We start from the raw sequence: 144179 nt of genomic DNA on the forward strand, positions 1-144179 counted from the left end.
AATGGGCCCACACATTGAGGGGCCCTATCAAAAGGAACAGACTGACATGTTGCCTAGAAAATTTATCTAGTAAATGCTTTAAAATGATACTCAAATCGGATTGGTTGCTATGGGCAACACCACCATTTGGCTACACAAGTGGCTAAATTTTCCTCTAAATGTTTGAACCTGTCCACACATGTGAGCCACACATTCAAATATATTGTGCTACTGAGTTCTGCGGTCTAAGGGCCTAATTCAGCATGGATTGCTTATGTGAGAATGGGAAGTGGACTGCAAGGAGTAAGCCACCACCCAGACAGGAAGAGGAAACGGCCCTTAGCTAAATTGTGATAGAATTGCAATGGATCACTAATAGACCCTCCTCAAATACGCCTGGGCATGGCTGCATTTTTTTTTTAGACACACTGTCGCTAATTTCCCTTGCACATGCACATATGATATGCATGCGCAGTTGTTCGACAATCAGTCTCCCAGTGTGTATGGGCCTTTATTCTTTCCCAACATATCACTATTTAGAACTATGTTGTATTTCTTAACCCCAGCACTTGAGTGCAAGTCAGCTTGAAAGTATTTATCTACTGTAAAAGAAACACCTTTTGAAACCAGGATTCTTAGATATTTGCGTAACCAAAACATTGATACAGAGCAGAAGAAAAGAATTTATACACAGACATCTGCCGACTATATCTTCAAGCAAACAATTAATATTCTCACTCAGCATGATGCAGGAAACATTCTGTATTACACATGAAAGCAGAGAACTTCAAAGTATAAATCAAAGATGAGGATTAAAAAAGCTCAGTAGTGTTTAGCGGAGTTAGCGCCACAATGTTACAAATACAGAAAGAGCCATCAAGTAAAATTATAGTGAACAGCATCATAGCCGAGAACAGGCAACACATATTCTCCAAGTCTGCACTTGGAGAAGTCATAGGGGACCGTAGATACTGATTACTGGTCCAGGACCTTGTGTGCTTATGCTGTTCTTCAAACTGCATGGAGAATGGCCTACAGCAGGGGTGTCCAAACCTGTCCTCAAGATCTACCAACGATGCATGTTTTCCAGGCAACCTGTGGATCTATAGTAGGAATGAATGAAGCAGGTTTGAAAATGTGACCGTTAGTACAGTATTGACTACAGCTGTGCACCAGCTAGGTGATCTGGAAAACGTGGACCGTTGGTAGATGGTTGGTTGATTGCAAATCTGCTTTTTAGCAAATGGGTAAAACCATGAGCACTGCAGGTGTGGCAAATGTAACATGTGCAGTAGGACCATTAGAGTAAGCACCCCCTCCCACAGCAGGCAGGCACTAGGCCCATGCCCCCATAATGCTTCAATAGGATTGGCACTAGGCTTGTGTCCTTCAAAAGGCCCCAATATGTTGGACAAAATTCATAACATTTTCTTTAAATCTTACATTCAAAAGGAAGCATGATGGGGTTTCTGCTTCCACGCTGCATGTCCCTCATAAAGCTCTGAAGATGGCAAGTAAAAGTCAAATGTATTGCTCATATTTGCTTATTGGGAATATATGGTGCAATTTTTATTTACCCACTGATACAAATTAGAATTGTGTTGTTTATCATGATGCTTGTTAAGCCAGTGAGGTAAAGGCCCCCATACACTATGTGATTTGGGCACAATTTCGCCCGATTCAGATGAATCGATCCGTGAAATTGGCCCAAATCGCATATGGAGACATCCCCTTCAACCCGGTCTCATGCACATCAGATCGGAGTCGGGAGGTTGGACGTAGATTTGCTAAATCTTATGAAGATTTGCTAAATCTTATGTGCTGCCCGGAGCCATGCGGTGGACTGCAGCTGGCAGGGGAACTACCAGAGCAGGGCGGAGGGAGCAGGGGGCGGTGCAGGGAGCCGGGCAGAGGAGGAAGCTGCTGTCATTATCGGGAGCAGGGGGTGGTGCAGAGAACCAGGGTGCCAGGCAGGAGAAGATGCTGCAACGGCGCAGCGTGAGCAGAGCACTTAAAAAAAAGAAAACCCCATACAAATAAATAGGAAGCCACTGATTGGCTGAGACCTCTCTCAGCCAATCGCTAATTGGCTGATCGAGGTCTCAGCCAATCAATGGCTCGTCTGCTCCCGCCACTGCCCAGCAGCGTCTTCTCCTGCCCGGCTCCCTTCACTGCACCCTCTGCTCCCGCTGACAGCAGCAGCTTCTTTCCTGGCTCCCTGCGCCACCTCCCACCCTGCCCTGGTCTCTGGTCGCGGGCATACTCCCACTGCTGTCCCCCACTCCCATTGTCCCTGCAGCTCCTCGGGAGTTGCATGTGATAAATCGCATCACATGCAAAACTTGGCACATGAAATGCCACCGCATGTGATCCCTCCCGGGGAGCTGCCGAGACAATCAGGTTTGACTTGTCCTTAGGACAAGTCGGACTATTGTATGGGGGCCTTAACACAAGTAGGTTTTGTTTGTCGTGTCTAATTTTATTGTTTGGGGGTTTAGTAAAGCAAACAAATGCAAACAAACATAACAAAAATAAAATTTCAACTGTAATACTGTAGACTTAGTAACACAGTGTATGTGTAGCCTGATCGCAGACCAGATGTAGCTGAAGAGACAGAAGTAGGAACATTGAATATTTTATTTTAGAACATACTCCCCTTTGTCAAATGTTTCTTCATAATGTAAGTTTTTGTGGTTAGAAATCACAACAAATACAAACTTTTGAGAAAAACCAGAGGACAAAAGTTATCAGGGTTGTTTGTTGTCCCTTTTAAACATTAGAACAATCTTTGCAAAGTCTTTAAAAAAAATCCATAGGCATGGTAAGTATTTTCTCTGAGTGTAGAGACTGGGGATCATCTATTTCTTAGTAGACTAAATACTAAAAATATTTATTTAATACAAATAATTTTTCCTAAACCTAATTACAGGTTGTTTCATTAGTTTTTTCTATTATTTAATCTTAGTAAATTTGGATATCTCTTTAACATCAATCTGAAGTCTGGTGAGTCACATTTTCTCTGATTGGGGTATATTATCTATATATATTTATATATAAAAAAATCTTCAATATTAAATAAATAGATAAATATATATATATATATATATCTATATATATATATATATATAGATATATATATAGATATATATAGATATATAGATATATAGAGAAAGCTTGCGGCTCGGCACTCCAACTTTATGCAGCAAATTCCCAGGTGCCCTCCAGGTCCAAAAGGTAGCGTGGCTGTACCTGAGTACAATCAAACAGCGGCACTCAGTGGGTTTTTCAAAGCGTGTATGGAAACTCTCCAACGTTTCGGGGACTAGCCCCTTTGTCAAGGTGCAGGAACAACGTATCAAAGGATAGAATCTCAGCAGACAAATGACAACCAACTGCACTATCCACGTCAGCCTGAATCGTGGCAAACGCAGTTTGCCCCTCGAGGGGACGTGGTACGCAAACTCCTGACCTGTCCATACCCCCACTATCCACATCGGCGTGGAGTTGATCTTATAAAGTCCGAAGCGTGGAAATAATTTTAAATCAGTTAGTCATTCAATTAAGCAATCAATCAATTTTGTAAGCTGTTATGTGGAAATAACAGGAAATACTCTTCCATGGGAATCAGGATTGAAAAAATGCTCAATCCTGGGATTCCCGGGATCCTGGGATCCTGGGATTGGGATCCCTAAAAGAAAAATAAAACCCCATTTCCCACATTAATTTACTTGGGGGAGTAGGGCAGGTGGCAGCGGTGTGGCAGAGCCGCCATGTGGAGGCAGTAGGTAGTTGTATGGAGGCGTGGGCGTAAAGCTGGGAGCAGTTGATCAGGTGGCAGCAGTGTTTTTGTGCAGGCAGGCGTCGGAGGTGCGGGTGTGTCACTGAGAGCGGTCGTTCAGGCGTCCATGGTCCACGCACATCTCTAGAACTGCAAAGCAATAAATCATTTGTAGGCACAGTATAAGCTTGGTAAAATGTATGGTCAATAAAATGTAAGTACTGGGAAGTGGAAACATTTAAGAATGTATTACTTTTGTCTATTTTTCTTCTTGTGGTCTTTTAGATGAAACCTGAGGTCAGTTTGTTGAATTTTTCTTGACCTGAGGTTCTAGATCTGTAAAATAAACATTCATTTCACAAAAGCTCTAGTGAGACCTCAGCTGCTGAGACAGACATATCCTGGTGTGTTAAAAGCTAATACAAAGATATTTATTTCAGCTATCCCTGCTGGATGGCAGCACTGACTTCTCCTACAAGTGTCTCTCATATGGAGCCAGCTCCAATTTTCATCGCTTCATCAATCATTTGCAATGGATAAGACACTTTAAGGAAATGAAAAAGAGGTTACATCATTTATTGAAAACACTGAAAATAATGTACATTGGGCCTGATTCAAACCTGATCACTGCTGTACAAATTTGCCCGGCAGACAATTATAGAACAACTGTGCATGCATATGGACCATAGCACGCATGTGCAAGACAAAATCCAGCATCTGCTCTAATTGCCGTTTACAAGTTGATTGACAGGAAGCTGCCATTTGTGGGTGTCACACGGCCATTTTCTGGGAGTGTCAGGAAAAACGCAGATATTCTTAAGCGTTTTCAGGGAGGGTCTGTGATCGTGTCCGGCCTCGATCAGCCTGTTTCTATCGCACTAGTAGAGTAGAATTCATTTGATGGCGAATGGATTTTTGCAAGCCAATCACAGCCTTGCACATGGTGAGTTTTCACTCTGGTTGGGCAGCGGCTATCTGATCACAGGGCTCAGCAATCAGGTCTGAATACCCCCCCCCCCCCTCCATGACTAGCATGGCCCAGTTGGAAATGGTAGTTTTGGGAGTAAATGTGTCATGACTTCATGTTGTCCTTTCACTTCTGTGTTGATCTGTATTATTATTATTATTATTATTATTATTAATATTAATAATAAAGAAATATATTAATAATAGAGATGCAAATTGTAGGGAATTTATATAAATCTGCCCCACAAAGCTGTGAGCAGATGTGCGCATATCAAATTATATTGTGATAGCAAGTTATCTAGCAATGGAAGTAAACCACAGACACAAAAATATTGCTGTAATACACAGCTATTTGTTTTCAGGCACACCAGGCTCCAGTCAATGATAGATTTCCGATGGACATGTGCTGGGGCAACGCTTGTTGGGACGGCAAAGCAGACTGGCCCCTCTTCCCTCTGCTCTGAGCAGCTGATCCGTTATTTATGTAAGAAAGGGATGGTGGGCTGACAATTTGCGCTATATGCAAAAAAGTGATAATGAAAAAAAAATAATGAATGTAATTAAAATAATAGAGAAATAGTGTTAGTGGAAAAACTAGTGTTACATATAATATAATAATGTGTCATGTCAGAGCCATCCAGCTAGACCTATCCAGGGGTACCACACCCTTGCCCACACCCATGTCACCCCATGCCGGGTCTGTGATTAACTAGAAAAGAGCCACATGATATTTTCTCCTTACTCAAATATATATAGCAATGTACCTGGAACATAATGCTCCTTTACCCGACAGAGCCAGCCAGCCATAGCCGACATGTGAGTCCACGGTCATTAGGTAAACAGTGTCTAGGTCAACAGTCAAAAGTCGACCACTATTGCTCCACTATCGATCACGGGGTACACTAATATGGTGTCCATGTCCAATTATGTTGACACATACACCAAAGCATAATAAGGAAAAACTCATGTTGCCCCTTTGCCATGTTGACCTTTACACCACGTCAAGCTAATCCATGTTGATCTTTTCCATGTGTAGACCTGCTGCCTGTCAACCAATAGTGGTCAACCTAATGACTGTTGACCTAGACACCATTGACCTAATGGTCCATACCCCTCATGATCCATCATCACAGAGAGCAGAGCATTAAGAGCAGATACCACGACTAGAGGATTCTGGGTTATTACTCACCTGCACCGCACTACTAATTCATTATGCAGGTTTCCATACCTACTTAACAGTATGGCCATGCTTAAAGGTGCCTATTGGCTGATGTATATGGCTAATGACTGCTAATTTGTGCTGCACTCACAGAATAAGTGTACCTTTAACCAGGGCTGACACCAGGAATTGTGGGGCCCAGGACTGCTAAAATAGGCAGTGAAATACTGTAAATAATTTTTTTTTAAGGGCTCACTTAATATTTATAACGGCCTTGCTGTTTGAGCCTGCAGTCTGCACATACATACTGTACAGACAGCAGCCACAGCAGCGAGCTCCCCTCTCCCCCTCCTAGTCCCTGGTGTGTATAATTAGTTACCGTACCTTTAGCACAGGGGAGTTGCCACACATTGTCCACATGCTGTTCAATGCTGCACCACATATGGCGGTGCCGGCTCCTCACAGGAATCTGGCACGCATGGTGTGACATCATTCATGTCACGCAGTGGTGATTCCGGCTGGCCTGCTGCCCACTGTACTGCCTGTGGGCAGTAGGCGGAGGCTCCGACTAGGGGTCTGTGATGGTGTGGCGGGCTGCGACTAGCGGGCGCCACTGTGTAGCAAAGGAGAGGGGACAGCTGCAGCCGTGCGGTCTGCTGGGACAGAGCAGCCTGAGCCCTACCCAGTGTCAAAGCAGCTGGAACCGGAGCAGCTGTCCCCATAGCACCCCCCTGATGATGGCACTGCCTTTAACTTCACTTGATTTCTAACCCATTGTGAACAGAAGATCTATTACAAGAATTAAATAATTGGTATAGCAGCATAATAATCTGACTAACATTGATATAGATATATGAACGCTGCTCTTTGTAAGGGACCATCGAAAGATGTGGGTGGATCCCCCTGGCCTGCGAATAGATCTTACTGTGTAACATCCATTCGCATACCCTGCGTGCAAATCGTGCTTGTGAATTCGCAAGGTGGGGTTAGGTGGGCTCGCAATGCTACCTTGCGAATCAACCAGAATAACTCCATTAGTGTTGATCAATTATATGCTTAATTATACATATAATATTCATATAATATTAGGTACTTGTTTCCTAGCATGGCGCGCGTCGTGGGTGATCGCATACCTTAAGTTAAGGTAACTTAAGGTATGCGATTGACGCGACCGACACGATATTTGGCTATTTTTAGCCTTTTTTTCAATCAATGAACAAATCGCGTTGATCGTGTGCATCGCATGGCATTATAATGGCATGCGATGCGACTGACGCGATCAACGCGATTTTACATAGGGAACAATGTTAAATGCCCGATTTTTTATTGCATAGGCACCCTAATGGGTATTTTGTATCTGAAATGGCCTCCCATTGTTAACGCCACCCCAGTATTGACTCTAACCCGAAGCGTAGCGAGCGCAGCGAGTCCGCGAGGGGCGGCGGTACGCGTCCTCCGACCTTTTCATAGCCCCACTATCCACGTCGGCGTGGAGTTGATTTTATAAAGTGTGGCGAGTGCAGCGTGCCACTGAGCCCAAAGCGTGGCGAACGCAGCAAGCCCCGCGGGGGGACGCGTAATACCTGTGAAGTAATGTGCTGCGCTCGCCACGCTTGAGGCTCGGTGGCTCGCTGCGCTCACCACACTATATAAAATCAACTCCACGCCGACGTGGATAGTGGGGGTATGAAAAGGTCGGAGGACGCGTACCGCTGCCCCATGCGGGCTCGCTGCGCTCGCCACGCTTCGGGTTGGCGTCAATACTGGGGTGCCGTTAACAATGGTGGGCCTGGGGTGCATTTTACATTAGGCCTGGGGGCCTGGGGGGTCTGGGGTGCATTTTACATTAGTTCCAATGTAAAATCGGGTCTCAGGGACCATTTAACAGTGCTTCCAATGCAAAAATCGCATTGATCGCGTCGATCGCATCGCATGCGATTTGGTTGCTTGCGATGCGATGGACGCGATTTTTTTAGGTCCCGATGCATGCAATTAAAATCGCTGGCGCCGTGCTAGGAAACAAGTACCTAATATTATATTATATTCATTATTCATGAGTCTTGTGTCATCCTTTAATAAGAACGGCATGTACTTTTATGTGAAAATATCAGCGCAGTGAGATACATATCCTATAGTATTTGTTATTCTTCTTCAACCCTTGCAAGCTTGATCTCACTTGCAGCATACTGTATGTGTTTTTCACATTGACATCTTTTTCACAAATAGCACCAAGGATAAAGGAGTTATGCTGATTTTTGCCAGCATCTTCTGTTATCCCCAGTCACTGATTGTGCCCATTTTAGTTGAAAAATCGGTAGAATTATTACTTGACAATATTTGGATTTAAGGACTCACCAAAGTCTTTTAGATTCAAGATATGAATGCTCAATAAAAAAAAGTTAAAATTTAAAGTAGTTTTTTTTTTTCTTTTACCAATGTAGCAACTTATAAAAAAAAATTCTGATTCCGCGTCCCACATCTTTATAAGTATACTAATGCATTTTAACAGTAGAAAAGTAATTCAGCCGCTCCGGTGCCAAAATATCTTGTTGCACAAAATGATTTGTTATGGATTTTATTTGGGCAACTACTGTTATAGTGTTTAAATAATTCTCAGACCTTATGCAGCACACAAATAGAATGTTTCAAAATATATTTAAATTTAAGAAATTAATTTTGGAAAGACATTACCGACAGATGGCTTTAAAAGCAATACCAGACTGCAAATTATTGTAACAAAACATTTTTGGGGGACTAAAGCATTTTTCATGAAAGCACACACTGTTGGCCAAATGCTTTTCAGCATAGGGGATCCTTGCCAGCAACTATAAATGGTAGTACAAAATAAGACATTGGAATTTATAGTCCAGAAACAACATAAGTTCTGAAGTATTTTTTAAGATTCAAGTCCACTGGGTATATTTAAATGTTTTATAGTTAACCTCTTCTTTTATTCCACATTAAAAAGAAATTATACAATATAAAATGTTCCTGCTTTGACAAAACATTCTATTTGTTTTCAGACAAGGCTATATTACAGTAACTCATACATCTGCAGCTATCATGTTATCATGTTTACTCTTTTATACCTATTACGCCATAGTAATGTTTTTCTGGTTCGTTATTACTTTCTTTAGTAAAATACACCAGAGCCTTAACTATGTTGTTTGGTGCCTTGTGTCAAAAAGAAAATTGGCACCCATGAGCTGCATACCCTTGTGGGGGATCTATGTAGTGTGCAGCCACACATCCAATCCCATACAGCCACACACTACATAGATCTGCTCACCTATAATACCGGTAATTTTTTCACAAGGTGCAAGGGGGGTTATTCTTGATATGCTTGGGAAATTGGGTTCCATAAGAGGTTGTCATATATATTAACACAAATGTGCAAGTTAAACACGGTGTATAGTACTGCTAGGTGCTAGCTTATTTAATGTTGTACAGGAGAAGTTTACACACATAGATCTGCTTTATATATTTTTCAGTTTGTAAAGTAGAAGGATTTTCAATTGATTTCAATATGCTGGGTCCAATATGCAATCCAAAATTCAGTCCAACTGCTGGTGCCCTGTGTTATTTCCATGTATTTTCATATGTAACTCATCATAATTATTTTGATATCTTTGCTTATGAACTGGACCACCGTTGAGCCCCTGATCTTGTGAGGCTGCCCCATAAAGACATATGCTTGAAAGATTTACATTTATTCCCATTTTCATATTCACCATAATATTTATATTTGGCTAATATGAAGACAAAACCAAAATAGATTAATGTACCTTTAAAACGAGCCTAATCTTTTGGTTGCATAAAATATGACCAGAGTTCCAAGCACTAACTGCAGTAAGTCTTTTGTCAGATTTACAACAACCATATGCAAACTCTGAGTCCAGGACTCTGATCATTTTAATATTGCCTGAGTGTAGCTATCATATCTTCCATCAACACACCCATATGGAGAAATTGTTAGTGTCCTACTGTGGACTCAGTCAATCAGTCTTATGGCTGGTGCCAGTAGGTTTCCAGCAACAGAGCCAGCAGTGCTTGCTACAGCTGGTGTATTTAAGTGTGTGCACAACTAAAGCATCTTTGATGTCCCGAGGCACTGTCCCTTTATTGAGTTGCAATGGAGAACGTTTCTGAATTTCCCCACCATATGGTCACCTCTTGCTTCAGGGTCTCAGCTGGCAAACTGTCCTGAGATGGGCTACTTCAGAATTTTCTTTTCAGCAGATTAAATGGTTTTGAGCTTTGCATGATTTTAATTGTCTTTAAAAATATACTACTGCAATGTTCTTATTTAGTTATGACATAATTTATTTTATTACATGTCTTTGTTGCAGTATAAGTCATAACAGGAAACTATCAAACGGTTTAAATTTAAAGGATACAAATAAAAGCTTAACTATGATAATTATATACAATTTACCTATACATTTTTGTGTTTTTATGATTCAATGCATTGTGCTGTAGAATATAAGTATGTGCACGGGTGTGTATGGTGTTCATCTGCAAACATCTAGTGCCAACATTAACTTGTACTACTTGTACAATACTACCAATCCCAGCAGTTTACCTGGGAGAGGAGCTATGCAGCAGTGACATCATGGGTTTTCAAATTGGGTGTGGTACAGGGGTCCGACAGTCGGGAGCCTGACTGTCATTAGCCCGACATCGGGATCCCGACTGGCCGGACCCAGACAGCATGGTGAGAGCAACTAAGCCCCTTGCGGGCTCGCTGTGCTCGCCACGCTGCCGGCACGGCTACGCGAGCCACCTATTCTATTCTCCCTCTATGGGGGTCATGGACCCCCATGAGGGAAAATAACAGGTGGCCGTCGGGAACCCGACTGTCGATGTTTTGACAGTCGGGATCCCGACGTCAGATAAATGCCTGTCGGGACCCCGTCCGGCACCTTTTCAAATCAAGTGCTGCTACATCAACAGCCAGCTCGTAGGAAGAGCAGATCAGCAGCGAATATAAAGTGTGGCGAGCGCAGCGAGCCACCGAGCCCGAAGCGTGGCGAGCGTAGCGAGCCCCGCGTGGGGACGCGGATACCTGTGGAGCCCGCGAGGGGACGTGCATACCTGTGAAGGTATCCCTGTCCCCTCGCGGGGCTCGCTACGCTCGCCACGCTTCGGGCTCGCCACACTTTCTATTCTCAACTCCATGCAGACGTGGATAGTGGGGGTATGAAAAGGTCGGAGGACGCGTACCGCCGCCGCTCGCCACGCTTCGGGTTGACGTTGTTCGTGGGGTGGCGTTAACAATTGGGGGGCCATTTCACACTTGAGGGTGCCTATTTGGGCTCTGTGGGCCATTTAACATTGTTCCCTATGTAAAATCGGGTCAATTGGGCCATTTAACATTGTTCCCTATGTGAAATCGCGGTAATCGCGTCGGTCGCATCGCATGTGATTTTTTGGCCGCATGCGATGCGACCGACGCGATTTTTTACCTTGTGATGCCCAAGATCAAAATCTTGGGCGCCGTTCTAGGTAAAGAGTACCATCAGCAATAAATAAATTTCATTTCTAAATTCATGACTTGCTGATACCAATAATTTTTTTGTTGTGATTTGCAAATTGAGGACTTCCAATGTTTTGCATTGTTCCAATCATGTGATACAGGCATTGCCAAAATGGGGAATTGCAGCGATACTTAACAGATGTATGGTCTCTTAAGATTATGCGCATGTCTGTACTGGAGAGTTATCAAAGTCATTTAAAGAGCTTTCCATAGTTTCAGTTTTATTGGTTTGTGTATGTCCTCTTGTAATGTTTACTGATTGTGTCATTTTGTATTTTTTGTCTTTGAATAAAGGAGGTTTTCTTTTATAAATACAGCATAAAATTGCTATTTGGAAACAGCTATGTGCAATGTAGAGAGTTCATCTGTTTTGGCCGAACAGTTTAAAAAAATCAGTACCTGGAAGGTATAAAGGACATTAGGAAAAGTAGAGACTTAAAGATAGAGCAATGTGATTAGTAAAAGTGGCAGAGGGCCATGGACAAACCATGAACCGAAAGTTGTTGGAAACACAATTTAAATTTTCGACATTAATGATGGATTCTGATACCGGCATCATTTCAGTGCCAAGTTTAAATCTAGCTTAATAATCAGAACTTTAACAAAGTTAAATAAAATTTATTATGTATGTTTTGTAAACGTTAACTAAGAATGTGGTTATTCTTTCGTAATTATTTTTATACAGTATTGCTATTGAAGCATAATGCCTGTTTTTAATAAATGCCTAATTATTCTGGTCTCTCATTATTTTTTATGACTGAATAATTTTATGATTTTTCTTTGTTTAATTTTTTTTTTATATTACACAATCTTAAAACCCTTAGTCTAAAGCCGCCTTTTATGATTTCAGCCTACAATCTTTTTCCACTTTTCAAAGTTCAGTATGTCTTTATTAAAAAGTTAGATTTTATCTACCTATTATATTTTCCATCAGCTTGAGGACGCAGATGTGAATGTTCCGTCTAATTTCATTGACTCTTTGGGAATATTAATTTCACCCTGTGCAGCTGATATGGGGAATCTTATTTCTCAAGGCTAAATACATTGTTGTAGCCTATGCTGCTAATTTTATTGACTTATTGAACCTATTTCTCTTTAAGCACCACAAATGCATTTAAGCACTTTATAATGACAGACTCTATAAATGTGTTTTGATTGTGTTTGCTAAAATGTATAAGTGTAATAGCTATTAAAGTCGTGTTCACTTTGAAAATAGACTTAGGGGGTAATTTACCAAGATGTGTATTCTACTTCACATGTGATGTTGCTATGAGCAACCAATCAGATCCTGTCTACTATCTTCTAGAGCAGGGGTGTCAAACCCAAGGCCCGCGGGCCAAATCCGGCCCGCCAGACCTCTTCATGTGGCCAGCGCAGCCGCCGCCAGCCTTCACCTTTTATTCTCGATTTTTTTTTTAAACAAGAAAGCCGCCTCTTCAGCGCATGCGCGGCAGCCTACAAGCCAGAGAACGTCTGCCCTCTAGCGCAGTGCCGCCGGTCGTCAACCCCTCCTCCGCTCCCACCTGCTGTATAGGAGCCAGAGAGTGGAAAGAGCAGGTCCATCGTGGTGAATGGTGCTGCTGCTGCTGTGCGCTCCAGGTCACTTACTGCTGAGTGTGCACTGCACAGTGACCGGGAGCACGCTGCCCCCCACTCCTGGATAGATAGTGCGAGGAGCGCTACTCACAGGAGGGAGGGGGAAATGCGCCTGTGTGAGAGCGCAGCTGTGTCCTTGGTGGTGGAGCAGCTCAGACTGGAGTTGACGCATCAGAGCGGGTAAGTGTCAAACTCTCTGCCTATGTGTGTGTGTGTGTGCGCACTGGCACATTGCAGCCCATCATTAATTGCTGTGTCCCATGATAATAAGCAGGACATATGCCCTAAGACTGAGTGCTGCCCCCCTGTGCAGGCAGCGTGTGCCCTAATGCACTGAAGTTCACAGCAATAGCAGGAGGGAAATGCTACTGCTCAGTATACAATAATTGAATGCAGTGACAATAATTTATGATAATAAAGAGTGGACACATAGTCCTACAGATACAACCGGCCCTTTGAGGGTGACCAAATTGCTGATGCTGCCCCCCGATGAATTTGAGTTTGACACCCCTGTTCTAGAGGGTGCTAAATAAATAATAAGTAGATTCTGATTGGTTGACCATAGCAACATCACATGTGAAGTAGTATACACATCTTAGTAAATCTTCCCCTTAAGGTCCTTACACACTGGGCGACTATGCCCAGTGTATATGGACAGCGATGATGGCATTCATCGCTGGGGGGGAAAGCCGCTCAGTGCATACACATTGAGCGGCTTTCCCCCTGCCCGGCGCCGACGGAGGGGGGAGGACAGCTTTGCATAGCGCAGCACTATGCAAAGTGGTCCTCAAAGCCGCTAATCTGCTGGTATAACCAGCAGATGAACGGCTTTCCCGGCGATGATGAGAGAGCACGCAGCAGCACTCAACGCTCATCGTCGGGGCATACACACTGGGCGGTTTTGGGCTGAAAGCCGCTCAAATCTGCTGTTTTGAGCGACTTTCAGCTCAAAGTCGGCCAGTGTGTATGGGCCTTAAGAGGCTATGAATGTAGACAAAATGATAAAGAAAGTCAGAATGTTCTAAATAAATTAATTTCTCTCTATAATAGTCCTATTTTCCACAAATCATTCACTTGAACTTTAGGGGGTTCGCTTAAACTGTTGAATAAATGTGGTTAGAGCCAGGTCTCACATATTTTGTTATTATTATATTCTATGTAATCAGAGATTGGTTCTTATGATAAGGTGCAGAATAATACTATGCATAGAGACAAAACTGAAATAATATTATAACTATTAATGACAAGAAGTCAAGCATCCAATGCATTTATGAGTTTGGATGCTACCATAAGGTTCACAAAACATTTCAGAACTCAGTATCTCAGTCACCTGGTATTCAGGTTCAGATTAGGTAAAATATTATGAAACAATTGTCGTTTTTCTGATTTATATGGATTCAGAGAAGAACCCAAGATGAATAGATGGCTGGAGCCTTGAAGTCACATAGAGCATCTGTGGCTAATGTCTATGCAGCATTATTTCATGTGATCTGGCCATGCACATGGATTACTGCTGAAAATGGCCTTTGCTTCAGTAGACAGATGTTAGAGGTCCCGTAGGACCTCTAGGAACAGATAAAGGCACAGGTGCGAACAGTGGACGTGCCAAGACTGCTGGCCTCCTGGGAACAGATGCTGCAGCAAATGCAGGAGACCGCAGCACCAAATGGGTTAAGATTGTATGAGACAACTGACAGGGGCACAATGGACAGTGTAGTGGTTAGCATTACTGCCTCACAGTGCTGAGGTCATGGGTTCGATGCCCACCATGGCTCTGGTATATTCTCCCCGTACTGGCATGGGTTTCCTCCAGGTACTCCGGTTTCTATCCTATCCAGGTACTCTGGGCCTTATTCTAGTTCAATCTTTCTGACAGAATCCTTCTTAGCTGGACAAAACCATGTGCACTGCAGGGGGGCAGATGTAACAGGTGCAGATAGAATTAGATTTGGGTGAGTTATTTTGTTTCTGTGCAGGGTTAATACTGACTGCTTTATTTTTACACTGCAATACAGATCTCACTTTGAAGTAAAACCCCACCCAAATCTAATTCTCTCTGCACAAGTAACATCTGCCCTCCTGCAGAGCACATGGTTTTGTCCATCTAAGAAGGATTTTGTCAGAAAGAGTGAACTAGAATAAGGCCCTCTGTGCCTATCTTTCTCCCTCTATTTGTCCTACAGTATACTCTCTTGAACTGTACCTTTTCTTGTTTTACTTATTTTTGTAACTGGGCACTGCAGATCCCTTGTGGCACAATATCAATAAGGATAATAATTATATTGTGTTAGGGGAATTGCTGTGTGTTGCATAATGTATAAAGGGCATAAGGAATCTAGCATAATGTGTAATGAGCATTAACATGTGTGGCATAATATGTAATGGGCATTATGGAATGTGGCATAATGTGTAATTGGCATTACAATGTGTGGCATAAATAGTATGTGAGAATTACAGTATGTGACATAATGTGTAATGAGCATTATGTTGTGTGGTATAATCAGTGGCGTCCAGAGGGGGTCGGGTACTTTTTAGCCGGGCCTGGGTCTGCTGGAGGGTCAGGGTTCTCCCGAGATGTAGAGAGACAGTTAGTGGGGAAATAGTTGACAGGCTTCCGCCGCAGCACAGCCTCTCTCCCCAGCTCAGCACATGCTGCTCAGTGCTGTGTGCTTTGCTGGGGAGAGGCACAGTTACAGTATTAGCCTGTCATCTCTCTCCCCTTCTCATTTTTTTTCATGCCCCCTCCTGGAGGCCCTGCTCCCGCTGGTGGCCACATCCCCTACCTTTTACTGGGGGGCCCAGCCGACCTGTCGGCACCCCTGGTATAATGTGTGACAGTGTGGGGGATATTGAGTAATGTAAATTATGGTATGTGGCAATATGAGTATTGGGGCTGGCGATAATTAAAATAAAATTTCCCCACAAGGGGGAAATGGGGAGGTGGCGCTTGGATGTGAGGTGATCCACCTAGCAGCTGCTGGGGTTTCAGGTTAGTCGGACCTGAAGAATAGAAGCAAATAATGATGGGAGTAGCAGCGCTAGCAACTCTTAAAAAAAACATTTTTTTTTTGCAAATAAAAATAGAAAAGATTGGGCTGGTTTTACAATAAAATTAATTTAATATTCTACATTATGGGCCTTATTCTGGTCTGTGCGGACGGAGCCGAATATGCGGGCAGGACCGTGCGTCCTAAACCCCGCCTTTCGTACGGATCGCTCACTCCATCCGAATGCGGTAAGAAGCTGTCCGAACGGACCGCAAGTGTATTTCTCATGAATACACCTCCTCCATCTCAGGGAACCTCCCCCATCATTCGATGGTCGCAGACCATCAAATGCAGGACCGAGTGGTCAGGCAGCTCCCGCAACCTCAGACCACACGGGCATTTCTCTGTGCAAAAGCAGGGATCTGGGCGGGCAGCTGACATCCGGTAATGTCATATGACCGCCCCCTACACGTGCGTCACGACCGCATTACCATACGTACGCCCAGCGTTTTCATGGGAACGCCCATGAAACGCGGGGTGTAAACATATGGTAATGAGCCCAAACAGCCTTTCACGCCCCTCTCCACCCCCTGTTTGTAGTGTACACATTTCATGCGGAATTTGGACGTGCGTCCCGTTCGCACATGTGCAGAGACGCCTCTGCACATGCGCAGACACTAAACATCGGCGGACCGACCGCACGCGGACATTACCGCACCAACCAGAATAAGGGCCTATGTGACCAAATGTTAAAAACCGCATTCCTGGTATATATATCTAGTAGTGCACATTCTTAGAATAAAGCCTCACACGAGAAGGAGTAATAATGGGGCTGTCCATTCCAATAGTGCCTCAGATTGATTAGGGACCAATAAGCAGTCAATGAATACAGCATGTAATTACCGTCCACCTTATTTGTAGGCCAATGTATCCTTGTATCTCCCAGGAGCTTAGAAGCTGGACATGTGATGCTGGAATGTTGTCCAAAGTGAGGGAGTGGTATTCCACAGCTGTGGCCTAGCAGGGTGGTGGAGATATCCTATTTCAGGTGATGGAGGGGTCCAACAAAGGAAGATGTCATCTGAGGCTGATTTGGGTCCAAAACGTGTAGGTGTGGGCAAGGAAACTGACGTGTTTCACCATCTCAACACACATCCCACACACAGTACACCACATACGCATACACAGCACACTACACACACATATATATGTAGTGCACCTCACACTATACACATTGGTCAGAAACACACAACACAACACACACACAAATACATAACACACCACATGCAGTACAACACATACCCACATACACTACAACACACACCCAAAAACAGTACAACACACACAAACACACAGAACACACGCTTAAACATTGCACAGATACAGAAACACACACAGCACACACACTTAAATATTGCACAGATACACACAGCACACTACACACACATATATACGTAGTGCACCTCAAACACACATTGGACAGATTATGTGGTGGCTGGGAACACTTTATCTGGAGCCCATGTACAGCCTATGGCCTCTCTAATGCTTAGGGAAAACAATGTAGTGGTTTGCCACGCCTCCATACATAGACCCTTCATGCCCCAGTCTAGCACTGGTAGAGCTTCAAGAAAAGCGGTATTGTCCATAGCAATCAGAATATAGCTCTTTCTAGAAAATACCAGGTAAAGGATACATGGAATTTGGTTGCTTTAGTAAATCCGTCCAACCATGGGCGTGCGAAGCACATTTTATTAGGGGGTGCACCGTCAAAGGGGTGTGCCTAGCACCACATCTTAAACATTTATAACACCGCCCATTGGGTGTGTCTAACAGCGCCAATCAGGCGAGTCTACCATCATCTATTGGTACTCGCTACAATATAAAACATCTCTCAGTATAATAATACATGCAAATAAAGTAAAAAACATATATGGATGATATGTAGTGATATAACAATGGTCTGGTACAAGTAACAATGCAAAACACACATAATTGATTGATGGGCGCTTCTTTCAATGGAATACAGTTCTAAAAAGCAAAAGTCTTTGGTAAAAGGTATTGCTGGTAGGGAGGTGTTCATAAGGGTGGGCACAGCATTAGGGGGTGCCTGTGCACCCATAAGACTCAATGTGTGCACACCTATGCGTCCCACAGTCTGCTAGTATTGTGAGTGCTGTGTCTATTGATCCCATGTCACCCTCATGACCAACATTTTACATCTGCCCCACATGCAGTGCACATGGTTTTGTCCATTTTGAGAACAAATTTGTACTGCGATCAGATCTGAATAAGGGCCCTTATTTCAAAGTCATCTTTGCATAAATCAGGATTATAATAGAGTCCATATAAAGACCAAGTACAGGTATTTGATCCAATTTTTATAAGGAAACAAACTATAATCGAACATGACATAAAGGTTGTATGTAATGAATCTCTTCTTCTATCATTGCTTGAATCACCTTTGGAGCTAATTTAAATAAAATCATATGTATTAATAAATCTGGCTGCATTTCTAACAAGTAAGAAATATGCTTTGGATGATTGGTGTTGAAATGTGTGACATGTAAAACTAGGCTCCACAAAGGGGTAAAAACACGGTATTGTTGTTTTAGGTGTTCTCCTGGATGGATTATAGAAACTCTTTCCTTGTTGGCCGTTTGCCTCATTGTGAAATCATTTAATAGTATTGTCTTTAGGAGAAATATTTATGTGAAAAAGATTCCTCCTGGGCTCTTGTGGTTAGTATTGTGATTTTGTAACGTTAAATTATTAACTCAGCGAGGATCACTGTCTGATTGCCGGACTGGAGCTTTCACTGACTTCGTGCAAACAATTGGACTTTTTGACCATTGATTAAAGTATAATGCTTTGTATCCCCTGTGACATCTCTTGCCAGGCTTTTATGTTTCAAACTGTGCAACTATGTATTAGAAATAGTTCTGATCCTTAGCCATCCAGGCCACCAGAGGGAGCAATTTATTACCAGAGTGCACTATAAGAAATATGTGCTTCATCAAAACCAGATGTTATCTACTAGTAATTTGTCTCCTTGCAGATGATAGATATGCTCTTACTTCAGTTGTTTATTTTTATTGGAAATGGTGCTAAAATGTAAAAGCATTTTTCAACTTCACTTGGCCTTAGTTTATTGGTTTTTTACCTTTCATTAGACACTTTGGGGCTGACGCAGAGTTGCATGCAAGTTGAGCGTAATTGCTCTTCTATTGCTATTGCTGCATACTTATGGGAGCTGGTAGACAACGTGTATGCTCGCAGCATGCCGCAATGCACACACATCGTGATCCCGCTACAGGACAGTGCAATACACAAGAAAGCTGTAGCGAATAACATCTGTTTATGAGAACACCGACATGTGTAGTAGTATGATATGCCCTGAATGGAAGAATCTATATGAAGTACATCAACGTGGAGTAAATACTGTATATAGATGGATATAGATAGATTTTTTTTAAATAATGAAGTAACCTAGAGCAGTACGGGCGGTGTAATTGTTAGCATTACTGCCTCACAGCGCTGAAGTCATGGGTTTGATTCCCACCATGGCCCTAACTGTGCGGAGTTTGTATATTCTCCCCGTACTTTCATGGGTTTCCTCCGGATACTCCGGTTTCCTCCCACAATCCAAAAATATACTGCTAGGCTAATTGGCTCCCAACAAATTACCCTAGAATGTCTGTGTGTGCGTATACATGTTGTAGGGAATATAGATTGTAAGCAGTGTTCCCTCTAAGCTGTGCACACAACTTGACGAGTGTGCGCACAGACATTACAACAGAGCGCACAAAGCATCAGTGGTCCCTTTTTGCAGTTGTGGGATCAATTAATGTGTGTTTCACCCATTAACTACATTGTGTGCTGTGTTTTGAATGTTTAAATGTTTAATATAATTTTGAAGTAAAGTTAACACAAATGCTGAACATCATTTTCCAGTTATATATAAGTGACGCACAAAAATAAAAATTTTCTTCCAAAGTTCTTTTTCCTTTCCAAAAATCTTTTGCCGCACACAGCCTTCGTAAAATTAGAGGGAACATTGATTGTAAGCTCCACTGGGGCAGGGACTGATATTAATGTTCAAATATTCTCTGTAAAGCGCTGCGGAATATGTGTGCGCTATATAAGAAACTGTTAATAAATAAATAATAAAATACTTGCGCCTAACTTGCTCTATAAAGCCATGGCAGAATCCTTATAACTGTAGCTTGTCTTCTCCAAATTCATGTGGTCCGTGCACTAAGCCTTAGGGATTTATCAAGCTTCAAATAGTGATAAAGTGGAGAGTGATAAACAATCAGCCAATCGGCTCCTAAATGTCATTTTTCAAAGGCAGCCTGCAACATGGCAGTTAGGAGCAGATTGGCTGGTTAGTTTTCACTCTCCACATTATCACTTTTCGAAGCTTGATCCATCTGGCTCTTTGAGAGAGATAAAGCACCAGCCAATCAGCTCCTGTCATTTTTCAAACACAACCTGTAACATGGCAGTTAGGGGCCAAATTTATCTCTCCCCAATTTATCTCTCTCCAAGGTTTAGTACATAGACTCCCGTGTGAATTTCTCCAAATATATCAGTAAGACTGTTTAATGTTTACTAGCCCACAACATACCACAACACCCCTTAATTGTTACAGTATGTTACTATTAGTGTATTTCCACATGATTATATTACTCATCAAAAATCTATTTTTAACCAGTGTGCCCCTGTGCTTTCGTCAGCTCAGTCACTGGTTATGTATTTCTAATGGTAGATGTCCAACACGAACCATTCCAAAGGTATATTATTCCTTACATGATTTGTGACACTGATTATCACTAATACTCTGCATTTAAGGCACACAGAACAGTTGATGAACGGGATAATGTTCCTTTAAATGCTATCGTAAGTTGACAGGTCTTTAGAAATGTGAAGCCCACATGTGTCCTGCAGATGTAAACCACATGGTCAAGATTTTGGCAATAGTTTTGACTCCGAGTAACATCTGAATACTTCCAGGTTTCACAGCTAGCAATTTATCTGCTGTATGGTACATTTCAGCACTTTTTAAATTAGGTTTTACAAGAGAGAGGGAGATATTTAAATACTCAACAAGAAGTTCAGAGGTGTTTTGCAATATATATAATTTTACTGCATAATATATATGGAAACATAACGGTTTGACCATTTATCTTTGAAATAGTACTTTTTTTACAATTCTATAAAGCAAAGAAAACAAGAAATAAAAATAATTTTATACACATTAAAATTTACTGTGACAGGATCTAATTTCCAAATAAAATGTTGCTACCCAAGCTCCTCTACTGTGCTCGGGTATACAGCAGCGAGACTTTTTAGTCAAATAACAACAATCTTTTTGCTACATGTGCCATACTGAGAATGTTTATTACATGTGTTACTTGACATTTTGTTTTATATTACCTAAAATGCACTTAAAAATGTGGTTCACCAAAGTGCAGCTGAAAGACTGAGAGATTGTGCCCTATTAAAATTATTTTGTGAGGCGGAAATGTCTGTGAGCCCATGAACATCCTTTTATTTGATGTAAATAATGTCACTCTCGTTTTTTTTTGCCATGCTCTGTAATTCAGGCATGGCCAAACGATTGCCCTCCAGCTGTTGTGAAACTACAAGTCCCATCATGCCTTGCCACAGTTTTCTATTAGGGAATGCTAAAACTTTGGCAAGGCATGCTGGGGTGTGCAGTTTCATAACAGCTGAAGAGCCATAGATTGTCCATGCCTGCTGTAATTAAATTGGTGCTCTGGGTATGGTATGATATGTCGAAACAGGAGCAGAACTCTGGGAGACAATGGACTCATCTGCCGCTGGGCTCTTTCTGTCAAGGGGGCACTTCTGAAAGTTTAAATCCATTAATAGGAAGCCATCGATATCGCTTCTGTGGCTGTGTTCTGAAATATATATGTGTTCTCTCACTCTATATATACATATATATTTCATAACATATGTATATATATATATATATATATATATATATATATATATATATAGGGTGTTGGAGAAACAGGCGGCACTCTCGGATTTGATGAAAACGTGTAAACAGGTTTATTGTTCCGACATGTTTCGGGCGGCGTGCGCCCGTCCTCAGGGATCAATAATACAACAAAAGTGAACGCATTAAATACACAACCAAGTGAAAAACCTCCCCCTGTGCTCCATGATTACCCGCCCCTCTCACCTGTGATATTCATTGCTTACCCGCGCTTCCGCCCCCTCACAGCGTGTGCTGCTCCGTCGGGCGCCATTAGGGAGGCCGTCGCCATGTTCGGCTCCCAGCCACTCCCCGTAACTCCCCATGACGTCAGCGAGCGCGTTCTTGCGCTGCGGTCCGGCGTAGAGGTCAGGCCTCGCTTTGAATCACGTAGTCGGGTGGTTGTCATGGCACCTGGGGATATAAACAATGTGATAAATACAAAGCAAACACATCAATACACAGTGCATAATGTTTTTTTTTAAAAAGACTTGTGAAGTAAGAGGCTGCTGTAGCCATAAAAGAGGCGATTAATTCGCCATTCCTGTGATAAAAAAAAGAGAAAATATATGAAGGAGACATACATACAAAATGGTAAAAAACTTGCAGTCACGGGTTTCTGTGAATATCATGATATACTGTTATTTCAGGGTAACTGCATTGGCCTATCATAGACGCATCAATTGATGCAATGCAAATGTAATCTTAATCCAACTTGTGGCGCCAATGCATATCCCTTACAATAATACATGATATTCAGGAGACTCCGTGGCAACATGATTCATAGATGTACTTAATAAACTATGTTGTTACAAAAAAGTGGTACATCCCATGTTGTCACAAAAAATTGTTGCCACGGAGTCTCCTGAATATCATGTATTATTGTAAGGGATATGCATTGGCGCCACAAGTTGGATTAAGATTACATTTGCATTGCATCAATTGATGCGTCTATGATAGGCCAATGCAGTTACCCTGAAATAACAGTATATCATGATATTCACAGAAACCCGTGACTGCAAGTTTTTAACCATTTTGTATGTATGTCTCCTTCATATATTTTCTCTTTTTTTAGCACAGGAATGGCGAATTAATCGCCTCTTTTATGGCTACAGCAGCCTCTTACTTCACAAGTCTTTTTAAAAAAAACATTATGCACTGTGTATTGATGTGTTTGCTTTGTATTTATCACATTGTTTATATCCCCAGGTGCCATGACAACCACCCGACTACGTGATTCAAAGCGAGGCCTGACCTCTACGCCGGACCGCAGCGCAAGAACGCGCTCGCTGACGTCATGGGGAGTTACGGGGAGTGGCTGGGAGCCGAACATGGCGACGGCCTCCCTAATGGCGCCCGACGGAGCAGCACACGCTGTGAGGGGGCGGAAGCGTGGGTAAGCAATGAATATCACAGGTGAGAGGGGCGGGTAATCATGGAGCACAGGGGGAGGTTTTTCACTTGGTTGTGTATTTAATGCGTTCACTTTTGTTGTATTATTGATCCCTGAGGACGGGCGCACGCCGCCCGAAACATGTCGGAACAATAAACCTGTTTACACGTTTTCATCAAATCCGAGAGTGCCGCCTGTTTCTCCAACACCCTGCATTGGGACCCAAGGGTCCATACTGGAAGGCACCGGGTCAGGAATAGTCTGGACCAGCGTCTGGGAGTGCCGGCCAATACACAAGCATATATATATATATATATATATATATATATATATACACACTAAACATCGGCACTCACCTTTCCTAGTTTTGGGGTGCCCTATGGCTTGTGACCACATTGTTTAAACAGACATTGTAGGGGCTCTGCACACACTAAATTAACTGATAATAAATAGTGGAGATTTGGTTCATGAATTGATCAATGCATTTAAGCCTGCAGCCCCCTTCACGGGACCCCACTTTACTGCAGGTCCTAACACTATCGCTGAAAATGGCTACAATACACAGACATAGCTATCACATCAATGTTTGATTCCAGGCATGCTATCTGGTCTAAGGCTCACAGCACACTATGCTTTTATATGTGAGCAGTTACCAACACACCTGTCACTAATCATCTAGGGAAATGGTTAACATAAGCTATGGAGTCTTAGCTAAAACAGGGTGCATGAGAGAATGTGACCACAATAAGACTAATTTAAAAAATTAATCTAATAAACAATATATACACTAAACATCGGCACTCACCTTTCCTAGTTTTGGGGTGCCCTATGGCTTGTGAACACATTGTTTAAACAGACATTGTAGGGGCTCTGCACACACTAAATTATCCACTATTTATTATCAGTTAATTTAGTGTGTGCAGAGCACTCATATTTGCAAGTCCTAAATAAGACACAAAATGTTGCCTGATTTATCATATCTTTAAAAAGTAACAGTGAAATGTTACCAACCAACCAATCAGATTCTAGCTTAAATTTACAAAATGTACTAGATAATAGAATCTTATTGGCTGCTATGGGAACACCTCCATTTATGCTTTTTTCAGAAGGTTTGAGAGGTCAGGCACAAAATAAGTTGTGGCCATACAGTATGTATTGTAGGGTACACACCAGAACTATTTGGCCTCAATTCCCCAAATTTCGCTACAATCTCAACCGATAGTATGTAAATTGGGCATGTTTTGGCACGTTTTAGATCCGATTCCAATCCAAAGCGCGTCCTCGCTGGTCGTTTGGTCCTTTTGCAGATGCTACCTGCTGCAGTCAGGATTTGAAAATGACCCAGTCAACTGGGTACAGATCAGGATCGGATCGGATGCAGATCGTGTGCTCCAGCAGAATGTGCGACCATCGTATGGTCGTCTCACAATCTGCTCACGATCATGATCGTTCTGGTGTGTACTGTACCTAGCATAAGTCTCACAAGTGGATTATGATACAATTTGTTGATGTAATAAATTAGGGCAAATACTGCAATGCTTTTCATGCATTACTATTGAAATACTACTGTGTCTGATAATACCTGCTACAGCTGCATTACATTATATTATGTTAATTCTATCATACTGAGCTGTGGCAAATAATTAAAACACAGCTGACATGTTCCATATAGCAAATTAATGCAATCTCATCTTTTCAGTTAAATAAAAATAAGTTTTGATCAAAGATCTCCTTAATAGTATGTCTCAGTTATTGTCTTTCATTAAAACAAACAGGAGAGACAATCCAATATATGATTAGAGGGGATGAGTTGGCAAGGGATCACAGGGTCAACATGACATCATGTATACATTAATACTGGTAACATTAAAAAATATGAAATGTAGAATGCCGGTTAAGAAACCAAGATGAAACCTGTTTAAACATTTTTGATAAATACATTTAGGAAGAGATTTACTTTCTAAAGAGGACAAGTGGATGTGTTGCCCATAGCAACCAATCAGAATCTAGCTATCAGTTTATAGCATGTGCTAGATAAAAGGTAGTTGACTCTTTCTATAGAAAATGCCTAATTGTGTCCTTAGTTAAAGACAGAGAAACTTTTTAGTTTCAAAGATATCAGTCAGTGGAGGACATGTCAAATCTTGTTGTTTTACTGGGTGCTGGATGACCTCCCGACAGTCATTATACCGGAATCCTGACTGTTAAAACCAGATAGTCAGGATCTCAACTGACGGGCTATTCTCCCTCGACCTCCATAAAGGGAGAATAGAATAGGTGGTGAGCACAGAGAGCCACCTAGCCCGCAGCATGGCGAACGCAGAGAGCCCGCAAGGTGCTTTGTTGCACTCGCCCCGCTGTCTGAGTCCTGGCAGTTGGGATTCAGATGTCGGACTAATGACTGTCAAAATCCTGACTGTTGATGCACTATACCCACCCGTTGTACTCCACACTCATACCATTGAACTACAGCACTGTTACTGGTGAATGTCATCACGGATGGTGTAATGGTTAGCATTACTGCCTCACAGCGCTGAGATCATGGGTTCAATACCCACCTTGGACCTAACTGTGCGGAGTTTGTATATTCTCCCCGTGTTTGCGTGGGTTTATTTCGGGTACTCCGGTTTCCTCCCACAATCCAAAAATATACTGGTAGGTCAATTGGCTTCCAACAAAAATTAACCCTAGAATGTCTGTGTGCGCGTGTACATGTGGTAGGGAATATAGATTGTAAGCTCCACTGGGGCAGAGACTGATGTGAATGTTCAACTATACTCTGTAAAGTGCTGCGGAATATGTATGCGCTATATAAGAAACTGTAAATAAATAAATAAATAATAAATGTCATGATCATCATAGTACTAAAATGTGCTTCATTCAATAAAAACACATTACCTTAACTATTTCCCTTTTAATGTTTTATACAAAATTGGAAAGGTGACCTTTATTTTAAGTGAAAAAGGATCAACGAATAGTCAGATAGACTAGTGACACAAGGGTGAAGTGACTGGAAGTGGAGAGAAGCCAATGTGAGATATCAACGACAACATTACAGCTGGAGAGAGTAGAGCCAACTGAGCTTTTGTAGAATAAGTCTACACAGGCTATGGAAGCAGAGTAACCAAGAAAAGTATTATTCGAAGAGCTAAAAGAGCATTCACTACTGCTGCAGTCTTAATGGGATTACTCAATGCCAATGAAACAAAAAAAGAACTGAAACACGTATTTAGACAGTGCTAGAAGTGTTGCAGATAGTGAAATGCTGCTTCAGAGTTTCTACTGCCACCAGATAGAGACTCCTGAGCAGTACAGTAGTCTAAAGTGCTAAATATGTCAAACTGTACTAATCTTCTGGAGGTAAAGTTATGTTCTGAGACAGTTTCTCAAATTTTGTTGAGAGATAACCATTTCAGTTGTACATCGGGGGTGAGATAAGTGGTTTAAATATTCCTAAAGTCAACATTAAAACGTTGGCATGGTTGTAATGTGGACATGCAGCATGTCAACTTGCTTGACATGTACACATTGACCATGTCGACATTCATCACTGCCACACTGGTGAAACGTCAACAGGACTAGAATGATGAAAAAAAGCCCCTGGTGGTCTAGAGATAATTTAATTGGTATGGTTAGTTTGACAGCTTCAATTGGGATCAAGGGATCAGTTGATGAGGACTTCTGGTGAATTCAGAAGTGATTTTGGTGATGAGTATCACTAACCCATAAAGTTATCCCTCCCTATTGTGCTTAACCCTAATTACTCCTCCTTTAGTCTAACCTTAACCCTCCCCCGAGTTCCAAATCTTAATTCTTGAATTATCCACAGTCTAAACTTTCAAACTTGTGAATTTTGAACTGCCATTTTATTCTAAGTGCCATTTTTAAATAAGTGCAGAGTTATATCCAAGAAGGAGTGGTGTGTTTAGTAGACTTTTGCTGAAGGTGGGAGTGGTTATCTGCTCAGACTTTTGCTGAAGGTGGGAGTGGTTATCTGCTCAGACTTTTGCTGAAGGTGGGAGTGGTTATCTGCTCAGACTTTTGCTGAAGGTGGGAGTGGTTATCTGCTCAGGTGGGTAGCTGATTAGTAGCAGCAGAATAAAAACAGCAGGGGGCAAGTGAATGTAATGAACTTGTGAATTTTGAACTGCCATTTTATTCTAAGTGCCATTTTTAAATAAGTGCAGAGTTATATCCAAGAAGGAGTTACATCCAGGAAGGGGTTAAACCAGGTTGCAAGAGGCTTCTGTCCCTTCTGTGTTTTTTTTTTTTTTTTTTTCTCTTTCTTCTTGCTTGAAGCCCAGGTGCCTGACCTGTTAAAGGGTCCACAAAGTGCAGATAGTGTGCTGCATGATCTGAGAGTGGGCCACTGTGGAAAACGTGCAACTGGAAGAAATTACAGAGGAAGCGGACAGATACAGGTGTGAGGACACCAGGAGTGTGACACAGCTGCAGGAAAAGATAAGTATCAACTTTCTTATATTTTGATAAAAATTTACTTGTAGTGTGTAATTGCATTGTAATTTAACTCTCTACTGTATACTAGGGGGTTAGTTGCAGGGAGGTAGATAAAATGGGTGGGGCCCTGATTGAGAATCTCACTCAGTGCATGTTGTGCAAGATGTATGCGCACCTGGAGCAAGAGTCCCAGTGCGAATACATCTGCACGAGATGTGAGCGAACGTCCGCCCTGGAAGCCCAGGTCACTGATCTAGAGCAGACCGTTCAGCGACTGAGGGATATTTCCAATCTTGAGCAAAGCCTAAATAGAACGGTGGAGGAGTTGCAGATGGGGTCACTGGTAGAGGAGGAGGATCAGGTAGCCAGCTGGGTCACGGTTAGAAGGGGAAACAAGAGGGACAGGAGGGACAGGAACGACATTTCTGATCTATCACACCCGAACAAATTTGCCCGGTTGGACGAAGTTTCGGGGGAGGATAGAGACGAAATGACGGAGCTGGAGGAGACGGCTCCCTCTAGCAACCAGAGGAGCGGTCCCTCTAGCTCAAACGGGATGACAGTTAGTGAGGTACCAAGGCAGATAGTGGTGGTAGGGGATTCCATCATTAGGAGAACAGACAGGGCAATCTGCTATCGGGACCGCGATCGCCGCACGGTTTGTTGCCTCCCGGGTGCTCGGGTACGGCACATCGCGGACCGAGTCGACAGATTGTTGGGAGGGGCTGGGAGTAACCCGGCGGTCTTGGTGCACATCGGCACCAATGACAAAGTCAATGGTAGGTGGGATGTCCTCAAGAAAGAGTATAGGGAATTAGGTAAGAAATTAAAGGCGAGGACATCTAGGGTAATTTTCTCTGAAATATTACCAGTGCCACGTGCTAGCTCAGGGAGGCAGAGGGAGATCAGGGAGGTAAATGTGTGGCTTAAGGATTGGTGTAGGAAAGAGGGATTCGTGTTCATGGAACACTGGGCGGACTTCTCGGTCAGGCGCCATCTTTTTTGCCGTGATGGATTGCACCTGAACGAGGAGGGGGCTGCGGTGCTGGGGGGAAGGATGGTTAGAGGGTTGGAGGAGATTTTAAACTAGGCGACGGGGGGGTGGGGGCAGCAAGACATTATGGGACCATCAGGGAGAGAAGCCGGACTGGGATCAGGAATCATATGGGGGAAGGAGATGGGGGGGGGGACGGAGACATAGACAAAGTCCTGGGACATAACAAGGGTATAATCGGGGGTAACTCTCAGGGTGCATCAGGAATGTCATGTAATAAAATGTTATGTTGTAACAGTCACGTTACCCCATTACAGTTCTTAGGTACAGATGATCTTAGTATACGGGAAGGAGGGAATGACAGAGGAAGAATTCCCGGAACTATGGAGAGGGCAGGCAGTGTGCATGGTGGGGAGGCCTGTAGAGAGTCTATTGAAGGGGAGAGGGGAAAGAGGAAGCTAGTAAAGAATTCAAATGGGTCCTGGGGTGAAACTAATCACAATATTAGAGCCATATCTAAAAATAAACATAAATTAAAATGCTTACTGGCTAATGCAAGAAGCTTAGTGAGTAAAATCGGGGAGCTTGAAACGGTGATCAGTAGGGATGACTACGACATCATTGGTATTACAGAAACATGGTGTAATGAGTCGCATGACTGGGCATTAAACATGGAGGGATATACACTCTACAGGAAAGACAGGGAAAATAGAAGGGGCGGGGGTGTGTGCCTATATGTAAATAATAACTTAACATCATGTGAGAAAAATATGAGCACAGACCTGGAAGACGACAACTCGGAGACAGTGTGGGCAGAGATAACCGACAATAATAAGAAACCAAAAAACAAATTTATAATAGGGGTATGCTATAGACCACCAAATATAAATGAAAGGGAAGAGTCTCTTCTTTTAAACCAAATCAAACAAGCATCAAATCAGGGTCAGGTATTAATTATGGGGGATTTTAATTTACCCGACATTGATTGGGAAAACGAAACAGGTAAATCAGCAAGAAGCAATGGGTTCTTAAGCTTACTTAAAGACCAGTTTATTACACAAACGGTAGAAACTCCAACTCGTGATGAGGCGCTCTTGGACTTAGTATTAACAAATAACACAGACTTAGTTTCAAACACAAAAGTAATTGAACAATTAGGGAATAGTGATCACAATATGGTTTCACTGGAAATCAACTTCAGTAAATTACATCAAAAAGGATCTGCAAAAATACTAAACTTCAGAAAAGCGAACTTTGAATTATTCAGGGAAGCCCTAACAGGAATTGGGTGGGAAACGGTTATGGAGGGAAAAAATGCAGAGGAAATGTGGGAGACTCTAAAAAAGGTGCTTGATTCACTAACTATTGAATACATTCCTAAAGTAACTAAAGGTAAATTCAACAAAAAAAAGCCACCATGGTTGGACAAAGAAGTAAGGTCAGCTATCAACAATAAAACCAGAGCCTTTAAATTCTATAAAAATAACTTGAATGAGGAGGCGTTCGCAAAATACAAAGAATCAAACAAAACTTGTAAAGGGGTAATCAAAGCAGCTAAAATATTATATGAAGAGTGCATAGCCACTGAAAGCAAAACCAACCCAAAGAAGTTTTTTAAATACATAAATAGTAAACGTTTAATTAAGGAAAACATAGGCCCACTAACTGATACTAGTGGAAAAAGTGTTACTGAGGACAAGGGAAAAGCAAAACTGTTAAATGAGTTCTTCTCATCAGTATTTACTAAGGGAGAGCAGACTGTGGAACGAACATTTACCACAAACTGGACAAATAAGCCAGATCTCATTGTGGATTTCACGCCGAAGGAAATAATACTGAGGCTAAGCAAACTCAAAACAAATAAGTCACCAGGGCCAGATGGGATTCATCCGAGGGTATTAATGGAATTAAGGGATGAACTAGCTACCCCCCTACATTATATCTTTAGCAAGTCACTATTGTCAGGTATAGTACCAAAAGATTGGAGAATAGCAGAGGTAGTGCCAATATTCAAAAAAGGAAAAAAGGAAGATCCCGCTAATTACAGACCCGTTAGTTTAACATCAATTGTGGGTAAACTATTTGAAGGATTTTTAAGGGATGGTATCCAGGAATATTTAGATCATCACCGTCTACTCAGTACTAACCAACATGGGTTCGTGAAAAATCGTTCATGCCAAACTAATCTACTAGGGTTCTATGAAGAGGTTAGCAAAAACCTCGATAATGGAAATGCTGTAGATGTGATTTTCCTAGATTTCGCTAAAGCATTTGATACTGTCCCACACAAGAGATTGATTAATAAAATGGAGAACCTAGGATTGGGTGAAAATATCTGCAGATGGGTAGGGAATTGGCTATGTAATAGAGAACAAAGAGTGGTTGTGAATGGTGCCGTATCAGATATGATACCGGTACTAAGTGGAGTGCCCCAGGGTTCGGTTTTGGGGCCCATTTTGTTTAACATTTTTATTAACGATATTGGGATAGGGTTACTCAGCAATGTATCCATCTTTGCGGACGATACAAAACTTAGCAAAGTCATCAAATCACCAGAAGATGTCACCATGCTTCAAAATGATCTTGCAATTCTAGATGAGTGGGCAAAAAAATGGAAGATGAGGTTCAATGTAGATAAATGTAAGGTTATGCACCTTGGGAGACACAACCAGTGTGCAAGTTACAACCTTAGCGGAGAGGAACTGGGTAATTCCATACTTGAAAAGGATCTAGGAGTCCAAATAGACAGCAATCTAGGATGTAGTGCCCATTGTTATGTAGCTACAAAAAAGGCCAACAAAATTCTGGCATGTATTAAGAGGGGAATGGAAACTAGGAACTCAAGGGTAATTATGCCACTATATAAAGCATTGGTGAGACCTCACCTAGAGTACGGAGTACAGTTCTGGGCCCCACACTATAAAAAGGACATCATAGAATTAGAAAAAGTCCAAAGGCGAGCAACAAAGCTTATTAGGGGAATGGAGAATTTAAGCTACGGGGAGAGATTAAGCAATTTGGGACTATTTACATTAGAAAAGAGACGTTTAAGGGGGGACATGCTCAACATGTACAAGTACATCAAGGGCCAATATAAGGAACTGTCACACACCCTATTTTCTACTAGAAAGGAATCTAGGACGCGAGGGCATGAGTATAGATTAGAAGAAAAAAGATTTCATTCAGCTAGTAGAAAGAATTTCTTTACGGTCAGAACAGTCAAACTCTGGAACTCTCTTCCCAGAGAGGTGGTAACGGCTGGCTCATTAAATGCGTTCAAGGCAAAGTTGGACAAACATTTACTGGAGAAAAACATCCATGGGTACAAATAAGAAATATAATTTGTCTGTAAAATACCAGAACCTACCAAATCAGCAATGGATATCTATACCAGGTTGAACTAGATGGACGCAAGTCTTTTTTCAGCCTTACCTACTATGTAACTATGTAACTATGCCACTCCATGCAGAATGTTTGTAATTTGCATGATGTCACTGGGAACATGCTGCCATTCCACACATGCCAGCATGTTTAATAACACAATGACATTTTAGCAATGTCAACAACATTGAAGTCATGGGTTCGATTCCCACCATGGCTCTAACTGTGCGGAGTTTGTATATTTTCCCCAGGCTTGCGTGAGTTTTCTCCAGATACTCCGGTTTCCTCCACAATTCAAAAACATAAGGTAGGTTAATTGGCTCCCAGCAAAAATTAACCCTTGAATGAATGTGTGTGTGTACAAGTGGTAGGGAATATAGATTGTTTCTTAATTTGGATATCTTGTTGTATTGGAGACTGACTATCTCCAAAGAGAAAAATAGCTGCTGGAGAAATGCAACCCAGTGTAGCAACTAAATAGGATAATAATAATTCCCAATCCTTGCACCTACAGATTAGTTTTCACCAGCGGTAGCTGGTTGCCTGTCTGGCCGTGGGGATCTGCAGACATTTCACCCTGAGCCCCTGCTCTCCTGAAGGTTGATGGCTGATGCCACTGGGTGGCTGGGTTATGGTCTAGTGGCAATCTGCTGCTGGGTTTAGATCCACAGGCGAGAGTTAAGTCCAGTCTTAGGGGGGTATTCAAACACAGTCGTGCTCCCCGTCGGGAGATGGCTGCGGGGCCCTATTCAATGCTGTCTTCCCCGACAGCATTGAACAGGGTTTCACCGCAGAACGAGCCCGACATCACAAGCTGTCGGGCTCGTTCTGCCGAGAAAAGCCGGAAATAGACGAGCTCCTGGCCGGAGCTCGTCTATTTCCGTCATCAACTCGCGTCCACGCCCCCTTCTCGCCGCTCGGCGGCCGGGACATTGAATCCCGACCGCCGAGCTCCAGTCGAGCCAAGCGAGAACAGGACAGGGGCATGGCTGTCGAGCTTGCTCGACAGCCGTGCCCCTGACATTGAATACCCCCCTAAGTAGCTAAGCAGGCTGACTTCTATGGTTTGTGTAAGCGGCAGCCCATAGAAGCCAGAGAGAGCTGATAATATAACAGGGAAGAGGTTTCCCCTAGAGTGGGTGCAGCCTCTAGGTAAAATCTGCCACTGGTCCTCACTTATCAGCACATTTCAGATTTATATCCCGTCTTTAACATACAGTGTAATATAGCTATAGTTGATTGTTGAAAGGCTAATTTCATAAAATTAAGTTTGAAGAAATATTGCTAAATTATACTGGTTGGTGAAGAAACAGTTTATCTACATATGTGGTATGTCTAATATATTATAATATAGTTAGTAAAGTAATATTTAGTAGAGTGCTTTACTTCTGCAGATGAGAGTTTGCTTAATTGAAAACTTTGTTGCATGTTGTTTGCTAATGTTTTGCTAATTAATTATTTAATTATTGTGACCTGTTAGAATCATATTTACAGTCATTAGAAATTAATCTAAAAATACATTTTGAATACATTTAGCTTTACTTTGTGGTTGGTTGGGGAAACCTTGCTTCTCTGCTGTGGATTTGCAACATAAGCTAATGGGTGGGCTGATGTGCCTTTGGAGCCGCCTGTGGCAGGGAGCTGGTAGAGTGTGTGCATTAGGGGGTAGAGGGTAGCATGCTGGTGTGGGTGTGTTAAGTGGTGGTAGAAGTTAGCGGGCTGGCAATGTGGCATGTAAGGGAGCTACTATTTTAAATATTTCCAGGGTCAATTTAAATACAAAATTGGCTAATGACACCAGGGAAAGGTATTGTAGAGGAATTTGTATAAAGTTGCCAATACAACTGCAGGAAAAGACACAAGGACATCTGCAACTGTATACAAGTCAGAATCAGACTCTATGAGGAGGAATCCCACCCCTTCAATAGAACTCACATCCTCAACAGACCCTGCCCTTATGAGGGCTGCTTCCATAAACTTCACAGGCTGCATTTCCATCCCAATCTGCCCCTAGTTGCCACCAAAGAAAGAAGTGAGAAGATTCATTACAAAGCCAAATCTAATTTACACTTCACCGCACCATCTGTAGCCTCGCCTCTACAGTAGATTACTGTACATATCAGTGTGGAAATGTGTTTACCCCTATATGGAGCATGAAAGCTTATAGAAATAACTGAAAGTGTTCTACAATTATTTTCTACCATTTACATGGTGGTGCAATTTTATGTTTCCACTTGTATGCTCCAAAATTTTAATGTAACATCTTGTCATTCCAAGTAAAATCTGATTTTTGCAGATAGTACATGACATCATGCACAATTACCATATGCCACAGAAAGAAGTTTTGAGTCCAAAGTTTTATTGTTACGCAACAACTAGAGATTCACGTACTGACTGTCCGCTTCAGATTTTCTCCTAGAACATTCTCCTGAAACAAATAATGCCCTTCCCAACATGAATTCTTAAGCATTTATAGAAATTGATGCCTACAGTAAATCTACAGTATTCCATCAAACTGTGTTTGGGATAGGGGCTCTCTGTGCTCACTATAGTTTATTTAAACATGTGTCCAGCTGTATTACAAGAACATTTGTTTCAGCTTTGTAGAAGGTGGCACTAAATACCTTTCAGCAAATCTTGACCTTAAAAGCCCTGTGAGGTGTTTGGCTGGTTTGTGGCTGCTCTCCAAAGCCTGACACATTCTTTCTCACTCGGAGTCCCAAACCCTCCACCCAAGCTTCAGATTTCCTGTAACCAAAAGTATAATGATGTATAGACAAACAATCGTTGTACGTGTTTATAGCTGAACAATAGTTTGAAAACTACAACTGGTTGCATCAGAAGCTGTCTGTCCTGAAGAGGAGACATTTTGCTGCATCTGAAATGTTGTGTTCCTAACGAAAATAAAATCCATGTTGCAAACATGTTTTAATCAAACAGGCCAAAATAATAATTATTTTTCAACGTTTAATAGGCATTTTGGCAGAACTGATCCATTTTGAGAATGTGGCATAATAAGCAGAATGCATTAAAGTGACATGTAGAACCTAGACAAAAGTTTACCAAAAACTTTAAACTCGAGGTTTGCAGATGTATATTGTAAAACATGAACTCATAGAAAATCATCAAATTACAGTGCTAATGGCTACTTAGTAAGTATTCCCACAAAAAATGGGCTATGTATATATAAACACAGGTTTAATGCATCAAATATCACTTTACAGCAGTGTATTCTGGGAGTTTGGCCACTGACTCAATAGTTCTTCAAAATTACATGGATGTAGCTTTGAGAATTGCTAAACTCTGGAATGTGGAGAAGCAGATGAAACAGGATGGCAATTTGTTGTTTTTAAAGGGTGATAAGTCTTATATAAACACTGTACCTGTATAGAGAACTGTGGGGCAGATTTATTAAGCTTGGAGAAGAGATAAACTGGAGATGAAGCGGAGAAAAGGTAAAAGGAGATAAAGCGCCAGCCAATCAACTCCCAACTGTCTTTTTCAAACACAGCTGATTGGCTGGTGCTTTATCTCCTTTTACCTTTTCTCCGCTTTATCTCCAGTTTATCTCTTCTCCAAGCTTAATAAATCTGCCCCTGAGAAAGATAAAATCATCATTGAGGATGAGGACTAAAGACATGACAAAGATAACAATAGATATTACGACAGTATCGATTTTAGAACATAGACATATGTGTCTCCGTATTAAATATTTATAGAAATTAATAGTAGAAAAAAGTATACAAACTTCTTATGAATCCATAAAAGAGGATATGAGTAAATTTAACTCAAAACTTGTTTTTTATTAAAAGACGAAAGTGAATTGAGTATGGAATGCATTCTTCGGACTTCAGCAATATGGGTTACTAATTCATCTGTGTGTGGGATGTACTACATGTGACATGGTTTATCATACTGTACTACCATAAAAAGTTAGTTTTCATATATAGGCCTTGGATCCTTGTATGGCTTATTTCCCACTGTGTGGCAAACATGTCTGCCTTGTCTGGTATGCCTGAAGATGGGATGAAAAATACTGTGCATCTAGTATTAGCATGCTCCAACCACCACACTTTGGTCCTTATTCTAGTTCACTCTTTCTGACAAAATCCTTCTTAGATGGAGAAAACCATGTGCACTGCAGGTGGGGGCAGATGTTACTTGTGCAGAGAGAATTAGATTTGGGTGGGGTTTTACTTCAAAGTGAGATCTATATTGCAGTGTAAAAATAAAGCAGCCAGTATTTACCCTGCACAGAAACAAAATAACTCACCCAAATCTAATTCTCTCTACACATTTTACATCTGCCCCCCTGCAGTGCACATGGTTTTATCCATCTAAGAAGGATTTTGTCAGAAAGAGGGAACTAGAATAAGGTCCTTTGTGTCAACTCTTCAAGACATAACCATCCCATGGCACCACTATGTATTACCCAAAAATGTCTGATTCTCCTGTCAGGTAGAACTTGTCAGCTAAAACAGCTGCAGATAAATGCCTTAAGACTATTACAGTTCATCATGTAATATGTGTCTTCATACATCTTAGCTGCAGTCATGTGAAACAGCTCCTCTTGGAAGTAGCGTAAGTATGTCCCAGTTGAACGGATGCAAGATAAATATTGGTGCCCCCCACCACCCTATATAAATATATGTATGCATGTGTGTATGTATATAAAGAAAATATATATGAATGTGCTTGTTATTTAATACATACAAATAATTTTCAGAACACAGACTCACACAACGAAAATACTAGTCGCATTTTTTTAAAAAGACTCTCAAGTTAATAGAGTTGCACACGGCCTGGTGGCACTCTCACCCCAGGCATATTGTGCTACAGTACATGGTACATTGAGGCTAGATGTTTGAGAACACATCTGTATACTGAGAAGAGGCATTTAGTGATGAACACATTTTCTTCTGAATCTTGGATCGTTTTCAGAGTGGTATCTTCGGCCAGTAAAACGGCTTAAGGTAAAGGTATACGTATGAAGACCATACATTTTGCAGAAAGGAGTAGAATTTAAAGAGCAATTGTAGTGGCTATTGTGAGAGAATTTTGCCCAGGTTAGTAAATGCGGTCCAGTTAAATTGAGATGAGAAAAAGTACAATCAAAGGAATGTTTCAAATTTCTTTGTCACTCTTTTCGTCTGACCATTTGATTGGGGGTTGGTAGGCTTAGGATTTTTTTTTTTGCTTGAAACGCTGAACAAAAAGGACCACTAAAGAATTGCACCCCACAATCCAATATAATTTCTGTGGGAAAACCATGAAGCCTGAAGATTTTTCAAACAAATAAATGGGCAAATTTAGAAGCAATGAGTATTCCTTAAGAGGTATAAAATGGGCCATCTTGGAAAAACTTTTGACAACACTCCAGCTGGTATTATATTTTTATAAATATTTATAGTTCATTGATGAAGTCCATAGATATATGTTTCCATGATTGATGGGGAATGGACAAGGGAAGTAATTGCCCTGCAGGTGCTTGGTGTCAAATTGTGTTCTGAGAAATTCTTGAACATCTTGTAATAGGACCTCAGAATAATTTTGAGAGTCTTTTGGACTCCAGCGTGACCAGCAAGCATGGGCCCAGTGTAGGACTTGACCATTTTAAAAGATAGGGGATAATTATAGGATGCTTTTCTGTATACAGGAGTCTCTGGTCTGAACCATGGAATGAGAAAGGGCATCTACCTTCCAATTTTGGGATCCTGTCTGAAAGATACTTTAAATTGAACCTGGAGAAAATAGGGCCCATACCTCTTGTTTAGGGTTGATGCACTGACCTGACTTCAAATGCCACAATTGTCTACTTAGACTCCATTTGCATGATATACACTTATGCCCCTAACTACTGTTGATTGTTGCGGCAAGATTTGTTCATTCAGTTTCCATTGTCTTCAAGTAATTTTATTTTGTCTCACAATTATTTAAATTTTGGGTTATTTTGTTATTTACAGGTGTGGAGTTCTGTAATGGGAACAAGATTTGTGCTGAGTTTTGCTAACTTGTATATACAGTATGATGTTTCAAACATTAATATATATGTATCTGATGCAACCCTTTTTATGGCAAACCTAGTACTCTAAACCATTAATTTGCTGCATGGATGTGTAATGTATATTGATAGCAAGAAGCTGTGTATTTTTCTTTCTTTATGATAGCAGGAGCACATTCACAATCTTTACTTTGTTGGTATAGGAGTAAAAAGGATAGTTCAGCATTGTAAATTGCATATCAAAGTGACTGTGGGCTTTGATCTTTGCATGCTTCCGCCTGTGAAAGTTAGGAAAGAGTTAAACATTTTTAAATATGACCCCAACCCAATTCATGAGATTGTTTCAAACTTGCTGTATATGGAGAGAGGGAGCTGTGAAGACAAAGATTGGAGGTAGGAGCAGATAGGGTCCAGGGGTTGGGTGGAAAAACTGTCACAGCTCACAGTGAAAGTAAAGAAGCCGTCATTTTGACAGGATTTTAGATGGAACTGGTAATAGAACATTTCTATGTTCTCTCTTTCTTCTGGCCGGCCATGGCTTCACTGGAATTTTCTTAATAGACTATACCAGTGGTTCCCAAACTTTCTAGGCACCCTAGAGTGTAATAACATTTTTCACAGCACTTATAAAAATAAATATTAAATTAAGAAAATTGTGTTTATATGTCATCATTAGCTTAAATTTTTTGTGGAGAGGGACCATATTTGCTTCTGTTTGCCAAGTTATGTTATTATGGTCAGCCACCACCACTGGTTTTTAATATTCAATTAATCCTGGAGAAATTTGAATTGGTCCTGGACCACCAATCTGAGGCACCCCTGCAATTGTCCGGAGGCACCCCAGGGTGCCACGGCACACAGTTTGGGAACCACTGGACTATACAATAGAGGCCAATACTGTATACAGTAAAACGACTTTTTCAATCCCTGACAAAATTTTCGCCGGTTGAAAAAAACTGCATTTTCATGGTGTTTTGGTGGGGCAAATTCGATACGCCTATTCTATCCCATTGCTGATTTTTCTCCATAGCAGAGAATCCAGCATCAGCAAAAATTGTGGATTTTGGTGAAATTGCCACAAATTCACATGTTTTGCTGAATTTTCAGCCGGTTTTGCCCATTTTCCACCCCAGAAAAATGCCATAGGCAAATTGTACCAAAAAATGGAAGAAAATGCCCATGATTGAATACTGAAAGGTGAATATTTGCCGTTTTTTTCACCTGGTGAAAAACTCAGCCAAGACTGAATATGTAAAACTTATTAAAGGGAGTAAGATGATGTAGGTTCATGTATAAGGTATGCATGAATATAGCTGTCAACATACCTAATAGTAAAACAGTTCAGGGGATGAAGGATGCATAGAAACTACATTTTTAAATGAATGGTAAGATTAAAGAATTGCCTTTTTTTTAAAGAATGTCTAGAAACTAAATTAAAAATGAATGATTAGATTAAGCAGTTTAAATTTTTAATGACATCATAAGGCAGTTTAAGATATTGTAGACTTTCTTAAATTCTAGAGAACAAATCATGAAAGTAAATATACATTACTAAATTAATGAGTTAGAGGTTAGTAAACAAGTTTCAACTATTTTGTTTTTTTTGTATATAAATATTGTCAATTAGGTAAATCATAACAAATCCATGGAATTTAGTAAAAGCAGAAATTACTATAAGAACAAATTCAAAATTTTGTGAAAAATACCATACTGCATAAATAATTCTATTATACTGCTTTTAAATCGCAAAACCTGCATAGACCCAGTATTTGAAAATGTTTCTTAAAATGGGTCTGAGCAAAATAAACCTCTTTCACATTGCCATTTGTAAACAGTATATTACTGATTCATTACTGGGTTGATACCTTTCACACTGAACCCTTTTCACCCATAGAAAATAGTGGATGTAATTTGTAATGGACACACAGAGTGACAGAGAGCCACCATAGTGCTGACAGGAATCCGATGCCAAATTCCAGATTCCCCCAACCCCAGTGACCGGGGATTAATGCGCACCACACTCCCTACATAGTCCAGAATAAAAGGATGCGCTACCCTTGCATAGACATGCTTATAGGGCACATTGTTTTAGGGATTATTCAGAATACGGCTGGTCCCTATAACCGTGATAGGTATGTGACACCATAGTACTAGCTGCCGTTCGTTGTCATTGCATCCAGTGAAAGGGGTTGTCATGACAACGCAGGCAGGCGTCCAGAGGGGAGGACGGAGTTATCTCTGTTGGGAAGTTCTATGCATGACCATACGCTGCCAGAGATCTCGTGCGCGTCACGAGACTTCCGGAAGCGACGTCACCGGAAGCTGCGTGGAGGTCACGGAGCTCGCGGCTGTCACCACTGCGTTCCACTACCTGTAAGTTCTATGCATGACAATACGCTACCAGGGATCTCAAGCGCGCCACGAGACTTCTGGAAGCAACGTCACCGGAAGCTGCATGCGGGTCACGGGGCTCGCGGCTGTCACCTCTGCGTTCCACTACCCAGAAACCGGAAGTGGAGAGCCGCGAGAGCGTGATCTCCACGCCATTAATGAGTTTAATTAAGACAGGTATAAATATGGGATATGGAACCCATAGGAGTCATGCTCCTGAGGAAGTCCGGACAATTTTGTGGCCAATGGATGAAACGCGTTGAGAGGCCCTATTACAACTACATCAGATAAGCTCTTTTTGCTTTTTAACATTGTACGGGCATTTATTGTCATTTTTAGCATAAATACAATTGCTGTAACAGTATTACACTAGTGCTGTTTTTATGTTTCTTGCTTTATGAGACCATCTGTATGAGGAAGAATACTCCTGAAATAGAAACAAGGGCTCCTGCTATCCGTTGGGATTACTATCATCAAGCTCAAATTATAGTGGTGTAAGACCACTACAGACGGTACACCTTCATTTGTTGGGGTGTCTTATTTTCACGATACTGGTGGAGGGTTATAACTCTCTATAACATACTGCACAAGAAGGCGCCCATCTCACATTTTTTTCAGATATATATATATATATATATATATATATATATATATATATATATATATATACATTACAATGATCCAGGGCACTCACCAAACTGATAGTCTGCAACAAAAGTCCTTTATTTTCTAATTTCTGAGAGTAAGCCGACGTTTCGGACCTTGCACGGTCCTTAATCATGGCAATGATCCAACAATCATTGCCATGATTAAGGACCGTGCAAGGCCCGAAACGTCAGCTTACTCTCAGAAATGAGAAAATAAAGGACTTTTGTTGCAGACTATCAGTTTGGTGAGTGCCCTGGATCATTGGATTGTACAAATTGGACTTACCAATTGCTAGGTGCCTGATGGGAGCAACCCCCTTGGATTCGACTAAACTGTGAGTGCATTGGATATATAAAGGAGATATATATATATATATATATATATATATATATATATATATATATATATATATATGCAGGGGTACCCCCCTTCCCAAAGTGCACTTTACTCCTCACCTGTCCGTCCTGATGAAAAGGCGAATGTCTTGAAACGTAGATGATTTCATGGACAAATTATGATGCACTTTTAAATAAATCTGCAAAGGTTTTTTTCATTTCAAGTCCTGTGAGTGCCGCCTTATTCCACCTTCCCGACTTTAGGAAGGAGGGTACCCCTACATATTATCGCATTTGAGGAAGGCAACCAGGCAGTATACCCTATCTTCAGAGTGCCAGACAATACAGACTGTATATGTATATATATATATATATATATATATATATATATAGCGGAATATGGCGAGCCGGCACTCTCCTGAATGCGCTGGGGCCCCGGTGCCCGTTTGTGGCAGGATAAGTAGGTTGAAGAAATACAACGGCACTCGGAGGTCTTCCAATCAAATAAAGTGTATTTAAAAAAATTGTGTCCAACGTTTCGGGGTGCTAACACCCCTTTGTCAAGGTTCAAATAGGTTGTTCAAACGTTGGACACAATTTTTTTGAATACACTTTATTTGATTGGAAGACCTCCGAGTGCCGTTGTATTTCTTCAACATATAGATAGATAGATAGATAGATAGATAGATAGATAGATAGATAGATAGATATCTCATTGGAGTATAATAAATGTTTGTACTCTAAAGGCCCCCATACATTAGGCTGACTTATCCGAAGGACAAGTCAGATCAAATCATCCTGACAGCACAATGGGGGGGGGGGAAACGATTTGTCACTTTAAAGTGCATGTGCATGTGATAAATCACATGTGATTTATCACATGCAATTTATCACATGCAGTTCCCGGGGAGCTGCAGGCGGCGGACGCTTTCCACATGACTGGGAATCTAGACACGTCAGTGCAGCACTGGATGAAAGATGCAAGGGTCTTTCAGGAGACCAGAAACTCACTGACCTTTTTACACCCACACTGATTACAAGCAAACAGATCACAAGTGAGGATGGTTACCTCTAGAAGCCATTCAAACCCGTTTGTGTCAACTTGTGTGCATGTTATCAGGCCAAAATCTCCAGGGTATGTAAACTTTTGATCAGGATCATTTGGGTAGTTTCTGTTGTCATTATGATTTAAAAAGAGTAAACACAGTTGTTTGACAATAAATGGCTTCTCCCAACCACTAACCATGAGTGAAAGAAAAGATTGTGAATTATCAATCATATTCTCTGACCAATGAATGGAAAATCACAAATTCTGCTAGGGTATGTAACTTTATGAGCACAACTGTACCATGGTATAGCTGCGGTGTGAAAGGGGTATTACTGGTACAATGCTTTTTATTCAGTAAAATAATTGAAATAATGTAAAAAAATTAAGAAAAAACATTGTGCCAAATGGGGTTTAAAAATGGAAGCAGTAAGAGATTTTTCTAGAAAGGAGTTGGGGAAGAAGGTCATTGCTTCAATATTCCATTGGCCCTGAAAAACTGCTCAGACGATTTCTGCTCAAAAGAGTTGAGGCAAGTGAATTCTCAGAGGATGCCGCTGAAGTTTAGGTATATTGCTTAAGAATCTTTTCAAGATAGGCTTTTTGTGAGAGGTAATGTCAGATTCAGAAGTGCCAAGGTTTTTGTATAATCAGTTTTTATTGAATATTGAAAGTAATAACAGGGGGTTCAAACATTGAGACATTGAATTATGTGAAAAGTCTGCTTATCTCGGCGCAGCGAGACATATACAGTAGTTGTCAACAGTACACAATCGTATAAATACTCTTAATAGGTCCTCAAAGGTCTATGAAGTCATTTAGGTGAAATGAATTGAGGCACAGAAAGCAGATTGAGATGTGTATATTCGCATTAGTGCAGACAGATTAGTGTGCCTAAAGGTAGGCGGGGAGAGATACTGGGTGGGAGGGGGAGTAAGGGAAGAAAGAAAGAGGTGATAAAGATGGGGGGGAGGGGATTGACCTTTCCCAAATACATAAAGACAGAGGAAAGTTAAAGCTAATATAGTTCGAGACTGTGTCCCACTAGTTTACCTACAAATACAATCTTTGTATTCCTGTGAGGATTTATAGTCCAGTCAGGGAAGCCATATTGCTGCAAACTCCGAGAATCTGTCCACTGATGATAGTAAAACGTCCTCCATGGACATGTAATGGTCAATTTTGGTGAACCAAGATTTGCGTGTGGGGGGGATAATGGATTTCCACAAGACTGGTATGGCTGCTCTCGCAGCATTGCTAAGGTGTCTGAGTAATGAGGTTTTGTAGGAGGATAGTGGGGTGGGGGATAGGTTCAATAGCCAGAAGGCGGGGGTAGTGGGAAGGGATATGTGTAGTATTCTTTGTGAGGTCTCAATAACATCGGTCCAGAAGCGGGTAATTAGTGGGCATTCCCACCATATGTGTAAAAGAGTTCCTGTGGTTTTTCCGCACCTCCAGCAAACCGCCGAGATGTTTGGGTTCATGGAGTGTAGGATAGATGGATGTCTGTACCAACGCATAATTATTTTGTATTGGGTTTCCCTTGTTTGAACGCAGACAGAACTGGCGTGGGCTTTAAGGAAGATGGTTTCCCATTCTTTGTTAGAGATAGTTAGGCCTAGGTCCCGTTCCCAGGCTCGGGTGAATGATGAGGAAGTGTCGTTATTTGAGTTTTGAAGGAGTTTGTATAACAGTGAGATAGTGTGGGTGGGGTCGCATGTAGCTGTGCAGTCTTTCGAAGGAAGTCAGTTCTCGGGAGGCTAGTGCGGTTCTAGAGCTAGATTGCAGGAAGTGGCGAACCTGAAGGAACTTCCAGAAATCCCTAGAGGGGATTTCCCATTTTGCCTGTATGTCTGAAAACGAGCGCATTCCCGAGCCAACCATCAACTGACCCACTCTAAAAAGTCCCTCTAGTGCCCATTTTGAGAAGTCGGAGATGTTCAACCCCGGTTGGAAATCTGGGTTATACAGAAAGGAGGTCATTGGGCCAAATACGGAAGAAATGAAGGGGTTACATCGTTGGGATTTCCAGATAGCTAGGGTAGGGGGGATAGTCGGGTGGGAAGATGGAGGTTTAGGAAGCTTAGGAAGCCAAGGGAAAATTTCAGGGTATTGATGGACACAGACTCCCTCTAATTCCACCCATTGTTTGTTGCTCCGATTTCTAGTCCAGTCTAGTACCCTGTTTAAATGTATGGCATAATAGTAATTTTTTATGTCTGGTAGCTGAAATCCCCCTTTTTGGGTACTCCTCATCAGAACTTCCCGTCTAATTCTAGGTTTTTTACGAGACCATATAAATTGTTGGGTCAGGATTCGGATAGTTTTAAACCAAATCTCTGGAACAGAGATAGGTAGGGTCTGAAGTATGTAGAGCAGTTTAGGTAGGGAGTTCATTTGTGCTAAGGTTTTTGATTGTCCATGTGAAGAATGTCAAGGGGAGGAGGAGGTCATGGACAACTTATTGTGTGAATGTCCCTTTAACATAAAAGTTTATAAAGAAGTGTAAGGAGAACTGGGCATTTTGGAATGGACTTACAGCTCATTCAAAGGGTATGGTAATTTTGAGTTAAACACAATTTACATAGTTTGCTTAGCAGTTTCACACATGACTGCATGGAGTAATATTACATTGAGAAGAAAATTCCTTCCCTATAGGTAGTTGGCGGGACTGATTCTGCATGAAGTGAAGATAATAACGGATATAGAAAAGGAGAAGTTAGATGCTGTCTGTTGGGGTTGCTTGTGGTGTTGGATGAATCCCCCTTAGTGGGTGGTGGGCCCGCTTTGACATACTTGGTGGATTTTTCTTTCTACCATTTTGCAATTAGAAAGCGATATTGATGAATAAGAAATGATTTGCATGGTCAAGCCTTGAGCAATTTACTTTTCTTGGATAAATGTTAGGAGCAGTCAGGATGGAGGGTAGGGAGTGCTTGGCTGAGTGATTGAACATCTTGTTAATAAAGATGGAGGAAGATGGAAAAGTGGTGGTTAATCTGGTGTAGGGTATGTGTGAGGGTGATGGGAGTGAATGTGGGGTGGTGAAGGAGGCAATGAAGAGAAGAGTGTCTATGGGAAGGAATGGGGATGGATGAGTAGGGCTGGATTTGATTGGTTGGATAAATCCCAAAAGTTTAAGGGTCAGGTGGTAGGGTGATGGTACTTAAAGGATAAAGGAAAAGGGGTAGAGTTTAAGATTGAGAGGGTTTGTTCAGAGGTTTAAATATTATGGGTTTAGTAAAACAAAAATCATCAGTTTGAAGGTGTTTTGGTTGCTTTTATGGTTTTATGTTTTTAATGTAATTTTGTTGCACTTTTTATTAAAAAGAAACATGCCCTCTGCTTTGCAGCACATAAAAGTATTCCCTGCACTTTTTTTTAAAGGGGGTGTGGCCACACCTGTATGCAACTAGGCCACACACCCTTTCATTACCAGGGACCGGGAATCCTTTCTACAGCCCTGACTACAGTATATTTTGTATACTCATCAAGATATGTCCATAATGCTGTTGTACTGTATGTTAGGAAAAAAAGGGGTTCTACCTGTCCACTTGCTCTCCCAGCATTGCAGTGAACAGTAATATTAGGTTTGCATCTTTAACACTTTACTATTCTTGATTATATCTTTAAATAGGGTGGCATCACAGCCATAATCAATGTGTTTGTCATTGGGGATATATGGTTATGATAGTAAGTAGAGAATTCTTACATAATTTACTTGATTGACTCTTGATAAATGTAAGAACATAAGAACCGTAATAATAATAATATCTACACTCAGGACCTTATTGTAATTTATTTGGTCCTGCCGGTGGTGGTGTGCGTCAGCACATACGCATTCTACGCATGTGCAGACGTAGGGTGCGTGCACCCATGGCAAATATTCTGTTCACTGGGTGCACGCACCCTACACAGGGGGCGGAGAAGGGCGGGGGTGCCGGGTAGCCCCATTAGCATATGGGAATGCCCAGGGTTTCATGGGCATTCCCATGAGAACGCTGGTGTGGGGGTGGGCAGCTGACATCACAGGGCGCCCGCAGTTTAGAGACGCCATATAGGTGTCTCTGAACTGCGCGCAGTGGAGAAATCTCTCCCCACCTGCGAATGGATGATTATGTAAATCATCCAATCGCAGGCGTTCGGGGGGTCGCAAGAATGAGGGGGGGCGGCCGGCACTGCAGGTGGCTGGCAGTGTGTGATGGACTTAAGGCTGCGAAATTCAGAATACGGTCCTCAGTCAGGATTGTTCTCAGTGCTTGCAGTAGAATTGCATTAAAATGAAGACAAACAGATCTATATTTTAAAACAGGTATTTGAACTGGAGCACAACCCCAGCAATGTTTGATAAATCATTCTACAAAGAGCCTACAGCCACCGTGACGTGCATTAATCATCCATTAAGCAATATATACATATTGCACATGTACATATGGCGGAGAGGTCATTGCCTCCAGGGAATGATTAGGTGAGTGTAAGAGAGATGCAGAACAGATATCTGCTCCATAGTTATAATATCGAAAACAAAAAAATTATATAATCAGTCATAAAACAGACAAGGAAGTGTTTGTATAAATGATTGAAAAAATATTAGATCTAAAAACAGAGTCATTACTAATAATGATTAATAGTACATATACTATATGCTCCACAAATCAAAGCTGATAATATACCGTCATACCCTTTCGTGTATAAGAAAATCCACTTGCTAGCAAGTTGTTAGATGACCCTTTGGGGGAAATTTACTAATAAGATGGGAATAAGACTCTACTACTTATTTATTTAGCACCCTCTAGAACAGGGCTGGGCAACACCAGCCCTCCAGATGTTGATGAACTACACATCCCAGCATGCCTTGCATCAGTTTCAGCATGGCCACATAGCAAAACTAATGCAAAGATTCCTGGGATGTGTAATTCATTAACATCTGGAGGGCCAGTGTTGCCCAGCCCTGCTCTAGAAGATAGTAGACAGGATCTGATTGGTTGCCCATAGCAACATCACATGTGAAGTCTTAACCCCATTTTAGTAAATTTCCCCATTTATGTTTAAAATAAATCCTGTTTATCTGTTTAGCAAGTACAGATTTTTTTTGCTGACTAATGTAATTACTAAATAAAACAGTATTTATATGTACAGTATGTACAGTAATTTGTTGCAGAAATTGTCAATGTAACATTTTATATTATGTTTGCATTTCAGTCCCATGGCTCTCTTTGCTGGCATCTCAGTCGTTGAAATTAACTATTTGATGAGAGAGAGAGAGAGAGAGAGAGAGAGAGAGAGAGAGAGAGAGAGAGAGAGAGAGAGAGAGAGATTTTGTAGCTATATAATGTAATTATACAGGCTACTGCAGTGTTAGCTGTGTATGACCATGCAAGGTACACTTCTTTTATTTTATCACCATTTGGGGTTACTTACAATATGAGCTAAAACAATAAATTAGCTAATAATACCTATATATTATTATCATGTTGTTTCAATGCACAGATCACAGATATGAAGACTGTACACATGCAGTATATAAATGACATCATTACATTCTCCTGGGATTCACCGTATATACTACTGTATATCATTATGCAATGCAGTTCCATAGAGAACACAGGGTGCACAGACAAATAAAAAAGTCTGTTACAAAAGTATTCATTTTGTCTTTCATTTTATACCAATTTTTCTCCAAATACAGTTGTTTTCTCTATGTTATGTAGCTATTCCACTTAAATATAATTTACTATGAGGGTAATATTCTGGAGTTTGCTTTACAAAATTATTGTACAGTATGTTTACATACAGTGTCAACAACAATCAGACGACTTTTAAACAAATAAAATAATCAAATTTCCCCAAATATCCCTTGTGAAATCATTGATAGAGTAGCTTTTATTCATAACCCCTTCACCACCACAATTTTATTGTGCAATGATCATATCTTTGCATTTGTGCCTCTTTCATGGGGGCATTTAGTAAGGTTTTTGGTTTGTTACACAACCTTTATTTATTTGAATTTATATAACAAATGTGAGCGACGTTAGCATTTTTAGTGGATATTTTGAACATCTCTCACAGCGATGTTGGCACTCAAAGGGTTAATACTATGGAACCATCTTATTTAATGGGTCTATAAATAGGGACTGCATCATAAAATAATAAATATTTCTATATTAAGCAAATATAAACATTTTCAGCCAATTATGGTTATAATATACTATTTCCCCATTAAGAGTATTAATCAGTGGCAGTTCCAGAGTTGGGACTGAGCACAGTTCAAATAGTTAAATAGGGGAGTCATACCAACTGCTGCCAACTGCCATTCTGGTTTGGCCAGTACATTTTGCCATTCCCAGTAGCTAGAGTCTAAAGGTGCCCATACACGTTACAATTATTGTATACAATATTGTATACAATATTGTATACAATATCGCATATCGGTTTTGCAATGAGATCTAGTACAAAAAGTATGTGCTGCACATACTTTTTGTACTAGATCTCATCTCATCGCAAAACCGAGATGCAGTGAGATGCGATATTGTATGCAATAATTGTAACGTGTAAGGTCTCTGCAAAACATGTATCTGTATCTCACACATGGATCCAAACTGGCACCTTGCCATTATATTACAAATATCAGTTATATGTTTTTGTTGTTGTTTTTTTTTTTTAAATATTTTTTATTCGCAATTGAACAGAAATAAATAACAGACATTGTATTGCGCATTGTTCATACAATTTCATCGGCACAGGCACATTGTACAGCAGCAAATCATGAGTGAGTACAGATATAGATTTCACCAAAGTGTATCTCTTGAACGTGTTATGAGCATACCGGTTTAGATAGAACCTAGAAGGGTGGTTTACCTGCCGCTAAAACAGCCATATTATACCAGGTAGATAAGTGAACAATTTTCCTTATAGTGTCCCTTTCGCTTGCCGGTAGTGTTGCTACATAGGGTAGCCATATATCAAAGAATTTTTCCGATCTGGTCTCTACATCCCCCATGCATTCGACCCAATCCATTTGGTACATATAAATCAGTCTAGGCATGCATAGCGAAAATGATATGTCCTCCGGGTGTATCCACCTTGAGAGTATGGTTTTCTTTGCTTGTTTTTGTTGTTTTGATATTAAAATAATCAATTTGTATATTTAGAAAAACTTTTTTAGGTTTATTGTAAAGTTTTTGTAAAGTTACAATAAATTGAAAACTGCTGAAAGTAAAATGAAACAATGTATTGTGTGATTTATTAACATAAAGAATCACCATGGATTAATTGTGAATATACTCTATTGCATTCACTTACAATTGGTAAAGTTGGGAAATTGTAGAGTTTCATCTCATATTGTGAGTTGAATTGTTATTCTGTTGCAATTTTTTCAGTGATATTTCATCAAAAACTTAGACCAGGAAATGGGAAACAATTTTAGATAGAGTGCTGAGAATTGGTAAAGGTTTGCCAGTTCCCTATCCACAAATTAGAAACAGGATCTGGGCCTCAGGTTTGGAAGGAATTCAGGAACAGGAAACAAAATTCAGCCAGGCATCAGTCTCACAGCTGTCAGGAGCCTTAAGGCAAGTATTTGACTGATCAAGTGCTGCCATCTGGAGGCGAGATTGCTCAATGCATTTCTCTTGTACAGATCGGTGAAATCCTTTACGGTCAAACATGTTTCAACTTTTCATTTGTATTTTAAATAATATCATATAAAAAGTATTGACTGTTCTATGACATTATTATAACCAATGATTTAAAATAAGTTAATGAGTGGTAGTAAATCAATTTATGACACAATTCAAAATTGATGGTGATTATGCGGCTACTTTTTAGTAAAGATGTGTTAGCTATCTATGATCACATAAGATATACTTCATCTAATATATCACCATTTGGGTAACATACTGTATGAGCGAAAATTACATCATCATCATCATCATCATAATAATAATAATAATAATAATAATAATAATAATAATAATATTACTGCACCAAATATTAAGAAATGACTTTGCTAACAAAAAGATTTTAAAAAAAACTTTATTATTTATTAAAGATCAAGCAGTGACAAGGGAGTCGGACATAAAGAGTTATATTGTTATATTTTATAAAAATTTCTACAGATATGTACAGTATGCAAGCGATAAATGAGTTTTATGGAATGTAAGATGTTTGTGATAAGAGATCCATGCAAGAACACTAGAACTACTATTTGGAGTTTAGTAGCCCATTTCATTTTTCTAATTAAATAGTGTGGACTGAATGAAAAGCAAATGATGGCACCTGCCCAACGGCCCAGTTTCTACATCACTGCAGAACTTTAACTCTTATTGAATTATTTATTATTTATTAACAGTTTCTTATATAGCGCACACACATATTCCGCAGCGCTTTACAGAGAATATTTGAACATTCACATCAGTCCCTGCCCCAGTGGAGCTTCCAATCTATATTTCCTACCACATGTACACACACACACACACACACAGACATTCACTCTTGGGCTAATTTTGTTGGATCCCAATTAACCTGCCAGTATATTTTTTCGATTGTGGGAGTACCCGGAGGAAATCCAAGCACATGGAGAATATACTGTACAAACTCCGCACAATTAGGGCCATGGTGGGAATTGAACCCATAACCTCAGTGCTGTGAGGCAGTAATGCTGACAATTACAACAACCGTGCTGCCCACGGATGTATGATGTATTGTGCCATCTATCAACTACACAAGACCATTAATTAACCACTTGGTTGTTCATGTACTGATTTTTTTTTAACAATCTTATGGGGAGAGTCAATTACTGGTGATGAACCCCTGAAAATAACTTGGATGTACACATATGAGCTGTGTACATCCCCCCCCATATCGCAAGTTTTCCTGAACCCCACTATGGAAGGCAAGGCACAAACTTGCAATGTATATTGACCAGGGGTTAAATTGGGGAGGGGGTGGGGTGGAACTGAGTTCCACCAACTGTCATGGTAGGGGAAACTCACAGCCCTGCACAGTAAAGCCAACAGAAAAGCCTATCCCAACTGTTCCTTTTCTGTCTCAGCGTATGTGATGTTATGCCATTCCCACTGCTGCTGAAGTGAAGAAGAGAGGAAAGGAAGCTGCTGGAGTGACAGAGGGATAGATGCACTAAGCTTCAAAAGTGATAAAATTGAGAGTGATAAACATCCATCCAGCCTCTAAATAAGAGGCACAACGTGTGTCACAACGTGAATAAGGGACACTATTACTACTAAAATTAATCAGGTCACTACTTGCGGTGTAATGTGAATATAATTGTGCTACTGTGTGGCATAATTTGAATTTGAGGTATGATTCTGTGATCACACCCCTTCCTTGTGAGACCACTGTCCCTTTATAAAGTACTAGTCTTAAGGCCGTCCAATGGATGGACGTAAGTTTATGCTTATGTAATTCTTGTTCCACCTACCCTTCCCAAACACAACAAAGCAAAAGCTGCTGCAGCAGGTACAGCAAGTCTCCAACTATTCACCTTCCCTACCCAACCACAGCAGGGCAGAAGCTGCTGCAGCAGCCAGAGCAGGTCTCTAACTATCCACCTTCCCAACCACAGCAGGGCAGAAGCTGCTGCAGCAGGCACAGAAAGTCTCCAACTATCCACCTTCCCTTCCCATCCACAGCAGGGCAGAAGCTGCTACAGCAGGTCTCCAACTATCCACCTACCCTTGCCAACCACAGCAGGGCAGGAGCTGTTGCAGCAGACAGAGTAAGTCTCCAACTATCCACCTACCCTTGCCAACCACAGCCTGGCATGAGCTGCTGTAGCTGGTACAGAAGATCCTGAAAACCCTCAATGAATAAGCAAACAATAAAAAACAACTGACTGGGGATCGATCTCATGTGGAATTCACAACGATATCTACAGTGTTTGAATCACAGACCAATCTGCCAATGAGTCGCTTTTTTAATTTCAGGTTGTCAAAAGTTTTGTAAAGTGAAAATGTTTTTCATTTCATTTCATATACCTTTCGCAACGACATATCACAATGCATGAAAAAAAACAGAAATAGCATGGACCCTTATAACAGCACCCTTAAGGGCTCATCCGATTAAACCATCTTCAAACTTAGAACGTCCCTTAAGATGATAAGTTAGTGTGCAGTAAGTTTGAAGATAATTAGTTAAAGCATTTGAGAGTTATCGTGGAACATCCATACACACACACACACACACACACACACACACACACAAACAAACATTGCTCAGTTATTCTTATGTAGATGGGAGGTAGAGCATATAATCAAGAGGGGGAAGGTATAATTAGCAGGCAAAATTAGCTCCACCACTTCCCCAGAACCCCTTTAAACCATGTTATTGACATATTGGGGGAAATTTACTAAGAATAAGAATACGAAAAATCGTATTCGTATTATTAATAAAAATGAATACAAATGAATATAAATGAATACAACTGGTGTAGTCATATTTTCATTCATATTCCGGAGGATAATTTACTAATCAGTCGTTTGACTGATTCATATTATCTGATGGCGTATTGATTCATATTTTTTCCCGATACAAATTCATATTTTAAATAAAAATTTGTATTGGTTTTAGCAGTGTAAAAAGAAAAATATATAAAAATAAATAAATAATAAAAAAAAACAGCGTGGGGGTATCATACTGATACTTACTTTTCTTGATCCTGTAGATAGGTCGCCCTCCATCCGTCCATCAGTGGTCTGGTCCTAAAGAAATCCATAGGCGTAGATCTATCTTCTTCACTCCAGCGTATTAGGCAAAAAAATAAACCGCAAACACCCGAACCAAGCCGAACTGACAGGAGGAGACGCAGAATGTTTGTTTACATCCATTGGCTCCTCCTCCCGAATGCCGTTATTGGCCTAATTTGCCACTAGGCACCGCAAGACAGCCAATAGCGGCATTCGGAGTGAGAAGCATTGAATGTAAACATACTGAATATTTACATTGATGCGCTATCTCCTGTCCCCCGGCTGGCTCGACTGGGCATGCGCGGGATCTCGCTGCTCACGCAAGTTTGCACGGCAGCCTGCACAAAGGCGTCTCGGAGGGAGGGAACACCTCCCAATGGGACTGCCTTTGTGACTGGCAGGTCAGTGTTCCAATTGGAAGTCACTGCCAGTCACAGTGAAGCCAGTGCAGTCTCACAGACTGCATCTGGCTTCACTACAGTGGCGGATTTTACCTGGGGGGGCTGCAGCCCTGCAGCCCATAGGTAAAAAAGGCCACTGGTCCACATTTTGTATGATGGGAAGCCACAAGCAATAGTTTTGCCAATTATACTGACTAATTTGATTTTTAAATACTCCTGGACCACCAAACCAAGGCACCCCAACACACAGTTTGGGAACCACTGCTCTACACATTAAATAACTTTACAATAAATGTTCTATTTTTGTACTAAGGGGGTATGTTTAGAGTTTGACAGTAAGAAGGGAGGGTTAAGTTTAGGCAGGGTAATCTTGGGGCCCGGGACTGACCTTCAGTCTGGGCTGTCCCCGCCCTCTCCCCCACCACCCTTCAGTCCGGGCACCCCCTGTGCACCCGCACCCCCCTACCATTACTTCCCTAGCTGCGGCATCACCCTTGTTCCTGCACGCCTCCATGTCTCCTCGGGAGCGCACACTGCACAGTGCAGCCTGCAGATCGCCGAGCCCCTCTGTGCCCTAGGCTTGGCACTCTGCAGGCTGCACTGTTTATTGTGCGTGCCTGGCTGGGGGGTGCCGGGTGGGGGAAGCATTGTGCGCCCGCAGGGGTGGGGGTTGGTACCGTACCGCTGTTTCTGTAGGCAGCTGGCTGGGGTCTGGGACAGCTGTACCCACACCCCAGTGTCGGCGGCCCTGAGTTTAGGCACTAAGGGGGTATGTTTAGAGTTACAGTAGGTTGCATGGGTGAGTGGTTAGGGTAAGGAATTGGGATGGGGTTAGGCTTAGGCTGCAGGGGGGGGGGGGGTGATGGTTAAGCTGCAGGAATTGATGGTTCCTGTAAGGGGGTGGGGGCGAGATGTGGCACTTGATGCAGAGATGCAATCTTCTGACTGACAGCATTCAAAGCACTGGGATCCTGAAACCATCCCCTGTGCTAAAGGTTAATCTTTCCAGTGCTGTTATGGCCACTACCCATTAGGTTGCAGGATGACCGGCCGTCTTGACTTTCTCGCTCCTTGGCGATCAATGGAGTGTTTTTTCTCCTTAGCTGAACTTGGAAATAACATGTCTATTAAAATACTTTCTAAGTTTTTGGTATTAATAAAATGATATACTTTCATATAATATAATATAATAAGAAGCTTGGTTTTGAACTGAAGTCATATCTGCACATTACTAGGCTTGGGTTATATTCTCATAGCAAAACAAAAAATTAGTTTAACCAATAAGTATTTTGTAACCCCAGGCTGTTACTAAAATTACTTTCTAAATTTGACTTTTTTATTGGATTAATACAAATATAATTCAATAAAACATATTAATATCAATATAATTATGTAGAATTCAATTTTATTAGTGAACATGATTCATTTACAATTTAACCTTTAAAAATCCAAATACATAAAATTGGGCAATGAGTCAATGAGTGACAGAAAAAAATATAAAATTATACGGTCATATTCTCCCATGCTACAGATGGAGCTCCTCTCATTTAGCCCCAGCACTCGCCAGAATGGCCGCGCTGGTGAGCGCTGGCTAAGAGGGACTCCATCAGACTGGAACGCACGAGCGTCTCACATGCACGCGCGTCCCAGTCACTCAGCGGCTGGGCGGCAGAAACCCTGCCCCTTTCCGCTTCAGGGAGACAGGCAGGTTTAGGGGGGTGCGGGGAGGCGGTGGGGACCAGCGATGTCGAATGGGGCAGCGGCGGAAGGCAGCGGGGAGCTCGGCGGAATGGAGCGTGCAAGCATCTCGAGCACACGCACCCCTTCTGACGAATGGTGGGGCCTGTCGGCTGGCGGGGGCTGGCGATTCTATCTGTAGTTACTATACCTATGCAAAGTCAGTAATGTGAGTGGACACAGTTTGAGACTATTTTGTAACATTTTTATACCTTCTACTCATAGGATTTCTAGGCTATATAGCAAAAAACATAAGTAGATCCTTAATATATGTACAGTGCAACAAAAATGGTTTCTCAATACATTTCGCATTTACTTTTCAGACAATCCCATTTTCACAACACATATAGTGAGCCTTATTCAGTTTCACGTTATGACCCATATTCAGTTTACACCTCACGTTATGATAACACGTACACAATATAATTGAAAATCAATTTATTTATCAATATCACATTTATACACCATAAAAATAGAAAATGTATAAAAAAAAAATGTAAAAAATAAATTAATACAAAATAATAATGAAAAATTAAATAAAACGTAAAAAACTATTATAACACAAATAAGAACCTCCTGGGGGTAATTTTAAAATATGAACATAACCTGACACTTTGGTATAAGGTCCATATGAGATGCTGTGTTTAATTAGTATAAGCAGTTCTTCATGTGATCAACCTGTATAGATGAATAATAATTGTAGTTGCAGTGCCAGTTTCTTTATTCACACACGTAGTGGGGCTTATTAATGGTCAGCACATACCCATATTGGTTTTCAGTTTCAAAGGACTAGCTCTGGACTCCTGATCCTGTGGATGTTTACGCAATCTAATGTCTTTGCCACTCCGTATGCTGTTGTAAGTGGGCGGCTTTTCCAATTTAGTGAGCAGTGAGCTCAATTGTGCTGGGTCCTGTTAGACTGGGAGTCCGTGCAGTGGGCTTTCGCACTTGTCCGCTGATAAATAGTACTCCCTTCTGGTGCTGTAGCAGCTGGTTGATATAGCCGATCTCACAAGCAGTGTGGCCGCGATAATTCACTTGTCGGGCAGACAGCGACAAGTGGGCTTTGCAATTTTACATCACCTGCAGTTGTGTATGTGTTATCTAGTGCCACATAGAAGTGTTTTTTTTTATCCCCCCGCATTTGCAAATATAAGTCAGTTGAGACAGACTTACATTTGTGGCTGCCGGGACGAAGACAGGGTGGTGGGCTGACGTCAGCAGAAAGACTCGGTCCGCGCGCGTACCCATGGGAACCTCCAGCGTTATTCCATGGCCCAGACACAAACAATGAAAAGTGGGGAAAATAGTCTGGCTGGTGTCAACATCATTATCAATTGTGTCATTAATTATTTTGACATCTTCAGACAACTCAAAAGAAATATCTTCAGAAGTAATGTCAAATGCATCCAAGTGTCATTAGATTGCAGGGTACATCCTACTAAACATGTATAGATTTTTGCTGAGCAATCTGAGCAATGCTAGATCGCTCAGCACACAGTGCTGCACAGCGATGTGTGCTGAGAGATCTGTCAGGGACAGCGTTACCCAGTGAGAACACTGGCCCTGACTAGTGATCTAAGTAGATTTGTCCAGCATGGTGGAACTTAATCGCCGGGTGATAGCGACGCGCCAGGCTTTGCTTTGCTATCGCTATGGCCACTACACATGGAGCAATGTACTTTCGAAGCAATCTAGTCAAATTAAGTCAGTTCGCATAGAATGTGCCCTGAAATCACCCTGTGTTTAGGCCCCATATTTTGCCACAAGTCTAAGATGCATTGTAATGTGGTATATACAGTATGTTTCAATAATTCAAACACAGATCCACAATACTTCATTAAACAGAATTTGAGTAATAAGTAACTTTCCATGAACTTAAATGTTTCTGCTTTGATGGCATTTCTAGCACTATTGCTGCCAGTGTTGGCAACCCTTGCACAGAAGAACATTTTTATCAAAGTCCAGTCATGAACAAGAGTTCAAGAACTTGTGGTGCCAGAATCCTTTCACTGTAATTAAAGGGAGTATCGTCATCCAGTTATGGGAAGTGATGTTTACTACTTCAAAATATGGTAACCAATTATGGTGGTTTATTATTGCATGACAGTCTTTACTTCATGCTCTTTAAGTTTCTTTATTGCAATATTTGTGACTATATACAATAAAATGCATTAATACCATTGTTTGAGTATGATTTCATTTTTTACAATCTCTTTCTAAATTTTACCAATGTTTTATTTTTTATTCTTAATATTGTAGACTCATAACTCTTTTAGGTAAATAATAACACAGAGCGATGACAGAAGGAGAAAGCATGAGTTGGTTCCACCATGACAATAAAGGCTAGGCACTATAAGGCAGAACACTCGAGTAATTGATCCAGTGGATGGCCTACTGTTGCTGTTTTGTAACAGGATATCAAAGCACCCAGATTCGATCCTATCTCCCTATGAGCATGTGATGTCATCGAATGACACAGACAGAGCTGGTGGAGCAGCATAAGAGCAGGCTTCTGGGTGCAACCAAAGGAAAACACAGAAGTGGAGTGCTGTCGGGATTGAGACTGTGCCACCACTTTGGCTTTGCAATATTACCGCGCTCTTCCAGATTCATTTAAAAGAAAAGGTTGCACACTAACCCCGCTTGGCACCCGTTGCAATTAGTTTGCCTCTGCTAAATAAGTCATTTAAAATAGTACATGTTGAGTGACACTGACTTGCCTTATCCCAAATTTTCTTATTTTTATATACAGTATACAAACAAAAGACGCCGTAATTAAGTTACAGCAGTTTCATTTATTACCTACAATTGCGACACAAGCATCATTAAAGAAATATTTGCTGAAAAGCATGTTTCTCTAAGTGAAATGCTTTTCACTGGAGCTTTACCACATGCCTAGACTGGATGATAAAGCACACACGGGGACTAGAATATGCTCATTTTATGGTTGGTCCCTATTATGCACTTAAAATAAGCACAGAGTAATTAATAGTCAAGATATATTACTTTTCTTATTTCCTTAAAATATATTTATCTACTTGTCCTTGGGATCCTTTCGACTCTCACTGTTGCCAAATACTTCATCTGATGCAGAACAGTTCTTCAATTTGCTGTTATTTTAATGGTGTTTGTAGCCAGATAAAACAAACAGTGAGTCACTCACAGAGGGCCTTATTCTAGTTCACTCTTTCTGACAAAATCCTTCTTAGATGGACAAAACCATGTGGACTGCAGGAGGGGCAGATATAAAATGTGCAGAGAAAATTAGATTTGGGTGAGTTATTTTTTTTCTGTGCAGGGTAAATACTGATTGCTTAATTTTTACACTGCAATATAGATCTCACTTTGAAGTAAAACCCCACCCAAATCTAATTCTCTCTGCACAAGTTACATCTGCCCCCCTGCAGTGCACATGGTTTTTTCCATCTAAGAAGGATTTTGTCAGAAAGAGTGAACTAGAATAAAGCCCAGAATGTGTTGTTCCCTGCAATCCAGTGTGCAGTAAAGTGCAGCTTATGCAATTGATTTCTTTACATTTCTGATGTCTATAAAATTAACCTATCAAGGGGGGTGTTGAATCTGTGCTGCTAGGCTTTAAAGTCGGATCTGTTTTGTTGGAAACAGCCATGAATTGTTGTATTCATGGCCGTTTCTTGACAATCTACGTCCGTTTTTACCAATCCATGGACTTTCCGACACTCAAAAGCCGGAACATTGAATTCCGATTGTCAAGTTACTGTCGGATCAGACAAAAATGGCCCGGGATTCCGACTGTCAGTTTTTCAGAATCCCAGATTGAATACCCCCCAAGACTTTTACAATTCTTTGTAATATACACAGCAAAAAAAAAGATTTAAGATAGTAATTATACCAATCAGATATAGTTAATTGAAAGTGTACTTAGGAAAGTTGGGCTACTGTTTAAAAATTAGGATTTCAGCTATCTGTCATATTATTTAATGAAAATCAAGTATGCAAATGAACTGATCAATTTGCTGATCAAAACAGTGCTTCCTATACATTAAGGGCCTGATTCTGGTTGGCTCAATAAGCTGTGAAGATCACAGCTTACCAAGCGCCACAGAGACTGCCCCGCCGAACACCCACCGCCGCCATTTCCCATCGTAACCATGCGATGGGATATGTAACAAAGACCATCAAATGATTTCTCCTGCCTTCGCAAATATAAGTCAGTTGAGTCAGGAACTGACTTATATTTGTGGCACTGGGACAAAGACAGGGCAGATGGCTGATGTGATGTGACATCAGCCGCCCACCCCCGGCAGGCATTGGCCCCCCTGTGTACCCATGGGAATGCCCAGCATTTTTATGGGGACGCACATAAAACACTGAGCTTTCCCATGGCCCAGCATTATCCTCATCCGCCCCTTCCCTTCCTCCCCGCTTGTAAATCGCAGTCTGGTATGCACACGTGCAGAAATGCGCATGAACAAACCCTGACTATCGTGAAAACGGACAAATTCGGATCACTACGAGTGATCCAGAATTGGCGCCTAAGTGTCTGTACAGTTATTGTGTTCCACCAAACCATCTCTGTCTCTAATTTGACATATACCCTCTTACCTCCATATTTGAGTAAAAGAAAAGCATACAAAAACACAATAAAAATAAAGTGTATTAAAATCACTTAAATCCACACAGACTGTCTAATTCATTGGAATATTTTTACTAGGCAATTTAATATCCAATTAGAATAAATTTACCATGAAGAGAGGATAAAGATGACTGATTTTCATTGTACCAGCTAAGTGAATTTCAGTTGACTCTGCAAACCTCTATTATTATTGGCAATGGCCATTGCTTTTGACTGTTAATAAAGAGAAAGTAGAAAAATAGGATGTAGCCTTTACATTTTCAATTCCTATATTTCATTCCCTTATTACAAATACTCAATAAAACACACATACTGTAGCTGTGTTCAGCTCCCTGGTGGGATGGTAATGCCGCACAGGTTCAGTGGTAGTGTGGGAAGTTGTCCGTACTTGGACAGTATGATGCACTGCAATCATTTACAAGGCATGTTTTTGCCATGTAAATGGTTACCCCTCTAACAAAAAGGGCAATTTTGGCCGGTATCCCACATGGCTGGCAAATTCAGGCGGCATTGCATCCCGCCCTATATATTTTCATTTAGAAAATTTCCTAAGAATGTCTATTTTCTTGCATCTTATTTGGATAATTAAACAACTGGGAGTGACAAATTAGTGACAAAACTACTTTCCTAGATTACACTGATCACTTTGATGTGTGACATTTGAACATCAATGTGCAAATGAGTCTTAATATGTATACGAAGTGCTACAATGCAGCCAAGTTGTGCTACATCTACGACATCTGCTAAGTGTATAAAACAAAACATTTTAGGGAAAAGATGTGTAGACACTATGGGCCTAATTCATACTTGATTGCAGGACAAATTTGTTCTCAAAATAGGCAAAACCATGTGCACTGCAGGTAAGCAAATGCAATATTGTGCAGAGAGTTAGATTTGGATGGAGTATGTTGAAACAATATCTAAATTGCAGCGTTGAATAAAGCAGACAGTATTTACCCTGCATAGAAACAAAATAACTCACCCAAATCTAACTCTCTCTGTACATGTTACATTTGCCCCACCTGCAGTACAGCATGTTTTTGAGAACAAATCTGTCCGGCAATCTGGTCTGAATTAGGTCCTATGGGCAGGGACGGTGCTAGGGTGTTTGTCTCACCTCTGCAAACTATAAATTTGCAAAACCCCCCCCCCCCCCCATGCTTTACAAAGAGACAGCTCTTGCCAAAGGCACACACTGAAAAAACTGGGTGTATAATATAATGCCCATTGTAGTAGTAGTGCCTCTTATACACATAATGTGCCTGGTAAAAGCAGTGCCCTGACTAGACATTTTTGTGCCCCGTCTGTACCCCCCCCCCCCACACACACACACACACACACACACACAGACACACACACACACACTTACACTAAAAACAGGATCATTGCGCACCCCACAAAATAGGGAGTGGTTTTGTGGGGAAGGGTGTGGCCACATAATAATACCAATTCACATTACACCAAATAATAATGTCCGTTATTCACATTACACCACACTGTAGTGGCACTTATACACTTTGCGCCAGCTAGAGCTAGCCAGATCCCCTAAGACACACTGCGCCAGGATTCTGCACACTGTAATGCTCATTACACATTATTCTGCACACCATAATGCCCATTACACTTTATGCCATACCTTAATGCAAATTGCACATTATGCCACACACTGTAATGCCCATTACACATTGTTATACACCGTTATGTTCATTACACATTATACCACACTTTATGCTACACATAAGGCCCCCCAGTACTTCTGCTTATACATTTAATACCAGTCGTGTCCCTTACTGCTGCAATAAATTATTCCCCTGCCATCAAAAAGGTAGAGTGGCCTTGCAGATGGGGTGTGGTCTCAAGGGAAGCCACATTTACTGAAAACCAGGATATGGCCTACAGAGTGTGTGGCCTTGCAAGAAGCCCATGTTACTTCACTCTGTGAGTGTACCCAGCATTACCAGATGAGATGCTGGGATGCCGCAGGAGGCTTTGGCTGCAGTGCCGGCTCCTCACCATTGATAGGAGCAGGGTGATGCACAAGAATATTGCAGTGTAGCACCCAGCTCCCTGTCATTGCAGAGGAGCCAGTCTTTTGGTGCCATCCTCTTGTGATGCCTCAAGTATGAGGCAGATTCAGATAGGAGAAAAGCAAAAAAATTAACATTTTCACATTGAAAAAACCAACATGATTTACTGCAGATGGTGCAGATTTTCAAAAGATTTAAACAACAATTTTCATTTTTCAAGCTTTAGTAAATATACCCATTTACAGTTGTTGAGCATTTGTGGGTTATACTGATTCAACCCGTACATCTTCAGCATAATAGTTTTTTATGTATATATGTAATTGATCTTTATTGGTTGCAATACAATTTAATTTATTTACACAGAGAAATGTTATTCTCAAACATAAGTTAATACTGTAAGTCAAAAAGTATTAAAAAAATGGAAACTAGAATTGTTATTTTAATTCTTAGTCATTAAAGCATTTAACATCATAATAAAATGGAAATGTTCAATAATAATTTAAGCACCATTATGTAAATAAAATGTTTGACTCATTTTTAACTTAACTTTAAAAGTTGCATAAAAAAAATAATAATTAGGCTGACAACACAAAATGAAACTGCAGACAGACAACCACAATTCTAAAAATAGACACATTTAGCATATGAAAAGTATACATGTCCTGAAAGATGTAATGTGAAACGTAGAATAATTAGTGCATATGAAATAAGCAGGAAATCTGGCAACATATCTGCTTTTTTTTCGACAATTTACCTTAATTGCATCTTTGCAAATATAATTATTGCATCTGGAGTTTCCAACGTAAACAGTGTTTGAACTGTAAACTCCAGACACAGACAACTGGAATGATAGATGACACTTTGTATCAAATGATTACATTCCTAGCTATTTTTATGTTTTATGTTGAAACTGTAGATCATTCTAAAATTGTAATGCGTTCTTTTCAAGCTTTATTTTATACCTCAAATTTGTTACACTTCTACTGCCAAAATGTGCACATTGGTAATTATGTGTGGACAGGATTAACAAGATTTGTTCAATAGGAGTGATGATTGCAGTAGACGCAGCAAACACCTTAAAATGTTTACAGTACTAAGAATTCTGTCATTTATCTCGTCCAACCAATTTTTGGAAAATATTAGCTATTTTGGAACCACCTAATTTTATTTATTTTCTTTCCCAGTATTATATAAATTACTAGCTCACAAAGAAAAATTTAAAACCTTGAATTTATTGATATGAGCATTGCCGGCAAGATGGGGGGGTAATTTTTACTCCCTGTTTTACCTCCCCCCTCCCTGTTGCATGGAGCTGGGCAGTGTTGAGTAGAGAGAACAGGCTGCTGCAGCACAGCCTCTTTTCCCTGCTCAGCATGCGCTGCTCAGTGCTGGGAGAGAGGCAGCAGCAGCAGCCTGTCCTCTCTCAGACTGTCCACTCTCTCTCTGGCTGGTTGCTCGTGTTTTTTTTTTTTTATACAGGGGAATGCCCACGCCATCCTCTGGAAGTTATGCTCCTCCTGTTGGTCACACCTCTTTTACTGGGGCCCGGAGCCGCTGTTGATGGCCCCGGATATGAGATGACAGGGTGTGAGGGGTTTAGATAGAGGGGATACGGTCATTAGGTCGAACCTATTCAGGAGGGGATACGGTCATTGGGTTGACCACTGAAGGACGATAGGCCTTAGGTTGACACCTGAAGTAGGTTGATATAGCTAAGGTCGGCAGGATTGGAAGGTCGACACCAGCATTAGGTTGTTAATGGAAAGGGGCGACAGTCAAAAGGTCAACAGGATTTTTTCACCTTTTTTTTTTGAGCCGACATGTGCCGACAGGCGGTATTTCATGCCCTACTATCCACTATGACATGGAAGGAGAATAGAATGGTGTGCCGAGCACAGAATGATGAGCGTAGCAAGCCATGCAAGGGGGCGCGGTACACTTTGACGGTGTCCATGTTGACTATGTCGATATTCGGACGACAAATATGAAAAACTCATGTCGACCTTACCATTGTCGACCCATTGCTTGTGTCGACCTTCCAACTCTGTAGAAACAGAAAGAGGGGGTCTTAGGACCAAAACTCACTTAGTGAGTTTGGACCAGGGGAGCCTGACAGGGGTTGTGTTTACTCAGCTGCCGCTCTAAAACAGGATTGTCAGTCCTGTAAATTGGAACACAGAAAATAAAAATTGAGCAGCGCTAAGGATGAAAAAATATATTAATAATAATATATATAATAATGAAAAATAATTGGTTAGTCTATCACAAAGTTTTAATCTTAATAGCTATTTAAAAGGGTATATTGTACCAGCAACATATATAAAAAAAACTGTAGTTTTAAAATGGATCAATTGACCATTTGATGGTTATTGAGTCCTCACCAACCGTGTGTATTTAGTGCCTTGCAGAGATCCGGATTTGAAAGTCCATATGGAAAACTGTAGTCCCAGATGTAAATCAGGAGGGAGAACCACTGTGGTGCAGGTAGTGGCAGGAGTGGCCCAAGGTGGCACAAATAACCAACTCCTTCTGCAATGTTGTGGAAACACAATGGTATCCTCGACCTCTTGATGTGGCAGTTTGGTGGAAATATTGTATCCAAGTTTTGGAGAGTTGTGACAAAATGTCCAGATGAAGGTCACCGGATTTACAATCCAGAGGCACTTGGTATGGTGGGTACGGCTGTAATCTCCTTACGTGTTTCGCTACACCAGGTAGCTTTATTAAAGCTACCTGGTGTAGCGAAACGCGTAAGTAGACATTCATGAGGTTCATGAGGTTCCTCCATTACTAAATGCTGTGAATCAATATGGATCAATAGAAGAGCAGGAGGAGCAACCCTGTACTAGTTCTGTATCTGATGTCAATCATTATAGTACTTCAACATATACTAAAGGTGGTCCAGTAGAAACCAAAGTTTAAGAAATTTCACCTGAAATCTAAACAATATTTCAAAAGGTTAAAGAAAATATCACCTCTAATACTAAAGGTAAAATTTACTGCTCAGAAATTACAAATATCCAATATGCCATACACCATACACTTTGTTTGCAAGGAGTGGTCCTAGCTACTGCTGTTTCATGCTCTAGAATGCATATTGTGGAAGCCGGGGCCAAACACAGTCAAGCATCTTCTTCTGCTGCATCATATGATGCAACACCTTCTTACTCTGAGTCTAGCAGAGGTGACATCTCATATATCACTTTTCCTTAAGTATGTGTGCATACACTTTACATCTAAACAATGTGGAATGATTGATGCTTGGCTTACTTACAGACCATGCCTCTAGTACTTTGTTGCCATTCACAGCAACTGTGGGTGCACAATTCTTTAAATGTATTGCTGTAGGCACTACTATTGCCCAAACACTTTTCTAAACTTATGTTAGTTAGCATTGTCTGTGATTTCTCCACAGTTGTGCTACTGGTACAATTGTGGAAATATGTCAGTTATTATTCTCTGGTGTGAAGAACCATTCATTCCATTCTTCTCTGGTGTGAATGTGCAATGCTATATTTCTTCCTGAAGATAGCTCCACTTTTATTTTTTAGATACTCTGCCACTGTCATATCTCTAGATTTTCATTTTCTTACCTATCTCTACCAATCCCTTGAACTTATTACTTCACTTCTGGCTTTGATGAAGTTTGTGTGTCATTCCCATCACTATTTAATCAATGAGTTTCTGGATGGTATTCTACAAACGATAGCAATCTACTCTGAATTGGGCCCATTGTTTAAACTTTTGTGGCTTTTTTCGACTGTCTGTGACACCTAAAGTTGACTTTTGTCTCTTGTCTGGTTCTTTTGCTGTGTGCCTCTCTCAATTTAGATTCAGAGGCCTTGTGTCGCATTTTGTGACACACAGAGGCTTTCAGGCTTGGTACTCTATGGGGTAGATGATAAGCAGTGATAAGGGAGGTGAAGTGATAAAGTGCCTGGTACTTTATTTCCTGGTAATTTCTTTCTAACAGCTATTGTACTAATTTGTAGTTAATATCAATTATATTGTGTGCATGTGCAAATCCCCAGATTTTACAGAATACATCATCTGCAGCCCATAAAATCCGTATTAGGCTGATGATCAGGTAAGGTGTGGCTTCCCACAGGAAGCCATATCTCTGCTAATCACAGCCCGTTATGGCAGTCCCAGATCGAGGAATTACCTTCCTGCAGGTGACTGGCATGTAGGACTTTCAATAGGAGGTCATTGACTATCACAGGGAAAAAACTGAGCCAATGTAGTCACACAGGGGTTTATTTACTAAGATGTGAGTTCTATTGAAGATTGTATGTTGCTATGGACACCGATCAGATTCTACTTATTTGGCACCTTCTCGAAACTTTGGCACTCCAGCTGTTGTTGAACCTACAAACCCAGCATATCCTGCAATAGTTTTAGCATGGTTAAATAGCAAAACTGCAGCAGGGCATGCTAAGATATTTACTGTAGTCCAACAACAGCTGGAGTGCCAAAGGTTCCCCATCCCTGTTCTAGAAACATCTTGGATGAAATTCAATAAAATGAGAGATAAAGGGCGGGATGCTGTAACATCCGCGCCCCCTGCTCTCCGCACATCGCCAGCTACCGCAGACCTAATTATCGCATATGCTCTAACATATGTGATAATTATGGCAAAGGACAGCTCTTGTGTTAAGAGCTGTCCTTTGCAATCTTGCCGGCGATGTGCTGCGGGTCCCGGCGGCTCCCCCCTCCCTCCATTACCCGTGGCTGCTGCTGCTGCATGCGTGTGGGCTCCCCTCCTCCTCCCTGCACCCAGAAGAGGATACAGTGCAGGGAGGCGGTCACAGGTCTGTACTGCCCGGACACAGGTGAGGGGAGGGAGGGTTGGCGCAATGCGGCAGGGATTCGTTCGGGGCAGCGTGGATGCGTTAAGAAGCCCGTAGGCTTCTATGGGGTATCACCAGCTTTTGCTGGCGATACCCCCCGCAGCAGGGTTTTTACCGCATTTCTGCTTTAGAGAATCTCCCCCTCAGAAAGAGAGAGATTTGGTAAGAAATCTTCAGTTTATTTAAAGCAGCAATCATTTACACTGCAAACCAATTTGATTTTGAAGCGTAATTGATTGCCGCTTTAAAAAAACTGGAGACTTCTTACCAAATCTCTCACTTTCTGAATCTCTCATCCTATTAAATTTCACTAGTCATCTTCAATAGATCTCACATCTTAGTAATACATACACATTGGGCAAGTTTGAGCTAAAAGCAGCTTAGTTTACCCGTCTGTGCTGCTTTCAACCCGAAAGCCGCCCAGTGTGTATGGGGCAGCAATGAGCGCTGATGCACTCTCCTGCATCATCGCTGGCCCGGCCGCTCATCTGCTGGTGTTAACAGCAGATAAACGGTGGAGTGGAAGGCTGTCCATAGTGTCCTGCTGGCCCTAACTGTGCGGAGTTTGTATATTCTCCCCGTGTTTGCATGGGTTTACTCCGGTTTCCTCCCACAATCCAAAAATATACTGGTAGGTCATTTGGCTTCCAACAAAATTAACCCGAGAATGTCTATGTGTGTGTGTGTGTGCATGTGGTAGGTAATATAGATTGTAAGCTCCATTGGGGCAGGGACTGATGTGAATGTTAAAATATTCTCTGTAAAGCGCTGCGGAATATGTGTGCGCTATATAGGAAACTGTTAATAAATAAATAAATAAATAATAAAAGGGTTTTGCTCTAAGTCAATATCTTCCATCTGGCAAGATACCTAAAGTTTCGCTTTTTTGGCGGGAGAAAAAAAATCCCTCATAACTGACTCGTTTTCAGACCAAATCATGTTTAAAATAAACTGCCATAATTAAAGACAATAAACAGAAGTGTTTAAAATACTGCACCTACATAACAGAGCATAATGCATAGTTTACTGAATTTACTGTAGCATTCAGTAAAGAGCTGGACATTAGAAGACACAGAGGTGCACTATTCTATTAAATGCAAACAAAAGGGATTTACCCTGATTTTTTGCCCCAAGTTTTTTTTCTTGGTCACTTCAATTACAAAGCATCCTCTCCAAAAAAAACAACAACAAAAAAAAACGCTTTTGGGTGAAAGCACACAATATTCACAGGTGTGACCATGAAAATGGGTCAGTTATCAGGGATTTTTTCTCCCGCCAAAGTCAGTAACTTTGCACTAGGACAAGCTTGTACTCTTTTTTACTATGCTAATGTATATTAATGAACCACTCTAAGACGTCCTGACATCATTTTAATTAGATCGGAGCTTCTTCATACGTTTCTAAAAAGCGAAACTTTAGGTGTCTTGCCGGAAGAGAAGATATTGACTTAGAGCAAAACGCTTTTGCACGTTTCTTATTCAGGTCAAGTCCCAACTTTTCCACACTAGCTAGATTTGAATATCGATCGTCATCCATACACACTGGGCAAAAACACTGTGTGTGTATGGAACTTTCGCTGAGTTCACTGAAGTGGCAGGTTCTACTGATGGGGTCTGCTGCCAATCTGTGTGCTACATCACAGACCCATACTGCCCATGTCCAGTAGGTCTTCAGCGTATGTCCAAACTACCAACCATCTGTACTTTGCAAAGTGCAGTGCTGCTCTATCAGACCTGAAGATGGCTTTTGACATGTAATAACTCTATCCTATCTGATATTGATAATATATCCATAAAATCACATTATAATAGATATTTATATACAAACTTCAGGAACACAATGTTTGACATCCTATCTATCAGAAAACATTTCTAAAGCACATTGATCCTACACCTATCACACATGGTAAATAATATTTCTATCCACATAAGCATAGAATTAGACTAGAGACCTGGATTGTCAGTGACAGCTGGAAAATAGAAAGAAGGATGAAGAAGTGAAGGATAACAAATACAGATAATTTTAGCTTTAGGTACGCGATCATTCACCATAATAAACACTATACTGTATAACATATTAACTTTATTTGGACAATAGGGATATGCAGGCAGAGATGAACATATACCATGAGATGTGCAGATCAGTTCTCCAGTAATCCGAATCCACCCAAATTTTGTGGATCCAAACTGAACCAAAACCCAGGCCCAATCCCTTGAGTAGATTTACTCCGAACTGAGGGGCAGATTTATTAAGCTCGGTGAAGTGATAAAGGGGGAAATTTACTAAAGAAAATTTGTAAAAAATCGGTGTAAAAATAGGTGTATTTGTATCCAGAAATACACTTATTTTTGACATTTACTATCCCAAAAATACGGCAATTCGTAGTCGTATTGATGTGCTATCAATACGAATTGCCGTATTTTCGGGATAGTAAATGTAAAAAAAAAGTGTATTTCTGGAAACAAATACACCTATTTTTTACAAATTTCCTTCAGTAAATTTCCCCCAAAATGTCTGTTTTTTATCACCGGCCAATCAGCTCCTACATGTCATTTTTCAAACGAAGCCTGTAACTTCACAGGTAGGAGCTGTTTGGCCGGTGATAAAAACCAGACATTTTATCACTTCACCGAGCTTAATAAATCTGGCCCTGAGTACCAGTTTGAGCCCCCGCACTGTATCTAAACAAATAAATAATAATAAATAATAAAAAATAAAAATGAGCATAGATATTTCTTCCTTCCACATCTCTCTCCTTCACTTTATTTCCTTATTGTGTCTAAGTATAGTTTAATACAAATCATGTGACAAAATGGTAACAGTGTATATACAGTTATAACATGATAACAAGTAAATATATAAAAAAAAAAAAAAAAAAAGTAATAATGAGTATTAAAACTGTTGGAAATATACCAAATAATTTCTCCTAGAAAGGATACATTCCTTATTCTCCTTCTCCTAAATGTACATTTGCACACAATTAGCCAACCAGTCCCATTATGTTCGACTGGATTGATATATTCATATTGAATCTAACGGGTATGTTTAGTTTTCACGTTTACTAAAATAGAATATTTTATTTTAGTTTATTTTATTCCATGTATTTCTTTATTGTATGTTTACTGTCGTCATTATCATTGTTGGGATTGGTACTTGTATCATCCATTAATCTACAACTTTAGTTCGAATTTTGTCCCTGTACAGTTTACTATAGTCAGAAATATAAGATAGCAACCTTTGTATGCGCTCTTACATTACCCCCTGTGGTCTACTGTATGATAAAGATCTAAAAGTGACTATATAATTATTAGCATTGTAATAAGTCCACACTTAGTGTTGGTCGACACGAGCCATGTTGACCCAAATTAATCTGACTGTCCCCTTTAAGAACACATATGTGAGAATAGTTGTTTGATGTTAGTCTGGAGCAGATAAAAAAACGGAACAGATAGGATTGTGCAATATAAGTACTTATGATACATATGAAAACAACTTGTCTTGAACTGTGTCTGAATCATGTGGTGATTAAAGATTGGAAATTATTTTATAGGTATATATATAAAAAATTCTAGAATAGAATGGTAATGATATAGAATAAATATACATATAGATAAATAAGAATGTTGATAAAAACAAATAAAAATGAATGCAGTAAAGCAAAATGAAAGTCTGTCAGTATTGCATGTACACATGTATACATGTGTACATACTTATTCATATATATATGTGCAATTTTAAGGTTGTGTGGTTTTTTATATATGTTTGCACTTGCTGATTTGCTGTAATTAAATTCAGCTGTCCTATATATGTGAGACAAGACAGGAAGTCTAGCCATGCAAGTGCTAGTAATTGATTTACCAAAGGAGACATACACCTGTGTATAACCAACTGACAGGTATAAAACCTTTCCCCAACATGGACTTCTCATTCCTGAAATTGAAAAAGCCGCCTGAGCGCGGTGAAACGCGTCTTGTGAGGAGCTATTCAGAAGTGTCGACAGCTGAGGACCGACGGGGAACACTGACGGCATTAGACCGAGAGGAAACATCTGCCATATCGGCTTGAACCAACCCGCGACAACCCGGTTCCTGCAGCTGACACATTTAACCTGCAAACAGAGCTTCATCCAGCAGTTACCACACACGGTGGTTTGTGCGCCTGACAACAGCGCACCCAAGAGCGGCTGTCACCTGCTGCTCACCCTTTGGAGTATTGTGCAGTCCGGCTGCAGTCAGATCCACTGGCCGGACAAAGCAAGTGTGGAAAACCTCACAAAAGGTACTGTGACCTAATAAATAACACACTGAGCAACTTACATGTCAGATGGTCACAGGAGGTTGCATTGTATAATAAAAGACTGACCTTTATATATAAAAACATCAGCATTTAAGGAAAGGACTTTACCTAAGGCTTGCTGGAAAGGATTTTTCTTTCACTAATTACACCACCACTGAGTGTGATCTGTTGGAAACATTTGCCAACCTCAACGCCCCACTTGTCCTAAAAAGGAACTGGTAACTATAGTTACAAACATTATGCACTTGCATCTGAATGGCTTTTTAGAATAATTGTGGTTATTGTGCATGCATGCATCATTGTCTTATTGTTTATTTATACATATGTTTTTATGGTTTCTTGTGATATTTAGTAAATAAATTGTTTTAAGTGTACAGAAGGCGCCTACTGGTTCTTTTTCTTTGTGCACCTTGTATTGAGGGCGGCATCCCTCTACCAGAGGGCAGCTATCTGTACACATCACAGCACACCTGTCCCTAGCGCTCAAAAACCCTGCTGCTATTTTCCAGTTTGAATCTTCCCAGGGCTTAAAATTCGTATTTCAATTCGGACATGATTTCGTTTTTTTGGTTTTGATTTTAGTGTTTTATGTTGATTTTTGATTATGAACTCTTTTAATGATTTCATTTTTTAAGATAACTGAAATCAGGATCTGAACCAGAACACTTGAGGGTGGTTTTGCCAAAACAAAAACACAATGATGAATTAGAACCAAAACTGAAACACAGGGGCCCGCTTACATCTCTAATGAAAATTGACTTCACCATAGAATGTGTCACTTTCCCAGGAATAATGTGGTCTTGTTCACAATCCTATTCCAACCACACCATACTGCAGATTGAAAATCAGTCACCGTCCCAAGTTAGTGGGCAATACAGACCCGCTTGGTGAGGGCCGAATACGATACCGCGGCCGATTGTTGGGTTTTGCACAGGTCCACCCATCACCAGGGTGTTCGCTTCAGGATGGGCATACAGGGGGCAGGCAGGGGGCAGGCAGGGGGCAAACACAGGGACCGCCAGCATTTTATAGGCGCACCCATAGAAAAGCTGACCATACCCCTGCGAGCGCAGGCATGTCTATGCCTGCTTTGGGGTTGGGGGGCGAATGACGTCACATGACATCAGCGTCCACTCGCATTTCGGCGAAATCCATCCAGGATAAAAGTAAATATAGACTTACTTATATCCACGATGGTGAACAACAGTGGAATTATTTTTCCTCCCTGAGGCCACATACGAGCAGATGTGTAAGCATACACATCCGCTCGCATGCTATATACACGCATGCATAGACCCTCACACCATCTTAAAACGGGGCCGAATTCGGACCCGTACAAACAGGTCTGAATCAGGCCCTTTGTTTGTTGCAACACCTTCGACCAACTGGCACGTTCCGAGTTTTCAATTGTTGCATACATCTTATGGTGAACAAATGATTCTTGAAATGAGTAGAAAAAAAGAAAACCTTATGGAAAAATTCCTCCACACCTCCGCACATACTGTAACATCCATTGCTCTGACTTTGTTTTCAATAACGTATGTCGTAGCGGGATGTATGCCAAAGTATTTCTTTACACTATGCTGCTGGAGAGCTGCAGGGGAACTTTGACACACATTAATGAACGTGCCTAAAAATGTGTTCTTAATATGTTGTTAACCCACTTTGAATTCCCTGTTAAAGCAAGGGAAATATGCCAACGTGTAACCAGTGACTAACCAGCTTTGATTTTTAACATTGGCTTATATAAGCCCTTAGCTATCATTGCATGAGTAGAATGAAACAAAATGACAGTACAAAACAGTACATCCAACTACCCGTATTCAACTTTGCACACTTAGTAAATCTTTTAAGTTTTTTATCTGAAATTGTTTTATAATACAAAAAATATTCGGGATATCTGCAGTTCAATGGTCAACCCGTTAAGAAGTTGAATGAAGTGTGAACTGTTGAAAAAACGTTAGCCGAGCTTCTCTAAGATGAAAAAAAGAGAACCTTTCATGGAATTAAGTAAGTAACCGATTTAACATTTGCCTGGACAGGGATGCCTGATCATTATCATAATGTTCCAGCTGCGAGGATTTGAAAGAATTATCACTTCTCCTTATAAAGAGCCACATTCAGTAGTATCTGCAATAAATGGAGTAACAGATGTAAACAGATTTGAACACAAGGTCCTGTCTTCTGCACAATAGTCTTGCTCAAATAGTGTTGCTTTTTCCACCTAATTTTATACTTGTGTGGAGGCCTATGTTCGTACGCAGACACTCTGGCCACCAAGGTACCGTAGGGAAGGAAAGGAAAGCTGCAGTAATGGATTTAATAATCCTTAAATAAATGAAACATTGGTTTACATATTTAATATTTACTTAAGAAAAGTCCAGGAAAAATATTATGGACATTTTAAAACTTGGCAAAGAAAAAAAAAAGTGCCATTAATCATGTGATGTTCCTTATGGATTACTAGCTTTTGGCTTACTTCATTGAACATCTGGACTTTTAAAATGAAGGAGCCCTAAACAATTTAAACATGTTCAACTTATTTAAAAATGTAAAAACATTATTTAGTGTGTTAGAAACACACTGTGCATATATAGCAAATTTCTATGCCCTTTCATGATAATACTAAAACCTTTAGGGGGTATTCAATCCCCGTCGAATGAGTGGTCTTGTCGAGATCCTCTTCTTGTCCATCAGAAAAAGTAGTCGCATTGCTTTTGCTTATTCATTGTTCTGTTTTTCCGACTGTCGAATCCATCTCGCCAGTTTTTGGTTTTCGTTTCTCTTGACGGTTGAAATGTATGTTTCTCGACTTATTTTTTAACATTTTGTCAAGTTGGCGTTTAGAAAACTTTGAAAAAGCCCTCTATTAGGGCGAAACGCGTTAGGGGAAGCCCAGCAAGTGACTCCTTGGTATCCAGCATACCTAACCTGCACCTCTCAGCGCTCACCAAAGTCGCACAGGAGAGAGCATCTCAAACGGACCAGATGTTAACCAGCTGAAGTGAGAAACAGCAAGCGGCAGCGGAGAACTCCAGTTTGAGAGCCGGCAGTTGGCTGCGCCGGTGAGAGAGATGCCAGCCACTGCATATTCAAAACAACAGGCTCGGGCAAGGTGGGTTGAGCAGAGACCAGCCAGAACATCCAAGGTTCACCCCCACCAACCGGAGGGACACTCCAGCTTTGACCCACTCCAACACCACCGAGCGCAGGGAAGCGCAGGTGAGAGAAGCGCCAAATTGGCGCATACAAAACCTACTACCCACAACGGGGTCATCAATATAACGGATTGCTGCTATATATCCATATAATTGGAAAAGTACCACACAGAGACACTGACTGTAATATCCAAAGTGAAAATATTTGTGGTTACATTTGTATTTGACTTTTAAAACTAGCGGGTTGTGGATGCTGGACTGGGAGCACTTTAATTCTTAAAGAGGAATATACGTATTTAATCCTAATATTTCACTATTTTATATTGTCTATGTATGTGAAGTGATTTCAATATTTGTTGTGTAAATGTCTATTTCTTAGGTGGCCACCTGGAATATATTATATACATCTAAAAATTATCTTATTTTATAATAAATGTGATATACCATTGAGTAATTCAAAACTACTTTTGTGAGTGTATTTATCCAAGGTGCATTTATAAATAGATGATAGCGCAGTAACTCCATATTTTTTGGAGTTTAGAAAAATGGCATGCTCTGCAGTTAGACATAATTGCACCAAACCATACAGAGTAGGGATTTATATAGAAACGATCGAGGTGGGAAGTTGAGTTAGGAATGACTATTTTTCGACACATTGGTCCAAACTCGACAGGAGGCCTTATGACAGTTTCAAACTGTGAATAGACTTGACTGTCAAGTTAAGAATTGACAGGCGAGCAAAACGAAACCAAGCCAACTCAACAGTTTTACAGTTTACCACTTGGATTGAATACCCCACTTAGTGTTATAATTAATGTAACAAATCCATACATTTTTCGCAGATAGCTTTATTTTTGTTGCAGTCTTAAACAGTTATACTAATTCAGTTTATATCCTTAATATAATTTTGCATGACACATACATTTTCACATATTAAGAAAAGTCTAAGTTGACCCTTTGCTAAGATACATTGCAATGTTTCAAGATAAAAACTGGTTGACTCCTCTCTTGAAAAAATGTAGTACTGCAAACTCTGGCTTATATCTCATCAAACAATGAGCTTAACACTTTGAGGCAGTATGGTAGCAGATTACTGCCCACAACACGGAGTCATTGGTTAGATTCAACAGGGCACTGTCTGTGTCATTAGTGTGTTTTCCCTGTGGGAGGGTTTCCTCCTTGGTCTCCAGTCTCTTGTGTAATGTATATATAGGAGGGAATATAGATTGTAAAGTAGCCTGTAGTAGCCTTGTAGTGCCTTCTTTTTTACTCTCTGTAAAACTATGCACAACTGTATAAATGTTAACAATAAATCCTCCGGTACTTATGTTGTTATGTTGTACCCGGGCGCCCACTAAGCACTTTGCTTAGTGTGGTATTCTCCGTAAGAAGATCGCATCGCAGTACCCGTTTTAGTGTTATACGATGCGTGCGATGCGATGTTACTAAGTAATTTATTCACTGCTCTTTTCTCGCCTGTTATATGATGCGTGAGATGCGATGCGATGTTACTTAGTAATTTATTCACTGATCTTTTCCCGCGTACTTATCGCATCGCATGCCATTGAACCTTATGTAAAATCGCATGCAATTGCTTGCGATTTTTTAGGGTATGATGGCATTACCTGTACTATAATTTAAACACACCCCCCCACTATCCACATTACCTGTACTATAATTTGTACACCCCCCCCCCCAATATCCACGCCACCTCTAAGTCTTATCAGCGCAGCGTTACCCCACTATTCACGCCACCCCGAAGCGTGGCGAGCGCAGCGGAACGCATCCTCCCGACCTGTTCATACCCCCACTATCCACGTTGGCGTGGAGTTGAGTTTATAAAGTGTGGTGAGCGTAGCGAGCCCCGTGAGAGGATGCGAATAATGTTACATGTTTTCCGCGTCCCCTCGCGGGGCTCGCTGCGTTCACCATGATTCGGGCTCGGTGGCGCGCTCTGCTTGCCACACTATATAACATCAACTCCACACCAACGTGGATAGTGGGGGAATGAAAAGGTCGGGAGGACGCGTTCCGCCGCCGCTCGCCATGCTTCAGGGGTGGCGTGGATAGTGGGGGGGGTTAAGGAACACATTCACAGCAGCGGGGCTCGCTGCGTTCACCAAGATTCGGGCTCGGTGGCGCGCTCTGCTTGCCACACTATATAACATCAACTCCACACCAACGTGGATAGTGGGGGAATGAAAAAGTCGGGATGACGCATTCCACCACCGTTCGCCATGCTTCAGGGGTGGCGTGGATAGTGGGGGGGGGTTAAGGAACACATTCACAGCAGCCATACAACAAGTCTGAAACAGTAATGTGGAGACATGTTAACATTAAACTTTGAATTTACTTAATAATAATTATCATAAAATATAACAAGAATAATGAAAAGATTCCGATCAATAATAAAAGATTAAAGAATGATAGGAATAATGATTAAAAGATTACAAACAATAACAATAATAAGAAAAGATGAAATAATGATAAAAAGGCAGTCACTGAGAGGGCACTACATTAGCCTTTGGCAGTAGGGTCACAGCATGTAAGATTGTTTGAAACGGATCTTCTGCTCCCAAACTTTTCCTCCACATGAACTCCTGCAGATAGGATTGTAAGTGGTGCCTTGCAGTGCCTCTCTGTCTTTTATTTCGCCATTTGCAGGCCCCCCACATCCGCTCTATATTTTGGGTGTGTACCCCTGATTCAGGGTCCACAAAATTGTAGCGGTGATTCACCCTGCAATGCTCGTACCCTGCCTGCTGCAGTTCTTGGGTATTTTATGTCCTCCAGCAGTCGGAATAGATGACGAACCCGGGAGCGACATTTGCATTGATGGCAGACATAAGGGTCGTGGCGTCTCGCCTTTCAACAGCAGTCAGAAAGCAGGCACCTGTCTCCCTGCATATACCACCGAATACCCATTGCTGGGCAGAATCCTCCCAACATTATACTTCCTCTTCACAAAAAGATTCTCATCCACCTCCACCACCAAGCCAGGGCCTCCAATTTGGGTCTGTGGCTGTGAGAGCAGATCCATGGTGCAGGCCTCCCTCATGAGGCCGTTGTACTGCACTGTCGTCTTAATAGACATATTTAGCTCCCTCTGGCAGTACTCCACCCTGGAAAGCTCCTGTGCCCAGGAGTACAGAAACCAGACCAGGGTCAGGAACGGCAGCCGGCATTCAGGGAACCAGTGGTCTGCTCGAATGCTGACCTTCTTCCGGCAACACTTGATGAGGCTTCCTTGACAGAAAGCCTCATCGGATGCCCGTTAACGCAAGTCTGCATAACGGGCAGCAATTGCTTTTCTTGAAAAAAAAGCACAGCCTCCTCCTCTGATGTAGGCAGGGTGAACATTGACATCTGCTTACCTGCCATGCCTGCGATGTGCACACCAGTCACTGTAACACTGGAACAACTGTGAGTAGCATCCATCACTGACACCCAGTCACCTCAGAGTGAGTGGCCGGGAGCACTTACGCAAGTTCTGACTGACTACGCTATTTGCATAGCTTAAGCTTATTCACAAAGCATAGATAAGGTAACTGACAACCGTCTATCAGTACTCTATGCATATAAACTACTGGGATCGCATCGCAAGGATCGCATGGCACTAAAACAGGACATGCGATGCAATGCGATTTCCTTCCGCAACGGTACGTATGTAAATTGGGCGCCCGGCTACTACATAAGTACCAATCCTCCTTATTAAGATGACCATTATTTCATATGGAAATAGTTATACAATCCCATCCATATAATCAGGAGTGTATATATATATATATATATATATATATATATATATATATATATATATATATATATATATATATATATATAATTAAATGTATCGCCACTAACTTTGAGCCTTTGTTTTAGATGTTTGTGACACCCAGAATTAATTTAGAGATGTTAGAATGGTTTCTACCTTTCTAAGGTTATCTTTTTGCAGTCCCCTCTTCCACAACACAACAGATAGGCAATAAAACACAGCCAAACCCCAATAAATACACAGAGGTGTAAGTGCAACAAGTTTACTCTTTACTTATATTAAATTATTAAATACCACATGACCAGGGTGGACCAATTAGAGATATACAACATATTTACCGGGATTGTCATATGATTGCAGTGAATTATCTGATTTTACATGGTTGCGCTCTGGCACTGTAGACCAGGGGCATGACCGTGACCATGCGCTAAATCCCTCATGTCTGGGCTACTGCAGTAACGTGGAGTATTGTTCCAGGTCATGTGGTATGAAAGATTACCTGATAAGTAGATGATCATGAAAAGATATAAAATGAACCTGTGACGGATTATTTCCTGGCCACATAGTTTCTGTAAGTCTACGTGACCATGGTGGATCAAGGACCAATTTGAGACACATAATACACTGATTATGATTGGTTTAGTCTACAACATGTGATCGCAATGGGTCACATGATTGAAATGTATGAGAAAATTTGCCTTCAGCTTTATGAGAGGTATTTATACATTTTTAGGAATGATAATATTTTATTATTTGGGACGCAGTAGGAATATCAGGATTTTTGTGATGATTTGTTTCTATGAATGACTTGTATGATTTAAAGTATGTTGATTGATACAAAGGTACAAGGCATTATGGGCCTTATTCTGGTTGAGTCGGATGGCTCCGAATGCGGGCAGATGGCCGATGGTTGGTGTTTGCGCATGTGCATGTACGAATACGTATCTGTGCATGTACGAATACGGCGTGAATTCTGTACAGAAAATGATCGGTCGGAACAATCCGAACAGGGGGTGGAGAGGGGCGTGAAGGGCTGTTTGGGCTCATTACCATATGCGTATGCCCCGCGTTTCATGGCAGTTCCCGTGAAACCGCTGGGCGTACGTATGGTAATCCGGCCGTGACGCACGTGTAGGGGGCGGACATATGACTTAGCCGGATGCCAGCTGCCCGCCCATATCCCTGCTTTTGCACAGAGAAATGACCCGAGTGGTCTGGAGCACTCGGTGCTGCCTGACCACCCTCTCTCATTTTATTTTCCTTCTGGTTTTTGCTTTTATTTCAGTCTTTTTGCTTGTTTTCTACCCTAGTAGCAGTTTTGAAAAATAGACAGTAGAGAAAAGCAGCACAATAATGAAATTAGAAACTGAGAGGTGATAGGAGCTGATGAATTACTTTCACTTTGGCAAATATGGAGATGGTAAAGGGACAGATGTATATTTTATGAGAGATGTATAATAGGAGGTGGTGGTGTTATGGAGGAATATAAACATATAACACATCACTAGAGATTATCTTGTGCACTTCTCCTTTAAGAAAGGTAGAACATGAATGCGGTTTCTCTCTCACAACCAGGACACTGACACAGCATACACATTGCTGTCATTACCATCCTCCAGATACATCTCCTGCAACCTGATGTTTCCTCATATGTATATACCCAGCCTTCTCGGGGAGAGGTAAGTATCTGGTCACAGGCAAGGTGTCTAACTTGGATGTGCCTGCAGACTTGGAGCTTGACTACCCTAAAAAAAAAACAATGACCTTGGTACTTGTTTACAATCATTGGAGGTTCTAGCAGATAAATACGATGCTTCTCAAAAGGGGATAGCCTGCATCTACAGAAAATTGCGCAGCTTTGTGAGGAATGTGACTTGGGTAATATCAAGAGATGTGGAAAGGAGCTAAGGCAGTGGTTCCCAAACTGTGTGCCGTGGCTCCCTGGGGTGCCCCGGGACACTTGCAGGGGTGCCACGGGTTGGTGGTCCAGGACCAATTCAAATAATTTATGATCAATTATTTACGGACAAAACCAGTGCTGGTGACTTCCAATCATAAACTATGTACGGTACTTGTTTCCTAGCACGGCCACACCGATTTAGATCGGGGTGGTCATGTCGGAAAAATCGGGTCGATCGCATCGCATGCGATTTGGTCGCATGCGATGCGATCGACGCGACCGACCGATTTTGGACCCGATTTTTTTCATTGAATCCAATGTAAATTGGGTCCCTGGGACCCCAACCCCCCCCAAATGTAAGCGCGTAAACTCCATCCCACGATAGACGACAACCCGAAGCGTGGCGAGCGCAGCGAGCCCGCGAGGGGCGGCGGTACGCGTCCTCCGACCTTTTCATGCCCTACTATCCACTAGGGCGTGGGGTGAGAATAGAATAGTGTGGCGAGCGCAGCGAGCCACCGAGCTCGAAGCGTGGCGAGCGCAGCGAGCCCCGCGAGGGGACGCGGATACCTTCACAGGTAAACGCGTCCCTTCACGGGCTTCACAGGTGTCCGCGTCGCCACGGACACCTGTGAAGCCCGCAAGGGGACGCGTATAACTGTGAAGGTATCCGCGTCCCCTCGCGGGGCTCGCTGCGCTCGCCACGCTTCGGGCTCGGTGGCTCGCTGCGCTCGCCACACTATTATATTCTCACTCCACGCCCTAGTGGATAGTAGGGCATGAAAAGGTCGGAGGACGCGTACCGCCGCCCCTCGCGGGCTCGCTGCGCTCGCCACGCTTCGGGTTGGCGTCTATCGTGGGGTGACGACGGGGACATCTATAATGTGAAATGGGTCATATTGGCCCATTTCACATTTTTTCACATTTTTTCACCATTTCAATGTTAAAAAATATTTTAACATTGAAGCCTATGCAAAAATCGGGGGCATCGCGTCGCATCGCGTCGGGACCAATGTTAATGGTCCCGACCGACGCGATGCCCCCGATATTTTAACTCCCGACAAGATTTCAATGTTAAAATATTTTTTAACATTGAAGCCTATGGAAATATCGGGGGCATCGCGTCGGTCGCGTCGGGACCAATGTTAATGGTCCCGACCGATGCGATGCCCCCGATATTGTATCCTAGCCGGCAAAATGGACCTGATTTCAAAAGAAATCGGGTCCATCGGGGGTAATCGTGTCCCTTAAGTAAGGGACACGATTACTCCAGATTGTGGCCGTGCTAGGAAACAAGTACCCTATGTACAATCAGAAGCAAATTCTGCCATTTAAAACATAACTGAACCAAATAATCACATATAAACACAATCTACTTAATTTTATATACATTTTTTTGGGCCTAGGGGTGCCGTGGAAAAATTCTGATACTCTAGGGTGCCGTGATTCAAAAAAGATTGGGGTACTTGTGTATTTTGGCGGCGCCCGTCGTGGGCATCGTGTGCCTTAACTTTAAGGCACAGGACGCGACGCGATGGACGCGATTTCTCCATAGGCTTCAATGTTAAAATATTTTTAACATTGAACCTGATGGAGAAATCGGGTCCATCGCGTCGCGTCCTGTGCCTTAAAGTTAAGGCACACGACGCGACCGACGCGACCGACACGATTTCTCCATAGGCTTCAATGTTAAAATATTTTTAACATTGAAATACTGTCGGTCGCGTCGGACTTGTGCCATTATAATGGCACAAGATCAAATGTAGTTGATAAAGTCCATGTAACATAGAAAACAATGGGAAATGGGCCAATATGGCCCATTTCTCATTGTATATGGCCCCGTCATGTCCAAATATAAATGCCCCCCATTGTCAGCGGCACCCCAGTATTGACGCCAACCCGAAGCGTGGCGAGCGTAGCGAGCCCGCGAGGGGCGGCGGTACGCGTCCTACGACCTTTTCATACCCCTACTATCCACGTCGGCGTGGAGTCGAGAATAGAATAGTGTGGCGAGCGCAGCGAGCCACCGAGCCCGAAGCGTGGCGAGCGCAGCGAGCCCCGCGAGGGGACGCAGATACCTTCACAGGTATCCGCGTCCCCACGCGGGCTTCACAGGTGTCCGCGTCCCCTCGCGGGGCTCGCTGCGCTCGCCACGCTTCGCGCTCGCCACACTATTCTATTCTCAACTCCACGCCGACGTGGATAGTAGGGGTATGAAAAGGTCGGAGGACGCGCACCGCCTGCGCTCGCCACGCTTCGGGTTGACGTCAATACTGGGGTGCCGCTCACAATGGGGGGGCAGTTATACTTGGACATGACGGGGACATATACAATGAAAAATGGGCCATATTGGCCCATTTCCCATTTTATTCCATGTAAAATGGACTTTATCAAGTCCATCTTATCTTGTGCCATTATAATGGCACAAGACCGACGCGACCGACACGATTTCAATGTTAAAATATTTTAACATTGAAGCCTATGGAGAAATCGGGTCCATCGCGTCGGTCGCGTCGTGTGCCATGTTAATGCACACGACGCGACGCGATGGACTCGATGGACCCGATTTTTCACACACGATGGACCCGATTCTCATCGTGGGCGCCGCCAAAATACACAAGTACCAAGATTGGGAACCCCTGAGCTAAGGAGCTTTATTAATGACATCAGCCAATGTTAGCTATTAGGGTATATTTGTATGTTTCTTTTCATAAGAATGTATATTTCATTCTTCCATGTTCATTTGGTATTTCATTATGTTTGGTAATATAACTCTGCCTCCAGAGGGATGGGCAATCCTTCAGCCATGGGTCCCCAGAGGTTTCCCCCACAGGGGGTTTTGCCTCTCCTGAGTGCTGAGGGATAACTCTATGTGAAGTCACGAGGCTACCACCAGCATGGTCCTCTTATAGAATAAGCTTGTATTAAGGACTGGTCAATCTTGGTCAAATATTTCCTAATTTATAATGCAGAGTAAAAAAAAGAGTAATTTATTTAAAAACTCAATAAAGTTATTTTACTTTAAAAATTGATTTTGCTTGATTGTGTCTTTGTTTTATGAATGTATACTATCAGAAGGTGAAGGGGCTGTGAGGCCTAGCAAGGTCAGTGAGACCAGAATGGGTTATGGGAAGTAATACAGTAGTTCGAGAGCTGAGAAATCGTCACTATATATACTATAGAGCATGGGGAAAGGTGTACAGTGTGCTGATAATAAAAATGAGCATGTTAATGGGAAAATTATGACAATGGGTGGATGCTGCTGATAGGTGATCAAGAATTAGGTAGAGAAATATTTTATTAGTATGTAAGTAGGAGATACAGTACATAAAAGACAATAATAATTATATCATAACTGGGGGATAAATACTTATCAATAATAATAATAATAATAAATAAGTATATCTGCTGCTACATCATCATGAAAAGGATTCCGTGACATTTTGCAAATAAACATAAATAAGAGAGAACAAAATGAAGGAAGAAAAAAACAAAATCAAACCAAAAAATAAGAACAAAACTAAATACTGTAAAAACAAAAATATATTAATTCCAAAATACCTATTTCAATTGTTTATCTTGGTTGTACTTGGGATTTTTTTACTCTACCTATTAGTGTCCCTGTTTTAAATGTATAATGTTTTACTTAGAAACATAGAATTTGGTGGAAGATGATAACCATTTGGCCCATCTATTCTGCCCTAACCACATGTACACGCACACACTAACACACTAAGGTTCATTTGTATCAATAGCTGATTATTCTACCTCTATTTTATTATGGTGAGAGGAAACTGTTTTACCCTGTGGAAAGCCATGCAAACATCTGGAGAATATACAAACGCCACAAAGTTAGGGCCATGTTGGGAATTGAACCCATGACATTATTGCTGTATCTATCAGGTTGGGTAGATCCCAATCATCAAAATCCCCCATGTCCTCATCCTACCTTATTTATCTATTTATTACTTTAGTGAGCGCAATTTTCTAGGTTGTGGAATTGCTAATGTTAGCAACGGTTGCTGCTACCCAGGACTCATCGCAAGCTCACCCACAATTGCAAACACATTAGTGGACTATGGGCCAGCTCTGTTAACAAAGCAAAAAAACACACAAATGGGCAAAACCATGCTGCACTGCAGGTGGGGCAGATGTAACGTGCAGAGAGAGTTAGATTTGGGTGGGCTGTGTTCAAACATAAATCTACATTGCAGTGTAAACATAAAGCTGTATCCTCAACCAGTGTCTTCTAGAGCTGTCTCCTAAACCAGTGGTTCCCAACAGAGGTGTCTCAGATCTGCGGACGCTGTAGAACTCATGTTGAATGATTCCTCCCCCCGCACCCAGGGCTGCAAATGGATGATTAGACAAATCATCCATTCGCATACATGCAGGGGATTGTGGTCTGCGAGGGTGGGGCGGCGGCCATGCGGGTGGCGCCTGGTGGACTCGCAAGGCTGCGAGTCAACCAGAATATGGTCCTAAATACATATGTAAACAGCATTTTCAGTTTGTACTAAAGAAACGTACAAACAAATAACTAAATGTTCACACTGTATACTTAAGGAGACGTATGTTTGGAAATAAAAATACTCTCTGGAACAAGTCAAACTCAGACATTTTTTAAAGCAGCAATCATGGTCATCTTGTAAATGATTGACGCTTTAAAAAAAAAAAGTCTGTATTACATCCCGCTGTACATGTCTAAGTGAAACTGATAGCCAAAGGTCCTTAGGCATAAAGAATGGCTAGGAGGCAAGAATGCCATTGTCGGGTTCCTACCGATATTTTGCTAATGCATTGTTCTGCCCATTTTATAATGGCCAATATTTTTGACTTAATATATTTGACAATACTCTCTTAAAGTAAACTAAACAAACTAAATGAACAATGTGTGGAGTGTTGTCCATAGATAGAATTTGCAGTTCACATCGTCATTACCAGTTAAAACATTTTTCATTCATTGCCTCAGTCATAAGGTTTATACAGTATTTATACAAGTGGTTTGAATTATAAAACGCATACAGTATTATTGCTTATGAGTAATTTAAAATTGCCTCCCAGACAAGCAGAAACTTGGCCTCTGAAACTGTACATTTGCCCAATATAACTATAATTTGATGTGTTCTACAAATAGCAGATATCCGGCACTAATTCTTCAGCGTGTTTTCTAATACAAATATGTAAAGGAAACAGTAGCACAAAGGAGACACAGTTGATTCCAATTTCTTTCCCAAGGCAAATGGCTTGAAAAATATGACAATCTACTGTTACTTTATACATGCCTGCATGTATTTCTATCTTCCCAATCAGTATGAACTTGCAGTGTGTGAGATGAATAGATTATATGCCCAATATTGTATAAATGTTAAATATTTACTGTAGTAGGCTCCACTGTGCTGGTCCCACCGCAATTCATACAAAATGTCCACTAAATTTAAAGCGGCAATCGCAAAAACTTGTTTAAAAAAAATAATTGCTGCTTTAAGATCTAGCCTTTATTTGGCTGGAATTGCACTGGAACCAGAAAAGCCACTTTCACCAAAATGTAAATAAAATCACACATTCCAGTTCTCTATTACACAGTGGGTGAAATGTAATAGGATGAGAGATTCAGAAAGTGAGAGATTTGGTAAGAAATCTCCAGGTTTTTTAAAGCGGCAATCATTTACACTGCAAAATCAAACTGGTTTTGCAGTGTAAATGATTGCCGCCTTAAAAAACCTGGAGATTTCTTACCAAATCTCTCACTTTCTGAATCTCTCATCCTATTACATTTCACCCATGATGTCCAAGAAGTATCTGTATTAATTATATAGCACCATCTATGAATGTTCATCTGTGCTTCAGCTCTTATAAATAACTCATCTCCGGCGTGAACACAAAGCAGAAATCACTAGCAAGCTGCTATATACCAAGAAAGGAAAGAAACCAGAGGAAAAAGCAATCATTGCAATACATTTTGGGCATGGTACATGATTTTCAGGGAGGTAAACCAAGGATTCATAACCTCGATCCTTGAGGTCAGGTTTCAGCGATATCCAGGCCTGAGCCCAGTTGACAATTTGTACATCAGTTGTTTTAATTTAACAATCTGTTCTGAAGCCTGGATATCATTAAAACCTGTACTGTAAAGCTGGGTACACACTAATAGATATATTTTTCAGATCAATTGATCTGCAGATATATCAAAATACGGATCGAATGTTCTCCATTCACACTGCCCAATCCGTCGGAACTGACATCACAAGTGGACGGGTGCATTTTCATGCTCCCACCCACTGAGCTGTCAATCAGTACTGGCTCCCGGCATGGCTGTACAGGCGGTCAGCTGATCAATGTAGAACTATATACACACAATTGGATTTGTGTTCAATGGTGTATATAAAAGAGAGCGCCACACGATTGGATTGATCATACAAAATTCATAAATTTATTAATATAGCATATTTTAAAAAATGATATAAAAAATTGAATCAATTAGTTGATATAAACAATAATTAATAAAAAAATAAACACACTTGTTGAGTGGATACAATAAAATTAAGTAGTTCATTCAGCATAGTCGGCTTCAGAGTTATAATTCATAAAAAACTTTGTATCAAATACGATGTCCTATATTAGGAACAGGTTAATATCTCACCCTGTTAGGCTCTGGTAGAAATCGGAAAGAAATGGTAGAACTCTCAATGGAGAATGCAAATTTGTGCTGTGTTGGAGATAGTGCAGAGGACCCCAAAAGGAAGAGGGTAATATGGTTGTATTGAACCCTAGGGTCTACTCCGGGAAGCCTGTATATTGATCCAGCAGAATTAGAGGTTATGTAGAGATCCCACTCGGGAGAATATTCCGGCAGCAATAGAATTGTGAGGTTTCCACGGCTCAAGCTCTTACCACTCTGCTGACAGGCTTGCCAAGGATGTAGTTGGTGCCTGGTGAGCGAGCCGTCTTCCCCCGCTCAGCAAGACAATCAACTGGCAACAACGGTGGTCGGGGGGATAGGATAGTGCTGAAGCGGCTCAATGAATAATGAAATAATGTATAATGAAACCCCAAAGCCCTTAACATGTTTCTCCGTTATCCAGTCAATGGTTTCTTCAGAAGGAGGTCAGTGGATCGCCCGTGCACACAGCACAATGTACCAATATATTTCTAAATATATCGGACTTCTGATGTGTTGAGAGCCAATGCGTTATATCTGTGAACAACGACATTCACAGAAATATCGCTTGTACACACTGGTCGATGGTGCCTTAATATATCGGCCCTCCGCCAGTATGTAGGCACCTTTAGTGTGCCTTGAGGACCTATGTTGGGAATGCCTGGTATAGAACATGCTGATGTTTTACTTCCCTTTTCTCCATTTTTTTCTTTTTATTTCTTGCTCTGTGGCAGTAATACATTTATAAGGTTGCTATTAGCAATTCCATGACAAATTAAACATATAATAGAGCCTAAAACATAAAAGTCAAATCAGGTACAAAACGTTGGCAGTATTATTCAGCTGAAGTGCTCAATTTTGTTAATAGAGGAAATTCATTTTGATTTGTGATCTAGTTCTTCATATTACATCTCTTTAAACTATCAGGGGTACATTTACTAATAAGGGAGTTCTATTAAATATGGGATTTTGCCAATAGCAACCAATCAGATATAATAAAACACAATAGCCCTAAATAAATTTGAAATCAATTTAGGTTTTATATACAAACTACAAACCCATTTTTGGGGAGACCACTTTGCTTACATATAAAGAAAAGAAATGTTCCACATAATAATAATTAAGCAATTGCAAATAAAAATGGCAATGAAGGTAAAACCAAATGCCCGAAAGCAGCCCAAATTTTGTCCGAAAACAGGGCTGCATCTGGTGAAAACAAACAGGTTTTATTGAACCTGTATGTTTTTATGCCACAAAAAAAAACAATTTAAGGGCAATCTAATTGGATGACCTATATATTTTTTTTTTATTTGGGTAATCGGATACAGCCCATTGATTGAAATATGAACATGTGCTTATGTATTGCCGCTGTATTGATTTTTTGTCTTTGAGGCATTTGCCTAAGGGTTATTTGTTAAATCTGTCTGTTCCTGATTTTTTTTTTCTTTACTGACAATCTAGAAAAGGGGTTTATTAGACCTTGAAGTTTCCCTGGAGAGCAAGTCACCTCTTTGTGGCAAGAAAGATGCAGGTCTTAAGCCTTTCATGGTCTATAATGGCCTTAACAAGACATTACTATAGGACAGTTATCAAGTACATCTTATTGCAAAGTTGGTCGAGCAATTAAAGGAAGCATATATCTTTACAAAGATTGATTTAACAGAATATTATCAATGCCTGATAATGACTTTTGGGCTCAGTAATGCTGAGTGATTTTTCGAGATTTCATCAATGTATGTTCTGTGAATTTGTGAGGAAATTTGTAGTTGTGTATCTGGGTGATGTCATGATTTACCCCAATGTTTAGAAGAACACAGGGCTTAAGTCCTACACAACTTTTGTGATACCGTATATACTCGAGTATAAGTCGACCCGAATATAAGCCGAGGCACCTAATTTTACAACAAAAAAACTGGGAAAACTTCTTGACTCAAGTGGAACCTTCACTCGAGTATAAGCCGAAGGGGGCTTTTCCAGCATACAAAAATGTTCTGAAAAAGTAGGCTTATACTCGAGTATATATGGTAATTGTATTTTTGCTAAATTGGAGAAATGTGGATTTGGGAAGTTTCAGGCTATTTTTCTATTAATCCTGTCAAACTTCAAGTAAATACCAACTGAATGAAGCCCTTGAATCTTAAAGTCTAATCTTAGTCTAATTTTTAGACTGCAAATAATTATAGAAGATTCATTGGGGGGAATTCATTTGATTATCACCCCCTGATTTCCTGTAAAAGAAGAGTTATATTCAATTGATATTTTCTTGTTATTTCATTAATTGCACTGATTAGTGTCAGGTTTAGTTGTGAAAAGTGGCTTAAGCTGACTAAACTAACAAGAGCAACTCATGAAGTGCTGTTTGAGTGCTCAAATGGGCCAGTTTTTACTAACTTCAGCCCACCAACAGCAGGATGCAGAAACAATTGGATCCCTCCCCCTAATCCATCAGTTTGTATTAATGACTTAAAGAAGGCATTTACTACTTTAATGAATCATTTAAAAAATATCCTATTTTAAGCAATCCAAATTTGTTATGCCCTTTTATTGGAGGGTTTAATGCATTTGAGGTAGGAGCACGAGCAGAACTGTCTCAGGTTAAGCCAATTAATAATAAGATCTCTCTGTGTGCTTTTTATTTTTAAATAAATTTTTGGCCTCAGAAATGAATTATGGTGTGAGTACCCATGACTTGCTGGCCATTAAGTGAGCATTGGAGAATTAGAATTTAAGATTTGATTTATACTGACCATAAAAATATTGCTATATACAGATGGAGCCTTCTTCATCCAGGCAGAGGCTGGTGAAATTTTTGCCAGCCCCCGCCAGCCGCCTGCTCCCACCAGGGGGTGTGGGCGCATGAGATGCTTGCATGCCCTGTGGCAACGGAGCTTTCCCTGGGTCCCCCGCTGCCTCCCCCACCCCCCACCCCCCCCCCAACCCGGTCCATCTCCCTGAACTGGAGATCCTCTGCCCCGCCGCCGAAGGATTGGGATGCGCGTGCGTCCCAGTTCAGTGTAGTCCCTGACCGCCAGCAAAGATGACAGGGGCCACATCTTTATATACACAAGAGGCTGTGTTAACTATAATAGAGATGGTGTTTTTTTTCTAGATTAAATTTCACCATCTTGTATCATCCTAGCTCTAAAAAGTTGAAGGCAGACGCCCTGTTTAGAATTTTTTGCATTCATATCCAGAAATTGTTCTTGATTCTCCAACTGTTTTCTCTGTTTAAATTTTATTAGGCTTGACTAAGGATGTAATAACACATAAACTTTTGGAAATACTGCTAACCAGTTGTCATTTGGAAGGTTGTTCTTCAGGAGGTTCATTCATTCTAATAAAGTATTAGGTAATACTGATAAGACATTAAAGTTGTGGTCGTGGTATGTGTGTGATGGTCCACCATGAAAGAATATACTAGAAAACTTGTGCTAGGCTGTCCAGATTGTTGCCATGTTAAAAGTACAGAGAGGTCAATTAATGGGTCCTACTTCTCCCATTCCCATTCCTGCTAAACCGTGCATGAACCAGTCTATGATTTTAATGCAGAACACTCTGAATACATTAGTTTTACTACAACTTGGCTAGTAATGGATAGATTTTCTAAGATGGCACATTTTGTTTCTCTATTAAATTTATCCTCAGCTAAGGCGTTAAAAATCTTTTTGGGGTCCAATATTTTTTGGTTGCATGGGATTTCAAGTGACATTACTTCAGACAGAAGAACACAGTTTGTGGCCAGTTTTTGAAGTGTTTTTGTGCATTGCTTGGAGTAAATTTTAGCTTTTCTTGTGCATATCATTCCCAGATGAATATATAGTTACATAGTTACATAGTAGATAAGGCTGAATAAAGACTTGCGTCCATCTAGTTCAACCTACGTGACAGCTAGAGAGGGTTAACCAGACATTTTAACCTTTTTTTTAGGGTTTTTTGTGTCGCAATGTCAGAATTGGTTATAATAACATGACACATGTTGCTTCAGGAGTTTAGGCTTTTTCTGTAATTATGGATTTAACCCTAAAGCTTTTTCATTTGAATTACCTCAGGAAGATATTCCAATAGAAGCTTAGGGTCTTGTTGCTCTCTTTGGCAGAATATGGAAAAATACCCAAATGAAGAACTGAGGAACATTCTTGTAGGGTAATAATAAACATAGAATATCTTGTGGCTTCAAGATGGGAGACAGAGTGTGGATTTTTACTCATAATTGGAGGTTTAACTCTTTGAGTGCCAAGTGAATATGTCAAAATAGGTGTGAAAATTGCCAAGAAAACATTTTTATTCATGATAATGACCTGTAATATGTACCTTAAATAGGAATTATAATCGTTTTTACAAAAACATGTAATTTGAAGTTATATAACAAATATGAGCAATGCTGGCTTTTTTGTGTGGATATTTTGAATATGATTACAGATATGTTGGCACTTAGAGGTTTAAGAAACAATGTCATAAGTTGGTTCCATGACTTATGTGTCCCTTTCAGAATTTGTAAGAAGATATGTCCATTGTGTTTCCTATTGGATTTGCCAGCTTTACTCTAGATCTCAAGATCTTTTCACTGTTTACTCTATTTTTAAGTCAGAGTATTCCATATTAGGTCCACAATTAAGCCTGCTCCTGTTGAACTTGATTGACAGAAGGAATTTGTGGTGTAGATTTTGAAATCTACAAAGAGACAAGACCAGGTTCAATATCTGGTTCATTGGAAGGATTATGGGCTAGACCAGGACTGGCCAACCTGTGGCTCTACAGCTGTTGTGAAACAACAAGTCCCAGCATGCCTTGCCATAGTTTTGCTTTTAGGGAATATTAAAATGGTGGCAATGCATGCTGGGATGGGTAGTTTACAACAGCTGGAGAGCCACAGGTTGGCCAAGCCTGGACTAGAGGAACAATATTGGGTGTCTCGAAGAAATCTTCATGTTGATCCTTGATGTTTCTTAAAAACTCAGATATTGTTATTATTTAATTTTATTTAATATTTATTTGCTGTACATATGACAAATATTAGAACAATACAAGGTGCACAGAACTAAACATAACATTAACTGAATAAATAAAACAGAGTTTAGGTAACAACTCTTAATACACAATATCAAATCAAATATATCTTTATTGTGATGAAATGCCCACATACAATGAACACTTAACGAAATTCAAATGTGAACAGTACAGAGTAGACAAGAACAAATAAAGGTAGTGCAGCGGAATACAAGACCATGCTTAAGTTCAACTTGTGCTCCATTCAATAAAAACACATTACCTTAACTATTTCCCTTTTAATTTTTAATACCCACTAATTATTCATTGTACGAAATTGCTACTAGGTTATGCAATAATGTATGTAGAGATGTGCACCGACCACTTTTAGTGTTTTGAGAAACATGTTTTGGATCTGTATCTCCGGCAGTGTTTTGGATCTGGGTCTGTTCCAAAACACAACCCTTCAGTGTTTTATGTTTAGTGTTTTGGGTCTGTATTTTTTTTTTAAAAAGACTAAAATCTTAGAATTTGTGTTGGGGGGGTTAGCACCTACACTATTTTTAACCTCAATAATATTAATTTCCACTCATTTCCAGTCTATTCTGAACACCTCACAATGTTGTTTTAGGTCAATAGGTTGCACCGAGGAAGCTGGATGACTACGCTAAGCGACACAAGTGGGCGGCACAAATGCGTGGCCCATCTAGGAGTGGCATTGCAGCAGTAGACAGGATGGCATTTTGAAAAACTAGGCCCCAAAGAGCACATAATGGCAAAAAAAAATGAGATACAAGATGGAATTGTCATTGGGCACTCCCACCCACCCTTATGTTGCGTAAATAGGACATGCCTACTGTCTTTAACAAACCAATCATTTCAGTGACAGGATATGCAACATGACTGTGGCTGAAATTATTGGTTTGTTTGGGTCCACACAAAAAAAGAAGCAAATCAACTCTCCATGTACAAACAAACTCTACAGAGGCAATATGTCATCTTCATCCTCATCCCCTTCAGTACTTCTTCAACTAACCTTCTCTGGGGAGCTATGGTGAGCCATGGCTCACCAAGGCCTATTGTTCTCAGCTGCAATACAAAATATAGAACAATACAGTAGGGGATTAGCAGAGGATTATGTCCAACAGCTCTGGGTTACTTAATCCTATCTGTACAGTATGTCCATCCTCATTCTCACAGATTATCAATTCATCCCCGCTGGAATCCACCATTACAGGTCCCTGTTTAGACTCTGGAGGCAATTGCTGATCTTCGGTGAAGAATTGATCATTAATTTTGATGAACATCATCTTCTCCACATTTTGTGGGAGCAACCTCCTATGCCACTTTATGACCAGGTTCCTGGAGGCACTAAAAACTCTTTCAGAGTACACAATGGAGGGGGAACAACTCAGGTAAAATAGAGCCAGTTTGTACAGGGGCCTCCAAACTGCCTTTTTCCTGCCAGTACAGGTGCGGACTGTCTGACATGTCTACTAGGATGCTGTTACCAAGAACTCATCCACCATATTTTCTATGGTGACAGCATTGTATGCAGCGACAATAGACATGTCAACAATCGTTGGCAGGTCCTTCAGTCTGGACCGGATGTCGAAACTCACTAATGCCTGCCCTGCATCACCGCCAGCGGTTCGGGTAGAACATTTTAGCTGTTTCCTCGCAGCCACAGGTGTGGGAGAAATTGAAGGAGGGGCTGTTGCCACGTCACGGTTCACTTCAGATGACAATCTCCTGACCAGCTGTGGACTTGTATCCACTGGAAACAGAGACACAACATATGCTTTAAACCAAGGATCTAGAACTGTGGCCAGAATGTATTCCTCTGACTTTAATAGACTGACCACCGTCAAATCCTGGCAAAGCATATGTAGAGCTTCATCCACAAGAGCTACATACTTTGCAGAATTGCAATGTTTTAGCTCCTCCTTCACTTTCTCCAGCTGCTTCTGCAACAGCCTGAATGGGGACAGACCTGACTCAAGCTGGCAGCGTCGGAACTGACTTCACGTGTGGCAAGTTCAAACGGCTAGAGAACCTTGCACAACACGGAAAGTCTCCACTGCACTTGAATCAGGTGCATCCTGCTCCTTTGCCTATGTAGTAGTTGGCTGCGTAGGCTTGAATGACATTTTGCTGCTCCTCCATCCTCTGCAGCATATAGAGGGTGGAGTTCCAGCACATCAAAACCTCTTGTTTGAGGTGATGGCAGAGCATGTTCAGGAATTTATGATGGCGCTCCAGTCTTTGGCAGGCAGTAGCAGAATGGTGAGTGTCCCACAATTTTGCAGGCCACCACAAGCATCTCCTGCATTCCCCTGTCATTTTTAAGAAAATGCTGCACCACCAAATTTATTGCTTGGGCAAAACATGGCACATGTTGGAAATTGCCCATATGTAATGCTTGCACAATGTTACTGGCATTGTCCAATACCACAAGTCCCCAGAAGAGTCTAAGTGGGGTAAGCCACTGCGCAATGATTTCCCTCAGTTTCTTTAAGAGGTTGTCGGCATTGTGCCCTTTACTGAAACCGGTGATACACAGCATAGCCTGCCTTCGAAGGAGCTGGCATTTCAGAGATGCTGCTGCTGTTGCTGTGCAAGGCAATGCATCTTCCCAGTGGGCTGTCACAGTAATATAGGGGGCTGATGCAACTTTTTGCAGCCCTGCGATTAGTTAGCCTCCTCCCCACATGAGAGGAGGGCCGCCCTGTTCATTGCTTTGCAACCATGCAAAGGGGAGAAATCCACTCATCTTTGAATGGATTCGATGATTCGAATGGATTCCCCACCTGCAGCGGCAGTGGGGAGATCGGGGATGCTGATGACGTCCACCGCCTTGGCCCTGGTTGCGTTTTTGTGCGGCAGGCCCAGCCGTTGGGGGATATTATTATTACCGTTCTGCTTGTTCTTAGAACTTGTAGCATGCACCTACATTGTCTTTTTTGTGTGTGTGCACATGGGCCCCTGTGTATACACAGTCTGCACCCATGCCTCAACATGGTAGCATATCTTATTATTATTAGAATTACGGTGTGCATTCCAGGTCATTACTTCTGTACAGTGAATGCATAAATCTCTGCTACACCATTTTCCTGGTGATTTATTTATTTATTAACAGTTTCTAATATAGCGCACACATATTCTGCAGCACTGTACAGAGAATATTGGAACATTCACATTTATCCCTAACCTAGTGGAGCTTACAATCTATATTCCCTACCACATTCCTCCCCACATGACCTTCTCCAGGACGGACACAATGCTGTTCCTGGACTTCCCTGGTAATGTATGATTGCCATCTGCTGTGTTGAAACAACTTTCTTATTAATTAACCTGTGCAACACAGGTGATGGTAATCATACATTAAGAGGAAAGTCCAGGAGCAGAGGAGAGGGTCATGTTGGGAGGTATGCTACCACTTGTACACGCACACACAGACATTCTAGGGTTAATTTTGTTGGGAGACAATTAACCTACCAGTATATTTTTGGATTGTGAGAGGATACTGGAGCACCCGGAGGAAACCCACGCAAGCAGGGGGAGAATATAAAGACACCCCGTGCTTGCATGGGAGGAAACCAACGCAATCACGGGGAGAATATAAAGACTCTGCACAGTTAGGGCCATGGTGGGAATCGAACCCATGACCTCAGTGCTGTGAGGCATTAATGCTAACCATTACACTATCCATACTGCCCATGCTGAGATCTCGGGAGGTAAGTATAATTCAGGGTTGCCTGCCTGAGGTAAGTATAATTCAGGGTTGCCTACCTGACCCTCTCCTTCAGGGAGAAAATGCTCTGTTCCTGGACTTCCCTTGTAATGTAGGATTGCCATCATCTGTGGTGAAACACCTTTCTTATCAATTAACTAGCTCCCCACAGGTTATGGCAATCATACATTACCAGGGAAGTCCAGGAACAGAGCATTTTCTCTCTGAAGGATAGGGTCAGGTAGGTAACCCTGGTATAATTACATGGGTGCAGAGTGTGTATACACAGGGGCCCATGTGCACTGCACATCCTGCACACATTATAGGTACGCCAATGTGAGGAACCTCACATGAAACGTTACAACAGGTAGGATATGGAACATAACGTAGCACATGTATATGTGGCCACCTAGTGGATATAATAAAAAAATGCAGCCCTCATTTTTTTTTGTTATTGCTCATTTCACATAACTATCTTCTAGATTGAAGATAAAATGTCTTCCAAACTAATGCATCACTAAAATAATATTTTAAGGAAGAATACAAATATAATGCAGATCTAGTTAGCAGTTGTAATTGAAAACATCAACTTTAATTACTGCAAAAAAAACTATTTTTTTTCCCAGTCCTTTTACTGGAAAAATGTAAAATGTTCCAAATAATTTAGTTTTGAATGAATCAATTTACATTACAGTTGAAGGTATGAAAAGCTTATAATATACATTTGTAATGAAATAAATTCAGATTTTTTAAATCATTTTCAACTTTGTCTTCACAAACCGATCCATCAGCTGTAAAACAATCGTATATAATAATAATCTGACTGCTCCTCGCCTCTAAGGGGGGAATTCAAGTGTTTCAAGCCATCGGTGCTTACATTCCTGTTATGTTGTTCCTTCATTTTGACAGGCTGGTAACTAGTAAAATTGTAAATGTTTTGTTCATCTCTAATTACAGATATACACTCATCTAATGTAATTACCATGCAGTAGGAGTACATGCGCACGGCTGTATGTGGTAGGAAACCCAATACTGAAACAGTTTTGTTTACTAAAAATTGCCTCTTACCACAGAACATTTCTGAAAATCCCTCTGAATCCCCTTTTTAATAACGAAATTCTATTTTTGTAAAACCTTAAAATAAAAATTGAATAAATGAGAGCTGTCTCGCTAAGTCAGTATATAGTCTAGCAAAAACTACTAAATCATGGCAACAGGTCATTAGGAATGTCAGCCTGGAGGAAGAGGGCTTGCTAACTTTCTAAAACAGGCAGTTTCTCTTTATGAACTTGGTAATTAGTATGAAACGAGTTCCAGGTGTTATCACTGTGGAGTGTTTAGGGAGTTCATGCAGTTCACAAACTTCTAAGCACACCTGAAAGTAATCGCTTGTGTCACAGTATTTTCTGCACTGAAAGTGGTTTGTAACAAATGTTTTCATAATGCCAGATTGTAAAGAACATATCATTGTATTGTACTGGTTACACAGCTAATATGGATGAAGAGAAAGCTGGAACTTCATATTTTACGCTCTTATTATTACATTTTCAGGAGTAAGGTAACATGTACTTATGTATAACAATTTCTTCCTTGTCCATCTCCTAGGTCAACTGTGCAAAACATTTTCTATAAAAACCTTTTTAAACATGAGGTAGTAATCCTTACTGTATACGGCCTGATTCAGAGATGTGCGCAGATGTTTTGTGATGTTATTTTAATGATGCAGGAGGCATCTTGTGTAAATAGACACCCCCTGCAGGCAGGGCTAGTGACAGGGGGGGTCTAGGGGGACAAGTGTGACGGGCCCCCAGCGATCTGAAGGGGCCCAGAGCTTCCATGTCCCGGCATGGCCACCGCCTGTACTCGCTGGCCTGTCAGTGACCCTCATGGCCCAGTTGTCCACTGTGAATGACCTGCATTGCTTGCTCATAGTGCTTGGCGTTCTTTTGTGAAAGTGGCAGGCCAGCAGCAGCCAGAAGCCAGCAGGAGGCAGCAGCCAGGAGCCAGGCCAGCAGGACTGAGAACGAGAGAAGTCTGCACCTGAAAACGGGATCTGGAGCAGTGAAAGGTTAAATGAGTCTCATGTAGAAGAGGGTTGTGAGGATTTGGGACTAGGTGGGGGGCCCCATAAATATCATTGTACAGGGCCCCAAGATTTCTGTTGCCGGCCCTGCCTGCAGGTCCTGTTATGCACTGCTACATTCAAAGACACAGCAATTGATCGTTCTGCAGAAATATCGGTCATCTGAGTAATGCTCAGGTTATTCAGGGTGGCTGGGATTGCCCTGCTGCTGGGGCCACAAAATCTTTATGGGAGGACAAAGAGATAAGTCTAGGTATGCTCACCACCCCAACATCGCCCTCAAGTGGCCGTAACCTGTCATTCAGGCTTTAGCTTAGGGGCAATGAGATGACACAGGGCCCAATCTTCACATGAGCAGAAGAGGTGCTGCGCTTTCACAGCTTTGTATATGTCAGTGATGTATGTAAACCAACAGTTTGCACATCTCTGAATTAGTCTAGCACATAATACACAACCACCAAAATGCCCCCCCCCCCCCCCCCCACCCTTGCCTGCATAGTAAATAAAAAATCTCAGCTCTCGAACTTCCTTTTTGAAATGCACCTTTCACAAGTATATAGTAGTTGTTCATTTTGTGAGCTGAAGCATCAGACATGCTATCAATTTCCTAGGATCCAGTGACATTGCAGAGATACATTTGGCACTTGTGTAGTTTCACGGCGCCAGCATGGCGCCATGCTACTTCTGGGTTCTACGCTCGCGACAAAGTATGTTAAAAAAAGTAACTTAACTCCATGCCAACATGGATAGTTCATACCTCCACTATCCATGTTGGCATGGAGTTGATTTTAAATAGCGTGGCGAGCGTAGCGAGCCACCGCGCCCGCAGCGTGGGCAAGTGAAGCGAGCCCCGCTGCGGCCCGTGAAACTACACAAGTACCATACATTTCTTCTTATCCTCAGTGGTGATTTAGGTATGAACCATTCTGTATGAGGTGTGAATGGCATACTTGGCACACTTGCCTACTTGACCCTCTCCATGAGGGAGAAAGTGTCTGCTCCTGGACTTCCCTGGTAATGTAGGATTACCATCACCTGTGGTAAAACACCTTTCTTATCAATTATCTAGCTCCCCACAGGTGATGGCATGAGGTGAGAGCATTTTCCCCCTCATGGAGAGGGTCGGGTAGGCAAATATGGGGAGGTGTCGGGTCTAACCATAAGGGGAATAAAAGTCACCAATGATGTCTTCTGTGCTCATTGGGGGAGATTCTAAAACAGCATATTCTCCAACATGACCCATACCATTAGGTACAAAATGCTCTGCTCCAGGACTTCCCTCTCACTTGTATGATTGCTATCACCTGTGGTGAAACACCCTTCTCATCAATTAACTAGTTCAACACAGGTGATGGCAATCATACAAGTGAGAGGGAAGTCCTGGAGCAGAGCATTTTGTACCTAATGGAATGGGTCATGTTGGAGGGTATAAAACAGTTTAGCAAAGTAGGGGTTGAAAAAGGTGCTAGGAAAAAATGCAGGCATGTCCAGGAATTTTCAGAGAGGATGTGTGACGTGAGCTCTAGGCTGATCGCAGGATGCCAATTTGGCACAGCAGCGATCAGGTCTGTATAACCCCCAATACATGGTGCTCTAGCTAATCAAATCCCAACCATCAGTGTTCAAACACATGACAGGAGCCGATTGGCTATTTTCAAAGTTGTTGTGTATGATAAAACTTATTGATAGATGGGCTCCATAGTTTTGACAATAATGCAATCATTAGAGACCTAAAATTTAGAATGTTTGCACAAGGAATTTTATTAGTTGCGTCTCAGAAAAGAGCGGCTAAGCAAGACTAGAAAAAGAGCAACGCTCATTATTAGAACTTTAAACTAATGTGGCCGGGTCCTTCACATCAAGCACTGTGAGACATATTTATACTAATGAAAAGTGTTTAATTTCTAACTCCATTAGGTTTCTGTGAGGATCCGGAAGGACAAAGAGGTTATTTCCCTACCTTTCCTGCTGCTTTAAAGTTATTCTTGCTGCGACAGCAGTAATATTGCTGGTCCAATTTCTGGATTTTTTTCATCTTTCTGGAGTCCAACTGGTATTAGAGTTCACAGTACCAAAGACATGGAAGAAGTTTGGGTAAGAAATTCAAACTTCCAACCCATGTTTAGGGAATTCACGGATAGAGGGGCCCAGAGCCGGCCTTAGGCATAGGCAAACTAGGCAATTGCCTAGGGCATTTGGAATGTCTTGGGGCATCAGCAGCTTCTGATGATTAAAATGATATGCAGCATGCCTATATTCTGTGTGTGAGTGAGGCTTTATCTGCATATGAAATAGTGTATTCATGGAAATCACTGTAACATAGCATTCCGTATGCAGGTACAGCCACAGTCACACACAGAATATAGGCATGTCGAATATCATTTTAATAATTGGAAGGGTACTTGTGTATTTTGGCGGCGCCCCCGATTTGCATCGCGCTATGTTTTAATCGCATCGCATCGCATGCCATGCACCCGATGGCATGCAACGCGATTTTTGCCCCCTATACGATGAAAGATTGTATAAGCACCCTAAAGGGTGCTTTTAAGCACCCTGATGGGTGCTTACAATGTTAAATGCACCCCCACGCCACCCCCCACTATAAACAAGAACCCGAAGCGTGGCGAGCGCAGCGAGCCCGCGAGGGACGGCGGTACGCGTCCTCCGACCTTTTCATACCCCCACTATCCACGTCGGCGTGGAGTTGAGTATAGAAAGTGTGGCGAGCGCAGCGAGCCACCGAGCCCGAAGCGTGGCGAGCGCACGCGGATACCTTCACAGGTATTGGAGTCCCCTCGCGGCCTTCACAGGTATCCGCTGCGCTCGCCACACTTTCTATTCTCAACTCCACGCCGACGTTGATAGTGGGGGTATGAAAAAGTCGGAGGACGCGTACCGCCGCCCCTCGCGGACTCGCTGCGCTCGCCACGCTTCGGGTTCACGTTTATAGTGGGGGGTTGCCGGGGGGGTGCATTTAACATTGTAAGCACCCATTAGGGTGCTTATACAACGTTTAATTGCATCGCATTGTATGGCATTGTATGTCATACAACTTTAAAATTGTATGGCATTGTACAATATCGCGCAATATCGCGTCGCATCACATACCATTGTATGCCTTATGGTATGCGATGCGATGGGCGCCGCCAAACTACACAAGTACCATTGGAAGCTCCTTGTGTGCATTAATAATTTGCAACATAAAGTATGTGTATGGGGCATTATGTGTGTCATTGTGTGTATGAAGGGCATTAATAAATGGGTTGGCATAATGTGTAAGGGGCATTATGGTTATAAGGACATTAATAATGTGTGTCATGTGTAAGGGGCATTACTGTGTGGTATTATCAGGGGTGCCGAGAGAAAGGGGTAGGGGGTTCAAATTACCCAGGCCAAAGTCCCCTCCCCTTAAGTGAAAGCAGCAGCTGCAGCTCTTCTCCTCTGCCCAGCACACACTGCTTTGTGCTGGGTTGCAGTGTGGCCATGGAGGTGCTTAAAATACAATATTTTCTCAGAATTTTTTCTAAGGGTATAATGTGAATAATGTGAGGAGTAATGGTCATAAGGTAAAGTGGTACTACTATATGATATAACTTGAATAAGGGACACCATCGCATGATATAATGTGAATAAAGGTGCACTACTGTCTGGCACAATTTGAATTGGGGGTACTATTGTGTGGCCATACCCCTTCCCAGCAAGAACACACCCCTGTTTGGGCTGCGCACCAAATGTGTGTGCTGTTTCTATTTAAAATATTGCGGGTAGGAGCATCAAAATGATGACTGCTATGATGAGGGTTGATCATGCTGGGAAAGGGGAGCAGGGTCAGAGGCGGAACTAGTGGCGGTGCTAGGGGGCACCAGCCAAAATCTTGCCTAGGGCATCATTTAGGCTAGGGCCGGCTCTGGAGGGGCCTAAGCCACATCCCATCATCCTGGCAGTGCATGGATTGTGGGGAAAATACACTCCTCTGTTGCACAGCATATCATTTTGGAAGTAACTTTAATATGGTCAGTGAGCAAAGCATGACAGGAAGCCAGAGCACTTCTGAAAAAAAACACCTCATACATGAACACTGTTTGCTTTCACAGACTATGGGGGATATTCAATCCCGCCGCTATTTCCGATGGGGAAATAGCGGCGGGCGCCTTTTCAATGCTGTCTTTCTCGACAGCATTGAAGAGGCAGATTGACAGAACGGGCCTGACTTTAAAAGCTGTCGGGCCCGATTTGCCAAAAACGGGCCTGAATTGTCACGTTCACGGCCGGATCTTGACAAGGGCAAAATGAAAATGGGCCAGGGTCACGGCTGTCAGGACATACCGACAGTCATGACCCGGGATCGAATACCCCCCTATGAGTGGACCTCTAGGAATCCTGACTTTATTGAGCATGACTAGAGTCTGGGTGCAAACATCATGCCCTGGATGCAGTTTACTCAGGTGAAATGTCTGCAGAGACATAATCTTCATGATAAAATCCATTCATTACTCCCTCCTTCCAAAGCATCATCTGGACACTTCAGAAGTAGGCTTGTTTTGAAGCCACACATAAAGCTATTTTTAGGAAAGTCCTGTATATTTTTAATAAGACTGCTATAGGCACACCAGAGAGGTCTTCTTGTCTATAACAGTCACTTCAGTCCCCATTGAACATTGTGTGTTCACTGGTACTTGAAATGCCGCCAGGTCTTATGCTCTGACTGAGAAGTACTAGCTTATACCAACAGCAGGAGATCATAGGTGTGGTGACGAGGTAAGATATGTAGGTCAGCAGTTAGTATTATAGCAGAGATTAGGGGTGCAGAAGAGAAATACAGAGCATTAGAGAAATGTATGGTTCAGGTAGCAACACAGGATTCATTGGAGCAGGCAGATGGAGGACTCACTGAAGCAACAATAGATGATACAGTCAGGACAGGATAATAGTAGTGGACTGGCAGAGGGATGTGGGGAGGGAGGGTTAGGCACTTAGAAAAGGGGTTAGAGTCAAGCTGCAGGGTGGTGGTTAAGGTTTAGGTGGTGGGATATGGAGTTTAAGGTTAGGCACTAGCAGGGAGGATTAAGGTCAGGCTGAGGGGGGGGGGCATTAAGGTTGGGCTGTAGGGAGGAAGGGTTGGGTTTTTTTTGGTTGGGGGGGGGGAGCAAGAGGAAGGCAAATGTATTAACCTGGATGCCGTGGTTGGTATTCTGATCGCTGGCATTCTGACCACAGGTCGACAATATCTATCCCCTTCCAGAATATCTGACAGTCACACAGCGTATCCATGATCTCAGCCCCGGGTACAGATAACTGGACAGGGACCAGCAATGTATTTGTAGACCGAAATTGTAACCACAGGAAGGTTCTTGCCAGGCTTCAATTTATTAGAACCCACCACCAATCAGGATCCAAAGAAATTATTTCAGCTACAGTACTGCATATCTGCAGTGAGTTTTCAGAATTGATTTGAGTAAGACCAGCATAAACACAAGTGGGTGGAATAATTGGTATCTTCGGACTACAGGCATCTTGGACCAGCAAGAAGCTTCGTTACAAGGCATCAACAGTAACAGTATTAGCATAACGAGCCTGCCATCAATTTAGATGCTTAGCTAATTCAATTTCTGACACATTCTTATGATCAGTTAGCATGGTGACCACATGTTTAGTACCCTCAAACCTCCATTCTTACAAAGCACACTTAAAAGACAAAAGTTCATGGTTACCTACATCATAATTGGCTTCAGCAGATGTGAATTTTTTGTGAGAAATATGCACAACTTCAGGATCTGTCTAAAGGTGCCCACAGACGCTACAATTGTACTGTGCTATGCGTTTTTGACTGTACAATGGTTCTATACAATTTTTCTTCCAGCTTGCTATGAGATGTGCACTTGGATGCATGTGATGAACCCATGTTTGTAATGTTAAATTTCAGATGTAGTCTAAAAAGTACGTGCAGCACGTACTTTTTTAGACATACAATATCGGGCTTATCGCACCATCAGCCTATAAACACCATCCAATAATTGTACATAAGATGCAATTTGTGCTTAAAAAGTACAAAACGCATTCGATAATTGATGTGTCTGTGGGCACCTTAAGAAACGATTATACCCTCTCCACCTACAGATAGCGCCGGGCTTGTCTTTGCTGGGGATGGCGGAGGACTCGCCACCCGCCATCCCCCGCCCCGCGCCATCTGTATGTCGGAAGGGGACGCGCGTGCACGAGGTGCACGCGCGTCCCGTTCCGACGGTGCTTTTGCCCGGGTCCCCGCCGGCTTCCCCGGGTCCCCGCCGGTCCACACCGCCCCCCCGCAGCCCCCCGCAGCCCTGCCCGTCTCCCTGAAGCTGGAGACGGGCAGGACTGCACCCGCCGCGCCGCCTCGCCGCCCGGCTATTGAGACGCTCGTGCGTGGGAGACGCACGAGCGTCTCATTCAGCCAGAGCGCCAGATTGCTGGCGGATCGCCAGGGACACGGTCCTGGCGCTCCGCCAGCAATAATAAGGCCAGCTCCATCTGTATGACACAGCAACCCCTAAAACAAATGGCAGATTCAGATTGTGATGTCACAGGACTGGAACAGAAATACAAGCTTTCTTGAGACTTCAAAAGTTTGGCCAGCCTTGGGTGATCAATAAATAATATCTGCTCCTACAGTTAAGTCCACAATTGTTACCACAATGGTGGAGATGGAGGGGTTAAACATGCAATAATAATTAGCATACCCCATGAAGCACTGTATGGCATTCAACCTGGTGGTGTGGACCCAAACCAACACAGACTTAAGCTAATGGATCAATTGAGAAACCCTTTGGGGAAGTGATGAATCCCAAGAAAGAGACATTCTCTACTACAAATTCACATTTCTCTAGCTTGGTATAAAAAATATGTTCTCAAGGTTGTTGGAGTACTGACATGACATAAGCCTCCAATGATTGAGAACAGATAAAGATGTAATTCAGATACACCACCACACATCTTCAGAGATATTCCCAAAGAACATCATTAATAAAGTCTTGGCATACAGCCAGGTCATTAGATACCTAAATGGTATCACCAGGTATTAATAATGATCTGAGTGGCATTAAAAGCCCCCTTCTATTCATCCTCTTTCTTAATTCTATAATTATAAAACCAATCTTAGAACATGTTATTGCCTAATAAAGCTATTCATATAATACAGAAATGAGGAGTAAAGGATAGGAGTTCTTTACTGTGACCTTGGTTAAGCCTCTGAACTCTATTATGGATTAGTCCTTCTTGGCCACAATAAAGAAGCCTGCTCCTACAGGGGATGTAGAAGACCAAATAAATCCTATCTTCTCCTGGATATATTCTTCCCTGGCTCTATATTCAAGCAGTGAAAGGACATATAACCTTTTACTGGAAAGTTTGCAACCCAGCAACAAATTAACGGCACAATTATACGTCTGTTGCGATGGAAGAGAATTTATTTTTGGGGGAATACATACAATAAAAACATGGTAAGTGGAGAGTAAAGACTTTGGAAGGGGCTGTGTAACCCACTAGAGAATATCTAGAGGAACATTCTGAACTCCAATTAACCAGTCTTATTATTGACAGGATTATGCTCTTTAAGGTATGAAAGTCCAAGAACCACTGGAGTCATGAGGCATTAGGGTTGGGCTGCAGGGAGGGAGGGTTGGGGGGGGTAGGGGGAAGGTAAGTGTATTTACCTTACCCATGTCATGATTAACTTCTTCTGGATTCTGTTGTTAGTATTCTGAACGCTGACATTGTGACCATTTCATCAATATCTATCAGCAGAGAATCTGACAGCAATGTATCAGAACCCACCCCCAATCAGGAGCAAGACAAGGAGGCAGAGCAGAAATCAAAGAAATAGTTTTAGCTGCAGCACTGCATGTCTGCAGCGAGTTTTCATAGTTGATTCTGATTTAGACAAGCATAAACACAAGTGGGTGGATTAATTGTGTCAAAGGTAAGGTTATTTATGGACATGAACAAGACTGGAGTACGAGGCCCTGACTTGAAAAGCAGACAACAAAGGTAGCGGGTCTAATAACAGGTTAATTCATGCATGGGTTAAATTATAGCAAGAAAAATTATGGTTGGCAATGGGTTAAGCAAACCATTGCAAATAGTACTTGAGAAGATGGTGTGCTGGGAGAATGCAGACCAGTTACACTAGCATTCAATGCTACTGGTGGTGTGCTGGGAGAATGCAGGTCAGACACACTATGAGGAGGTAATACCTGGAGAGAAGCTTGAGTGGTGAGCTTGGAGAATGCAGGCCAGCTTTTAGAGCAGAACCGCGCGGTCACAGGGATAACCAATGAGCACAGCAGGTGCTAGAACCGGGATAGAACCAAAGTGCAGATGGCAGTGCAGGTTACCAGAATGTACTGATGAGCAGCGCACCAAAGGTGCAGGTTACGGGATTCAACTGGAGAGTGAAGTGCAATGAGGATTACCAGGATGTACTGATGAGCAGAGCACAACAGATGCAGGTTACTGGAATTGAACCGCAGAGCAAGGTGCAATGCAGGTTACCGGAATGTACCTATGAGCAGAGAACAACAGGTGCAGGTTACCAGGTTTGAACCAGAGAGCCGAGTGCAGTGCAGGTTACCAGATGTACTGATGAGGTGCAGGTTACCAGGAAAGAACAGGAGAGGCAGAGCACAGCAGGTGCAGGGACCGGGATTGAAACATAGTGCAGGTTAACAGGATTGAACCAGAGAGGCAGAGCACAGCAGGTGCAGGTACCAGGATTGAACCATAGAGCAGACAGCAGTGCAGGTTACCAGGATTGAACCACAGAGGCAGAGCACAGCAGGTGCAGGGACTGGGATTGCACGCTTGTGCAGGCTACTGGGATGAACCAATGAGCAGAGAATTACAGATGCAGGAACCAGGATTGAACTGAGGTGGAGCGAGGAGAGGTGCAGCTACTCAGGAAAGCTGTGGATCCAGGCGGTACTATAGATGGGATAGCACAGGAGCAGGATAACAGACTGCATACACAATTCTGTATAACAAAGCATTAGCAACTCCTCAGTGCTGGAGGACTGGCTTTAAACCTCTGGCTGTATGGTGATTGGCCATGACACTTAGCTGACTGTACAGTGTGAGTCACTGGGGCCAAAGCAGTCAACTGACTCAGATTGTCATGGCCGTGCCCAGTACTGGGCCTGAACGATAACTTCTGCATAGTAGAACCACATGGAAACTGTAATGGCTGTAGAGACAGCTGTGGCTGTGAACATGCAGGCTTCTTGGACCAGTAAGAAGCCTCATTACAAGGCATCAGCAGTAATATTATTTGATCCTGATCTAAAGGTGATCACAAAATTAAACATGGCAAAAAAGAGCCGAACAAGCCTGTCATGAATTTAGCCAATTCAATACACCGTATGACAAATTCTTATGATCAGTAAGCACAGTGACCAAATGTTTAACACCCTCAAACCAGGGCCTCCATTCTTTCAAAGCACACTTGATAGCCAAAAGTTCACAGTTACTACATCATTAATAAAGTCGTGGAATACAGCTGGGGCATTAGATAACCTAAGTGCTATCACCAAGTATTCATTCAGAATGATCTGAGTGGCATTAAAGGCCCTCCCCCATTCATCCCTTTTCTTAAAATATTATAAAATCAATCTTGGAAAACATTATTGCCTATCAAAGCTAGTCAAATAACATAGAAATGAGGAGAAAAGAATAGGAGTACTTTGGGGGAATACATCAGCAAAAGTGTGGTATGGAGGGGCAAGCATTCTGGAAGGGGTTGTGTAACCCATGGGAGTACATCTGGAGGTCTTCTAATTAATTACAGGTTTATGCTCTCTAAACCAAAGAAGTCCAAGGACCACAGGAGCCATGAGACAGGGGACAATAAAAGACGTAATATTCTCAGAGTGTATAGTACTCACTTGACTATTGAGAAACGGACAACCATCCAGTCCACAGATTCATCACTGCTGAAGGAGTTAGATCAACTCTATAATCCATATAAACAGATAAAACCCGAGGAAGGAGATGGAATAAGTAAGAGAATGGAGTAAACACAGTGGGAAGTTGCATGAAGTATTGTCAGGGCTTAAAGTGGTTCTGGATAGGTGGTGGAACTCATTCCCTTTGCCAGGTGGGCACCTCACTGCAAACTGTAAGGCTTTTCTTTTAGAATTACTGTGCAGGGCTGAGGTGGAGGATAAACTTGTTCTACCTCACCATTTCCTTTGCTGGGATTCAGTTCCACTTCGCCCCCCACACACACACACACACACACACACACACACACACACACACACACACACACACTTTAAGCCCTGAGTCTTGTATCAGGAATATACAATATTAGGCATGATGAAACTTATATTCTGACATCTCTAAAAATCTAAAATTTTCCCACCAGAAGGAATGTGGGTACTTATGTATTATCTGGGCTCCCATCGCAAGGGGCCGCGGTCTCATAAGAAAAACGGGAGCCCAGATATTACATAAGTACTGGAATGTGCTAGCAATTCTTGAGTCGTATATACTCCTAAATGTCAAGTAGGATTATGATCATTGACTAGCCTCAATACTTGTACTCATTTTCACTTAGGTACATAAAAAAATGATCAATTTGATTCCAGTAGCTATTATTGAATATTACATTAACATCAGTATAAGGTTTTCGGATCAGTGTCATAACTATTTTTCAAAACAATGAAAAAACATGGTCCTTAAGAAGTTGTACTCAGGTAGAATCATTTTTCCAGCATTAGCCTATTGATATGTCTTAAGGGGCATACACACTAGACCATATTTTATATGACATGCATGCATAGGCGAATCTAGGGGGTGGTCCGGGGGTGCACAGGACCACCCATTAGCCCATTTTGTAGCTGAGGAATTGGGCTTTCCAACGAGCCCAGCCCCATGTCTCTAGCGCCCTGGGAACCGGAGATACTGCCAGGCAAAGCTGGAACGTTTTCCCTATATGATAACATGGGACCCGCTAATTCCGACCCCCACCCAGTTCAATGGCTGCCAGTTCCCCCTTCGGCATCACTGAAGCTCAAGGTTGATCTCAGTCGAACCCAAATCGCTGGGCCTTCAATCTGATATTAGACTGGATCCATATGGGTTGATTGGTTCCAGGGATATTGAGGTTAAACCATTTTTTTCATTTCTTAAATGTAATTTCATGTTTATGTTCTTTAAGGGCAGATTTCTCTGGAACCAAACAGCCCAGTTTCACAGGACCAAAATCATTCGAAGCCAACTGAAAAGTTCTTCAATATGATACTGGTCTCATGTAAATGGGTCAGTTGGTTCTGAAGATATAGCTGGTTGGTTAAAGGGGGGTAGGGAGAGGGGAGTGGTTGTCTCTTCCCCTCACACCAGAAAATGCAGGGACTAGGCTGGTGTATAAGGGGTCAGCCTGGGAATGTCCCTGCATGATCCCGGGACCATTTTCCTGGGTAAATCCCTGCATTTTCTGTTGTGAAAGGGGTATTATATCAAACAGCCGTGACCTGCAGTGATCTGAATACAGCCGGGCAGCCCCCTGCTCTCTGCCCAGCTGTCAATGACTGTCCCCCCTGCAGCTTCCGCTCCAATTCTTCTCCCCGCTTTCACCTCAGCCCGCGCCCTCCCCCCTTTAATCATGTGGTGCCGGCGCCTGGCGTGCTCCCCCGACGTCATGCACAACAACAGCGTATTTCAAATGTACACTCGGCTAGAGGGGACACCAGGAGGGGAGTGGGAGAGTGCTCTGCGCTGCGCTCTGCTCCTCTCTCCATAGAAGCAGCTGCACTGCTCTCCATCTCTCCCTGCAGCAGCAGCGAAGGCTCATATAAAAATTTACAGAAAGTGGCACTTTTGGGGGCATTGCTTAAGGGATGCTACAAGTGGCGGTATGTGGGGGACGCATAATGTGTGGCTTAATGTGTAAGGGGCATTACAGTGTGCAGCATCATGTGTAAGCGGCATTATGTGTGCAGCATCATGTGTAAGGGGCATTATGTGTGCAGCATCATGTGTAAGGGACATTATGTGTGCAGCATCATGGGTACTATGGTGTGCGGCATCATGTGTAATAGGTACTATGGTGTGCGGCATCATGTGTAATGGGTACTATGGTGCCATCAAGCAAGAACCCCCTAGCAATGAGCACGAAGGTAAGCAGCACTTATGTGGCAAATATGTAATGGGCATTACGGTTTGTTATATAGTATGTAATGGGCATCATGATGTGTGGCACAATGTGTAATTGGCATTACGGCGTGTGGCTTTATGTGTAATGGGTATTACGGAGTTTGCTAAAATGTGTAATGGGCATTACTGTGTAAAGTGTAATACCACACCCCTTTTTGTGATGACACGCCTCCTTTCCATGAGGCCCCACCCCCTTTTTGACGCGCGGCTACGCCGCGCAAAGGTCCCCCTGCTGTTATGTCTAGATCTGGGACCACCCATTACCATAATTCTAGATTCGCCTATGCATGCATGATAACAACCATCGTTAATGATATTTTCTTGCCTATTGTCTATTGTGTATGCACTATATCATTAATGACGCGCGATCCTGCAGGTCATGAAAGACCCCTCATCTGTCATCTGAACATGCAGATACATCTTGATTATTCGTCAATGACAGTTACTGTATACTCCTGGATGTGGCCACTGAAGCTATCTTTATATTTGTCAAGGAGTTCTAGGGAGCTCAGTGGAAATCATGAATGACATTGTATTGGTTGCAGTGTCATCTAATATGTACCCAGCTTTAGTAACATTCTAGTGAGTGCATCTGCTTTTCCATTTCTGGATCCAGATTGGCAAGAAATTATTAAAATGGAGTAAAAACAACAGAAGGATAAAGTCCATTTTGCTTGTTAATGGGACAACTGTTGGTACTTGTGAGTTATCCGGGCTGCCGATTTTGTCCTTAAGTTTAGTTAACTTAAGGACACCCGACCGACACGATGCCCACGATTTAGCCCCAAATCGGGGGCATCGCGTCGGTCGTGGCCGTTATAAGGGACCGCGACGCAATGCCCGCGATTTCCCATAGACAGTAATGTTAAAAGACGCGATGGACCCGATTTCCCATAGACAGTAATGTTAAAAGACGCGATGGACCCGATTTCCCATAGACAGCAATGTTAAAATAAAATGACAATGTGAAATTGGCCAATATGACCATTTCACATTGGATATGTTTAAAAAAAAAATGTTTCATGGCCCCCCACCACCGTAAACGCCACCCCGCTATTGACGCCAACCCGAAGCGTGGCGAGCGCAGCGAGCCCGCGAGGGGCGGCGGTACGCGTCCTCCGACCTTTTCATACCCCTACTATCCACTAGGGCGTGGAGTGAGAATAGAATAGTGTGGCGAGCGCAGCGAGCCACCGAGCCCGAAGCGTATCCGCGTGCCCTTGCGGGCTTCACAGGTGTCCGCGTCCGCTCGCCACGCTTCGGGCTCGGTGGCTCGCTGCGCTCGCCACACTATTCTATTCTCACTCCACGCCCTAGTGGATAGTAGGGGTATGAAAAGGTCGGAGGACGCGTACCGCCGCCGCTCGCCACGCTTCGGGTTGGCGTCAATAGCGGGGTGGCGTTAACGGTGGTGGGGGGCCATGAAACATTTTTTTTTAAAACATATCCAATGTGAAATGCCCATATTGGCCAATTTCACATTGTCATTTTATTTTAACATTGTTGTCTATGGGAAATCGGGTCCATCGCGTCTTTTAACATTACTGTCTATGGGAAATCAGGTCGGAAATCGGGTCTTTTAACATTACTGTCTATGGGAAATCAGGTCGGAAATCGGGTCCATCGTGTCTTTTAACATTACTGTCTATGGGAAATCGCGGGCATCACGTCGCGGCTCCTTAGAACGGCCACGACCGACGCGATGCCCACGATTTCGGGCGCGATGAAAAAATCGGCAGCCCAGATAACTCACAAGTACCCAACTGTTTAGCAGAGCATAAAAATATAAAACAATAAGTCTTGGGGACATGATCACACGGCCACAAATTTTTTCGATCCCAGGATTTGGGATTGAAAAATGCTCAATCCCAAGATTCCCGGGGTCTTTGTAAATCAGGATGGTCTTGAGGTCACACAAATCCAACATTAAGGATTTAACATAAAAACTTACATTGAGATCCTCACCTGCATGCACATCAAGGTTTCTTAATACCAGGCCGAAAATGGACACTTCACCTATTTCTACAGGGTAACATAAGTCATTAACACACACACACAGGTAAACATGTATACTGCAGCACAGCTAGGGCTGGTGCACAGATGGTATCTCCGGTGCCGCAGACACACAGAGATAAGGCAGTTCTTACAAAGCAGCATGATGATCGATCAGTCCTTGCTGTCTTCCCGGGCAGGATCCTGATCTACACGTTTCGGATATTACGATATCCTTTTTCAAGACTCATGATTATTTAACTGCGTTCACAGTCCAGCATCAGCAGCTGGTGGCACCCCTGTAATTATACATGACACAGTGGTACTAAGCAAAAGCTGTCCTGTGCAGGTGTTAGCAGAGCTCCTGAGACAGCGCCGAATAACTCTGCAGGGGTATGGGTCATAGGGTCAACACAATTGAGGTTGAAAGTCAATAGGGTCCATCAATATTGGGCAACAGGAAAAAGGTTGACATATGAAAAAGGTCAACATGCATTATGCTGCTTTCCCACTGCAGACCCGTTTTAAGTTACAGGTAATCTTAAACGATATTTAGCATTCCCACTGCAGCAGATTACAGTTTTAAATGCCATTTAAGTACCATTCCCATTGCAGGTAAAACGTTTTAGCTCTTCAAAACGTTTTTACAGCATTGGTGTGCAGTGGTGCTAGTAATATATACATTGCTGGCCTGTGCCAGCAATGTATATATTACTGGCTGATAATTAATCATTGGTGTGCAGTGGTACCAATAATATATACATTGCTGGCCTGTGCCAGCAATGTATATATTACTGGCTGATAAATAATCATTGGTGTGCAGTGGTACCAATAATATATACATTGCTGGCCTGTGCCAGCAATGTATATATTACTGGCTGATAAATAATCATTGGTGTGCAGTGGTATCAATGGTACTTATGTAGTAACTGGGCTGCCGATTTCTAAATCGGGTCGGATCGGGAGATCGCATCGCATCGCATGCGACCATGCGATTCGATGCGATGCGATGCGATGCGATGACCCGATTTTTCCATAGGAATCAATGTTAAAATGGACTGAGTCCATTTTAACATGGAATTCAATGGGAAAAATGGGTCCTTTTCATACCCCTACTATCCAAGTGGGCATGGAGTTGGATATAAACCTGTGGCGAGCGTAGCGAGCCACCGAGCCCGAAGCGTGGCGAGCGAAGCGAGCCCCGCGAGGGGACGAATACCGTCCCCTCGCGGGGCTCGCTTCGCTCGCCACGCTTCGGGCTCGGTGGCTCGCTACGCTCGCCACAGGTTTATATCCAACTCCATGCCCACTTGGATAGTAGGGGTATGAAAAGGACCCATTTTTCCATAGGAATCATTTTAACATTGATTCCTATGGAAAAATCGGGTCATCGCATCCGATATCGGATGCGATATCGGATGCGATGCGATGCGATATCGCATCGCATCGCATCTGATTGTATGCCTTAACTTAAGGCATACAATCAAAAAATCGGCAGCCCAGTTACTACATAAGTACCGTATCAATAATATATACATTGCTGGCCTGTGCCAGCAATGTATATATTACTGGCTGATAAATAATCATTGGTGTGCAGTGGTACCAATAATATATACAATATATACAGTACATTGCGGGGCGAGCAGGTCTCCGTGTTCAGCGGGGGGGCGGGGCGAGCAGGCCGGGAGGGGCGGAGCGCCTAGCTTGTGTGGCCGGGCGGGGGAGCAGGACTGCCGGGCGGTGAGTGACAGCGGGACGGCGCCGGTGAGCGACAGCGGGACGGCGCCGGTGAGCAGCGGTGAGTATATGACGCTGTGGGCGGGGAGGGGGGTGGCAAGGGAGGGAGCAGACAGCTGGACTGAAAGCCGCGCATCTTTCAGCCCGGCTGCTGTATACACATTCAGCGATGATGGCTCAAATATGAGCCATCCTCGCTGCATCTGCTGGTAAAACCGTTTAAGAGGCATTCCCATTGCCTCTTAAACGGTAGATTACCGTTTAAAACCCTGCTTTGAAAATGGGTTGAAATACCGTTTAACTTTAAACGGTATTTCAACTCTGGCGCTTTCCCACTGCAGCCTTAAACGGTATTTTGGTTCACTCCTTCTGACTAATTCCTTCTAGATGGACAAAACCATGTGCACTGCAGGTGGGGCAGATGTAACTTGTGCAGAGAGAATTAGATTTGGGTGGGGTTTTACTTCAAAGTGAGATCTATATTGCAGTGTAAAAATAAAGCAGTCAGTATTTTCCCTGCACAGAAACAAAATAACTCACCCAAATCTAATTCTCTCTGCACATGTTACATCTGCCCCCCTGCAGTGCACATGGTTTTGTCCATCTAAGGAGGAATTTGCCAGAAGGAGTGAACAAGAAAAAGGCACATGGACACAGTATAAGTGTCCCGCATCCCCTTGCATGGATTGCTGCCTCCGCCATGGTTCGGACATGGTGCCTTCTCTGCTCGGCACACTATTAGATTCTCTCTCTGTGCCCACTGGGATGGTAAAGTATGAACAAGTCTTTTTTTTTTTTTTAAATAAATCATGAAAAACTCATGTCGACCCTTTTCATGTCAACCTTTTGGTCGTGTCTACTTTTTGACCATGTCGACCCTCTTAATGTGTCGACATTTTGACTGTCAACCTAGAACTGTCGACCTAACGACAGCATCCCCTCTGCGGCAGCTGTAGCTGTACTGCAGAGCTCCATTGGAAGAGCAGTGGTCACACATGGATCCCACTGTGAACCACAAAGGTGCTGTGTTACATACAGGCAGGGCTATTTTTCAGCAGGCTCCAGCAGGAACTGAGGCCCTTATTCTAGTTCACTCTTTCTGACAAAATGGGGGACATTTACTAAAGGAAATTTGTAAAAAAAATAGGTGTATTTGGATCCAGAAATACACTTATTTTTGACATTTACTATCCCGAAAATATGGCAATTCGTATTCGTATTGATGTGCTATCAATACGAATATGAATTGCCGTATTTTCGGGCTAGTAAATGTCAAAAATAAGTGTATTTCTGGATACAAATACACCTATTTTTTTACAAATTTCCTTTAGTAAATTTCCCCCAATATTTCTTAGATGGACAAAACCATGTGCACTGCAGGTGAGGCAGGTGTTAATTGTGCAGAGATAATTAGATTTGGGTGGGGTTTTACAACTGCCACACTTGCAGTGCACATGGTTTTGTCCATCTAAGAAATATTTTGTCAGAAATAGTGAACTAGAATAAGGGCCTCAGTTCCTGCTGGAGCCTGCTGAAAAATAGCCCTGCATACAGGTGACCCTTCAGGGCTTGGAGCCAAGAGGTAGGAGTTTTCGTTACCTCTGAGAGTTCTGACTCTATGGGTATCCATGTTTAATAAATCCTTGAACTGTCTCATTCAGTCACTGTACTTGAGGTAAGGATAAAAAAACGCAAACCATGGAGATTCTAATTCCAAGAAGATTGTACGTTATTTCAGGGGCTGCATACCACCACAATGATGGCTAGTCTCCGACTATGTGAACTGGATCATGTCTAGCAGGTGGGCTGCCTGGTAAAACAGGGGTGAGGACTTCCAGGAGGTACTGCAAGATGTGACAACCCTAAATGTTCAGTCCATTGGTTCTCCTCAAACACCTTCACAGTCAGTCAGAAATTATGTTGAGTTAAACCTCAATAGATGTTGGCTCTCCTCTGGCACAAATAATGGTGGCATTTTGTATCATATCCACCATAAATTCCCCCCTTCTCCTCCTGAATTGATGCTTTGCAGTGTCAGAAAATGCATCAAACCATACCTCCCAACACGACCCTTTCCAGGAGGGACACATTGCTCTGCTCCTACACTTCCCTACTGATGTATGATTGCCATCACCTGTGACACCTTTCTTATCAATTAACCTGTTCAACACAGGTGATGGCAATCATAAATTAAGAGGAAAGTCCTGGAGCAAAGCATCGTGTCCCTCCAGGAGAGGGTCATGTTTGGAGGTATGATCAAACTCTCATTTGCTGTCTAAAACATCAAACACTAAAAACAAGGAAGTCCATGCTACACATGTGTACCTCATTGGCCAGGATTACAGCAATGCTGTTTCCACCCTTTCCCAAGCACACACGTCACCACCTAGTTATGCCACCATCAGGCCCTGCAAATCAGAGGGGTGGAGCTTAAATGAAGGTGATTGTTATTTTATTAGTCTCACCTCCTCCATATTTACTCACAATCCCTGGCATTATCTGCCTATTCTGCCCACTTCCTTAAGATGCTTGTGGAATGCAGGAGGAGAACTCACTATTCAGGGGTGACCAGGAAAGTGCTGTAACTAGGGTGGTGCACATGGCATTTCAAGGCAGGGGGTGCTATTTTGCAACACTTGTCACTATTCTGTTTCAAACAATGTCACTTGTAACTTTCTGCTCTTTAATCCCTGGTATCACTTGGCCATCCCCATCTCCCCATCATGTCTCTAACTAAACACTTTGTAGTTCTAGATTTCTTTATTTAAAGCACACATTTCAAAATAATCTCACACTTCCCATACAGAAAAGTGCAACAAATAAATAAAGCTGCGCAGGGGATCTGGGTTCAATTTTTTTGTAATCTGGTAAATTCATACCTCCCAACATGACCCTCTCCAGGAGGGACACAATGCTCTGCTCCTGGACTTTATTCTTACCGTATGATTGCCATCACCTGCGTTGAACAGGTTAATGGATAAGAATGGTGCTTCAACACAGGTGATGGCAATCATACAGTAAGAAGAAAGTTCAGGAGCAGAGCATTGTGTCCCTCCTGGCGAGGGTCATGTTGGGAGGTATGCACATTTAATTAATCAATAAGCAGGTATTATGCACATATATCAGGGTTGCTTAACGGACCCTCTCCATGAGGGAGAAAATGCATTGTTCCTGGACTTCCCTGGTAATGTATGATTGCCATCCCCTGTGGGGAAACACCTTTCTTATCAATTACCCAGCTCCCGACAGGTGATGGCAATCATACATTACCAGGGAAGTCCAGGAACAGAGCATTTTCTCCCTCATGGAGAGGGTCAGGTAGGCAGTCCTGACAAATATATAAACAAGATACAGGTAAATAAAATATATATTTATCAGTCATATAAAACAACAATGATACTATTAGAGAACAACATAAAATAATGAATACATAAAAAACAATGACTGGGCCGACTCATTGATTGACATTTTGTTAGTTTTAGCATAACGTCCAGTATGATAAGTATAGCATGGGAGCAGTGTAATTTTGGTTTGTTCTATGATAGCTATTAGTTGTTCTGGATTAGTTATGCTGCAGTCCAGTCAATAAGCAAAATTTATTGTTAAGGGGCATACACACATAGAGATCTGTGCTAAGCAATTTTGCTAAGCTATTTTGCTAAGCAATTTTGCTGGTTTCAAGATCTCCCATATGGAGCACATAGTAGGGTTACCACCTAGCTCCTTTAATTCCGGACACATATTAATTACACAGGTTCTGTGGCTGGCTGACTTCAAGACTCCACTTCACCTGATTTTAAACTGCCACAGAACCTGTATAATTAACATGTGTCCGGAATTAAAGGGACTAGGTGGTAACCCTAGCACATACACATGCAGAGATTTGTGCTAAGCGATTTTGCTAAGCAATTTTGCTTAAGCAAAAAAGTCAGGGTAATGGTTCAGAATGAGAGATTGTGATCAGTATCTCTCATTCTGTACACACAGAGAGATTTGCAGTCATTTGCTAAGCAATCTGACTAGATTGTGACTGCATGCACTGACTTAGTTAGCAAGAGATATTTAATCTCTCAGAGCATACACACGGAGAGATCTGTGTTTACTTTCTAAGCAATCTAGTAAGATTGCTTAGAAAATAGCACAAATTTGCTCCGTGTGTACACCCCTTTATGAGGATGATGTTAGTAGTTTAGATATTCTGAAGAAATAAAGTTATGAGTCTGGCCAGACAATTGCAGGTACCTGCTAAGATCACACAGACCTTTATGAAGATGTCAGCTATCCACGTTCTCCCAGCTGCTGGTGCCTGTGACCAGAATAGCAGCTATCTCCAGAGTCCACAGATCTCAATGGATATATGACTGAATGGCTGATCTAATAATATGGCAGTGCAGCTCCTAGGTGCATACAGATTCGCCTCTAACACATTTCCCCACCTGCGGTCAGCATCAGCGGCTTCCTCAGAGGAGAATATATGCGTGTATATACTCCCAAACAGGATCAAAATGCATCAGAAGTAAAGTGAAGTGTTTGTCTGCAATAATGAAGGTCATGGGTTTGAATCCTGGGTATGAATGGATTTAGTTTAAAATGTGTGCTTTAAATAAAAGATGATGCGATTGAAGGTACTACTGTGTATGATATCTAAGAAATGTGTAATTTTAAATAAAGGATAATGGGTCTGATTCGGCTTTAGCTGCAAGTTTGCAGCATGCTGGAGGCCGCCCAGCACAGGGCAATGCCGGCCAGCATGGCAATCACACCCTTGCTCCAGGCACCGTGGCACCTAGCTACACCACTGGATACATACCAGAAATATTGGGATTTCTACAAGAAAAAAGTAAGTATTATGAAAGTGCTATGGTTGGCGGATTGTCCTTCAAAAAGTATTTAAAGATTGTTACACCGAAGGATGTTGCAACTTTAAATTTCTATACAGGGCACAGCAGGGTAATAAAGGTGTTTTTATTCATATTATCAGATTTCCTAGTGCTTTTTGTTGTGAATTTATAGAATTGAAATATAACATCTCATCACTAGATGGTGCTATTTACTAGACTTGGATAGAGAATAGCCACAAAAAGTATCCTGGTTGAAGTAAAACAATGAATTACAAACTGTATTTGACTACATCAGACAATCTGGACATGTAAAGGCCGTTTACTAAATTGACTGTTATGAGTCGAACGGATCTCTGTGAAAGAACGCAAATGGCTTTTGAATGTCTGTAAATACCCTGTTTGTTGTATCACTGTCTCCTTTGTAAAGCGCAACAGAATATGCTGCGCTATATAAGAAACTGTTAATAAATAAATGGCCATTTTTTGCATAATGCACATGCACAGATGCAAATTGAGTTATTTTTGCAAATATCTGTCCTATTCTTAGTCAGATGGAACTCGGAAGGATCTCAGAAAATACAGGGTGGCAACAATGTAAGCGCAAGAAAACCTTTGTGACCTGTGGGAGGGTTGTGGACATGTCCTGTATGTAAACACCTGTGCAATGTTCCAACCCTAAGAATAAACAAAGATTATTGCTAAGTTTGATATCTACCAGTCCGATGCACATTGTTGCTTTCCGGACTAGGTATATTTATTATGTTATGGGCTCTCCGTTGTAACTGTACAGAACGTGTTCATGCAGAAGAGGGAACACATGCAGATTTACTGCAGTCTAAGTGCTATTTCTTTAAATCTGAGTACTATGCACTCAGGCTAATTTAGAAGTGGCCTCCCCCCCTCCCCCTCCACCAGGGCTGGCGCCACCACTAGGCAGCTCTAGGCATTTGCCTAGGGCGCCGGCACCTGGAGGGTGGCAGTTCGCCCCTCACCCCCAGTGAACTGTGTAAAAAAATTGCTGCCCCGGCGTCCCTGCAGTGCTGGGGCGGTCAGGGGTGTCCGTGCCGTAGGGGTACCTGCGGCGCCGTCATGTGTATAAAGCTGGCTGCAGCCGGCGGGGTCCCTGTAGTGAATAGCAAATAACTAGCGCTTTGCGCGCGGCGGCGGCAGAAGCTACACATTATTGTTTGTACATTTTAATATTACGTTATGCGACAGTGTCGCATATTAGTGGTTGGCCGCTAGATCTTGGTTGTCAGTTTTATATGCAGCAGAGCTGCTCATATCTGTTTTTTGTTATTATTTTGAGCCTGGTTTTTGTCTCCCTGGTTTTGTCTTGTGTTTTGACAGTTAGGTTTCCTCTTACTTTTACCCTATCCTTGATGGTACCTTGTCACCCTGCAAAACCTGGTGGCATCCAAGTACGGGGTGGACCTACTGTAATTCATCCTGGAAAGGTGGCTATTATAGGTGAAGACAACAACCTGCAGGTGCTAACGGACTTCAGGGTGTAGTAACAGAGTCAGGGTCACAGTGGTACTGTACAAACTGGTATCTACCAACCACAGTCTTGCCAGCCAGACCTTGTGTCTATCTGTCCCTGAGTATCATAACATGCACCTGCCAGGTGACCAGGAAAACATGTACTGGTACTGGTACTTGAGGTCCGAGTTTGAGAACCACTGCTCTAGATGACAAAAGCTGCAAATTCCCAATATTCATTTTTATGCTCAATTCTAGTGCTGTCGAGTGCATTCAACTAATCCCTACCTGTTCAGCCCAGTTCTAGGAAGGGTATTCCTCTTCCTTTGTTAAATATTGCTTCTCCTGTAGCCCCGAGTCAGAAGAGGATTTGGATAGGTCCTGCCCATCTGCCAAAGCCAATTAGAAGACATGGAGAGGACATTGGAATAACTCTGTTGATGGTGAATAAACACTGCAAACTCCCCATCTTTGGCAAAAACAGAACATCGGAACTAAAGCATCAATGCTTCCAATGTTTCATAATTGGATTTCCATCTCTAAAGCTGGGCACACACTTGCCCAATCCCTGGCAGGCCAGACACCAAGTGAGACTACTTATACAATCCTACTGCAGAGCTGCTTGCAGATTCTACATGTAATCCATTTAATCCATTTAATCCAATCTGTGTCTGCTGAAACAATCTGCTGAAAAAATATAATTTTGATTTATCTTTTTATAATTATTTTGTTCTGTTCTACTACTTACTGGGGTCGAGCATCGTGGGTGAATCCTTGGGGGTAGGAGGAACAGACACAGGTCCAAGGCAGACAAAAGGAGAATATTCCATGTAGTTATATATGTATCAATGGAAGAACTTGGTGAGAGTGAGTAAAGTGACATCTGAAGTTCAGTCTCTTTATATAGATATTATTGTTAAAAAAAAATTGTTTTTTGTTGTTGTACTGATTTTGACTTTAATCCCCATGTGTCCTTGACTTAATGATTTTGTCAACTGAACCAAGCATGATCTCTCTTAATTAGCTGTCCTAACTCCTCACTGAACCAAATTAAGAGCCACAGGGTAATCTGATGTACACATAATAGACTATTGTATTTACTGTACTGTCATTTCCAGTAAATGACTCACTGATTCGCAGGTCACTGTCTCTTCCTGTAATATGTGCACTCATAATTAACCCTGCATCTATGTCATCATCATGAGAAAAATAACAATCAGACGGCTGTTTGTGATGAAAGCAGTAACTTTTACACCCGAGCACAGCGATGCCTATTGTTTTTCAGTGAATATGCTGTATTTAAATTCTTAACTGAAATTTTGCTTATTAAAAAAAAAATAACATATTTTGCTATTAAGTCAGTGTTATTAGTTTACTAATGTTATACTTTGAATTTAAAATATTTGTTGCGCTTTGTATATATGGTTGATGCAAATAAAGAAAGCAAGATACTTGTGTACTAGCACGGCACCCATCGCATCGCAGACCATAAGGCATGCGATGGTATGCAATGCGATGCAACGCGATTGGCACCCGATGGTATACAATTTAAAATTGCAGTACGCGCACTACAACCTTTTCATACCCGCACTATCCACGTTGGCGTGGAGTTGATTTTATATAGTGTGGCGAGCCCCACGTGGGGATGCGGAATACATGTAAAGTAATACGCGTCCGCTCGCCACGCTTCGGGCTCGGTGGCTCGCTGCGCTCGCCACACTATGTAAAATCAACTCCACCCCGACGTGGATAGTGGGGGTATGAAAAGGTCGGAGGACGCATACCGCTGCGCTCGCCAAGCTTCGGGTTCACGTTCATAGTGGGGGTGGCGTGGGGGTGCATTTAACATTGTAAGCCCCCATTAGGGTGCTTATACAATTAAACATTGTATAGGGGGCTTAAACAATTTTAAATCGCATCGCAATGCATCGGGTGTATGCCATGCAATGCTATACAATTATATGATGTGCGACCAAATATCGTGGGCGCCGTGCTAGTACACAAGTACCGAAAGCAAGTACCTTTGGTCCTGATTCATGGCTGCACGTGGGAAGGATGGCTGCTGTGGCCGCATCCGGATCTTATATCACCAGTAACAAATGTCGCAGTCATCTTTTGTAAAAAGTCGCCCATTTGCTGCTTCTGTGATTTTTCAGTCTGCGCTAGAAGATGCAGCATCGAATCACCATTCCCATGTGGGAAATACAATATTGGGAAAGATTTACATAATAACCTTTACTACCTTGCAACAGTAACACAATTGATGTATGCACATGCAACATGATTTGTGTGAACAGATACTGTAGTTTGCTGAATTAAATATTTCATATGGACATATCACATTGATATACTGTAAGTAGACTTTCTTTATATTGAGGAACTCTTCGGTGATAAACATAGCAACCAGCCACAGTGAACAGCATACTTGCCTATTTTCAAAACTAGTTTCAGGGAGATTATAGTTAGTAATAGAATTTTGCACAAGGCCACATTAAGGGGGCGTGTCATGCTCCACCCAAAGGGTGTGGCTAATTCCATATATGGAGAGATTGTGAAAAGAGATAGTGAACGTGGCACCTAGAAGTGTGGGTGTGTACTGCTACATCTGAGAGGAATCTTTTAAAATTACATATCCAAATGTAGATGAGCCCCAAAGCAGTTAGTAAGGGCTACTACAGATGGAGCCGGCCTCTTCCTTGCAGGCCGGCTCCATCTGGCAACGGAGCTTGGCCGGGGTCCCTACTGCCTCCCCCGCTGTTGCCGTCGGTCCCCCTCGCCGCCCTGACACCCCCCCGGGAGACGCTGCCCAGCCACAGTGATACTGGGACACGCGTTCGCGTGAGATGCACTCGCGTCCCAGTCCCTATCGCTGGCGCTCGCCAGTGAAAGGGATCTGGCGGAGCGCCGGGCAGGGATGAGCCAGGCTACATCTGTATACTTGTAAGGATAAAAAAGGGTTAAAAATTTTTACACTCCTTTGTGGAGTAATATGCAAGGTCCGTGTGGAGTGCTAGCACTGTCCCTACCTCTAGTGGAATGCTGTGAGCGGTGTTTGAGGGTCGGCGGCAGCTGATGTGGGAAAGCCGTGTCTCTCTCAGTTCCGTCTCCCGCAGCACTTCAGCACTTCAGCGCTTGTGTGTGTGCAGGTAGATGGAAACATCCCTGGGCGGCTGTGGCTTGCTCCAGGTGACGGGGTGAAGCGGGCAGGCAGGCACTCTCTCCTCCATGCCCAGGATCAACACGTTTCATGCATCAGGGCGCACTTTTTCTTGAAAAAGTGCACCGTGACGCATGAAACGCCCAGGGCAAAGCACTGCATTTGGGGTCCCTACACACAGGTTGACAGTTAATGACTGGCATTACTCAGTTCTTTGTCTGAAATGTTATTTCCCTAAATACACATTTTGCAGCAATACCACTAAAATAATAAAATAAAACCCTCGAAATGCAAATTCTGATGAATTGTGGAACAAAACAGTTCTTATCTCCTCCAATTGTACAATAATTTCAAAATTACATTACATAATGTCCAAATCCTTTGTGTTTCCCTTATTGTCGGTGGAGGAGGGGGATTCCGCAATGCGGGCCACCCCCCTCCACTGCCGCTGCCGTCCCCGGCCACTGCAGCCGTCTCCACACTCCGTGCACCCCTGTCCCCTGCACAGGGCCAGTGCATGTGCAGTAACTTCATACATACTGCGCATGTGCTGGCCCAAGCCTCCGGGGGCTGCCTTTGCAGCAGCCCTCAAAGGCATGATCGGGTTCCCGGGTCCGGCGCATGCACAGTATGGTCCGTGATACTGCGCATGCGCAGAACCCATTTTGGGGTGGGATGCCTTGAGCTTCACTTTAGGCAGAGACAGTGGCGGATTTTACCTGGGGGGGCTGCAGCCCTGCAGCCCATAGGTAAAAACCGCCACTGCTTATTGTACAGTTTGCTATCTTATGCCTGTATATGTCTATATGGAGTGCATGATTTACTTTAAGACACTTCCAGAAAATTGTGTAACATTTTCTGTAACATAATTCTTAAATACCTTTCTATTTTTGTTAACTTTAATCATTTAACAACATTACAATTGCAACTGATTTTCTGGAAATAATTTTTAAATGTTGGCCTTTGAGCTGTAAGTCCCAAAGTACTTCATTGTCTGCATGAATTACTTCAAAGATACCATTGAAAGGTTTGTAACACTGTATAGTTCCATGAATGATATAAAAGTTGGTGGCAAGAAAATCACACACACACACACACAAAAAACAAAATGAAATGTTTTATAATTGAGTCAGAAAGTCTTTGTGGATAATTCTCTTGGCATCACAACATAGTCATTGTAATGACAGGATTTCCTGGTGTTACAAAAAGGCTCAACAATTTCATGCATTCCAATGTGACTTCTGAGGCAATTGAACATTTATTTAATACTGTTTTTTGTACACATTGCATTCACTTTATCACCAAGAGTTAAGCTGGGTACACATATGTACAATCGTCGGGCCGTTCTTCCAATCTGCGGACGAACGGCCGTTCGATTGTATATATGTGTACGCAGTCCCGATCGCTTCGTTGCGATCGATAAACGGCCAAAAACGCTCTTGGCCATCCACGGTCGGTCGGTCGCAGGTTCTTTGCTGCTTAATATTCTTCCGACAGGACGGCTCCATATCGAAAGAAAAGTGACATGTGTACGCACGTTCGATCGATATGCAGCCCGTTCCTGCGATCATTCCTCCCAAAAGCAGCACGCCCATGTGGGTGTTGACTAGCTGCGTCATCCCTCCATCAGCGCAGCATGTAAACAACAGGAAGTCTTCTCCCCCGTACTTTCCGCGCCATGCTGTTAAAGAATATTCGTTGTGTGTGCATTCCTTTTGAAATAAATAATCGTTGTGTGTGCATTCCTGACAGATATAGTTATAGAAGATAGATAGATAGTTCTGTGATCACGCCTCGTTTTGGTATGCTCTTTTAATCCAGCCCATTATGATAATGTTGTGTACATTTTTATCGTGCGAATAGCCAGATCGGGAGAGTGTGTACGGTGGTACAATCTTTTTCTTGCGATTGTTTGGACGGGAGTACATCGGACGTCGCAAGTAAAATTGTACATATGTGTACGCGCAGATCGGTCGTATGTTTTGGACGGCCGAACGTGTATTCGGTCGATCAAACGGTCGCAAGAAAAATGAAATTGTACATGTGTACCCAGCTTTAGATCTTGGTTTATTTCTACCAGATATATTTAGAATTAACTAGTTGATTACCCTGTGTTTCCTGGGTTTAAATTTTAATTTCATTATAACTGTCAATGTTTAAAAATAATTAACATCTTAGCAGCTCTTCCAATACAACCATGAGGTGGCCATTAGGCCTACTCTCCGGGTTTTCTTTCATTTCAGTTTTCTAATTACTTTTACATTAGGAGATGGGCTTAAAGGTTTCCTTCTGTTATCAGTGTTGCTAGTCCAAGGCTTTTGGGTACACAATATTTTTTTGTTTTCCCATTTACATTAGTTATTTTAGTTAATTGATTTATTGTTATATTAGGTAGTTGACACTGTGGGGGCATATCTGGCACTGTGGGGGCATATGTGTATTTGGCACTGTGGCGGAATATCTGTCACTGTGGGGGCATATGTGTATCTGTCACTGTGGGGGCATATCTGGCACTGTGGGGCATATGTGTCTCTGGCACTGTGGGGGCATATTTGGCACTGTGGGGGCATATGTGTATCTGGCACTGTGGGGGCATATTATGTGTCTCTGGCACTGTGGGGGCATATCTGGCACTGTGGGGGCATATGTGTATTTGGCACTGTGGCGGAATATCTGGCACTGTGGGGGCATATCTGGCACTGTGGGGGCATATCTGGCACTGTGGGGGCATATTATGTGTCTCTGGCACTGTGGGGGCATATGTGTCTCTGGCACTGTGAGGGCATATCTGGCACTGTGGGGGCATATGTGTATTTGGCACTGTGGCGGAATATCTGTCACTGTGGGGGCATATGTGTATATGTCACTGTGGGGTCATATCTGGCACTGTGGGGGCATATGTGTCTCTGGCACTGTGGGGGCATATGTGTCTCTGGCACTGTGGGGGCATATTATGTGTCTCTGGCACTGTGGGGGCATATCTGGCACTGTGGGGGCATATGTGTATTTGGCACTGTGGCGGAATATCTGGCACTGTGGGGACAAATCTGGCACTGTGGACATCACAGTGTGGGGAGCATTGGGTAATTGCCATCACAGTATGGGGTGCAATGGGCATCAAGGTGTGCGGCATAATGTTTAATTAGCATCACAATGTGCAATCTGCAGGTACACAATACAATCAAGGTAAAGGCCACGCCCCCTTATGATAGGCCACACGCCTAATTTTTCAGCGTGCCTCCGGCACGCACAAGCATTCGGCCTTCCAGGAGGATGGTGGGTATGGCCCAGTGCTCTGGACTTGCCCCCTAGGCTAAAAGTTGCCAGCCAGCCCCTGTAAGGCACCACTCATGAGAAATGTAAGGGGATAGCACAAATGGAAGGTGTGAGAAGGGTGCTTCTATAGAGCGGTTTCCCTAAACTGAATGTGTTGTGTGTTAGCAATTGTTATACTCCACATACTGTATACTTCTGCAGTAAACTTTCCACAATTCTTCTAAATGAAAGATTTATCCTTTTCTGTATACATCAGCTTGTCATTTATTAAGGTTTGTTTTGTATTTTGCTTTGGTTTTTATTACCGCACAATTAAAAGATTTTTTTTTGTACCTGCACAGTTTCCTCTTATTTTTCTGGTGCCTGTAAAAGTTTCCTGATCAATGCTAAAAGGAAAAGCTTCCCGGAATGTGAGCAAGAAATTCAATACTGTAAGCCTCGGGGAGATTTTTAAATCTTTCTTTTTGGCCGTGTGCCATTGTCATAAAAGTGCAATGTTGCAAGGAAGGGTATGGGAGGACAGAAGAAGGAACTCCGCATACATGAATTTTAGTTGTTTAAATCTCATATTTATGGAATTGCCAGATTCCCTGAGCTGGAACAGGCTGGCAGAGAGGTGCTCCATCTAGTGGGGATGCGCGAGCATCTCACACGCCAGCATGTCCCCAACAGAGCGGCGGCAGGGAGCGGTTTCCCTGCCCATCTCCACTTCAGGGAAACTGGTGGGGATTGGAGGGAGCTGGGGGCAGCTGGGGGGGGGAGGGGTGGGCTCCAATGCTACTGCTGAGGGCCAGTGGATGGCACCGACAGAATGGGGCATCTTGTTCTGCCAGCTGGCATATCATTTCATCGGCTGGCATCAGTTGGCAAATGGCGATTCTATTGCCAGGAGCAGCTACAATGGCTCCATCTGTAGGTATGTTTTGATTGTATAGGAATCACTTTCCTGCCATGTAAGGAGCAAAACAGCAGTCTTAGAGGCCGATTCAGACTCATTCAGGCACCAAAATTTGGCCCCGTCCCAGGTGGTTGGGGCATTTGCGAAATAAACATGTACAAACCCAGGAAGCGAGGTGGGTAGGCAGGGGGTGGAAGTAGAGCATCCCCGTCAAAATCGCTGGGCACACCCCTGCAGATGCAGGCGTGTCGATGTCAGCGCCCACCCTGAAATCGGAAGATAGTGGGTGCTGGAAAAGTCAGTCCAGGATGACTTTTATTAGCAAAGACAGGAGATATCATTTGAGGGTGAGCGAAGGGAAGTGTACGCTAACACATCTACTCGCATGCTAGAGAGGGGATTCAGATGGTGTTTACCTGTTTGCTAGGCTGCAAAGACTAGCGAACAGGTCTGAATCAGGCCCTTAGGACCTGATTCAGACCTGATTGATGCTGTGTGAATTTGCATAGTCCTGCGATCAGACAGAGTGAAAAGACCGCCCTGTGCAAGTCTGCAAACGACTTGCAAAAATATCGCTGATCGATGGCCAGTTGCAACTCACTCATCATCTAATTATTTCCCACTGTGCAAGTGTGTGTTACTGTAACCGTTCCACAACTCTGCAACAGAGACAGGCTGATGAAGGCCTATGCCCACACCCTCTCTAAAAACACTTGGGCACGCCTGTATTTTTCCTGACAATCCCAGAAAACAGCAGGTAACCACCCACAAATGGCGGCTTCCTGTCAGTCAAGTTGTGAAGGGATTGCAAGAGAAGTCATCGCTGATTTGTGACACGATTTCACCTTGCGCGCATTACGCTCTGTATGCATGCACAGTCATAGGACAATCAATCACCTTGCGATCCATATGCAGGCACAGTCGTTCCATAATCGATCGCCTTACGAATTTGCACAACAGCAATTAGCTCTTACTAACCCCCTTATTTTGCAAGGTGTAGCACAAATTGACCTACCATAGACTACCCATTTGTGAGATTCTCGTGTATACGATTTACACCCGGATAACCAGATTCCTAACAATGAAGTGAATTGTGCTCCCCTGTCAGTCTTAGGTTTAGTCATGTTTTTAATGGGCATGGTTGCACTTCTGCTTGTCCACATATTTAATGATTGGCAGCCACTTGCACTGGATTTGCCAATGACATTGACCATTAATGTCATTGGCAGTACTTTACTACCAACCTGTGTTATTCCTGCGAGTGCTCTCTGATTCCCCAGGGTGCCATAGCACCCAGTTTTGGAACCACTGCCATACACCAATGAGGTTTGTATAAAATCAAGGCATCCCTGAGCTATCCGGCATTACCAAAGCTGATTCTGCACTTCATGGGGCGGTAAATACATTCCTGAAGTTGTTAATAGTGTATCACCATGCTGGCACAATTATGCTGGGTACACACCAGGAATGACTAGGGCCCGATCCCCTCAATCTAGATCCAATTCCGACCAATTGGATGTAGATTGTGTGCTGATTGGGCCCTTTTCTGTCCTGGTGTGGACCGATACCGATCCGATGCGCGGCCCCGCAGGTCGGTCGTTATTGAGATCCTACCTGCTGACGACCATACAGCCGGGTGCGGGTCGCCATCGGATCAGACCCGCTCACGGTACACATCGTGAGCGGGTCGTGCCCCCCCCCCCCCGCGCGTCACCGTGAGCGGGTCGTCCTGGTGTGTACCCTACATTACTATTACGAAGCTACTGAACAGTTATTGGGGGACATTTACTAAGATGGGAATAAGACTTCACATGTGATGATGCTATGGGCAACCAATTAGATCCTGTCTACTATCTTCTAGAGGGTGCTAAACAAATAAGTAGATTCTGATTGGTTGCCCATAGCAACATCACATGTGAAGTCTTATTCCTATCTTAGTAAATATCCCCCATTGTGTTAAACTTAAATGTATAAATTGTGTCATAAATATGCCATTATAAATCCAGTCCTTCAATTGGAGTTAAGGCCCATACACAAGCTTAGTGTTTTGAGCGGCTTTCAGCTCAAAGCCACCCAGTGTGTATGGCCCGGCGATGAGCGGAGATGCGCGCTCCCGCATCATCGCCGGGAAAGCCGCTCATCTGCTGGTATTACCAGCAGATGAGCAGCTTTGAGGACAGCTTTGCATAGCGCTGCGCTATGCAAAGCCGTCTGCCCCCTGCTGACAGCACCGGGCAGGGGGAAAGCCGCTCAGTGTGTATGAACTGAGGGGCTTTCTCCCCAGCGATGAGAGCGATGAGTCCATACACGTGGGCATAATCGCCCAGTGTGTATGGACCTTAAGAAATAATTATACAAAGAGATACGCAGCACTTTGCATTGCTGGGGGGGGGGAAGAAACTTGATACACAAACATAGAACATATGACAAAAATTAAGGGGTGAAAAAAATCAGCCGCACAGCTGCCAGAGAAGGAATACTATGTGGTTAGAAATATGTATAATAACAGTCTGACTCAAACTATGAAATAGAATATTTCGTTTGCAATACTTTAGTACTGGACTTTCCTTGGCGTTGTGAACCAGTTCTCCATACCAAACATTTGGGTTCTCACTCCCTTTTGGATTTTTTATTGTTCCTACAAAATGTAAGCTACAAAATACCTTCATGCCATGTGGATTCTTCTACGATCAAAATAAACAAAGCACTAGTAATATATAACAGGAATGGTTCTTGGAAGAGAACTTTGTGATACATATGTGAAAGACTAAAACCAGGAACAGTGTTATACAAAGGAGGGAATAAGTCAGATCAGATGTTTCAATTAAATTGCAAGATGTCATATATTTATTGATCTACAGTACATGTATATAACAATGCGCGAGTAACAGCTAATCCAGAGATTGGAAGGATTGGGATTACTACTGTATGTCCATAAGGAAACAAAAGGGCACTTTATTGGGCATCATTAAGAATCTTAAGACCCATACACACTGGGTAACTTTGAGCTGAGAGCAGCTCAGTTTACTCGTCAGTATATATGGGGCAGCGATGAGCTATATATATATATATATATATATATATATATATATATATATATATATATATATATATACTGTGTATAGTATGCTGATTGACAAAAGATCAACACAAGCAAAAGGTCAACAATGATCGACACATGAAAAGGTTGACCTGTGTTTTTCATAATTTTTTTCCATTTTGTCTTACTTTTTCGTACTTTCATATCCATGTGGACTCCAATTGGGAATGGTAAAGTGTGCCAGGCGCAGCAGTAGTGGAGCGAGTCACAATGGTGAACGAACACACTAGGGGGGGTCCATGTCAACAGTTGTCGATATTGACACAAAAATCCAAGAAAAACTCATGTTAACCTTTTCCATGTCAACATTTTGTTTGTGTCAACCTTTTGTCACTGTCGACCTAGACACTGTAAACCAAGCATGTCCAAACTATGGCCCTCCAGCGGTTGTGAAACTACAAGTCCCATCATGCCATGCCACAGTTTTGCTATTAGGGAATGCTAAAATGGTTGCAAAGCATGCTGGAATATGTAGTTTCACAACAGCTGGAGGGCCATAGTTTGGACATGCCTGCTGTAAACGCTTCAAAACACACCCGGTTTGTGAAGTGAATGATTGTCTGAGTCCTTTTTTATGGACTATTTATTTATTTATTTTTACTTTTGCTTTACTACAGCATGATGCATTGACCAAAGCCCTGGATATTGCTAACACGAAATGCCCCCAAAAAAACCTGTTCTGACAGAGATTTTATACCCTGAATTTTTTTAAACTATTTTTTTTAACCATTAATTAATCATTAAAGCATTAGTCCTTTATTATGCCACATCCTAAACCACTGTACATGAGATTCCCCCTACACACATTGAGGACAGACCTTTCCAATGCTTTCATTATAATTTCTGTGCACTTGTTTATCTTTCGCTTCTTTTTCATTATTCATTTAGAAACGGAACATTTCCTATTTCACATCCCAATAAAACCCTGACAGTTATTTATTCTAATACCTACTGCACATAAAATATGTAAACGAAATGCAGCATCAAAGCAATGGCCCAGTGCCCTGTAGAGATAAATTCACTTGCCCCAGGCTAAGGAATAATAAAAAAGGGTGAGCAAGAACTCTAAAGTAAGTCATAAATATTTATGAGACAGAAGCAGTCCTAGTGAAACAGATACATGTTCTAACTCCTTCTACTGGTAAATTGTACTAGATGCAATGGAATTGTATGCCAAACTAAATATAAATATATATATATACACATATACAGGATACCACCGCACCTGCCATTCCTACGAATGGGGTGCAAACAGCACTCACCATTCCCAGGTTGGAGTGCAGTGTACTGTGACCAAATGCATACCATGGTTGCCAACTTTCTTGCTGCCCTCTCCGGAAGAGATTTTCTTGCTGCCCTCTCTCTCCGGGAGAGGGCAGCCAGCTCAGCATGACAGGGTGCGGGGCCAAAATCCAGAGCAAATAGGGGCAGTGCTGGGGCGGAGACACGGCTGGGCTGACCTGTTTTGGGGACGTGGGTAGAGTGATCGTGTCATTTAGCTCCACCCCCCGCTGTGCAATGCCGGTATTTTATGCATTGCATTGGGGGGGGGGGGAGGCTAAAATGTCATTTGACCCACGGACCCCCCCTGTAGATATCACAAATTAATATTTCTACTGCGGGGGATGGGCAGCTGATGTCACTGGATGTCAGCTGCCCGCCCTCTTCCCGTACAAGGACTCCGCAAACTTAAATCACCAGAGAGTGACTAAGATTTGCAAGCGCTGTAGAAATATTTCGAAGGTCGGTGACCATCGAATTATTTCGATCCTGCACGCAAGCTGCGAATGAATGTTTAAGCAAAACATTCATTTGCACGTGTGCAGGGAATCTCGGCATGCAAGTGGCGTTTGGTTGACTTGCAAAGCTGCGAAATCCGCAGCTTTGCAAGTCAACCAGAATGAGGGCCAATAGTTCAATAAAGTAAGTTGCAGCATTTGGGCAACTAGATATTTAGGGTTATATAATGTTAACTGATCCTTTTCATATTTTTATTTCAGAATTACCGGAATTGAAACCAAATTCAGCCCTTTATAAATCTGTGTACCCACCTAAATCATCTGTACAGGGTGGTTTAATTTCCATTAAATAGTCATTAGTGTTTAGTCTACAGCCAGCTTGTTTCAACATCTGAATTCCACAGCATGTTACAATTACAATACCAGCACCACTGCCTCCCACTAATGTACAACTCAGCCTTGAAGCAGACGGAACACAGCTGGTGTGAGAAAGTTCCTTGTATTTCTAAGGTTATTTTTCATTGATTAAAATATTTTTCAAGAGACAATAATATATTTGTTAGAAAGTAAACTGAAAAATACATGATTTAAAGATAATCACTTTCATTTACAATAATGAGTATTTTTAATGAGCAGTTCATATTTTATCAAGGGCGTAACTACCATGGTGCAGCTGCTATGGGGCCCAGAGCTGAAGGGGGCCCACCTTTACTGTCTAAGTAATATGTTTTACATATATTTATCACCATCACTTGCTAAATAGGGGGCACTTACAAACTTTTGCTATGGGGTCAGGGTTGATGTAAGGCTTCTCAGCACCCTAGGCAAAACTTCAACCTACGCCCGCATACCCCCGCCCCCCTCCCCAGCGCCCCCTACCACCCCCCCAATTTTTTTTTAAAATGTATTTATTATTTATTTATTTACAGTTTCTTATATAGCGCAGCAGATTCCGTTGCGCTTTACAATAGTAGACAGTGATAAGACAAACTGGGTAACAACAGACAGACTTGGAGGTAGGAGGGCCCTGCTGCAAGCTTACAATCTATAGGGATATAGGGGGGAAATCTTGTGGTTCTCCCATCCCCCCCCCCCCACACACACACACACTCAAGGGTAAGTATAGAGGCCTTAGGAGTTCCTCAGCCGCCACCTGCATTAAGTACAACAAGGATCCTCATAGACATCCTTGATTTTTTTGCCTAAAGCTGACTAGTGGTAGAGCCGGCCCTGTATGGGGCCTACGAATATCTAGTTACGTCCCTGTATTTTATGTATAGCTAAAAGGAGCGTGTATAGCATTGGCTTACTGACACATTGGGGGAAACTTACTAAGATGGAAGTTGTATTTCACATGGGATTTTGCAATAGGCAACCAATCATAATCTAAACAAAAAAAGACAGTATGAACTGTATAGAGCGCTTGTCAGGGCTGATTGCTCAAAAATAGCAGCTGCAAGAGGGACTAGTCAGATCCCTTAATAATAGTACAAACAATGGAGAAAGTGCAGCGCTCACTTAATGATTGCACTAAGTAAAGTGTTTAAAAATGTATTTAATATATAGAAATAAATAATCATACTAATAATGAAAGCAAAAGGAAAGAGAAGACAAAGGGTAAAAACAATGTCACACTGGGACCTATCGATAATGGATATAATATAACCTGCTCCGGTCAGTCAATTCCCATGGTGATTCGAAAAGTTGGACCACTGGAGTCCAAATTGTAATCCAAGAGAGTCGCTGGAGGTGTCCCATTCCTATGGTGGACTTGCAAGCATGGGGGATCCTCTCTAAAAGTGCGCTTGTGCTTGGAAGTAGTAAAGTGCTCCAAAGGTGGGAGATATTAGCAGCAGAGTCCAGATAAATAAGCAGGACAAATGCAAGGTGCCAAAGTCAGGTCCCAGATGTATCACCAACGCGTTTCGCTGTCACTTAAGGGGCAGCTTTTTCAAGGTGACTGTTAGAGGCCTAAGGCCGGGTAAGGCAGGTTTACCTATACAGATTATCTGACCCGGAAGTAATTATCAGGTAAATTTACCGGTTTATAATGAATTTATACAATGTTTTTCTGATTAATTTTGTGGTCTAATGTATTTTTAGCAATGGTTTTATTATTATTATTATTGGTCTGTCTCCGAGTCTTTTTATATTTTTTTGCACAATAAGTATTTTTTTTATGAGGTCATCCAATACCAATTAGTGAGCGTATTTATACCTGGCCTTAGGCCACTAAAAGTCACCTTGAAAAAGATGCCCTTTAAGTGACAGCGAAACGCTTTGGTGATACATATAGGACCTGACTTTGGCACCCTGCATTTTTTCTGCTTATTTATCTGTACTCTGCTGCTAACTCTCCCACCTTTGGAGCACTTTACCTCTTCCAAGCACAAGTGCACTTTTAGAGAGGATCCCCCATGCTTGCAAGTCCACCATAGGACTGGGACACCTCCAGCAACTTGGATTACAATTTGGACTCCAGTGAGTACCCCTTGACCGCCCCCCATTTCCAACTGGGTTCAGCTTAAAATACTGTATATTCTGTAAAGTCTGCACCATGATTTATAGGAATGCATGGTTGTGTATGCCCACATACCCTCTTTCTGTCAACCCACTATTTCTCCCTCTCACCCTCTGCCTCTCTTTGTCACCCACTGCTGTGTTGCATATTGTGAACTTGGGTTGGGGTGGAAGAGAGGGGGCCCAATTATATTTTTGCACCTGGGCTCACCACCCACAAGTTCCACCACTAATAGAGTAGATAGATAGATACTTCTGTCATTAGATAGCTGTTGTGGCGAGTAAGACCAGGTGCCCCAGGGGACCAACATTCAGTGATACAGGAGCGCCAAATGTAAATTATATCTAGCCTCCCAACCCAAAAATTTGTGGCACCCTTAACCTTGCAGTTACTAATAGTGGAGCAAATTTTACCTACACAGAGAGGCTATCATAGGATTATGGCAGAAAGATTTAAACATTGCCTTACAGGAAAAGATTCATGTCTATGTACTGTGTATAAATACTTTACAGCATATATCATTAAACATTATATACATCCTCCCAGTGAAAGTCAGCACATTCCACTGTCCCACAGAAATGTGCAAGAGGTTTCACAGCTATTGAAATGTCAGTGTGTAACTGTAGCAGCTTTGCTTGATATTTTAAACAGTAAGTAGGAGGAAAGGAGGATTCTGGGTAACTAATCACAGCTATGATTGTTAACGAGCCGACTTTCTCCATTGTTGACTTCAGTCTTATTAGATTTATATTTAATAATTGGAGCTGAGCACATGATGATAATTATATATATATACATACTTGCCGATATTCTGGCTTCCCTTTCTGGGAGGAGGCAGTCAGCTTGGTATGTTGGGGGGTTGAATGGTATGGTGGGGGCATGGTGGTATGGTTGGGGGGAGTGAGGCTGGGTGGTGGTGGAGCAGGAGTGTCTCCAAAATCACATTATGGCAAACCCACTTTCACTAGACAATGGGCCTTATTCAGATCTGATCGCAGTACACATTTGTTCTCAAAACCATGTGCACTGCAGGTGGGGCAGATGTAACATGTGCAGAGAGAGTTATATTTGTGTGAGTTATTTTGTTTCTGTGCAGGGTAAATACTGGCTGCATTATTTTTACACTGCAATTTAGATTTCAGTTTCAACACACCCCACCCAAATTTAACTTTCTCTGCACATGTTACATCTGCCCCACCTGCAGTGCACATGGTTTTGACCATTTTGAGAACAAATTTGTACTGCGATCAGATCTGAATAAGGGCCAATGTCCAGATCACAGGCTTAGTGTGATATGCGTGTGGACATGATGACATAATTCATCACAAATCACATCATCAGCGCCCCAGTCACACAGTTGGGGGGGTGCAGGTAGATGTACTGAAGATTTGTCCACTCTTGTGGGGACAGGGAAACCTATTTTATTGAGCCCCACAGCCACTAAGGGAGAGTATGCAAATATAAAATATGTAAGATGCACATGAGCTCTAAGCCCTGAGTCGATATGTTTTATTGAACATGTGCATAAGAAAAAGTTTTTTATAGTCTTTTACTATACCTATTTTTGAATGACAGTAGTTGTCTGGCACTTGCAAAAAATGTGTCAAAAATATTAAGCACAAATTCAAAGGTTTAACAAGAAAGAAAGAAAAAAATGCAGTACCCTTTATAACCATTAAGTGATAGAAAGCTCAACACAGAGATTGTTGGAGTATCCAACACATGAAGGTTAACCATAATCAGGGGTTAAAGTGAGGGGGAACGAGGTGGTACTGAGTTTCACCACCTATAATGATAGGGGGAACTGAGTTCCACCTCTACCACAGCCCTGAACAGTAATTCCAACAGAAAAGCCTGTCCCAGCAGATTCTTCTTCTGGCTGGATGTCATGCCATCACTGCTGCTGAAGTCAGGAAGAGGAGCAGGCTCTGTGCTTTCTGAAGACAGGGTGAGAGGGGACTGGAGGGACTCAGGTGGCGAAGCTGCTGGAGGGACACAGGGCATGGAGCTGCTGAGGGACATGGACAGTGAGCTGCTGAAGTGACAGAGACAGATGTGTATAAGCAGCACAACTGTGGACATTATGTGTATAAGGTGCACTACTGTGCGATTTAATATGAATCAAGGGCACTACATGCGATGTAGTATGACTATGATTGTGCTACTGTGTGTTCAATTTTTAAAATTGAACTTCCTTGTGGGACCATTATTCCTATATGGAAGGTAGGGCACAAATTCCCTGGCACTGGTCTAGGCTCTGGCTAATGTGTGTGTGTGTGGGGGGGGGGGGGGGGGGGACCACTTTAAGCCCTGACCATAATATTCCTTAAATCAAGGAAATATTTTAATGAATTACACAGATGTTGTGGCTGATTAAAACTATGGTAGATAATTAAGTAGCAATAGATCTGTATATTGCATTTGTGTCCCTATTTAAAGGGATAGTATCAAGACATCAACTTAGGGCTGCCACAAATGAGACCACACTGAAGGGCTAATATTATTATTTATTTGCAGTATATGGCACCACAAGGATTCCACAGTGCCTAAGAGAAAACAATGGCTTACAGTACAGGTTGAGTATCCCTTATCCAAAATGCTCGGGACCAGAAGAATTTTGGATAACGGATTATTCTTTATTTCAGAATATTTTTATATTTCAATGATGAATCATGAGGTATCTTGCATTTATGTTGTACAAACACATCAAACACATGAAAAACACACAAATATATTTTATTTGTGCATAAAATAAGGTTTCAAAACATGAAACAAAGTTTGTGTATATCATCATTATCTCATATAGTAAATTGAAATGCCAAGCAATCATTTTCTTGTACATATTTGGTGCCAGTTCCATTTCATGTCCTCAGTAGTGCTGTTACAGATGTCCCCAGTAGTGCCAGTTACATATCATGTCCCCAGTAGTGCTGTTACAGATGTCCCCAGTAGTGCCAGTTACATATCATGTCCCCAGTAGTGCTGTTACAGATGTCCCCAGTAGTGCCAGTTACATATCATGTCCCCAGTAGTGCTGTTACAGATGTCTCCAGTAGTGCCAGTTACATATCATGTCCCCAGTAGTGCTTTTAACCCCCCAAAAAAACAACATTTTTTTCAGTGTCTGCAATGTACGGTTTTCATAAATAATTTGGGTAACGGATATTTGGATAAGGGATACTCAACCTGTATAATGACATTTAAGGCACATGCATTGTAATAATAATAATAAAAAAGATTGGCAACAGGACACTGAAATAATTATTAGGCTGGCAGAGACCTAGGGTCTGAAAGTCTTTAGTGCTGACAGATCTGAAATTTGGAAATTGTAGTTTTTCAGGCTCAATTTATTGCTTACTCATCAACAGTAGGAATGCCAGAAGCTAGTGAAAGAGTATGACGTGACCCAGGACAGAGCCACGGAGTCTAACAGGTCAAGTTTTCACCATGAACTCCCGCAAGGAGGTGTGAACTTTCAACAGGGTCATTAGGTCGACATAAGCATTAGGTCAACGTGGGAATTTTTTTAAATTTTTTTAAACCACTAGGGCGTGGTGAGAGAATAAAATAGTGTTCGTATATTAATTTCTTGAAATATAAAAGAACATTCTCACTGGGAGCAACTGGGGAGAGCATTTTTCCTTAATCATAAACCTTTACAATGGATGCAGAGGTGAATGCTATGGTTACCATGTGGTTTCTGGCACTGAAACATTTTCCTTTTCTTTTTTTTTACGGTAGAGCATGGGCCTACCCTAACCCTAAACAAAAATGCTGATGTCCTGTCCTAGAAGTTTGCACTCCTCATGTTGTCTGCGTCCCCATAATTGACAATGGGCAGGTTGTACTAAGGGAAAAATATGGTAAAACTTTTTTTGCCGGGTTTTACTGCATTTACAAATGTACTAAGACCTGGCTGTCGCGTTTTCGCCACCCAGGGTATTGCCACCTTTGGATGGCAATACCCTATAGAAGACATATGGCTGGCTGCCGCAATCTGCCAACCCCCCTCCACATGGCATACCTTCCTCCAGGAAGCCTGGACCCAGAAAGTAAATGCCTCCTCACCCTAGCAATGCAGCCAGAGGTCCTTTCGGCTGCAGGTGGGAGGAGGAGGCACTGGGGACAGCCTGCTTCTGCTTCCTGGTGTGGGGGTAGTGAGGAGAGCCCAGGGAAGAGACGGAGTCCCTCCACACATCACCTCACAGGTATCGCCGGGGGCCTCCGCTACAGCATTGCGATGTTGATGGGCGACAAGGGGCAGCAATGTATTTTCATACATCCCACCAGTGGTGGTTTTTACCTATGGCCTGCAGGACTGCCGCCCTCGCACAAATTCGATTTGATTTAGCTTCTAGAAGCAAAATCGAATCAACAGCGTTTCCAAATCAAACCGTGTGTATGCCCCATTAGTGTGTATTTATTAGTATTTCTCTTTCATAAGTCAGTGTGTGATAAATGTCTGCAAGATGTCTCAGGAATTTTCCTCCAAATTTAACAGAAAGTTACAAGAAAGCATGATTTATCCAGGAACACCTGAGGCATTAGAATTAATTCTCGTCATGTCAAATTCAAGGTTATCTCACAGAGGTTGTGTAAAGGGATCTTCACCTTATCTTTTCATGTTCTAATTGTATGTGTCTAATGTACTATAAAGATCAAAGAGGCGACTGTAAAAGAACATTCTTGTTTTACATGTTATCTAGTTCCTATAACATTCTGGTAGCTCTGCTTGCAGAGGTCAAAAAGTAAGATGGAGGCACATACTGTAGATGTGTATGACTAAATCTGAATGTTGTAATGGAACTATGTAAGTGGATCTATATATTGTCAGGAGATTCCCCTCTCCCTCTGTTTGCCACAGCTGGCGTCTGTCATGTCTGCCCCCCGTTGAAAATTTTCCTCCCAAAATGGCCGATGCCTTAGATGAAACTGCAATTATGAGGCAGTGGTCATTTTGGGAAGGACATAAGGACATTTTAAATGAGAGCAGCAGATGTGACAGACCCCAGCAGCAGTGAGCAGCACCCAGAGGGGGGGGGGGGGAATCCCCTGGCAAAGAGCAGGTAACATGATGGGGGGGGGGGGGGAGCCTGAAGGTGAGATGTACTAAACTTGAAAAGTGATCAAATGGAGTGTAATAAACCACCAATCCATCTGCCCTTCACTGTTATTTTTTGAACAGCACCTGCAATGTGACAGTTAGGAGCTGTTTGGATGCTGCATTATCTATATATGCGGTGTATATATATATGTATATGTATATATGTATATATATATATATATATATATATATATATATATATATAGATGGATAGATGGATAGATAGATAGATAGATATATATGTCTGCTCCGCATGCATATCACAGCTTGTTTAGTCTTTTAAAATGCACAAGTTATTAAATGTACTCAAACAGCTTTAGAATCCGTGTATTCTGAGCCAAGATTTCCAGTAAAGCCTTGTCGGTGGGGATACCACCTGCAGCGGCAGCAGAGCAGGAACATGTGTGTGAAGAATATTGGTATAAATGCTCCAATTGTATCATTATGCCCATAGAAGAGAACAGCCAAGGCATTCCAAGAGAGAGAAACACATGTTAGAAAGAAGTAATTGCATTGCTCACATTCCATCATTCTCGGACTTTACCGACAAGAGGGATCAAGTAATATGTATTCCATGAATGGTAGGCCCCTATGCTGCTTAAGCAGGAGTGAAATCTATGTCATTCTAATATATACTTACTAACATGCTATTTTCATGAAAATAATCTCTTATAGACTTTAGTTACTTTCTATACATTTTCCATTTATATTTAACTAACTTTTTGTATTTTACAAAGATTGTTCTAAAACCCTATATTTATAAGGTTTGTCAATCTATACCCTACTACTATATTTAGGGATGTAAATGAAGTCTTTGAGAGGTGTCGTCCCCACAGACTGCTGCCACTAATGGGATTTTAACTGCTGGTCCTGCAGTGATGAGAACTGAAGGAGCTAGAACTTGGGTAGCCAACCCTAGTCCTCGAGAGCTACCAACAGTGCATGTTTTGCAGGTCTCCTCACAGAATCACAAGTGAGCTAATTAGCTCCACCTGCGGATCTTTTAAAATGTGTCAGTGAATAGTGAGTGCAGCTGTGCAGCAGCTAGGTTGTCTGGAAAATGTGTACTGTTGGTAGCTCTTGAGTGCTAGGGTTGGCTACCACTGAGCTAGAACAACAGATTTTTTGGAACTAAGCAGTGGCATAGCTAAGATAGGTGCAGGGTTTGCAACTAGTTATGCCTCTTTACCTGATGGGATTTATATAGCGGTATTGTGGTATAAAATTAACTGATATGAACTGGGGCACTATAATTTAACCTGCATTTATGTATTTGGCACTGTGGGGGGGGGGGGGGGGGATTTTTGTACCTGCACTGTGTGGGCATTTATGTATTTGGCACTGTTGCCATAATTTAAATATTGGAGACAATTGTGCTGCGTAATATAAATCAGTATTATTTTGTGGCCACACCCCTTTCCCACGAAGCCACTCCCCTATATTTTTGGCTTGTGCACCCACCAGCAAAAACATAAATCGGTACCTATGAGTGGAGGCACTATAGTGTGACCAGGGCCAGATTAACAATGGGGTGGGTGGATGGAGCTGCAGCTCCAGGTCTCTACATAAACATAGGATTAGGGATTATTTACTAAAATGGGAGTTCTATTGGAGATGGGAGGTTGCTATATAAATCCCACAATGAGAGCATGATGATTAGCAGTGGCAACAAGGTTGGCCATAGTTTATTTACAATTGCATTCCTATTTTACACATTTATGCAATTTTTGTAATGTTATATATTTAGGGAGACATTGGGGCATATAGTGTATGAGTGTTACATGCCTACATGCCATCGGCCTCATCTCCTTCACTTCTTTTAATAGGCCCTTGCACATTTTTTAGCTTCAGGCCCACAAGGCCCTTAATCCGACCCTGAGAGGGACATAATATGAACTGAGGACACTGTATAACACAGTGTGGACTGGAAGTACTGTGTTGCATAATGTGTACTGGCAGCCCAATAATGTGACATAATATGAACTAGGGAACTACTATGGATCATAAAATAGACTAGGGCACTAATATGGGGCATAACAATTACTAAGGCACTAGCATGGTTCAGAAAATGAACTTTAGATTAGTGAGCGCTTAAAAAAAATCATACGATGGACGGTGACCATCGAATGATTTTGGCCACCCACGCAAGGCTGCGAATTGATGTTTATGCAAAACATCCATTCACAGCGCTGCAAGGAAAATCGTCGATTAAATATATGTGTGTACACGTCAGAGGGACATTAAGAGAGGAGGAGGCCTGCAGATAGCCTCCTCTGTTCAGACCCCCTCCTCTCTCCCAGCTAGCGCCGCTCTAGTGCGCAGTAGGGCAAAAACTCAATTGCGCATGTTAAGAACTCCCAAAAAATAGCCGTGGAGTCTGTACAGTATTATTTATTTATTAACAGTTTCTTATACAGCGCATACAGATTTTGCAGCGCTTTACAAAGTATAGTTGAACATTCACATCACAGTAGCGCTCTCCTTTTGAAACACATACATATGGGCATATGCAGCAGTATTCAGCAATGTCTGCTAAGATAGCAGACCTTCTCTGTTCTAATAGCAGTGGTGGGATTCAACCGGTTCTCACTGGTTCTGCAGAACCGATACCTAATATGCCATTGGTTCTGCAGAATCGTTTGCTAGGGGCGCCCAGCCGCACACAATGTTATGCTGTGACAGCAGGGCGGAGAGCTGTGCGCTGCCCTGCTGTATGCATAAAGTAGGTCTGCGGCTATTTTGAACGCTCCCGTGGGCCACTAGCCAAAGGAAGCTCGCGGTCCAGCAGCCAATCAGGAGCGGAAGTGGTGGCTGATTTTTATTTTTACATTTGAAGTTATTTAACATTTTATGTTCTTTGTGTTATACGGCACACCTTGGACTCTGCAAAAGTCACGCTTTGTGATTTTTCTAAAAATTTCCACCTCTAATCGATTACTTTATACAAATAACTACTGCTGAAAACAATTTTCAGAATCCACCTACTTGCTACATTTGGAAAAACAGCTAAGCCGTGTTTTACATGTTGTGACAAATTGAGGAAAAAAAGCCAAGATGTATGTGGACACATCTGTAGCTTTATTTCCAAATTTTTTACAAAAATCTGATTATCTAAACTACAAATCCACACTTTGGCCCTTATTCAGATCTGATCGCAGGTCAAATCTGTTCTCAAAATGGGCAAAACCATGTGCACTGCAGGGGGGGGCAGATGTAACATGTGCAGAGAGAGTTACATTTGGGTGGGGTGTGTTTAAACTGAAATCTAAATTGCAGTGTAAAAATAATGCAGCCAGTATTTACCCTGCACAGAAACAAAATAACTCACCCAAATCTAACTCTCTCTCTCTCTGCACATGTTACATCTGCCCCACCTGCAGTGCACATGGGGGGTTATTCTAGTCCATTCTTTCTGACAAAATCCTTCTTAGATGGACAAAACCATGTGCACTGCAGGTGGGGCAGATGTAACTTGTGCAGAGAGAGTTAGATTTGGGTGGGGTTTTTCTTCAAAGTGAGATCTATATTGAAGTGTAAAATCATGCAGTCAGTATTTTCCCTGCACAGAAACAAAATAACTCACCCAAATCTAATTCTCTCTGCACATGTTACATCTGCGCCCCTGCAGTGCACATGGTTTTGTCCATCTAAGAAGGATTTTGTCAGAAAGAATGAACTAGAATAAACCCCATGGTTTTGCCCATTTTGAGAAATTTCTTTTACTGCGATCAGATCTGAATAAGGGCCTTTAAATGGGGATGCTTGCATTGAAAAATTATTCACTCCAGAGCCATGTGGTGGATTAAAGAACATATTTCTGCTGTACTCTGGGGAACAGAGGGGATGCACTATAACTATGTAACAGGAAAATTCTAGGAGCAATGCTTCAGCCCCACTAAAATGGATGTATGTGTAGATTTGGAAGAATACTTTTAAAATATATATTATTGAAAGAAAGTTACAGTATGAAATAAAAAGCACATCCATTCCCCAGGGGAAGCAGTGTGTTGCCTCTTTGCAGCGTCATTTTATTTTAACAGGGTCACCGAAGATGGGCAGCCATCACCAGAGCAGCCATCACCAGTGGTGTTGAAAGGAAGGGGTCCATGTCCCGATCCCCTTGTTGCAGGAGGAGATAGAGAACTAACTACAGCACTAAGTGGCCTCTCTCTTCACCCCAGTACATGCTGCTCAGTAGTAAGTATTTTTTTTAGAAGATCTGGCCAAGCCTCATCCCTTTGGCCACTTCTTCCCCTGTTAGCCACGCCCCCTAATGTTACAAGGCCCTGGCTGACCTGTCAACAACCCTGGCGATTATCAAACCCTGTGGAGGTGAGTCTGAATTTTCTATTTTATTTTATTTAGACAGTGATTAGATTGTATGTCCATCGGATACTCACAACTGATCACACTAGCACTGTCCATTAGGGGCATACCTAGAACAATGTGGGACCCATAGGAAAATCTTGGAAGGGCCCACCCCCTGCCTCATTGTGTGGGCGTTGTAGAAGAAAAGGCCCCCATACACTATACGATTTTGGGACGATTTCATCCGATTTCGGCACTT

This window comes from Crinia signifera, chromosome 3, assembly GCF_055691185.1.
Source record: "Crinia signifera chromosome 3, ASM5569118v1, whole genome shotgun sequence".
Classification (NCBI taxonomy): domain Eukaryota; kingdom Metazoa; phylum Chordata; class Amphibia; order Anura; family Myobatrachidae; genus Crinia; species Crinia signifera.